This window comes from Schistocerca serialis, chromosome 1, assembly GCF_023864345.2.
Source record: "Schistocerca serialis cubense isolate TAMUIC-IGC-003099 chromosome 1, iqSchSeri2.2, whole genome shotgun sequence".
Classification (NCBI taxonomy): Eukaryota; Metazoa; Arthropoda; class Insecta; order Orthoptera; family Acrididae; genus Schistocerca; species Schistocerca serialis.
The window spans coordinates 319,251,098-319,395,276 of NC_064638.1; the positions used below are offsets into that span (position 1 = coordinate 319,251,098).

The 144,179-nt window shown below is 42.5% G+C and overlaps 1 protein-coding gene across 1 annotated transcript; it reads left to right on the plus strand.

The window, feature by feature from the left end:
• Positions 1-61,291: 61,291 nt before the first annotated feature.
• Positions 61,292-118,162, plus strand: LOC126469760 (transferrin). The gene is made up of 15 exons (XM_050096986.1): positions 61,292-61,426; positions 76,190-76,283; positions 76,911-77,050; positions 78,772-78,905; positions 80,640-80,784; positions 83,681-83,838; positions 85,869-86,035; positions 87,554-87,711; positions 92,531-92,771; positions 99,214-99,368; positions 102,925-103,119; positions 103,207-103,335; positions 112,915-113,045; positions 114,594-114,737; positions 117,771-118,162. Exons 1-15 carry the CDS (start codon positions 61,336-61,338, stop codon positions 117,882-117,884), a joined length of 2,196 nt encoding a protein of 731 aa, XP_049952943.1. The 5' UTR covers positions 61,292-61,335; the 3' UTR covers positions 117,885-118,162.
• The last annotated feature ends 26,017 nt before the right edge of the window (positions 118,163-144,179 follow it).

Consider the following 144,179-nt stretch of genomic DNA (forward strand, 5'->3'; position numbering starts at 1 on the left):
AATTGGTGTGGATAAATATTTCACTTTGTCCAGATACTTTTCGAAATATTTCCGCAAAGTACCGCCTTTTCTATTAAATGGCTCAGGACTATAAACTTCTTTTCTTAATCGTTCTTGTACCCCACGCGACCAATACTTGTTTAGAAAAGCTTGTTCAAATTCATCGAAGGAGCTGCATTGTTCAGCTTTCTGTGTCGCGAACAACGCTGGCTCACCTTGAATATGGGTCATGGTAAAGACAATTTTCTCCCTTTCGTTCCAACTTTTTGGCATTATTCCGCGGATCCCTTTGATAAACACAATTGGATGGAGTCTGTTCTTATCATTGGTAAACTTCTGAAACTGTGAATTCTTCACTAAAGCATCCTGAGTCACCAATGATTGTGTATGGTCTTGATAAACGGATGTTACTCCACGTGTTGGATTAAAATTATTGCCCGTCTGCCCCCTACTTTCAGTTAAAGGCGTTTCATAATGATCGGGGTGTGTTTCTGTGATACTAACACACTCCGGTGAACTGTTATGAGATGTTTGCATACGTGTTTCATTAAGCACTTTCTGCACGTTTTCTAATTCAGTCTGGAGTTCATGAATCTTTGTGTTGTTTTCATGTATCAGTTGTGTTCCTGCTCGTTGTAACATCACAGGTAGTTCCTTCTGTATAACAGTACTAATTTGTTTGTCTTTGTCATCTAGCCATGTGTTGAATGTGGTCACAACGCGTTCTTCTTGTTCTTTGTATTTTTGTTCTATTACGTTTTGATTATCAACCGTAAGGTTTTCTATACGTGTACTTACGTTGCGTATTTCTGCTTCCAAAGAAGTGTGTGTTTGTTGTAATTGTCCACATCCTGGGTTACTTGCTTTACATTCTGTGGTAATTCATGGTATGTTTGTTGCATACTTGAAATGTTGTTCTGTATAGCAGACAACTGGGCATCTATTTGCTGTCGCAGCTGGCGATCGTGCTCTTTTAACCGGTTTTCAAGCTTTTGATCTATCTCTTTGTGAAAAGCATTCTTCCTCCACCTCTCAAACCCTTGCTTGGAGAACACACTCAGGAACATCATCCTAGAAGCCAGCTGCAAACTTGAGTTCTAAACCTCTCATCCAGATCCCTCTCTCCTCCAGAGACATGTGTTCTGTCAAAAGGCTTAACCTTTAGCCCCACGCCTAAATTCAACCACACTGCCCTGGTTAAAGATCTCCTCTCATTCACTCGGAACCTCTCAGCTGACATGCCTGCACTGCACTGTCCGCCTAGGAGATGTCCAATACCCAGTAGCAGAGCATGCCCTCCAGCATAATTCTAGGGACGTAGGAACCTGCTACACCGTATGTGCCATTTGGCTTCTCCCACCCAACACCAGTTCCTCTGAACTGCGGAGATGGGAACTTGCACTCCAACACATCCTTTCATCCTGCCATCCCCCTGGACTGAACTTACGTTAAACAACCTCACTCCCATTTACTCTTCAGTCTTCTCCTCTTTCCCTTTCGTCTTTAGCCATTCACGCATCTTTTCATCTTACATAGTTGTGTTTATCTTTATACTTCTTTACTTCTATATGCATCCTCTTTGGTTTGAAGCTGGCACAGTACTTACAGTAGAATATCTTTGGCTTCCCCCTGACAACCATGCCTCCATCCTTGCTACCCTCTCTGTTTTCCTTTCCCTGTTGCTTCATAACCTGGGTTGTGAGTAACTGAATCCACTTCCCCTTCTTCCTTTTCTTTACCCTCTCTCCTTCCTTATGAAGGAACATTTGTTCCGAAAGCGAGGAACGTAAATTTTCGGTTCTGTTTTTCGTGTGTCTATCGGCTGTACGGGAGCTGAGGTAAGTACTGGCCAGCCCGTCTATCTCTTTGTTAGTATTTGTTTCAAATATTTTATTTTGTTTCATTAGTAAGATACAGCACCAGGTTGAAGATGATGTTGTGCCTACATTACGCAGTGCTTCGTTCTGCTGCCGCTGGGATGGAATGGTACAGCAAAAATATCGTGCTTAGGGTCATCGTAGATTTCCGCTCATTACAGCACGAAACAAATAGAAAAAAACACACATTAGCACACACATATAAGCCAGTCCTATCAATAGGTTGCCACTGAATTGCCCCCTCTGTTTATTGATTGGATAGCCACTGAATTGCTATTTATTTATTTAATGGGATAATAATAATTATTAAAAGGTGGCAATTTTATTTAAGCATTGATTTTACTCTTTCGATTGTTGCGAGTCAGCGATAGTGTAATGCTGCTCGCTTTGGAGAATCCACATTTTATAAGAGTTATTTGGTCCAGGAAACACTTTTGCGATCACGGTTGCGATTTAGACGGTATTCGCGTAATTGTACCGATTAAAAGTTATCGTTTCCGAAAGACGCAGGTTCGATTAAAGCTGTGTGCACTTTTGCACGTATAATGAAAATATTCATAACACGTCGCGTAACAAAAAGAAACATGCGAATCACAACCGTGATCAAACGAAGGAAATATATGATAACATAAATGTTCTTCGCTGTTAGTCAGGACAGGCTCAGATTAGACTTTGCAATTTTTAGTTATAGGAAATGACAAGACGTTACACTCAGGAGATATTTGTTTTGAATAACTTGTGTTTACCTTCTCTCTCTCTCTCTCCTTTCTACAGACTTTCTACCTTCACATCGATTAAGGAACTTTACCTTCTCTACCGACTAGTACGAGAACAAAAAAGCCGGCCGCGGTGGTCTAGCGGTTCTAGGCGCGCAGTCCGGAACCGCGCGACTGCTCCGGTCGCAGGTTCGAATCCTGCCTCGGGCATGGACGTGTGTGATGTCCTTAGGTTAGTTAGGTTTAAGTAGTTCTCAGTTCTAGGGGACTGATGACCACAGATGTTAAGTCCCATAGTGCTCAGAGCCATTTGAACCATTGAATTTTGAACAAAATTCAGACTCAACAAAATGTCTTACATCGAATTATTACATGCTTAACCCTTAACAATCATATACAGTTTCGTAATACAAACAATGCTAATTTATTCCGTGCACTAGAAAGTCTTTGATGCACTGAGCACAAAAATGAAAATAATTAAATTATAATTACATTTTTGATATCATGAATACTTCTTTAAATCACGAAAATAAGATTTGACATCGTCGTAATATTGATTTTCATCGTTGTAGCACTACAATCTCAACCTGGTACCCGCCTTACCAACAACGAACCTCCGACGGGGGGAGACGCGCGAACCGTGACAATGTGCCCATAGACCGCTCGGCTACCCCACGCGCCCAGATCCGCCGTGGGATCGAATGTCAGTTTCTTATCAGTGACGAAGGGAGGAACCGAAAAAGTAGTGCAGTGAGTGAATTAAAACAAACAGCGAAGTGTGAGTAGTCAAAATGATACAGTGACTGAATACAAAAGTACGAGAAGTATGTAAACTATACTTAGTGTACTTGTTAATAAAAAGTTGATTTGATTTACATTTTAGACGACGGCCATCGTAAAGGAGGAGGAGATCTTGCCAGTTCTGAAGCAACATGTCAAAAATAAAAAAGAACAGCAAAATAACGAAACAGAGAACTGCAGTAAAAGGGGAAAATCAAAAAGGGCAGCGAAAAAACGAAACCGTAGAAAAGCGCGAAGCACATTTAAGCTACACCAACAAACGAGAATGAGCGCCGTGGGAAGCGGAGGAAACCGAAGAACAAAAAAATGAAGGGACTGTAGAATCAAGAATTGCGACACAATCTTATAATAAAAGACTCTGACGTCAAGCCAGCCATCAAACCGTCAGCCTACGACAAGCGCAGACGTGGACAAGTAAACAGTACAACCTAACAAATGAAGCATTCCACACAAGCATAACAAACACAAACGCGTCGTAATCGGAAAAATGCATAACATCTGCCAGTTTTGCAAAGCGAAAAAATTCAGTAGAGAAACACCAGAGTTCTGTTGCATGAATTGAAAAATTAAGTTTCCGCCACTGGAAGCACCTCCGCAGGAGTTTTTACATTACATGATTGGGGAGACTCCAGTCTCAAAACACTTTCTTCAAAATGACAGACATGAAACCGATTATGTTTTTGGCATCCGAGGAAAACGACAGGCCGGCCGCGTGACTGAGCGGTTCTAGGCGCTTCAGTCCGGAACCGAGCTGCTGCTACGGTCGCAGGTTCGAATCCTGCCTCGGGCATGGATGTGTGTGTTGTCCTTAGGTTAGTTAGGTTTAAGTAGTTCTAAGTCTAGGAGACTGATGACATCAGATGTTAGGTCCCTTAGTACTTAGAGCCATTTTTTTGTTTTTGAAAACGACAGCCATTGCGAATTAACACTACTAGCAGCCTCACTGACAGCCTCAGCTGAGCAAATGAGAGACTTATTTGCCATAAACAAAATGTAACTCATCGAATCCAAAGCAGCTATGGGACTCCTCCAAAGAGAGTATGAGGGATGACATACTGTACCAAATCAGACAAGCTCATCATAGATTGACCACTGAATTCAACGACGACATCTTCAATGAAACACTCATTTGACTATAAAATAAATGCTTAGCAATAAACAACCAGACCTTAGTAGAACTTGGGATGCAGCCAAAACAAAAGGATGCTGTCGACATTATACAGGAAAAACGCTACAGCATCAAGTACTACTCATACTCTCAGGAGACTATTGACAAACATTTCCACTTATCCCCAAGTCAACACAAGCACACGCGATGAAGATATATTTAGAAAATCATATCTCTGGCCACACATACAAATACTGCGACTAACAAAAAATATGGGAGTCGAACTATCGAAAGACGAAACAACAGCGCATTTTGCTCAACAACTTTTACAAACAGGCGAAGGCACATATCCTACTGCCCTGACGACCGGTATCATTAAACTCAACAGTGATTTCTGCAACATAGCCTCTGCTGAAAACGAACTCACGACAGATTTATCTGAACATTGTTCACAACTATATCAGTGTGGACTGGATATTTGAAAGGGCAATTTTAGCAGCTAAAAATAATATTGACAACGATATCAACTTTAATAGCCAATAGAAAATGTGGGAAAAAAATACAAATCGATAGACACTATGGTAAACGTTGAAGAAAGTGTGAACTTCTCAACAGAATTTCTAAACTCTTTGCAAGTACCAGGAATGCCATTACATTGCCTTCGACTTAAAATTGGATCTACGATCATACTACTGAGAAATTGCAACTCGCCAATACTATGTAATGGAACGAGGATGATCATCAACCAGCTCTTGAATAACATCATCGAAGCCGAACTTATGACTCGAAAGTATAAAGGACACACACTATTTATACCCAGAACACCATTGATCCCTACTGAACTGCCATTCCAATGTAAAAAAAAACTGCAATTTCCAATCAAATTTGTCTACAGTTTTAGAATTAACAAATCTCCAACTACAAAGTTTAAAATATTGCGGCGTGAACCTGAAAAACTCCTGCTTCACTCAAGGTCAGCTACATGTAGCTTGCTTTCGAATAGGAATTCGAAAAATTTGTACATATATACCCCGGATAACAAAATGAAAAGTGTTGTTTACAAACAAGTATTGTAAACAGTCATAATATGTTTTCAATAAAATGTTTTACCTCTTATTCTTTAATAAGTATTATAAATAGTTAGAATATGTTTCCAATAAAATTTTTTTACCTCTTATACTTTAATGTTTATCCATTTATTCCAACTTCCTCAGAATCTCATAACTCCCTGAGGGAAACCAGGTACCCCAGGTAGTTTTTTATAAATTTAATAAAGCCAGGAGAGCGATGTACTGATCACGTGCCCCTCCGTATCAGCATCCGCGGTGACGTGTAAGGGCTGTGGATGACACGGCGGCCGGTTGGTACCGTTGGGCTTCAAGAACTTTTAGGATTGCGTTTGTCTGTTTGTTTTTTTAAATTCGCCAAACTGTAGATAAAAACAGCTGATAGCATCAGCCCTACCATACAGTCGAACCGTGCAGAAGCCTATGAGAAAGTGTTAGGGGGAAATACAAAATAATTTTAAAAAATTTAGTTCCCTACCTCTTTACATGGTCTGTGGTCTTACGTCCCGTAGGAACTCGCCGTTCCAACAATGAACTGCCTTTCCGTTCCGCACCAAATGTAGGAAGACACAATATTCTGACTCTTATGCGTCTTTCCCTTTTTTAACGTCATATCTACTCGTCCACACACAACATACGCAATGAACTTCTGGTGAGAAAAGGAAAACGTGTGCAGTCCAGTGAAAGACTCTTCTGTAATTTTGTTACGTAAGGCAAGGTAGAGAGATGTGATTTGGCATTTGGAAGTGATACGTATGAATTTTTACGATGGACGTTATACGATAATTTCTTCAGTGATATATTATTGACAGTGTTCGATAGTACATTAAAAACAGCTATAGTTATGCAAGGTGAGGCAGAAAAGCGGACCATCACAAAAGGTCCAAAAAAATGAAATATTTCTAAGTGTGCTCAAAGATGATTTCAAAGCGCCGCACAATTGTGCACAAGAAAGGAAGGATGTGTGTCTTGAACCAGAGCGGCTTCAGATGGATACAGAATTCTTCAGTCGTTTACTACAGGGGCCACACATGGATTTTCGAATGCAATCTCAGGATCAACCAAAGCCGGGAGTGGCACACAGCTAATTCTTCCGATTCCAAGAAAGCAAGAATAAGCAAATCCAGAGTCAATTTATCAAAGTCGGTTATCCTCCACAGAGAATTTTTGCCTTCAGAACAAATCGTCAACCAAAATTTTTATATGGAAGCTGCAGAAAGATGAAAGGGAAAGGGATGACGCTTGTGCGACCTTGCATTGCTTTGCACTGACCAGCATTTCATTTCGCCACAAGGCGTATTGCAGCGTCGCAGTGTCCTACCGTAACATTCGATCAGACGACGAAGTGTGTTACCGGGTGTCAGTCTGGGTGCTTGGCCAATCTGCAGTCGTGCCGGCCCAAGTAGCTACGAACAACGCGTGGTGCTCAAGACTGCAACCCTGTGTATACAATAGAAAGGCAATTCTTTCTGCTATTTTAGCCTTTGTTAACAATCAGTCCAAGTCTTTATTTTAAAGCTAGTTAAGCTGTCATACTCGTATGCCACTACTTCGCGAGATAACACGTCAGTATCAGCAATCGCGGAAGTTGGATGGGGAACGAGTGTTTTGTAACAGACCGCCATTCAAAACATGAAAAATCTGGGAACTGTTTACCAGCTTATCAAGGGCAATGTCCATAGCTGGGCAAGTCCAAGTTTGCGGGGATGCACTGAAGTTTTTTTACAGCCTGAATATCATTTCTAGTAGAATTTCCTCGTATCAAGTACTCTGCAAACTATGACCATACGCTTCTCTCGCCCATTCCTATGTCCTTCAACTTGGAATTGAAATGTAGAGAATATTGAGGTACACTTCACTTATAAGTAACTTACGTAACTAAAAGTAATGTTGCCTAATACAATGTTCACCTTTGGGATGGAGATATTTAACTACACCTGATTTACACCATTCAGTGGACACACAAAAATATAAGAAAATAATAATAATACGTCAAGGGAACATAACAGAGTAAATATGCTACATACAAGTATGGCTCAAGTGTAGTTGTGTATCGAGGTGATCATGGGAGTACTATCGCACAGTTTTGTTTGAACGACGTCGTTAGCATCTGTACACAGCTGTCTTAAAAGGTTTCCTTTCCTTCATTTCTTCAATTGTATGCCGACAACTCACGTATACTTGCCTTGCACCACTGTACTTAACTGTCCCAAAACGATGAAGCTACGAGAATTATGCCAGCCATATTAAGCACAGATTATCACCTTGCATCCCGCAAAAATAAAAGAAAAAATATGTAATTCTTCTTAATTTGGCATTCATGGAATTACTCAGCGTCAAAGCGGACTTACGAGGACAACGTGAGGATTACTCGACCTTTCTTTTTATTCACGTTGCTCATTAACATAATATTCAGAATAATTTAGTTTATATGGCTTTTTAAAGAAGTCACATTCTGAGAGTTTCGTTCAAATGGATGAAGTGAAATGTCGTGCAGTCAAAAAATTGTTCTCAAACATCTATAACTTACTGAAACTCATTGAAATTTGGTTGTAACTTATTAGGAGCCAGCTCCTTTATGTTGAACTATCATGAAACGTATAGCTGGATTCGAATGCACGGAAGGTCCCATAAGACGAAGGAAAAAAGTGAATACTGAAGTTTAACGTCCCACCTACAACGAGATCATTAAAGACAGAGCACATTCTCGAACACGAGGGGCAGTCATAAAGTATCCGGCATGCTTTGTAACTATTTATTACCACACTATAGGGACATATGTACTTAATCATCATCAAAATAGGAGAGATAGTCGGAAAGTAAGGAACGATCGGTCGCTAAATGGAAAATACAGTGAAAACCTGATGAAGCTTTGCACAGATGCGTTGGTCACCGTGCCTAGTACGCCTGTCGTTCGTAACATGTTTCAGTTATGAACACACAGTGAGAACGTAAAGATGGCTAGAAATTAGCATCTCCCACCAAGTAAGAGCGCCTGGCGAAAGATTTCGCCTGAAGCTAGGCAATCCACATAACATAACTGTCATGCGGTTCATTCTAAACGACAGTTCTCGGCCGCACTCTGCAGGGGCAATGAAGATGCTCCTGCAGCGTTTTCAATGGGAAGTGTTTGGTCACCCACACTACAGCCCGAAATTGGCTACCACCGAGGTTCGTCTCAGCTCAGATGAACCGCTGGCTATGAAGACAATATTTTGGCACAGACAACGAGGTGCAGCACAGAGTAGAAAATTGTCGAAAAGCACTGATGGCCGTCTTCTATAACGAGGGATTAGAAAAGTTGGTACAACGCTACGAAGGATGTCTAAGTCTGAGCGGCGACTGTATAGAGAAGTAGATGGAAGGTGTAGCTAACCGCTGCAAATAAAACAGTTTTGACTTTCACTGTGGTTTCCTTACTTTCCGAATAGCCCTTGTAGGATCCTTCAGTAAACACACACACACACACACACACACACACACACACACACACACACACACACACACTTCTTCCACTGCTCCTGCTATCGCTGGAAACAACGATGGAGCTCCTGTTTTGGTATCTCCCGAAGTTCAGCCGTCGCGAAGAGGACGTTGTGCACCATTCTGACGAGTGCCTTTTTTTTACTCCGGGTTGTGGGCGTACGCTCCAGTTTCATCACCAGTAACGATTGTCTCAAGAACCATCGTGCCCTCTGTGCTTTCTTTGAAAACATTTGGCAGCAATCAACATATGAGTTTCCGATTGATGCTGAGTCACCATTCACGGGATAAACTTTGCACCGACACGTTTAATCTTCAAATTATTTGACAGGATTCCGTGAATGGATCCATGAGAAATCTCCAATTCTTGCGCCAACTCATTGACAGGCAATAGTCGGTATCTGATTAACTGTTTTACTTGTCCCGACCATTTCTTCATTTCTGGAGGTTGATGGTCTTCTGTTGTGGTGCTCATCTTCCAGCGATTCCTGTCTATTGCGAAATCTTGAAAACGATTTGTAAACGGCTGTTTTCTTTAAAATAATGTCCCTGTAAACTGTTTGTAAGGCTAACAAAGTTTCTGCAGCAGATTTCCCCAATTTGCACATGAATTTAAAGTTCGCCCTCTGCTCGAACTGCGTCATCGTACCAACAGATCACCACGCACACATATCTGTAAACAAACAAAATAAACAAAAAAATTCTGTGCAGTATTGCAGAGCAATCAAGAATACTTAATTAAACCAGAGTAATTATTTCAATCTAATACGAGTGGCAGAGAAACTGTTAGAACGATAATTAAACCAGAGTAATTATTTCAATTTAATACGAGTGGCAGAGAAACTGTTAGAACGAAATTCAGAGACCTTTTTGACTATCTACATCTACATCTACATTTATACTCCGCAAGCCACCCAACGGTGTGTGGCGGAGGGCACTTTACGTGCCACTGTCATTACATCCCTTTCCTGTTCCAGTCGCGTACGGTTCGCGGGAAGAACGACTGCCGGAAAGCCTCCGTGCGCGCTCGAATCTCTCTAATTTTACATTCGTGATCTCCTCGGGAGGTATAAGTAGGGGGAAGCAATATATTCGATACCTCATCCAGAAACGCACCCTCTCGAAACCTGGACAGCAAGCTACACCGCGTTGCGGTCTGCAACTTGAGTTTGCTAAACATTTCCGTAACGCTATCACGCTTACCAAATAACCCTGTCACGAAACGCGCCGCTTTTCCTTGGATCTTCACTATCTCCTCTGTCAACCCGACCTGGTACGGATCCCACACTGATGAGCAATACTCAAGTATAGGACTCTCCCAATGAATCTCAACCTGGCACCCGCCTTACCATCAATTAATCTTATATGATCATTCCACTTCAAATCGTTCCGTCCGCATGATCCCAGATATTTTACAGAAGTAACTGCTACCAGTGTTTGTTCCGCTATCATATAATCATACAATAAAGGATCCTTTTTTTCTATATATTAGCAATACATTACATTTGTCTATGTTAAGGGTCAGTCGTCACTCCCTACACTCTCTCTCGTAGCGAAAAAGACTGGAAAAGAAATCGGCTGTCCCCATTTCACAATGACTGTCCTGAATTTATCTTAAGCGATTTAAAGAAACTACGGAGACCTAACCCAAGATAGGTGGACGGGGTTCTGAGCCGCCTCCCTCCTGAGTACTAATCCAGGGTCCTACCAGATCCCTCACTTAAGATTCACCTCAAGGGATCGTTAGAAAGTCTGCCAAGAGAAAGGATGTGGTATGTTTTACCTGAGGAAGGTCTATGCGAGATGGGTGCCGCACTTGTTGAATACAAATCAAAAACAAAACCGAGACGAATAGGAACTGTTATAAAAAGATTACAAGGGATTTTGTGGAGCGGTTTCTAACTTCAGTCTGCCACTGAAATATTGAAGTCAGTGTTTTCTGGGAATTGAGAAGGATTTTTCTCACTGATTACCTTGCAATAGTAAAAAAATACCTGGCAAACACAATGTAAGTCAGCTGAATAATTTTGTGTGCGAAATATTACTGAAGAGGACATATAGAGCGAGACGAAGAGGTCGGGGGTGGGGGTTCTGGATGGAGATGCATGGAGGTAGGGGGACTCTATCATAAGGACACTGAACCTTTGTTCACAAATGTGCTTTTCCAAGGAGAAACCAGTATACTTGAAAAACAATTTATTTAAGCAACCACAATATTCAACAGATTAGATTATCTCTTATCTGCAACAGTCATGGACTGTGCGGCTGGTCCCGGCGGAGGTTCGAGTCCTCACTCGGGCATGGGTGTGTGTGTTTGTCTTTAGGATAATTTAGGTTATGTAGTGTGTAACCGTAGGGACTGATGACCTTAGCAGTTAAGTTCCATAAGATTTCACACACATTTGAGCATTTTCTTCTTATCTACAAGAAACCTCTTGAGTGCGAGGTCGCAAAGGGCAATGATGTTCAGGGAATTCGACGCCTCACATATCGTTACCACGGAACCACAATGTTGGCTGCTAATGGTAATAGGGTGAGGGACTGGAAGTATCCAATGGCGAGCACAGCATGAGGCTACGGAGGGTAGTTGAACTACTTAGTCTACGAGTAACTCCCAGCAGTCCTACAGTACTAGTGGTGTTGAAACAAATTGGAGCAATGGCAACGTAAACCAAGCACACATTTCATTATACAGGGTGTTACAAAAAGGTACGGGCAAACTTTCAGGAAACATTCCTCACACACAAATAAAGAAAAGATGTTATGTGGACATGTGTCCGGAAACGCTTAATTTCCATGTTAGAGCTCATTTCAGTTTCGTCAGTATGTACTGTTCTTCCTCGATTCACCGCCAGTTGGCCCAATTGAATGAAGGTAATGTTGACTTCGGTGCTTGTGTTAACATGCGACTCATTGCTCGACAGTACTAGCATCAAGCACATCAGTACGTAGCATCAATAGGTTAGTGTTCATCACGAACTTGGTTTTGCAGTCAGTGCAATCTTTGCAAATGCGGAGTTGGCAGATGCCCATTTGATGTATGGATTAGCACGGGACAATAGCCGTGGCGCGGTACGTTTGTACCGAGACGGATTTCCAGAACGAAGGTGTCCCGACAGGAAGAAGTTCGAAGCTATTGATCGGCGTCTTAGGGAGCACGGAACATTCCAGCCTATGACTCGCGACTGGGGAAGACCTAGAACGACGAGGACACCTGCAATGGACGAGGCAATTCTTCGTGCAGTTGACGAGTTGACGATAACCCTAATGTCAGCGTCAGAGAAGTTGCTGCTGTACAGGGTAACGTTGACCACGTCAATGTATGGAGAGTGCTACGGGAGAACCAGTTGTTTCCGTACCATGTACAGCGTGTGCAGGCACTATCAGCAGCTGATTGGCCTCCACGGGTACACTTCTGCGAATGGTTCATCCAACAATGTGTCAATCCTCATTTCAGTGCAAATGTTCTCTTTACGGATGAGGCTTCATTCCAACGTGATCAAATTGTAAATTTTCACAATCAACATATGTAGGCTGACGAGAATCCGCACGCAATTGTGCAATCATGTCAGCAACACAGATTTTCTGTGAACGTTTGGGCAGGCATTGTTGGTGATGTCTTGATTGGGCCCCATGTTCTTCCACCTACGCTCAATGGAGCACGTTATCATGATTTCATACGGGATACTCTACCTGTGCTGCTAGAACATGTGCCTTTACAAGTACGACACAACATGTGGTTCATGCACGATGGAGCTCCTGCACATATCAGTCGAAGTGTTCGTACGCTTCTCAACAACAGATTCGGTGGCCGATGGATTGGTGGAGGCGGACCAATTCCATAGCCTCCACGCTCTCCTGAACTCAACTCTCTTGACTTTCATTTATGGGGGCATTTGAAAGCTCTTGTCTACGCAACCCCGGTACCAAATGTAGAGACTCTTCGTGCTCGTATTGTGGACGGCTGTGATACAATACGCCATTCTCCAGGGCTGCATCAGCGCATCAGGGATTCCATGCGACGGAGGGTGGATGCATGTATGCTCGCTAACGGAGGACATTTTGAACATTTCCTGCAACAAAGTGTTTGAAGTCACGCTGGTACGTTCTGTTGCTGTGTGTTTCCATTCCATGATTAATGTGACTTGAAGAGAAGTAATAAAATGAGCTCTAACATGGAAAGTAAGCGTTTCCGGACACATGTCCACATAACATTTTTCTTTCTTTGTGTGTGAGGAATGTTTCCTGAAAGTTTGGCCGTACCTTTTTATAACACCCTGTATATACAGAAACAGTTGCGGAAGTTGATCTTTCGTGAGAAAGGAATCCAAGGAATTTCGGAGAGTAAGAAAAAATGTCAAATGAAATATTAGCGTTTCTGCAAGATGAGTCAGTGCAGTGTGTGGTGTCCTATACCCTCGAATGTGCGGGCAACCTACATGAGGAGTACAATGAAGACGATACGAGCTTAACAAGTTCAAAAACGGTTCAAATGGTTCTGAGCACTATGGGACTTAACGTCTGAGGTGGTCAGTCCCCTAGAACATAGAACTACTTAAACCTAACTAACCTAATGACATCACACACATCCATGCCCGAGGCAGGATTCGAACCTGCGATCGTAGCGGTCGCGCGGTGCCAGACTGTAGCGCCTAGAACCGCTCGGCCACGCTTAACAAGCGAAGTGACATTGAAACAAATGACGCGATATGCAGTACATCATCCTTGTCGTACAGAGAGCAACATATCCCATCTCTACTGAAACGTAGTAAGGATCAACCGTTGGCCAAGAAGCAAGTACTGAACACAATTACCTATACGAAAGATCATTCGTAGCGTAATAAAAAACAGTGATGAACAGATTTCTAATAAGTCTTCGGCAGTATGATCGAGTAGTGCATAAAAAAAACTACGGATGTTCAAGGAACGACAAGGCGCACTCATTACAAAGACTGGTGTTTGCGCGTTCAAAGATGCTCCACGGAATTTACAGAGTGTGCTTGATATTGACCTACTCGTTATGCACATCAAATTTCACTTGATATAGATCACAGTGATTTCAAGGGAAGCGGTGCATGGTTGCATGGCTTTAAGACGTAAGATAACGAAATTAAAAAAAAAGTCAACTCAAGGATGCACAGCAGACTGCAGAATCAGCCCAAAAATTTGTATATGAGATAACCAAATTTATCCCATAGTTTAGTAAGGAATTTGTTTTCCAGCTCTCACCAATCGGGATTTGAAGATGAAATGTATATGCCGGCCGGTGTGGCCGTGCGGTTCTAGGCCCTTCAGTCTGGAACCACGTGACCGCTACGGTCGCAGGTTCGAATCCTGCCTCGGGCATGGATGTGTGTGCTGTCCTTAGGTTAGTTCGGGTTAAGTAGTTCTAAGTTCTAGGGGACTGATGACCACATATGTTAAGTCCCATAGTGCTGAGAGCCTTTTGAACCATTTTTTTTTAAATGTGTATGTAAGGAACCCCGGAAATTAAAAGTACCAAGAGAGTCGTATAAAGATCAACTAACATCAGTGTGTGAACCCAACAGTTATGCCAAGTGGTAATCTGGATGGTAAATTGGCTAGGACGTTATTTATTGGGCTGTTAGAAGTTGGAGGTGCTCTGCACGCTACCATTTCTTCTCATGTGCGTGGATATTTACGTCACAGCAAGCAACAGTGGGAAATTGGGTGTAAGAGAACTACAATTATGGTATTAGCACTGCTTTTGAAAATAGATTGTCAAAATAACTTCCTTTGGCTTGATTCCTGGTCTGTGTATAAAAAGCATAGTCCTTCAGAGCAAACTATTCCCTCGAAAAGTGTGTGACATTGTGATTCACTTGGAACCACTAGATAAATCCAGCTTGGGGATGTTTATTTTTTCCGTGCCTACAATATGTATTACCGCATTATCTGCAGCTACGCGTTAAAGGATAGCCAGTTTGACGATAACCTCCACGACCGACTGTTTCGACTTTGCTTGCATGCTATCACATTCCTTCAATTCTCACCACCACGTTACACAAATATGATTCCATAAGCAATCAAATTCAAATCGTTCTGAGCACTATGGGACTTAACATCTTAGACCTAAGAACCCTAAGAACCTAAGAACCCTAGAACTTAGAACTACTTAAACCTAACTAACCTAAGGACATCACGCACATCCATGCCCGAGGCAGGATTCGAACCTGCGACCGTAGCAGTCGCGCGGTTCCGGACTGAGCGCCTAGAACCGCGAGACCACCGCGGCCGGCGCTCATAAGCAATCTTTAAAAATGAATACATGGCTGAACTTCCTGCACTGTTGTAGCGCCCAAGGATTTCGCCATCTTGACGGTGTGAACTTTTGTGATACTGTGGCAGTTTTTCAATTTGTGTTCAGGGTGAAAGTTAATGGTTTGTTTTAAACATTTCTTGAATGTTGACGATGTCCATTTTGTGATGTGTAATACATACATCCCATACAAGGTAGATTTCTGCACCTCTCGACACATTTTCTATCGCCCTCCTGACGCAGGTGGTGAGACATTAACTGCTGATATTTTTTTCTGTCATAATGATGAACAACACTTTTAAGCCTTACTAGCGCTCGAGAGGTCTTGTTAGACTCGTTACCTAGTCAAATAATTTTCTTGGCTGGAAAGTGTTTTGCGTCTAATGAAGAGAAGTTTGGAGAAGATTACATGTATTTCGGAGAACGTCTACAATTTCTACTTCACGATGGAAACTATCATTATAAAAACAACGAACAAATTACATAGCAGTAGGAGGAAAGAAAACGCCTAAAAATAAGTGAAATGTGATGAAAACGCACTTAGTTTATCAGTGCCACGCCAAGATGTATTACCGCTGTTTTCGCGTATGTAGCAAAAAGCGATAGCTTCTAGCATCACTTCTATAATTTACTTACAATAGGAATTAGTTAGTACTACGGCTTTAGGAACCGAGGTCACTATGTATATTTACATTGAATGAGACTAAATGTGGTAGATGCAAAGCTGAGAGCCTCTTTTGGATTTGATTATACTTACCTTAAGAATTATTTATTAACGTGCCTTGTAATGAATCGTAAATGCAAAACTGACATAGCAACCGCAAATTCGTACAATTTAAAGGTAACAGTGCAACACAATATAATTAGGGGAAAGACCTACACAAAAAAGTCGACCGGAGTTTAATTATTTCAATAAATTACTCGAAGGATCACAGATACTTGTCAACATCGTCCACACATGGTGCTGACACTATGTGTACTTTTAACTGTAGCAAAAGCAGGTAAAGTTTCGTTAACTTGAAGTGCCGAGGTGCAAGTTAATATGTTAGGTTTATTTTCAGTGCCACACTGCCTCTACGTTCTCGTTAATCTCTTCCAGCTGAGCGCATCATGTTGTTACTGATATCGCAGTCGTCGAGCGATAATCCTGATTTCCAGAACACCAGAAGCTTTAGAGGCAGGTGCAGACTGCCTTTTTGCTAAAGCCAAACTGATCGTCGTATAACAGATCCTCGGTTTTCTTTTCCATTCTTCAGTATACTCTCGTTGTGGGCAAGAAGGATGTATGAGGTGTTAAGGTTATTGTGCAATAATTTTCGTACTCATCTGCCGTTGCAGTCTTCAGAAGTGTGTAGATGATATTTTTACAAAAGTCGGACTGTATGTCTCCAGTGTCAGATTCGACACACCATCTTGAATAATCGTTTAGTTTTGATTTGATTTTAGAAATTCCGTAGGAATGTCACGCTTGCTTCTCCCTTATTTGATAAAAAGTCTTCCACAGCTTTGTCAGGCTAATACTGAGTTCCTCATGTCTTTCACGCCGACTTCCGTTTCTTCTCTTCTCACGTATTAAACAACTACTGCATAGAGGCTGTCAGCGGTTCATTCCACCTGTCCGCTCTCTCCTCTCTTGCACTCTTAATGCTGACACATTTGCTTTTAATTTCACCGAAGGTTGTGTAAGTAGGCTGTTTAGGTTTTTTTATTGGTAACGCCACCTCTGTATGAAAATCACTGGCTGTGCTGTGTGCAGTCTGTGGCTGCTTTGCATTGTTGTAATACTCGCCATTGTAGTGTTGGGCAGCGGCAGCTGGATGTGAACAGCGCGTAGCGTTGCGCAGTTGGAGGTGAGCCGCCAGCAGTGGTGGATGTGGGGAGAGAGATGGCGGAGTTTTGCAATTTGTCATGAACTGCTATATTTATATATGATGATATTAAGGTAAATACATTGTTTGTTCTCTATTAATATCTTTCATTTGCTAACTATCCCTATCAGTAGTCAGTGCCTTCCATAGTTTGAATCTTTTATTTAGCTGGCAGTAGTGGCGCTCGCTGTATTGCAGTAGCTTGAGCAGCGAAGATTTTTGTGAGGTAAGTGATTTGTGAAAGGTATAGTTCAATGTTAGTCAGGGCCATTCTTTTGTAGGGAATTTTGAAAGTCAGATTGCGTTGCGCTAACAAAATATTGTGTGTCATTTTAAGCAGAGTCATGTATAATTGTTCAAAGGGGACGTTTCAGTTGTTTTTTCACTTTTCTACATGCTGACTCTCATTCAGACGACAATAACTTTTTCAGTTTTTTCACATTTTTCCTGTAGCCGTTTCGCTTTAGCTTTCCAGCAGTGCATTTTACCGTCCTAAGAAGACTGCTTCAGAACTTGTGACCGAAGAGACTGCCGCTACCGGCAATACGTAGCCGCCTTAACGTCCGTACTGCGGATGTTTGTTTCCTCTCACTCTTCCGCCGACCTCAGCCGGCCACCTGTTCCAGAGATGAGGAAGTAAACACCAGTTCTGTTGGCGAGTCAAAAACTCAGCCTTCATCACAGGGGCGTTAGACGGACTCACAAATCAACAAACAACATGGACATCTGCATACAGGGACAGGCCCTACAGCGAGTCACATCAAAATTGATACATACACTATGTGATCAAAAGTATCCGGACTTCCCCAAAAACATACGTTTTTCATATTAGATGCATTGTGCTGCCACCTACTACCAGGTACTCCATATCAGCGACCTCAGTGTCATTAGACATCGTGAGAGAGCAGAATGGGACGTTCCGCGGATTCACGGACTTCGAACGTGGTCAGGTGTCACTTGTGTCATACGTCTGTACGCGAGATTTCCACACTCCTAAACACCCCTAGGTCCACTGTTTCCGATGTGATAGTGAAGTGGAAACGTGAAGGGACACGTACAGCACAAAAGCGTACAGGCCGACCTCGTCTGTTGACTGACAGAGACCGCCGACAGTTGAAGAGGGTCGTAATGTGTAATAGGCAGGCATCTACACAGACCATCACACAGGAATTCCAGACTGCATCAAGATCCACTAAAAGTACTATGACAGTTTGGCGGGAGGTGAGAAAACTGGGATTTCATGGTCGAGCGGCTGCTCATAAACCACACATCACGCTGTAAATGTCAAACGACGCCTCGCTTGGTGTAAGGAGCGTAAACGTTGGACGATTCAAAAGGGGAAAAACGTTTTGTGGTGTGACAAATCACGGAACACAATGTGGCGATCCGATGACATGGTGTGGGTATGGCGAATGCCCGGTGAACGTCATCTGCGAGCGTGTGTAGTGCCAACAGTAAAATTCGGAGGTGGTGGTGTTATGGTGTGGTCTTGTTTTTCATGGAGGGGACTTGCACTCCTTGTTGTTTTGCATGGCACTATCACAGCACAGGCCTACATTGATGTTTCAAGCACTTTCTTGCTTCCGAATGTTGAAGAGTAATTAGGGAATGGTGACTGCATCTTTCAACACGATCGAGCACCTGTTCATAATGCACGACGTGTGGCGGAGTGGTTGCACGACAATAACATCCCTGTAATGGACTGGCCTGCACAGAGTCCTGACCTGAATCCTATAGAACACCTCTGGGCTATTTTGGAACGCCGACTTCGTTCCAGGCCTCACCGATCGACATCGATACCTCTCCTCAGTCCAGCACTCTGTGAAGAATAGGCTGGCATTCCCCAAGAAACCTTCCAGCACCTGATTGAATGTATGGCTGCGAGAGTGGATGTTGTCATCAAGGCTAAGGGTGGACCAATACCATACTGAAGTCCAGCATTACCGATGGAGGGCGCCCCGAACTTGTAAGTCATTTTCAGCCAGGTGTCCGGATACTTTTGATCACAGAGTGTGTGTAGGGAGGTCAGAAAGTAAGAACGGTAGATACAGATCTGCTGTGGAACGGATATCAGGTGCATCACAGTGAGGTAATGAAATGCCGTAGTAACTGGAAACGTAGTCCGAACTACGCGAGACAGTAGCATTCCTGTGTGCAAAAAGTCTAAATTTAACACACATACACTGTGCCCACACGCAGCAATCGCAGGGTGATAGCGGAGAATGCTCATTTCGTCATCCGACATCGTCTGCAGTATCGGGAATTGGCTTACGCTGAGGTCTGCGATCACTTTCACGTACATCTACATCTGCATCTACACACTAAGCGCAAGATTTATAGAATCTCTCGACTCCGTAGTAGGTAGACGGTGAAGATTTCCTAAGCTGCATAGTTACCGACGATGAGGCAGGGTTCCATCATTTTACACCTGCGTCAAAGAGACCGTGTATGGAATGAAGACACACCTTCTCTCCTGCGCAGGAAGAATGGTATGTTGTGCCATTATCAGCGAAGGTCACGGTCATTCTTTTCTTCGACTGTGAAGGAGATGCGTTCACAGGGTTTATGGCAAAGACCACGTTCATTAACGCTTATTCGTAACGCGGATACCGCTACGTAACGCCATAAATAACAAGAGGCACAGAAAATTAAGCGAAAGCATTGTTCTCGTCTACGACAAAGCGACATCCTACACGACGCGAACAGCACAGGCTTTTCTTCAACGTTTACGATGGTAACTCTGGAAGCGTCTGCCGTATAGTACAGATCTTGAACTACGTGATTCACATCTTTTCGGCAGGCTATAGGAAATCTGAAATCTGAGAAGAAAGAGATTTTTCAACGATGAGGACGTTCATACAGCTGTTCTTGAATGGCTCCGAACTAAGGGGGATTTCTATCTTCGGGTAACTGAACGACTGGTAGGACGTTACGATCGTTGTTTAGAGACACACTTTGACTACGTTGACAAATGCTGTCATGTAACTGTATCACTCTGAAGTGCAGTGCAGCATTCAATAAATGTTATTTGGCCTGTCATAACAATGTCTAACTTACTTCTTGAAGTGCCCTTATATGCAGTGCTGACCACTAAAATTGCAACATTATGAAGACGACATGCAACAACAAATACGCAAAAGATGTACCTCATGCATGAGTACGCAAATTATTAGTATTTCAGCACAAACGCGCAGTAACATCATCTTCGTAGATAGGGAAAGATCTCCAAAGTTTTACCTTTCAACAAGGTAACGCGAGACTGACCTAGCTCGAAGCGGAAATATTGGACTCTAGGAATAACCATAACGTTACCCTATCTCCGCCCCCCCCCCCCTTGCCCTCACCATCTGGACACAGGTTGCAGAGAGATTAGCACGCCACCAACAGCCAGAATATCTCCCTTGTCTCTAAAAATGCTGTCCTGTAAAAAGTTCTACTACAGTGCGAAGTGACTTTGTTTAAATGTGTGTGAATTCCTAAGGGACCAAACTGCTGAGGTCATCGGTCCCTATACTTATACACTGCTTAAACTAGCTTATGCTAAGAATAACACACACACCCATGCCCGATTGAGGACTCGAACATCTGGAGGGAGGGGCCGCGCAATCCGTGTCATGGCGCCTCAAACCGCGCGGCCACTCCGCGCTGCTGAAGTGACTTTAATGCAGGACGCACTTACTTCGCGCAATGGTTAAATTGGACTTAGAGCTGCTTAATTTACTTTAACGATTAAGTTTCCTAACAAGATGGCCTTTGAAAGCTGTGGACTATACTCTCTGTGGAAGACGAAGACGCCCACTAGGAAGACCAAAGAAGAGATGGAGGGATGGAATCCACGAGAACTTGCTGCAGATTGGAATAGAGAATGACTGACGTCAGGAGGCACAGAACAGAACCCAGTGGGTTCAAATGGTTCAAATGGCTCTGAGCACTATGAGACTTCACATCTGAGGTCATCAGTCGCCTAGAACTTAGAACTACTTAAACCTAACTAACCTAAGGACATCACACACATCCATGCCCGAGGCAGGATTCGAACTTGCGACCGTAGCGGTCGCGCGGTTCCAGACTGACGCGCCTAGAACCCCTCGGCCACACCGGCCGGCGAACCCAGTGGGTGAGGAACCTTCTAACAGCGCGCGGTCCTCTGAGCCTGATCGCGTAAAGTAAAATAGTGGATAAGTAAGTAAGTAACAAGAGAACTAACCTTCGTATTTCGAAAAGTTTAATATGTCGCACCTCAAACGCAAAACAACTTCATTGAGCATACTCGGGTAATAACTCAAATTCAGATACTTTTCTAGAAACAACCACAAAATATTGGATATTCGAAGAACACTGCAATGTACACGGTATAGTAGGTGCTGCTTCGAAGATCTCAACGAAAACTTACCTTATGGAACCTATAAGAAACTCACTGAAAACGCTGCAAGCTATGTAAGCTATGTTATGCGCTACGGTCTGGAACCGCGCGACCGCTACGGTCGCAGGTTCAAATCCTGCCTCGGGCGTGGATGTGTGTGATGTCCTTAGGTTAGTTAGGTTTAAGTAGTTCTAAGTTCCATGGGACTGATGACCACAGATGTTAAGTCCCATAGTGCTCAGAGCCATTTGAACCTATCTTATGCTGACTGAATGAATGTACCCACTTTCTCTCAGAATATACCTGAGAGCAGTCATGCTTCCTCCCAGCCTCACAACAGCACACTTAACAACTGAACAGAATGAAATACTGCAGCCCGCGATGGCTGTGTTTAATTCTTACCGAATACATAACCATGCTGAAGGGAAAGGGTGTTAGGGGTAAAGTACAAATATGACTAAGGACAGTATACTGAACAACATTACATCAGTGCTTACTGCATCTGCAGACTAATAATTATAGCAATTACGAGTAGTATGTTTTTAGGTTGGTTAGTACTTCCAGGTATGTATGCATGGTACAAGCAAGCCATTAATGTTTATTTTCGCCTGGGCAGCAGGACAAGTATTGAAGAGTGGACGCAAAACGAACAATCTGTACTGACAGGTGTAGTTACGACTGTGCAGAAAACATCAGGTAGTAAACTATGTGATTTGTCTGTGGGAAGACTGTTAGACCCAGAGAAGAAACAACTAACATATTGAAGTGGGCATTCAGTAAGGTACCAGTTATCAAAATATGTGTACCTATACACCTAAAACCATCCTATATATATGTACACAGTTCAATAATGGGAAAAATAAAGATAGAAAGGTTTCATACCACTTGACAGTTACTGGAATCCAGAGATACAGTCTTTTTACAAGAGAACACATAATTAACGTTACACAAACCACGCTATGGCTATGCCACGGCCAGAGAAAGGTTTCGCTCACAAAATATTCATGAAACCAACGAAAATGCAAGTAATCGTTGTGGTGAATAAAGAACGGATCTCCACAGATCGCTTACAAATCAAACACACTTCAATCAAATAAAATACACTTCGTTTTCTTTACGAATTCTGGACTATACTAATCGAAACTATACGCCCCATCTTATAATGCAAATGCCTCAGACAAGAACACATTGCATCAATATGGCACAGCAAGCAACGCATTTGTAACAAATATTACCTTGAAATTTTCTGCCAGATTAAAACGTTGTGCTGGACCAGGACACCAACACGGGACATTTTTCAGAATTTTAATCTTCCAGGAAGTTTGATATCAGCCCACACTCTGCTGCAGACTGGAAAAGTTCATTCTGGGAATATTACTTTATCCTCTGCCACTCACACACAGAGAAACGCGTTCGCAATTCTCATTATAAGTCTGCACGTACAAACACAGGTCGTAATCACCAACCACCCACTTTCTCTCAGAATGTACCTCAGAGCAGCCATGCTTCCTCCCAGCCACACAGTAGCACAGTTAACAACCAAATAAAACGAAATACTGCAGCCCGCAATGGCCGTGTTTATTTCTCATTGCTCGAGACACCGCTCGCGCCTAAAGGAGGTCGTTAAGACAACACATTGCAGCTAAGCCATAAGTGACTATTCCACAGATATCGACTGGCAGTCACAGATTATCATAGCAAAAATGTTCATATGTTTAACAGACGCATAAAATGAGGAATTGGAAGTTGACAGTTACGACGTGCAGCTTTCAAGTTGAAGCACCCTGGACTGACTTATCTTTATCTGCCATCCAAGCTGAGATCGACTCGATGTCCAGTCGAGAGCCGTTGCTGCTGCCAGGGGTATCAGTAACGTGCACTATATTTCACACCCTAGATACCCCCAAATCACTTGTAGGTTTAGTCACGTATTCTTACAGTTACACAAATGACGAAGAATTAGTAAAATTTATTCGTTTACAAGCTTCAATTGTGTTATAATTTTGATAGGCATCAGTGTAGATTATTTGGTTCACCAATAGTAGCTCTCATTTCACGCACACCTGAAACTATTACGTTCATTTCTACGTGTACATCTACATCCATAATTTGCAAATCACTGTGAATTGCTTGGCAGATGGTACGTCCCACTGTGCCAGTTATTAAGCGTTTTTCATATTCCATCCACGTATGAAGCGCGGGAAGAATGAGGGTTTACATGCGTCTGCGCTTGCTGTAATGAATCTAATGTTGTATTCACAATTCCTATGTGAGCGATACTAAGGGGGATTGTAGTTTGTTCTTAGAGTCATAATTTAAAGCCATTTGTTGGAACTATGTAAGTAGGCTGCCTCGGAATAGTTTACGTCTCTCTTCAAGAATCTGCCAGTTCAATTTATTCAGCATCGTTGTGACACTATCCCACGGTCAAACAAACTTGTGATCATTCATGCTGTCTTTCTCCGTATGCGTTCAATATCCCCTGTTAGTCTTATTTTGTACAGGTCTCATAATATTATAGAATGGGTCGCATCTCCTTTGCAGGGTGACTGGGTTTCCCCACTATTCTACCATAAACTGAAGTCTACCATCAGCTTTACCCACGACTGAACCTATGTGATAATTCCATTACACAACCCTACAATGTTTTACAACTGTGACTGACTCATGTTTTAGCCATAGGGTACTACATTTTTTCGTCTTGTGAAGAGCACAGTTTTACATTTCTCAAGATTCATAATAAGTTGACAAGCTTTGCACCACTTTGAAATCTTATCAGGCTCTGACTGAATGCTTATGCAGCTTCGTTCAGACAGTACTTCCTTGTAGATAACTGCATTATCTGCAAAAAGTCTGAGGTTACTGTTAATATTGCTTTCAAGGTTGTTAATGTACAACACGAATAGCAAGAGTCTCAACACACTTCCCTGGGCTACACGAGAGGTTAATTCAACAAATGACGATGACTCGTACTGTTGACAATAAGCGTAGATGTGGCACTGAGTCAAATGATTTCCACAAATAAAGAAATACTTTAGAAGATTGTTGGTTACAGAAACAAACACGATGACACACTATTTACGTATCCTTTTGGTTGACTTGTGGACCAAGTATTTTCGTCCTTACGCTTTTGAAACGATTTGATATTCCATCGAGGACTCTGTTAACGTCGTTTCTACAATCTCACCAATCATCAGTTACTTTATGTGACGAATTTTCTCATATTTTCAGTCCTGGCCTTAGGTGAGTCGAGGATTACCAGGCCCATGTTACTTTAAGAGGAGGAGCAGTGCATCAATTTTTCGATTCTGACCGGTTCATTTCACAATGAAACCGGATGTTAAAGCAGAAGTAGACAGTTTATTAGAGTAAAGTACACTAATTGTATTGTATTGTATTGAACTGGGGACCTAGAAACGGCGGAGAGGCTTCGTCCCCGCTGCAGCCCGCAGTGGTACACAACCCCACAATAGGCTACAGCAGTCCACTCACCCCACCGCCACCCCACACAGAACCCAGGGTTTTTGTGCGGTTCGGCACCCCAGTGGAACTCCCCGGGAACGTCTCACACCAGAAGAGTGTAACCCCAGTGTTTGCGTGGTACAGTAATTATGGTGTACGAATTCACGGAGAAAGTATTTGCACAGCAATCGCCGACATAGTGTAACTGAGGTGGAATTAGGGGAACCAGCCCGCATTCGCCGAGGCAGATGGAAAACCGCCTTAAAAACCATCCACAGACTGGCCGGCACACCGGACCTCAACACTACTGCGCCGGACTGATTCGTACCGGGGACCGGCACGTCTTCCCGCCCGGAAGAAGTACACTAATACCTGTTCAGCCGAGTAATTGATAACAATCTGAAAGTGGAAAGGCGACTTTGTGGGGAGTTTAAAGCCACAATAATACACAATCCGGCGTAAGCTTCTACTCAGTTCTACGACGAGAAAAACTGATTTCTAGAGTCATGAGTTGTGAATGATGTTTTCAGAACTGAACTAGCCAATGCGCATTTCCAAATACTGCTGGACGACGCATCAGAAGCCCTCACAATCACGAACACATGCATTGGATTTGTCAGCGTCCCGGGGTTAGTGGGAGGATGATCCTGCATCCGCAATTCACAGAGTCCCATGCACAGCTAATAAATAGTACGTATATGGGGACGCATGTCGGAAAATTTCACGACAGTATATACAGATGACATGTACCTGTTTCCCCTCAGCGCGTATATTCTAAATGCCGCAATTGTCAATTATTGTTTATTCCTGTAAAATTGCAGAAAGGCAAACAGTTGTGAGGTGGCCTATCACAATCTTCTATAGCATGCACCCCCAATTCCGAGTGACTTGGCGAGGTGCCGTCGTGTTGTAGGACAAGGATTGAAACTGAAATCACGTCGAAACATAGTGAGAAACCTAAACGAAAATACGTCCAGTCCCTATAGAGAACGAAGAGTGTTTGACTGAAATGAATCAAGAAATTGAAAGTTGCTAGCTTTAGTACGTGTACAGAAACAGGGGCCGAACGTCAAAGCTCACTACATGGCGATGGGTGGCGTCGCAATGCCGGATTCTCGCGGTGAAAAACGGCATGATTGCACAAAAGCAACCACAGAGTCGAAGCGTACTTCCTATCGCAAAAACACGCAGAACAAACAGGATGATCTTAGTATAAGCCTGCTCCCAATGTAACGGAAGACAACACTTGCCTATCAAAATGCGGTAACTTCCGCACTCATATCGTCTGCGACGTGGACACTTCCAGGATCAGTAACCATATGGGAGCTGGAGAATGGCTCTCCATTCTGTTTTTAGACTCGGATACCACACCGTACTACGCACACACAGTTAAAAAATTGGTACCCGCGGGCAACATGAGAGGGGATGGAAATGAACCACTGGTGCAGCGTTGTTCCGGGGAGTGGCACGGTCTCGTTGATTCTAAATTATTTTTCCTTCGAGGGGAACCACAGTCACGTAGGAGTTTTGAAAGAAATTTCCGCCACTTGACTGTAAATTACTATTCATTTATTTCACAAAATCAAGATTTCGGTTTCGTAGCCAGTCTCAAGTGCATGTACAGTGTTACAATATAGCTGGCCTGTCAATAAATCTGCCGGCCGGTGTGGCCGTGGGGTTCTAGGCGCTTCAGTCTGGAACCGCGTGACCGCTGCGGTCGCAGGTTCGAATCCTGCCTCGGGTATGGATGTGTGTGATGTCCTTAGGTTAGTTTGGTTAAGGTAGTTCTAAGTTCTATGGGGCTGACGACCACAGATGTTAAGTCCCATAGTGCTCAGAGCCATTTGAACCATTTTTTTGTCAATAAATCTGACAGTGTAGCTGATATGTCACGTAGACTGGTCAGATGCGAAATGTAATAACAGAACGCAGGGTGCCGGGAGTGGAAACCGCTGAGCCAACAGGAGCAAATAAAACAACGAATTTTCTTTCTTAAAACAATTATTGCGTACACGCTAGCGATAAGTAATTTTGACCATGTAAAGCTGAAACAGAAAATATCGTCGAGAAAATAAGAAATAATAAACAGCTGCCGGTCGCGTTGGCCGAGCGGTTCTAGGCGCTTCAGTTCGGAACCGCGTGACTGCTACTGTCGCAGGTTCGAATCCTGCCTTGGGCATGGATGTGTGTGATGACCTTAGGTTAGTTAGGTTTAAGTAGTTTTAAATTCTAGAAGACTGATGACCTCAGATTTTAAGTCCCATAGTGCTCAGAGCCATTTGACCCATTTTTTGAAGAAGTACAATAATACCTGTCCAGCCGAGTAATTGATAACAATCTGAAAATGGAAAGGCTTTAAAACTTTACCTCCTGACACAAATACTTTCGTTAATTAATTAATTCTTCCTGATAATGCAAAACTGTAATCATCAGTTACTTAATGGGGGCAACACCAAAATTATTTAGTCAAATCTTTGCACAACTGCAGTGTGTTCAACATCCAAAGCTTAATCCTTACGTTTAAAATCCAAAAATCGTAAGCCTTATTAAAAAAAATTACCCCCACAAAGAGCACTATGGGAAAACCAATCAATATCTCATGAACAATAAAGGTGAATCCATTAAACAATTACAAGAAAAGTATAATAACGTGAAACACACGCCGGCCCAGCAAACGGCCCACGTTATTGAGACACAGGTGGCCTAGGTTACGCCTCAAGTAGGTGTCACTGTACGAAGAGGACGTCGCCTGACAAAACGGGCACTTAACAAGAAGAAAATACGTTTTCTAAAATAGATAAACACCAGTCAGTCAAGGCTGACGACATTTTTAAAAGGCACGAGATCAAAACATATACGTATTGCCCCCATCACATTGTCTTTAATAATTAACAACCAATGCTGTACAATCGCAATAATGTCATGAGATGTTCAATTGACTCTTTTATTAGAACTTGTTACACGTTTCGGGATTACACCCATCTTCAGACATCACAAACGTCAACTGCTTCCTAACCAACCAGGCATACAGCCTTGACAACTCAAAGAAAGTGTCGCAGTTGTAGTCATATGTTATTGGACACTTTCTTTGAGTTGTCAAGGCTGTACGCCTGGTTGGTTAGGAAGCAGTTGAAGTTTGTGATGTCTGAAGGTGGGTGTAATCCCGAAACGTGTAACAAGTTCTAATAAAAGAGTCAATTGAACATCTCATGACTTAATTGCTATTGTAAAGCACTGGTTGTCAATTATTAACATAAAAATGATCGCAGGCCTCAGACGGGATTTTATGTCCTGTGTATCACCTTGTCATTCACCAACAAAGATAGTTAACATAGTCCTTTGGTGTACGGTGAAAATTATTGCACAGTTACATTTATTAATGACCGATGCTTTGGCTTTGCTTGGAATGAGAGCATTAATCACAAGAGTACAACTACTGAGTGCAGGAAAAGACATGTTGCGCAGTTAAGTTTGCTAGAGGCGATCCTCCGGCCTTTATACAACATGGGCATTGATTATCCCGCAAACCACAATTATTCACAGCACAAAAGGTGCCGGGTAATTAAAGCGATTGCCGGCAAACATCTTGCCTTACAACTACCAACACTTGTTTGAGAGAGTCAACACTGTATTCAGTGACCCGGTGAGTCGCGCCGCATTGTTCAAAATTTAAGGAACATGCCAGTAAATGGACGTCGTGAAAGAACCGCCTTTAGAAGTCTAAGCCATGAACAAGCTGCAGTCGTTCGTAACTCTGGCTTAGTATGCTGTAATTACTGGCAAGGACGGAATGGGGACAACGTCGTTTAGCATGACGGTTCACAAGCACACATCATTGATGACCTGTTACCACACTGTCAAGAAATTCGTAACACAATTTAACATCGAGCGAGGTGGCGCAGCTTAACATTCTGGATTCGCATTTGGAAGGACGACGGTTCATACCCGCGTCCGGCCATCCTGATTTAGATTTACTGTGATACCCCTAGATCGCTTCAGGCAAATGCCGGGATGGTTCCTTTGAAAGGGTGCGGCTGATATCCTTCTCCATCCTTCCTTAATCCGATGAGACCGGTGACTTCAATCTTTGGTCCCCTCCCCACAAACCAACCAACGGACAAACCACAATTTAACAAAGGTGCTCACCGTTTCTCAAACTGAAATCTATACGTGCTGGTGCACCTGCAGGTGAGAAACAGGAAATAGACAGGCGCACACACCTTACTTGCTCGATCGCGCCCAGACATATCAGCGTCGGCGACAATCGTCGTGTATTCCTGTAGCATACCTTCCTCATACACCGAACACCAAGCCTGCCCGCTGAATATAAGTGGCTTCTCTCCATCTGCGTCCCGGCCCGTAGCAGCACTTTCCCCGTCCAGCGCATTTCTTCACTCGCGCAAGGCACCCTCCCGTCATGGAAACCAGAGCTAAGCTCTGCGTAAAGAGACACTCTGAGCCCAAGTATTGATACAGTGGAATCAAAACGTACTGTATCATTTCAACATGCACTTGAAAAAGGCAATGAAGTCGAAATCATGATTGTGTGAAGTAAATGAGCAGTAATTTACAGCCAAATGCCGGAAATTGCGTAAAAAAAAGGGTCCATGACTCTCAAGTTGGGACACCTGTTTGTCCACCAATTCCCCGAATGAGGGAGCGAAAATTCAGGTACAAAAGGCCAAAAATTTTCCAGAATTTCGATAGCTTGAGTACTTTCTACTTTAATTAGATGGTGAACGTGGAAATTATTTCGCCTCCTCCATCCATCTGTCCTCCATGTAGGCAATATATAAGTGGTATTCCTTGAGCATGGAAAATTATTGTAATACCATAAATTGATCAATGAAGTTTTACGACTCGTTTGATTAATGTCCCATCTGGTGTGAGATTATGATCTGGAAGCTCCCAGTTTCGAAGGGAACCAATATCTATCATCGGAATTATCAATTCAATATGACTTGGCTCTCTTTCTTTGCGATAGGGACTGGCCTGGACAGTCGTTGTGACTGCGCCATGCGTGCAGGAAGCCTTAAAAAGTTTTCACATTATAATCATCACGATGCTACTAATAACATTCATGAGCGCACACATAACCATTTCGCGATGTGACTGATTGTTGATATCGCGATATGATACACGAACAAAATTTAGAGGTCAGGATGCAACCCATATGGCGACGGTTGAATTAGGCTGCTGGAAAAACAGGATGGAGTGCCGTTCCCCATCCTACATACGGGTGCAGTGGAAGTCGTGACGGGAGTTGAACGGCAGATGGTCAGTAAACCATCTCTGATAAAGACAGTCCTTATGCAGAGATGGGATCATAGCTGGAGAGGAGGATGGTGGCCTCTCTGATGTCCATTGTCCCTGAAATGTTTCGACGTCAGCGGTTGTCCGCCAGGAAGAAATGTGTGTAGGAGTCAGCGCAGCCATGAACTGATTCAAGACGGTGCATTTTCGTTGGTGGATGACAGAGGCAGGCCTGGCTGCTTGGCCATTACTGTAGCAGCAGCATGTTCTTGTTGTGGTCTTGAGTCCAGAGACTGGTTTGATGCAGCTCTCTATGCTACTCTATCCTGTGCAAGCTTCTTCATCTCTGCACAACTACCGCAACCTACATCCTTCTGAATCTGTTTAGTGTATTCATGTCTTGGTCTCCCTCTACGACTTTTACCTTCCCCGCTGCCCTCCAATACAAAATTGGTGATCCCTTGATGCCTGAGAATACGCCCTACCAACCGATCCCTTCTTCTACTCAAGTTGTGCCACAAGTTTCTCTTCTCTCCAATTCTATTCAATACCTCCTCATTAGTTTTGTGATTTACCCATCTAATGTTTAGCACTCTTCTGTATCACCACATTTCGAAAGCTTCTATTCTCTTCTTCTCCAAACTATTTATCGTCCACGTTTCACTTCCATACATGGCTACACTCCATACAAATACTTTCAGAAACGACTTCATGACACTTAAATCTATACTCGATGTTAACAAATTCTTCTTCAGAAACGCTTTCATTGCCATTGCCAGTCTACATTTTATATCCTCTCTTTCGACCATCATCAGTTATTTTACTCCCCAAATAGCAAAACTCCTTTACTACTTTAAGTGTCTCATTTCCTAATCTAATTCTCTCAGCATCACCCGACTTAATTCGACTACATTCCATTATCCTCGTTTTGCTTTTGTTGATGTTCATCTTATATCCCCCTTTCAAGACACTGTCCACTCCGTTCAGCTGCTCTTCCAGGTCCTTTGCTGTCTCTGACAGAATTACAAAGTCATTGGCGGACATCAAAGTTTTTATTTCTTATCCATGGACTTTAATTCCTACTCCGAATTTTTCTTTTGTTTCCTTTACGGCTTGCTCAATATACAGATTGAATATCGGGGATAGGTTACAGCCCTGTCTCACTCCCTTCCCAACCACTGCTTCCCTTTCATGGCCCTCGACTCTTATACCTGCCATATGGTTTCTGTACAAATTGTAAACGGCCTTTGCTGCCTGTGTTTTACCCCTGCTATTTTCAGAATTTGAAAGAGAGTATTCCAGTTAACGTTGTCAAAACCTTTCTCTAAGTCTACAAATGCTAGAAACGTAGGTTTGCCTTTCCTTAATCTATTTTTTAAGATGAGTCGTAGGGTCAGTATTGCCTCACGTGTTCCAACATTTCTACGGAGTCCAAACTGATCTTCCCCAAGGTCGGCTTCTACCAGTTTTTCCATTCATCTGTAAAGAATTCGTGTTAGTATTTTGCATTCGTGGCTTATTAAACTGATAGTTTGGTAATTTTCACATCTGTCAACAGCTGCTTTCTCCTTGAAGTCTGAGGGTATTTCGCCTTTCTCATACATCTTGGTCACTAGATGGTAGAGTTTTGTTAGGGCTGGCTCTCCCAAGGCTGTCAGTAGTTCTAATGGAAGCAGCAGCATACTACACACTATAGCAGGCACCATTAAATGTCTCGTCCCAAAGTGACTGGAGATAATGTCATGACCTCATCTGGGCGTTGGAGAGCAAAAATGTTAGCCTATAGAGGCTGGTGGGTAACGACCGTGTATCTGAGCGATTTGCTGGCCCACGCTCAAGCCGGTGGCTCACCAGGGAGGGAGCTTTCAGCAGGTGGTAATCACCCAGCGGGTGGCTCATAGTTGCGAAGTTGCTGAGCTAATTGCACACAGACTTTAACTCAGACAATGGCAATCAGCTTATGGCAGTAAAACCTGTGGATCTCAGCTGGCTGCTTCATCTTGAAGTGCAAGCGCTCTTCTTCTCATAGTTATTAGTTGGCATTAACTGCAGTGCTCAACGTAATGTACACATCTGGATACTACTGAGCGCAGTGAACATACTGAGAGGGCGGGTCTGATTTTGTTGGTACTTATTTGAGCCGGGCTGGCTAGTGTTTCTCCAATTTTAGCACTTCAGCCCAGAAATCATAACAATCTAGGGCATCTGGTTGTAGCTGTCAGTCAATAATGAGTTCATTTGACCTTTTTTTCCAGTCTGATCAGCTCTTTCAGACGACCTACTGGAGCTTTAAGGTGTCACAACTTCAGGGATGCAGATTGGTTTATTCCGCATCGCCAGCCTACTGAATGAGTGTTCTTCCGTCTTGTATGTACTCTCTTGCGTATATCCATCTGACTGATGGGCACTTCCTCCCCTGTGACTTCACTTTGATTAATCGACGCTAGGCGGTTCATTACACCAGACTATGCTGTGATGCAAAAAAAATGTGTGCCCATTCATGAATTTAACTACAAAATGATTATAGATCGATTTCAGTTAGAATATCACTGAATTATGATCAAGTCCACATCTGTTAATTGCGTAACAATAACTGCATAGCTGGTTGTTATCTCGGTGGCACGGCACATGAATGTGGATATTGCACTTTATACAGGGTGGTCGGAAATTCCCGTTACAAACTTCTAGGACATGTAGAGGGAGGAGTGATATTTCCGCCATTTGACTGTGCAAAATTATGTATTTTAGAATACTATCGTGATTTCGAACTTATGCCATAATCAAGTTCAAAACTGAAAAAAATGTGCAAATGCAGAAAAACTGAGAAGGACCAAAATTTAACATAAGTATGCCATTCCAACGTCAGATTAAAAATTATTGAAATAATACTATTTTACATATTTGCATGTTGGGTATGATTAGATTTTGTTCAGTGAAGTTGTTGTTAGGTTTTTTTGAAGTGGATGTCCGAGTGGGAAGTACAAAAGCACAGAAATGTATGACAGACAGGTAGCGAACACGTTTTCCATCCATGAAACAAATGAGTCACAAAACGAACATCAATACAGTAGTTACATGTATGGTGAACATAGTCTGAAAATATACTATGCAAATTACAAGTTCTAAGTTGTAGGGGACTGATGACCTCAGAAGTTAAGTCCCATAGTGCTCAGAGCCATTTTGTCATGTATAAACATGGTACAGAAAACTGAGGAAGTTTGCCTTTAAAATATTATGTATTGTAACCAATACGTTGTAGAGGAGATATACTGCTTAAAGTATATAGTATTAAATGTATAATTCATATAATGAATGGGATGTTGATAAATCTGGAGTGAAGGTTGATGTGTGTACCGGGCTTAGGATGGGGGACAGGGGGGAGTAGCGGATTCGGGAGTAAAGCGTGTGGGGCTAGTGCTAGGGAACCGGTGGAAAAGCTGTCAGTCGGATCAAGTACACGTTTTAGAAGTGGGGGAGTGGGAAGTGGGGGACTCTGTTATCTACTTTGTCCTACATAAATTTGAATTCCTTCCACAGTTCATCTACATCCTTCGATGACATGGAATCAGGGATGAAATGGGTGAGGGAGGTACCAAGTAAGTAGTGGGAAAAGATATCAGTGAAATGGAACCTTATATTTGGGGCAGGGGAGGGATCGGAAAGGACGATGAAGGGGGAGGGGGGAACGCCAATGACCGGGTTATTAAAGGGAATTAGTAATTAAAAGAGGTGGAACTATTGGATAAGCAAAATACTCTATTCAGGATGTAAAATTAACATTGGGCTATGGAGGTGTTGGGTAACGGCCTTGCCGCGGTGGGTACACTGGTTCCCGTGAGATCACCAAAGTTTAGCACTGTCGGGTGTGGCTGGCACTTGGATGGGTGATCATCCAGGCCGCCATGCTCTGTTGCCATTTTTCGGGGTGCACTCGGCATCGTGATGCCAATTGAGGAGCTACTCGACCGAATAGTAGCGGCTCCGGTCAAAGAAAACCATCGTAACGACCGGGAGAGCGGTGTGATGACCACACGCCCCTCCTATCTGCGTCCTCAACTGAGGATGACACGGCGGTCGGATGGTCCCGATGGGCCACTTGTTGCCTGAAGACGAAGTGCTATGTAGGTGTTGGGGTGGGGAGTGGGTGAATGGAGGAGGGAGGGGGGGGGGGGGTCAGAAAGGTAAAGGAGGTGACATAAGGCTATATTAGGTGTGCTTGTGCATAAAGAAATATATACCAAATGCCATGTGACAGAGGCACAGTGCACACACCGATGTCTCTGGTTATATGTCACAACTGCTCCAAGCATAAAGTAAGCAAAGAATTTAACTTACTTTAGTTGAACTACTTACACAAGTTATATAGTTGATGAAGAGATATAGATCCGTACAAATATTGAAAGCGATTTCTTTTTCACAACAAGGATTTCTTATCGGCTTCCTTCAGTTCAAGTGCCAGCGCCTAAGGTGCGTTAGCAACCTCGGTTATGGACGTCGGTGGAACAGATGATACTCAAGTGAAATAAGAAAGCGAACCAAAAATGGGCGTAATTGGGAATCTTGTGTCTGTTCTTTGAGTTGTCATTTTTCTAATGAGGAAAATTCTCTTGCAGTGAAATTTCAAAACACTCTGACGTTTCAAAATCCCTAACAGCTAGCTGTAGGCAGTGGTGTTATGTTTGAGTTCCTGGAGTGAGACAAGGAAAGCGAACAGTGCTGTTCGGCGAATCGGTGGAGTAGCTACCGCAATGACCTGGCAGCTTGCCAGCGCGCCTAACGCCTTGCGAACCGGTTACTGGCGGACACCGACCCACAGACGGCCCGGGTAACCACGGCGGCTCACGGTCGTAGCTCGTGGCGCAGCGGGCACACTCCACACAGTGCTGCTAGTGAGGGGTCGGCAAATGAAATGAGACGCGTGTACGGCAAATTTGAAGGGGAGTTCTCTCCTTGGGGGAGCTCGGCCGCCTCCCCCCCCCCCCCCCCCCCCCAACCGTCCGGGAATCGAACGGTGTGCGGACATTTGCCACGCCGGACATTTGCCACGATTTTACCTGCTCCGAAGGGTTGGGTCCCTTGTCTCCCCCTCCTCCTCCTCGCCATCGCTTACTGAGCCTTTCCGCTGGTTTACTTAACATGGAACCAGAATCTCTTTGGATTTTCCGCCACAGGTCTAGAGAGAGTTTCGTTGTGGAAACTATTAAATGCATCCCGCATTGAAATCCGCACCAAATTTCGAGCCTCAATAAAACTTCGCCAATCTTGGAGATTTTGCGTTCGTCTAAATTATACTTGCAGTAGCTTTCTGTCGTGTTTTGTGTACCATGGGGGATCAGTGCCGTCTCTTATTAATTTATTTGTTATGATTCTCTCGAGTGGTGTTGATACTATTTCTTTGAACTTAAGCCACATGTGGTCTTCACTTACATTGTCTGGAAGGATTGGAGACTGTCTCTTAGAAAGACGTCAACCGAATTTTTAGTTACTTCTGTAAATAGATATATTTCGCGTTTAGTTTTGGTGAATTTCTTCGTTACGGAAATGAGCCTCTATCCGACTGCATGTTCACTAATCCCTGTGTCCGTCGTGATGCTCAGTATTATTTGTGGCTAAGAGGTCAAGTGTGTTTTCGTAACCATTTACAATTTGAATGACCTCGTCAACTAATTGTTAAAAATAATTTTAAAAAAGCATTTAGAACAATTACGGAAGTTGTTTTCTATTCACAATAGAATACGAAAATGTATTTTTGTCAACATGCGGAAGGTAGATTGAAGTCACTGCCAACTATAATTGTATGAGTAGGGTATACCTATTTGTGATGAGACTCGTTTTCTTTGAACTGTTCACCAACTGTTTCATCTGAGACCGTGGGTCGGTAAGAGGAGCCAGTTATTAATTTATTCCGGCTCTCGAATATAGCCTCTCCCCTTACTAAGACACAGGAACTATCTGCTTCAAAGTCGCTTGTGAGCTGGAACACACATTACATTATTCTTCCTCACGTTATGCTTCTTGTTTCTGTTGTAGTGCAGATCATTACAATTACGGCTTTCCTCTGTGACCCTGTAAATACTATAGCTAAACAATGTAGAACAACAACGTACGTTACAAGCGTAGAATTCTGTGTTACTTCATTTCTTATTTCTAACATTTTAAAATTGTACGTCGACTTTAGATAACATGTTCTTATCTCTATTTAGTGAACGTATTTTCAGTCATGTTTTGAACATTGTCCCGCTACACTTTATTAACTAATGTTTCGCTACAAGGGATATCGCATTTTAGAGAGGTGGTCATCAGTCCCCTAGAACTTAGAACTACTTAAACCTAACTAACCTAAGGACATCACACACATCCATGCCCTTGGCAAGATTCGAACCTGCGACCGTAGCAGTCGCGCGGTTCCGGACTGAGCGCCTAGAACCGCTAGACCACCGCGGCCGGCGCATTTTAGAGAGTAAATTAATGTGGAATATGTCGTTCTTCTTTTCAAACATTCACATACCCATCTCTTCTTCCCTTGTAGCCTTTTGGGCATGCAGTTCAAAAATGATTCAAATGGCTCTGAGCACTATGGGACTTAACATCTTAGGTCATCAGTCCCCTAGAACTTAGAACTAATTAAACCTAACTAACCTAAGGACATCACACACATCCATGCCCGAGGCAGGATTCGAACCTGCGACCGTAGCAGTCCCGCGGTTCCGGACTGCAGCGCCTAGAACCGCACGGCCACCACGGCCGGCTGGCATGCAGTTGTAGTAATTAAAGTAGGCACAAATGCAGTGATCAAAAAGAAATGATTAGCGTACATTCGCATTCTGTTTACATCGTTCCTTTTTTGTTGCTCCCATGGCCATGGACTGTTTCTATCGCAATCAGTAAGCGTGAAAGAAAGCTACCGTGCAGACAGAGGAATCTGTATTTATACTTGGCAGAACTAATTACATACTGACATAATCGTCGGTATTGCTTTCGTTTTCCAAAAGTTATAAATATTTCGATTTCAGAAAAGAAGCTCTGTATTTGGCCAAGATGTCGAAGAAGAAAGTCCGTTACGTACTGGTTGTATCGAGTAAGATGTGGAGACGGCGGTTTGAAAGCGGACAGAAGCGGTGCGAGGAAGGGCGTCCCTTGCCTGAGCGAAGGGGCAAGTGTGGCAAATGTCCGGCGTGGCAAATGTCCGGCATTCAATCGGACACGCGGAGTGAGCAACGCTAACCACAAGAGCGCGAACTGCTGACAGGGGATATGGGCAGAACGGACAATATGGGCAAAGCAGAAAATTATCTGAGGCACGAAAACGGCTACTTTTCGCCAAAGCAAGGGCCACAAACCGTTATTCTTCTCATTTCGTTGTTGATTTACAGTTGCCAGTAACCGTCAGACATATACAACAAGTTCTGTCACATGAAGCGCATCTAGTATTCAAGAAACGACTGCAAAAACGTCCTCTAACACTAGAACATAATCAGACTAGACTGGAGTTTACCATATAACAAGTCTCAAGGACTCCAGAATGGGATAAGGCGCTCTTCAGTGACGAGAAGAAGTTTAATTTAGATGGACTGGGAGGATTTTAGTATTATTGGCATGATCTGAGAACAGAGCAGCAGGTAAGAACCAGCAAACATCGTGGTGATGGGAGAGTTATGACTATGGCAAGCTCCTGCGCTTAAGGCAAATCACGCATTATAGAACTCTAGAACGAACTCATACATGTACACTCAGACGCTAGCGACAGAACTAATTAGAATGTATGAGGACATAGGGGGCTAAGCCCTAATGTTTCAGCAAGATAATGCATCTCTGCATGGTTCTGCTACAACCAACAAGCGATTTGAAGGTAAAGATATCGAAGTCTTGCCCTGTCCTGCACGTAGCCCGGATCTGAACTCTGCGGAAAACTTTTGGGGAATACTTCCAAGGCGTGTTTATTAAAGTGGAAGACAATTTGAGGACGTTTGTGAATTGAAAAGAGTCATATGAGAGGAGAGAGCTATAATTTAAGTGCAACACTTACAAATCCTAACAAAGTCAATACTGAAAAGAATTTTTAGGTAATTAAGAAGAACGGAGGTTGGAAAAAGTACTAATGATGCGACAACTCAAAAGGACATTGAGTGCCTTTATTCCAATTTTCATACAGGAAATGCGAACACCTTATTTTGTTACTGATGTTATGAAAGAAACTACGTAATTCCGTCACGACTGTTAATATCTTATATGTATCTACTGCTTTCATGATAAATTCGATACATCATGCCTCCGACGTTGTAAATTGCTTTCGTAGGAATTCTACCTTTATACTGAATTCCACTACTGTGTGAAGGAGTGCATTTGAGTGTTCAGCAACTGTGGGCGGTTGTTGCTCAGAAAGTTTCTTAAGAAATTACAAGCATGAGTTCCGCATTATGGCCCTAGACGAGCCAATTGGGAACGACTGACCGCCGTGTCATCCTCCTCCAGTGACGTCATCGCATGCAGTAGGGCGGAGCATGTGGTCAGCACACCGCTCTCCCGATCGTTGTCGGGTGTCTTGACCTGGAAACGTTACTAATCGGTAGAGTACTTCACCAATTGGCCACACGAGGCTGAGTGCTTCCCATGAAGGAAAAATCCCTGGCTCTATCGATTTCCCGAATGGCAGCCAGCCGCGATGCCCACTCATCTACGGAGTCGGGCAACGAAGTGTCAAGCAACGCCGACAATATTTCCTCTCTTCCGCACCATTAGTTATCGTATTCCTCACTTCTTGATCCCTCTGCCTATGTCCCGCTAATATTTCCTTTCGTCTGGTTTAACTACTTCACAACAGTCGGTTTTGTATAAGAACACGCCATTGTGTACTATATGCGCAAACAAAGTTGACATTCGGCGCGGTGGCTTATGGAAGAGACCGTAAACTCATTTCCCACTTACAGTCGCTCTCATCGGCCACCGCGCCGAGTGTCAGCTTTGCTTGCGCGAATATATTACATATAAATTACCATACCTTACGTAGCACTACATTTTAAACACTTTCAGTCTATTCCTTTCGTCTGGTTTAACTACTTCACAACAGTCGGTTTTGTATAAGAACACGCCATTGTGTACTATATGCGCAAACAAAGTTGACATTCGGCGCGGTGGCTTATGGAAGAGACCGTAAACTCATTTCCCACTTACAGTCGCTCTCATCGGCCACCGCGCCGAGTGTCAGCTTTGCTTGCGCGAATATATTACATATAAATTACCATACCTTACGTAGCACTACATTTTAAACACTTTCAGTCTATTCTTTCCTGGTTATCTCAGTATTCCCTTTCGTACATGGTAATGTTCCAATACTGCAATTTTAGAATCGAGCTGCGCTGATACCTCTGTCAATATTTTCGTTTGGTAGTAAGCACTTCCTGATATCTCTTATGGTGTCACATTTTCATAGTCTCTCCGATATATATATAGTGGTTGCATGCCAGATATTTTGATATTTTTTCCTAGAGTGCAATCCTGTATGGAAGTGAAATGTTGACGATAAGCAATTCAGACAAGAAGAGAACAGAACCTTTGGAAATGTGGTACTACAGAAGAATGTTGAAGATTAGATGGGCTAATAGCGCAACTAATTAAGAGGTACTGAACAGAACTGAGGAGAAAATAAATTTGTGGCACAACTTGACTAAAATACGTTTTCGGTTTGTAGGGAAAAAGTGTAAATAATGGGGGGGTTTGAGATGAATACAGTAAGCAAGTTTAAATGGATGTAGGTTGCAGTAATTATTCGGACACGAAGAGGCTTGCACGTGGTAAATTAGCATAGAGAGCTGCATCAAACGAGTTTTCGGACTGAAGACCACAACAACAATATACACTACTGGCCATTAAAATTGCTACACCAAGAAGAAATTCAGATGATAAACGGGTATTCATTGGAAAAATATATTATACTAGAACTGACATGTGGTTACGTTTTCACGCAATTTGGGTGCATAGGTTCTGAGAAATCAGTACCCAGAACAACGAGCTCTGGCCGTAATAACGGCCTTGTTACGCCTGGGCATTGAGTCAAACAGAGCTTGGATGGCGTGTACAGGTACAGCTGCCTATTCAGCTTCAACACGATACCATAGTTCATCAAGAGTAGTGACTGGCGTATTGTGACGAGCCAGTTGCTCGGCCACCATTGACCAGACGTTTTCAATTGGTGAGAGATCTGGAGAATGTGCTGGCCAGGGCAGCAGACCAACATTTTCTGTATCCAGAAAGGCCCGTACAGGACTTGCAACATGCGGTCGTGCACTATGCTGCTGAAATGTAGGGTTTCGCAGGGATCGAGTGAAGGGTAGAGCCACGGGTCGTAACACATCTGAAATGTAACGTCCACTGTTCAAAGTGCCGTCAATGCGAACAAGAGGTGACCGAGACGTGTAACCAATGGCACCCCATACCATCACGCCGGGTGATACGCCAGTATGGCGATGCCGAATACACGCTTCCAACGTGCGTTCACCGCGATGTCGCCAAACACGGATGCGACCATTGTGATGCTGTAAACAGAACCTGGATTCATCCGAAAAAGTGACGTTTTGCCATTCGTGCACCCAAGTTCGTCGTTGAGTACACCATCACAGGCGCTCCTGTCTGTGATGCAGCGTCGAGTGTAACCGCAGCCATGGTCTCCGAGCTGATGATAGTTCACGCTGCTGCAAACGTCATCGAACTGTTCGTGCAGATGGTTGTTGTCTTGCAAACGTCCCCATGTGTTGACGCAGGGATCGAGACATGGCTGCACGATCCATTTCAGCCATGCGGATAAGATGCGTGTCATCTCGACTGCTAGTGATACGAGGCCGTTGGGATCCAGCAAGGTGTTCCGTATTACCCTCCTGAACCCACCGATTCCATACTCTGCTAACAGTCATTGGATCTCGAACAACGCGAGCAGCAATGTCGCGATACGATAAACCGCAATCGCGATAGGCTACAATCCGAACTTTATCAAAGTCGGAAACGTGATGGTACGCATTTCTCCTCCTTACACGAGGCATCACAACAACGTTTCACCAGGCAATGCCGGTCAACTGCTGTTTGTGTATGAGAAATCGGTAGGAAACTTTCCTCATGTCAGCACGCTGTAGCTGTCGCCACCGGCGCCAAACTTGTGTGAATGCTTTGAAACGCTAATCATTTGCATATCACAGCATCTTCTTCCTGTCGGTTAAATTTCGCGTCTGTAGCACGTCATCTTCGTGGTGTAGCAATTATAATGGCCAGTAGTGTATATATTGACATTCGGCGCTGTGGCTGATGGGAGTGACCGTAAACGCATTTCTCATTTACAGTCGATCTCATCGGCCACTGCGCAGAGCGTCAGCTTTGTTTGTGCTGATATATTACTTTATGTGAACATGTAAATTTCCATACCTTATACAGCAGTACATTTTAAACGCGTTCAGTCTATTCCTTCCTGGTTACCTCTGTACTCCCTTTCATACATAGTAATATTCCAATACTGCAATTTTCGGATCGAGCTGCGCTGATTCCTCTGTCAATATTTTCGTTTGGCAGTAAGCACTTCCTGATATCTCTTATGATGTCACGTTTTCAGAGTCTCTCCGATATATCTATAGTGGCTGCATGCCAGATATTGTGATATTTTTTCCTAGAGTGCAATCTTGTATGGAAGTGAAATGTTGACGATAAGCAATTCAGACAAGAAGAGAATAGAACCTTTGGAAATGTGGTACTACAGAAGAATGTTGAAGATTAGATGGGCTAATAGCGCAACTAATGAAGAGGTACTGAACAGAATTTTTCGGTTTGGAGGTAGAAAGTGTAAAAAAATGGGGGTTGAGATGAATACAGTAAGCAAGTTTAAATAGATGTAGGTTGCAGTAGTTATTCGGACATGAAGATGCTTGCACGAGGTAAATTAGCATGGCGAGCTGCATCAAACGAGTTTTCGGACTGAAGACCACAAGAACAATATACGTCGTTTCACTAGTTGCGACATCGTCGCGAAAAAACACAGTGACCCGTATATGTAATAAGTTTCTTTTAATTTACGTCTATGGTCACAATCTTTTTGTTTAACAGATTACCGGTTCCGGTCTTGAATGACCATCATCAGATCTGCAGCAAAAATGGGAAAAATATAAATACACTCGCAAACTGTATACAACTTAAGAACAATACATAGACCATAATGAACTTACAACGCAAACATCTTGTGGCTACTGTACGGCAGCTTGTTTTAAACAGTAGTACTACTGACAACATGACTCGTGCATGTGATGTGATTTATATGTATTTTACGATGCTGGTGCTGATTCCGCATTTAACCTTTGACGATGCCACTATGGCTGCAGTACATTAGGACTTTGTTTTTATGAAACAGGTATGCCTCTTCACATTTAAAGCGCACAAATGTAAATTTTGTCAGTGCTACTTTTCATTATGGTCTATGTATTGTTCTTAAGCTGTATACAGTTTGCGAGTGTATTTATTTTTTTCCTATTTTTGCTGCAGATCTGATGATGGTCATTAAAGACCGAAACCGGTAATCTGTTAAACAAAAAGATTGTGACCATAGACGTAAATTAAAGGAAACTTATATAATATACGTTGTCACATTATTACTTGCGGCGTACGTTTCCACGCGAATTTCACGAGCAGCTACTTTTATACTGTTTGCCGCAGCTTGTCATAAGAATCTGCCATACCTACAATTTCTGTGGCTGTTAGCACGGGTAAGGCACGGTTTTAATGATTTTATTAATCGCTGGACGCGAATGAAAAGACGATTTCCATGCAGCGGATGCTACTGGAATGAAGGGTCTGATTATTCGACCGTTTTGCGTTCCGACCACCGCCTTGTTCCAAAAGTGACGGTAAATCGAGGTTTTACTGTAGGAAATATGAAAATGAAAACTGAGATAAAACGGGGAAAGACATAAGGAGTGTAGCATGTACGCTCGGAGCTTGTGGCGGCAGTCCTCGGTCAGACGGTCACCTTGCGGGCGGCGCCACCTGCTGCTACTGACAAAAGGAGCGCGTGCCGGTACCCGCCGGCGGACGCACTTTGCATCCGCCGAGCAGCCGCGAGGCCGCGGGGCGTCCCCGGGACGTGCTCCTCTAGGCGGCGGCTTTCCTGCAGCCTCGCTGCGCGGTACTTCCCCGCTACTGTGCTCTATCTGCGCTGCGCACGGGGCCCTGTTTGTCAGTCGGAACGAGGTCGCGGCTGCTACTGCTGCTGCTGTTGACATAACAGCCCAGTCACAGTAGTTCACCGGAGGGTCAGGGGCCAGGGGCGTGTAGGAACATGCCGCACCAGCTCCCCAGCGATCGCGTCCTCCGCATTATCTGTCGTCTTCTGGAGCCCTCGCGTAATCGTTATCTCAGTTCGACGCTATTTCCTCGTCACTGATTGCTTCTTACTGGTGAACGCTGATGACGGACCTGAGCGTTATCTTTCTTTAAATTCCCCGCGCCGTTTGCGTAACACATTTTTTGCATATCACTAAGACGTGACGTCCTCGGCGGAAAAAGAGCATTTTCCATGAAAACATAATACTGACCTGCCGTACAAAACTTTTATGAGTTAGACCCATTACTGTAAAAATCGTAGATCAGAAGATCGATACTAAGACAAACCGAAAACAATAATCACAAAAAGTAGAAAATAAAACATGTATTGTATTGTATGTTAACCGCGGACCTAGAAACGACGGAGAGGCCCCGTCCCCGCCGCAGCCGCAGTGGTCCACAACCCCACGACCACTACCGCAGTCCACTTCACCCCTCCGCCGCCCCACACCGAACCAAGGGTTATAGTGCTGTTCGGCCCCCGGTGGACCCCCAAGGAAACGTCTCACACCAGAAGAGTGTAACCTCTATGTTTGCGTGGTAGAGTAATGGTGGTGTACGCGTACGTGGAGAACTTGTTTGCGCAGCAATTGCCGACATAGTGTAACTGAGGTGGAATAAGGGGAACCAGCCCGCATTTGCCGAGACAGATGGAAAACCGCTTAAAAACCATCCACAGACTGGCCGGCTCACCGGACCTCGACACAAATCCGCCAGGCGGATTCGTGCCGGGGACCGGGCGCTCCTTCCCGCCCGGAAAGCCGTGCGTTAGATCGCACGGCCAACCAAAGAAAACATGGACTCGAGATCCTGACGAGCAATAACTGTTGACAAAAGAAGTGATCAGTATGTTCCTCTTCCGTACTACATAATATTACTCCAAAAATATTTTTATAATATTGATCTCGGACCAAGAACATCATGCGTTAAATATTAAACTAACAAATCATTTTTAAACAAAGTTTTTGTACACTGTGAAGAGTTATAACAACAGCCTAAAAAGTTTGGTACGATATATCTCTGGACTAATTTCTCATCTGTCTTTCGCTATTGAATGATTTGTCGAACAAGTCGGTGCAATGGGTACAACATTGATCTCTCATTCTGGATAAGTTGGGTTCACATACCCGTCGCGCTATCCAGATTTCAACTTTTGATTCCAATTTCCCCTAATGTCTTCAAGCGAATGACGGAATGATTCCATCAAGAAGATCGCGCACAATTTTCCCTACCTTTCTTGTCCAAACAAAGATTGTCCGTTTCTGGGAAACTTGACGTTAAGAGATCGTGAAACTTTAACATTCTTTCTGTTTCAAGATGGCTTAGAGCGCTACCTGCAAGTTCTGTAACAATTTTAAAATTAGCAAAAAAAGGTTATCATTTTATCGCCTCCTTCTCCTCCTTCATCCGTTATCTTATCCTTCTCCTGTTCCCATAATCGGCAGGTTTTCGTTGTAAATATCTGTTAGCATTCGCATTTCGAGAAGCATTTTTATAAAATTGTATCTCACTTTCGTCTTACCACCAATAACATGAAGGGAGCATCCAGTGTCCGGCCACCGCTTCCTGTTGGTGTTCCTTCATACTAAATTACGAGAAATAAGTCAGGTTTAACACTTTATCGGACAGATGGATCGATAAATTTAGTTACTACACATACGGAAAAAAATCTACCGAGTTGCAGGTGCCGATTTACGATCTGGCGTCTTCATTTTGCAATCTGCGACTGAAACTATTCGACGTCAAACAGCTCATAGAATTTGGTGTGATATCCAAAATAAATTCCATTGTAGAGTGCGACTGCTTCATTTGCTTTAACCTTAGATTGAAAACGCAATGGAACTTGATGCTCAAATACTTTATACGGAAACTTGAACAGTTTCTGTAATACCGCAAATAGCAGCTCAGAAGTCGGAAAGTCCGGCCTTATCATCGCAAACACTTGTTTTCTGTACTGCAACTACGTTTATTATAAACACATAACTGATAGATTGGGGCAAGTGGCAACAAAACGACTATTCACGTTGGTGTGTAGAATATATGAGTCTGGCGACATACCAACCGACTTTCGGAAAAGCATCATCCACACAATTCCGAAGACGGCAAGAGCTGACAAGTGCGAGAATTATCGTACAATCAGCTTAACAACTCATGCATCGAAGATGCTTACAAGAATAACATACAGAAGAATGGAAAAGAAAATTGAGAATGCGCTAGGTGACGATCAGTTTGGCTGTAGGAAAAGTAAAGGGACGAGAGAGGCAATTCTGACGTTACGGCTAATAATGGAAGCAAGGCTAAAGAAAAATCAGGACACTTTCATAGGATTTGTCGACCTGGAAAAAGCGTTCGACAATATAAAATGGTGCAAGCTGTTCGAGATTCTGAAAAAAGTAGGGGTAAGCTATAGGGAGAGACGGGTCATATACAATATGTACAACAACCAAGAGGGAATAATAAGAGTGGACGATCAAGAACGAAGTGCTCGTATTAAAAAGGGTGTAAGACAAGGCTGTAGCCTTTCGCCCCTACTCTTCAATCTGTACAACGAGGAAGCAATGATGGAAATAAAAGAAAGGTTCAGGAGTGGAATAAAATACAAGGTGAAAGGATATCAATGATACGATTCGCTGATGACATTGATATCCTGAGTGAAAGTGAAGAAGAACTAAATGATCTGCTAAACGGAATGAACAGTCTAATGAGTACACAGTATGGTTTGAGAGTAAGTCGGAGAAAGACGAAGGTAATGAGAAGTAGTAGAAATGAGAACAGTGAGAAACTTAACATCAGGATTGATGGTCACGAAATCAGTGAAGTTAAGGAATTCTGCTACCTAGGCAGTAAAATAACCAATGACGGACGGAGCAAGGAGGACATCAAAAGCAGACTCGCTATGGCAAAAAAGGCATTTCTGGCCAAGAGAAGCCTACTAATATCAAATACTGGCCTTAATTTGACGAAGAAATTTCTGAGGATGTACGTCTGGAGTACAGCATTGTATGGTAGTGAAACATGGACTGTGGGAAGACCGGAACGGAAGAGAATCGAAGCATTTGAGATGTGGTGCTATAGACGAATGTTGAAAATTAGGTGGACTGATAAGGTAAGGAATGAGGAGGTTCTACGCAGAATCGGAGAGGAAAGGAATATGTGGAAAACACTGATAAGGAGAAGGGACAGGATGATAGGACATCTGCTAAGATGAGGGAATGACTTCCATGGTACTAGAGGGAGCTATAGAGGGCAAAAACTGTAGAGGAAGACAGAGATTGGAATACGTCAAGCAAATAATTGAGGACGTAGGTTGCAAGTGTTACTCTGAGATGAAGAGGTTAGCACAGGAAAGGAATTCGTGGCGGGCCGCATCAAACCAGTCAGTAGACAGATGACAAAAAAAAAAAAAAAAAAAAAAAAATGATAGAATTTCGATGAAAACGTACTTACATTTAAACTGTCTGTTTTTCACGAATAACGTCATTTTAACTGGGAAAGAAACGACTAGAACCAAAGATTTTCAGCTGAAAATGACTGCTCCTGCACTATGTTAGTAGTTGCCTCCTGCGCTGACTCTGACCTCAAGGATCCATCTACAAACATTAGGTTATATCACTGTCGTTTATGAGGGCTACCGGTACACAACGTGGGCAGTATCTGTCTGAACACAAAGCTCGATTACCTGTTTGACGAGGAAATGCGAATTTAACTCTGAATTTAACAACGACAAGTGAACGATGACTGTACCTCTATGCTGTGTACTATACATAAATATAGTCTGCACCCTACAGACCAGTAAGCAATTTAAGTACAGTATCAGATAAGACTTGTAGTCTCCAGTTCAATTTTTTCTTCTTCGAGTAATTACGCCCTTAGTGCTCACCGCCTAGACACGCCGATAACTGGTCATATTGGAGAGCTATACTAGGTTTCATCAATGAGTTGGTTGAAAAAAAAAAAAAGCTCTGCTGTTCATGTGGGATTTCTCTGTTTTACCCGCACAGAAGACGAATCGTGTCTTATTATTGGAAGCGTATCGCTCGTAGCCAGTGGTTGGGTAGCTGTAATACAAACTAATTTTTCCTGTAACTGTAGCACAAATACATACTTTGCACAACAGGCCAAATCAAGTCCAGGGTAGTGAATGAAAGTGGAGCCGAGTCCAGCCGCAGAGGTAACGCAGAATGGAAAGAAAGATATGAAAAAACAAAACGCAATGCTTAATTCTTTCGAAATATGCAAGCGATACTGCACAGAGTTCCTTTTACTGAAACCGTTTACTCACTGCGTTAATTTCACTTCGGTCAAGCGAAAGCGGTACTGAGCTGTAAAGATTCAGGTGATCAGAAATAAAGACTGAAAATCGGAAATGGGAAATTTGCGGAGGGAGCTACTTCTTGTCCACTTTTTTCCTTTCTTGAATCTTAGTTAATGTTCTACTCTGATACTTCACGACAGCTTTTTCATCATATTTGATACTACACATTTTATAATAAAGTACGAATTAAACATCTTCATAATCAAAGTTTTTAATGTCCACTACAAACTCCATGTCTTTTTTTACTTCATAACAGTGTGGACAAGTCGAAGATTTATATAGACATTGCGGCTAAATTCTTTCTACCGAGCGCGCTGACAATAACTCTCGGTCAGTAACGTTCACTTTTTTTGCCGATACGCATTGCGTAGCAGTCAGACAGGGAGAGGTTCCAAGCGCTCACCGATACTTTGGGCACAGTACTAGCCTGTCTTCCTTAGTACATAGCAAACATTTCTGCTTCTTTAGACACGAATATGTCAATTATAACACACAGAACAGACAGACTCCCTTCCTAGTATGCGGTATCAGTGGTTTAACAATTTCTTAACTCACAAAAGGAAACGTAAGCGATCTGGTACCGCAATATAAGAAAAACAATCAATACAGATAGCAAATGGTTTCAGTCGTACGCCGCGCGGGATTAGCCGAGCGGTCTAGGCGCTGCGGTCATGGACTGTGCGGCTGGTCCCGGCGGAGGTTCGAGTCCTCCCTCGGGCATGGGTATGTGTGTTTGTCCTTAGGATAATTTAGGTTAAGTAGTGTGTAAGCTTAGGTACTGATGACCTTAGCAGTTAAGTTGCATAAGATTTCTCACACATTTGAACTTTTTTTTCCATTCGTACCTAGACCATCGTCACCCTGATGATGCGCGGAGACGATGCGCTGAGACTTTGTAAGTGCAAGGAGCACCTGTCGTCAACTTGAAGAATGCTGGGTGTATCACTGTGACCCCAAGATAAAGGAGCAAATCCAACAATCGAATCATGTAGTTTCACCACCAATGACAGGTTGGTGTCCCAACCATCACAGGGCAATGTGATGTTGAATGTTGCTGGGGACTGCTATGGCGAGCTGATCACAGGTTATGCTCGTAATGGTGAAACCGCCACAGGCGCGTACTACCAAAATCCCCTGACGAGGCTATGGGGGCCGTCAAGAGGAAGCGTCTCAGACAACTGTACAAGAGTGTGTTTCTGCTCCCCAGCAACGTCCTAGCACAGTCTGCACAGGACAGAGTCGCACATGCTTCTTCTTTGAGCTGTCAGATTTTACCTCAGTCTTCGTATGCCCCTGACGCAGCACCCAGCGAATTATTTGTCGTTCCTCGGATGAAAGAATCGTTTCATGGCTGGCATTTATAGAATGATGCGAAGTGATTTTCGAGGTGTAGCGTTTCCCCATCAACCAAAATTGTGGACGTCTGCAACCAAGGTCTCCACCAAGTCTTCGTCGTTCGTAAAGATGTGTCAAATTGAAGGGTGGAAATGTAGAAGAGGAGTAACACCACCACCAAGTTTCATGGCCGCGGTCAGATTTTTTCGAGTAAAAAAATAGAACTTTACGACCACTCGTCGTTATTACATAGTTTTTGACGCACTGAAGTTCATACATCTCACTAAAATACGACACATAGCACTTCTCTTTTCTTTCAATATGACGTAAAGTAACTTACAAGGGGACCGTCACACCACGGGCTTTCATGAGTCAATAATTCTTCGTAGTGCCGCGCTGCCCACGGCATCGGAGAGGTCACGCATTCATTTCGCTGAAGAGATTACACTTGAGCGCATTAACGCAATGAAGAGCCCCCTCTCTTAAACTCATCCACTCGTAAGGGAAACGCTGTAGATACCGATCCTGAGCAGGAAACAACCAATTAAGCAGATCATCTTATCCCACTCACAAAATTCAACGCTAATAGAAACTCTCTCAGACCTTTCGGCTATACAATGTAAGTACGGTCATAGACTTTCTCAGGTTCGAAGCAACTGTTATTATTTTGCTTCTTGAACTCCGTAAATATCTTATGCTGTAAGTACCCCGAATAAACTTCACAGACTTGATAAATCCGCATCATCGCTATCCATTAAATTTCACATTAACTTCTTACTCGTTTTAGATTTAAATAATTGAAAATTTTTGAAAATGCACAATATTTTTCGTTGTGTCATCACAGAAAGCAACAGTGATTGACGTGGAATGCATTACAGATGTACTAGACCACTCATATGTCAGGGTGTGCAGGAGAATAAATTCGGCAACGAGGAAACTTTAAAAAATCCATGTACAAGAAATTTAAAGAAGTTTAGAATTTGAATCAAGTACACTCCTGGAAATTGAAATAAGAACACCGTGAATTCATTGTCCCAGGAAGGGGAAACTTTATTGACACATTCCTGGGGTCAGATACATCACATGATCACACTGACAGAACCACAGGCACATAGACACAGGCAACAGAGCATGCACAATGTCGGCACTAGTACAGTGTATATCCACCTTTCGCAGCAATGCAGGCTGCTACTCTCCCATGGAGACGATCGTAGAGATGCTGGATGCAGTCCTGTGGAACGGCTTGCCATGCCATTTCCACCTGGCGCCTCAGTTGGACCAGCGTTCGTGCTGGACGTGCAGACCGTGTGAGACGACGCTTCATCCAGTCCCAAACATGCTCAATGGGGGACAGATCCGGAGATCTTGCTGGCCAGGGTAGTTGACTTACACCTTCTAGAGCACGTTGGGTGGCACGGGATACATGCGGACGTGCATTGTCCTGTTGGAACAGCAAGTTCCCTTGCCGGTCTAGGAATGGTAGAACGATGGGTTCGATGACGGTTTGGATGTACCGTGCACTATTCAGTGGTGTACGGCCAGTGTAGGAGATCGCTCCCCACACCATGATGCCGGGTGTTGGCCCTGTGTGCCTCGGTCGTATGCAGTCCTGATTGTGGCGCTCACCTGCACGGCGCCAAACACGCATACGACCATCATTGGCACCAAGGCAGAAGCGACTCTCATCGCTGAAGACGACACGTCTCCATTCGTCCCTCCATTCACGCCTGTCGCGACACCACTGGAGGCGGGCTGCACGATGTTGGGGCGTGAGCGGAAGACGGCCTAACGGTGTGCGGGACCGTAGCCCAGCTTCATGGAGACGGTTGCGAATGGTCCTCGCCGATACCCCAGGAGCAACAGTGTCCCTAATTTGCTGGGAAGTGGCGGTGCGGTCCCCTACGGCACTGCGTAGGATCCTACGGTCTTGGCGTGCATCCGTGCGTCGCTGCGGTCCGGTCCCCGGTCGACGGGCACGTGCACCTTCCGCCGACCACTGGCGACAACATCGATGTACTGTGGAGACCTCACGCCCCACGTGTTGAGCAATTCGGCGGTACGTCCACCCGGCCTCCCGCATGCCCACTATACGCCCTCTCTCAAAGTCCGTCAACTGCACATACGGTTCACGTCCACGCTGTCGCGGCATGCTACCAGTGTTAAAGACTGCGATGGAGCTCCGTATGCCACGGCAAACTGCCTAACACTGACGGCGGCGGTGCACAAATGCTGCGCAGCTAGCCCCATTCGACGGCCAACACCGCGGTTCCTGGTGTGTCCGCTGTGCCGTGCGTGTGATCATTGCTTGTACAGCCCTCTCGCAGTGTCCGGAGCAAGTATGGTGGGTCTGACACACCGGTGTCAATGTGTTCTTTTTTCCATTTCCAGGAGTGTAGTAGCTGACGCCACGTCAAAAGTGTCTTTCGTAATTCTCAGATAGGTTACGTTAAAAATTCATGGGAAAGTACCACATTTTGTTACCTTGTGTGATTTTTTTAAATACCGTTTTGAATCAAGCATCAAAAGCCATTGCGTGCGTGAAACAAAGCGGAACTGGAACTGTGAGCCTCGTGTCTAGGCAAGTACTGCACGGCAGGTTACCAGGTAAGACCGAAAAAAGAGCTACAGATCCGTAAGAAGGGAGCATGGTCGATGAAACTCTTCTAGGAAAATAAAAAAAAAATCAGCCACAACTACAAGAAAAAAGAAATGTAAATACTAGTGTCCTACGAATGTGTTAAGCTGGAATATTAATAAATAAATTCGTCGGATCATAGAAGAACCGTACTTGAAATTACAGTGTCAGAAAAAATGCAACGCCCCCATGACTGTTCAGTTGTACTTCGGTGTACTATATGCATACTGAGGGATTAAGATACGTGTACTGGCAAGACTGCCAGAGACACAGTTACACTGTCAAGCGTGACAACTCTGGTATCATGAAGGAGGCGACTCGAGGACGGAATGGCGGTCTGTTGTTGTTAGTTATCAGAGTGGGTTCTGTCTTTATGAGATGGACGTAGACCTGGTGGGCTGCCTGTTTTGTAGTGCATTCGCCCGGAACACACAAATCCTATCCCAGACGTGATGGTGTGGAAGGCCGGTAGTTACAACTCGTGCTCGCATGTGGTGTTTCTGCAGAGTAAAATAACCAACGCCAGCTACACTGCACAGGCTGCTAACCACGTACTATAGCCATTTCTTCGTAGGAAAGCGATGTGCTTTTTCAGCAGGCCAGTGCACGTCCATGTGCGGCTGCTGCGAAGCATGTTTTCCTCGTTGTGTTAAACCACTGTCTTGCTCAGAAAGATCACCAAGATCATTCACCAGCTGCATACGCATGGGACATGATGAAGTGGGAACTTACTCGTTCCTCATAGCTTGCCAGAACCATTGCAACAAGAGGCGAAAGATGCTTCAGACAACCTATCGCAGGATGCCATTCGGCAGCTTTATGATCATTTACATGCGAGAATACACGCCCGTGTTGCTGCCAGAGGGGGTACACTGTGCATCGATGCGACCGTTTGGATAGCCATTTGGTCTGAATTTGTTATCATGCACTCCTACAATAGTGAACTACCTGCCACATCACTTTTCAACTTAATCGCCAGTGCGAGTGCTACATCTTTTTCTGACAGTGTGTGAATATTGAACACACGAGCTAATTCTGAACACATACTAAGAAAAGAGATAATGGTTGAAAGTCACAAGCAGACAAAGCCCAGGCAAATCTATGTGAAGGAAAATTTGTTTTTGCAAACGTTCACGTAATTTGAAATGTTGTTGTTGTTGTGGTCTTCAGTCCTGAGACTGGTCTGATGCAGCTCTCCATGCTACTCTATGCTGTGCAAGCTTCTTCATCTCCCAGTACCTACTGCAGCTTACACCCTTCTGAATCTGCTTAGTGTATTCATCTCTTGGTCTCCCTCTACAATTTTTACCCTCCACGCTGCCCTCCAGTACTAAATTGGTGATCCCTTGATGCCTCAGAACATGTCCTACCAACCGATCCCTTCTTCTACTCAAGTTGTGCCGCAAACTCCTCCCCAATTCTATTCAATACCCCCTCATTAGTTATGTGATCTACCCATCTAATCTTCATCATTCTTCTGTAGCACCACATTTCGAAAGCTTCTATTCTCTTCTTGTCTAAACTACTTATCGTCCATGTTTCACTTCCATACATGACTACACTCCATACAAATACTTTCAGAAACGACTTCCTGACACTTAAATCAATACTCGACGTTAACAAATTTCTCTTCTTCAGAAACGCTTTCCTTGCCATTGCCAGTCTACATTTTATATCCTCTCTACTTCGAGCATCATCAGTTATTTTGCTCCCCAAATAGCAAAACTCCTTTATTACTTTAAGTGTCTCATTTCCTAATCTAATTCCCTCAGCATCACCTGACTTAATTCGACTACATTCCATTATCCTCGTTTTGCTTTCGTTGATGTTCATCTTATACCTGCCTTTCAAGACACTGTCCATTCCGTTCAACTGCTCTTCCTAGTCCTTTGCTGTCTCTGACAGAATTACAATGTCATCGGCGAACCTCAAAGTTTTTATTTCTTCTCCATGGATTTTAAGACCTACTCCGAACTTGTCTTTTGTTTCTTTTCCTGCTTGCTCAATATACAGATTGAATAGCATCGGGGAGAGGCTGCAACCCTGTCTCAACCCTTTCACGCCCCTCGACTCTTATAACTGCCATCTGGTTTCTGTACAAATTGTAAATAGCCTTTCGCTCCCTGTATTTTACCAATGCCACCTTCAGAATTTGAAAGAGAGTATTCCAGTCAACATTGTCAAAAGCTTTCTCTAAGTCTACAAATGCTAGAAACGTAGCTTTGCCTATCCTTAATCTTTCTTCTAAGATAAGTCGTAGGGTTAGTATTGCCTCACGTGTTCCAACATTTCTACGGAATCCAAACTGATCTTCCCCGAGGTCGGCTTCTACCAGTATTTCCATTCGTCTGTAAAGAATTCGCGTTAGTATTTTGCAGCTGTGACAATTTGAAATACACAAAATAAAAAAAAGGAAGATTGAGGGTATTATGAGATAGAAGTCGAGCTCTAAAAGAGAAATTCTGAAACGTTGTTTAAGAGGAGCTCGTTACAGAACTAAATTCCAAAACATTGTTAAGAGGACATCATTTTCAATGTCTTGAGTATTAATTTGTTTTAAAGAAAAGTTTTTCACTCTATGCGTTTTGCTTTAATGGTAAAGCATTACGTTTATTTGCCTTTCACACGTTGCTATGCAACTGTCAGCAGTGGCTGGAGTAGAAAATTTGATAGCAGAAATGAGTCACTAACGTGTGCGATTATCGTAAGCCTTGGGGGCTTTTGCGTCTTCCCCGGAAACTGTTATTCAATATCGTCTTGATTGCGAACGTAGAAAACGTATCAGACATTCTCGCGAAGTAAAATGTTCATAGCAATAGGCAATATTTGTATTTATGCGTGGTTGAGAAGTAGATTTTGGTAGGAAGCAAGTCGATTCCTGAAGAATCATTAACATTTTCCCGACAGTCAAAGTTTGAAACAAAATCTTTGTGAATGCTTTACGTAAATTCTTAGAGTAGTTGTCATTGTGTAACAGACTAAAAGTGGTTTTCATCTTGTTGTTCGTGCCGTGGATGCGCAACCTTTATAAAAACTGAGCAGAGGCATGATTGACTTTCTAAACAGGAATGTCTTCAGCTCTTACAATCCGTTCTCGCTGAGCGGAACATTGGCAGCCAGCCTGAAACGACCTCTTATGAAGCACCATGTCAGCGGGAAATAACGCAACGATTAACGATGTTTCCACGGACCGAAGTTAACAACAACTGCAAGAATTAGGAATTCTATAAGAAGTACATTTCCTGACATGAAGAATTTAGGCGAATAGTACTAATAAAGAATCTGAATGTCAGGTACGGGAATATCAAAGATGCTTTTGTTTTGCTGGAGAGGGCATAAGAGTTAAAATATTTCGCATGACAGGCACTGCATACAGGTGGGCTGGTAGTAGGGGTGGCGGAGGGGGGAGGAGGGGGGGAAAGGAGAAGAGTGAAGAGTGTAGTGAGTAACGACGTGCTAGCGAAAGATACCGAGAGCGTGTGCTATAAAAAAAGTTAATTAATTTAAGTGTCTCAGAACAATCGGTCGTATCCTCTGATATCACTTCAATGTGGATCACACCATTACTCTCAATTCAAAGCATCATTCAAGCTTCAAGACGAAATGGTAGTCCATTGGTCTCCAGTCTGAACTTCCTTGGAATTTTAATATGTACAAAGACGAATGTGAATATGTACTATCATGGCTTCGTGAATGTGCAAAACGTGTGGGGCGATCCCTACTGCAACTCAGGTTTCTTGGCATCTCCTCGGATAGAACCATACAGCATTGGGAAAGGCATTGGTAAAGCAGTTCAACTAGGTAGAAAATATACGACACAAACTTTACAGATAACAATGAGATAAACTGTTAAATGCCGGAAACGTTATGTAACATCTCTTATTACAGAAGAAATAGAAGAATGACGTCTGTTGTAATACTGGACAACGCTTACTGACAGAATATCCATCAGAAATGTGAAATAAGTTATTACCAACTGTAGGTACTGTATTTTAAGAGTGTTAATCTGTCTGCTGTTTTACTAAATTCAAGTGGTTCTGAGCACTATGAGACTTAACATCTGAGGTCATCAGTCCCCTAGAACTTAGAACTACTTAAACCTAACTAACCTAAGGACATCACACACATCCATACCTCAGACCGGATTCGAACCTGCGACCGTAGTGGTTGCGCGATTCCAGACTGAAGCGCCTAGAACCGCTGGGCCACAGAGGCCGGCATTGTTTTACTAACAAAGATTAATAGATTCCACGATAAATTTACATTTTTCCTGAGTGTAGCAGGGTCCTTGTATAACGCACACATCGGCACACAATATACTCCAATGGGAAATGAAACGCGAACTGCGATTCTCCTCAGCTTTACTGTGTAAGTGGCACTGTGGAATATGTCTGAACAAAGGTCACTATATACTAGGAATTACCAAACACAAAGACAAACTACTCCTACTTTTGAAACAGAGAAATCAGTCCCTTCCTTGGAGCACTGGACACTTTCCGTGCAAATGGTTAATACTTTTGCGCGCTGTCTACAAATGTGAACACACACGCCGCAGTCACATTAATTTGACCACCGCCTATGTTCAACGTCAACGTGTAATAACCACTCACGGATGGCAGGTGGCAGCACTAGTAGCGGTCTCGGGGGACACGGAAAACAGTGTAGTCGTTGAAACTTCCTGGCAGATTAAAACTGTGTGCCGGACCGAGACTCGAGCTCGGGACCTTTGCCTTTCGCGGGCAAGTGCTCTACCAACTGAGCTACCCAAGCACGACTCACGTGCCGTCCTCACAGCTTCACTTCTGCCAGTACCTCGTCTCCTACCTTCCAAACTTTACAGACGCTCTCCTGCGAACTTAGAGCAGTGAAGCTGCGAGGACGGGGCGTGAGTCGTGCTTGGGTAGCTCAGTTGGTAGAGCACTTGCCCGCGAAAGGCAAAGGTCCCGAGTTCGAGTCTCGGTCCGGCACACAGTTTTAATCTGCCAGGAAGTTTCATATAAGCGCACACTCCGCTGCAGAGTGAAAATTTCATACCAGTGTAGTCGTTGTCGTAAAGTGGTTACGGAGCGATTTATCTGATGTCCAAAAGGATGTGATCATTGGCTTTCGGGTCAACGTGGAAGCATTTCCGAAATGGCTAAGTTCATAAACTGTCGGAGATGTGCCGGTGAACAGAGGTGCTACCAAAAATGGTTCAAATGGCTCTGAGGACTATGGGACTTAACAGCTGTGGTCATCAGTCCCCTAGAACTTAGAACTACTTAAACCTAACTAACCTAAGGACATCAAACACATCCATGCCTGAGGCGGGATTCGAACCTGCGACCGTAGCAGTCGTGCGGTTCCGGACTGCGCGCCTAGAACCGCGAGACCACCGCGGCCGGCTCAGAGGTGCTACCGTTGAGCAACTAACCGCTCAGATGAACCAAAGGGCTACCAACAGTGTGCCCTCAATGACGGTTCAGCGAACGTTGCTGCGTATGTGCACCTGCAGCAGGCACCTGGTTCATGGAAACTTACTGACTGCTGTTCACCTGCGACGAAAGCAGAAATCCGCACAGCAGTACCGCAATTGAACGTCCACTGAGTAACGACATTTGACCTTTTCAGATGAATCATGTTTTATGTTCCATCGGACAGATGGCCATGATGGTGATGATGATGATGTTTGGTTTGTGGGGAGCTGAGCTGCACGGTTATCAGCGCCGTACAAAGTCCCAATATTGACACAATCCAATCTCTCCACGTTCACTAATGATGATGAAATGATGAGGACAACACAAACAGCCAGTCCTCAGGCAGAGAAAATTCCCAACCCGGCCAGGAATGGAACCCGGGACCCCGTGATCCAGAGGTAGGAATTGGCATGTACGGTGCGAAACACATAAAAGCAAACGCCCTGCATTAAAGAGGGATCGTTATGATCTGGGGAATGTTTTCGTGGCATTCCATAGGTGATCTCGTCCTCCTCGGAGGCACAATGGATCAACACAAGTATCTATCAATCCTTGGGGACCATGTACAGCCCTGCATGCACTTTGCTTTTCCTTGGCACATTGACATCTATCTTCATAACAATGCAACGTGTCACACGGCTCACAGTGTACGTACGTGGTTTCAAGAGCACCAGGATAAGTTTACCGTACTACTTTGTCCACCAAACTCCCTGGACAGAAACCCAGTCGAGAATCTGTGGGACCACCTCTATCGGGCTGTTCGCACCATGGGTCCTGAACCGAGAAATCTAGAGGAGATGCCATGGCGCTGGTGTCGGTATGGCGCCGCGTCCCTGTGGGCACCTTCCAAAACCTTATTGACTCTCTTCCTGCATGTCTTACGTTGCAAAAGGTGGATATTCAGGCTTTTCACAAGTCGTCACATTAATGTGACTGGAAAGAGTATCAATGATCTCGCCACAGCTCGCAAAGACTGCCCAGATGTATTACGCTGTAATGACAGAAACTAATACCTTTCGCAAATACATACGGTCTACAGGTAATTTTTAGGGCGCGTGAGGTTCGTTATTCGTCAGTTACTGTGGCCATATTGGCCAACATGTGACGTGATGATTCACTTTGTCAAAATAAATATTTGACGTATCCATGGCTCTAAACGTTCGTGGTTTCTAAAGTAGGCAATTTATCAGACACCTGCAAGTCCAAAGGGGTTTAGAGCTTCTGGATTCCAATGGCTGTTCAAGGCGTAGAGTTCACTGCTAATGTTCTGGGTAAAGTCTCCTAAAATTCACTGCTTTGTCAGATAATGTTGGGCGAAATCCAGTTTAAGGTCGGTGATTTGAGTAGAGTTTTCCGAAAATCAGCGCATAGGTGTATCTATCTATCAATGAGCAAGCGACTCAGTTCGAATAGTCTCTAAAGGGACTATAGCCATATCAGTCTCAGCCGACAGGTATCAGTCTTCTTATTCTTCGCCGATTGTTCCTTGTCATGCCAGTATATACAGCCAGTTGCCACTTAAGGGTTGGCGTTTATGCTATTGAAATTCTGTGGCCCTGTGTTCTTCCTGCGCTCACACGACAGTTATCCGGATGGAGGGACGTCGGGTGAGCCGTATGTCTGGGAATCGTGTATATTCAGCGATTTTAACAGTGTCTATACTGTCTTTGGCTATGCACTTACGGGGAACAAGAGCGCGATTTGCTAAACTGCTTAAATGCAACTGGGCAAGGTAGCAGATTTGAGACAACATGTGCACCCCCTCTCAAGCTAGCTCTCTGTGCGTATAGCTATACAGCTAGCCAATAAAAATTGAAATGAGAAATGGTTACCTCGTCACACTCCGTTTACGTCCGATATTTCTAATATAAATTGCATTATCAGTACTAATGGAACCACAGCGTAATGCTGTGATTGACCTCCACCTGAAGTATGAGGTCCTTTTAGACACAGTGATGACAGGAGTTCTTGTGAGCGTCTGCACCGATCCTTCAAGCCGACATCCTAAGATGGGAGTCCAATTGTTTATTAGTCTGAAGCAATTTACGTCTCTGATATTATAACATTTATGACACACGATAAACACATACAAGCAAGAAAGGCAATTCTACGCCAAACATCAGTTTCTTGCTTTGAATAATTGGTTAGCCATATCACTTCTCAGCCTGAAGTGGAAGATAATTTTGTGTTCATCACATTAATCTTTAATGTGTTCCCCATTTACATCACGTACTTCCTGGAATGTTTTACCACAGAGCAGGTACAATACTTGAAGCACGGTTTTGGAAGACTTCTAAAATTTCTTTAAATGTGAAAATAAATTCAAGATATGATGTGCCAAATCTGGCGACCAGGACGGATGTTTTAGTTTCTCAAGTCCCTCTAGTTTCATCGTTTCCAAAGCTCCTTTGTGGACAGGTGATTTGTAAAGACGAAACCTAATTTGTTGAAGTTGTTGCAGTTCCAAGTTTCGTCCAGTCTGTACTGGAGGACTATGTCACGTGCTTGCATTATTGTTTTAGTCAATTCAAAGTAATCAGAAAGAGAAATCCTGTATGCATCACAGGTAGTTCTGGTCATAGCGTATCTAGCAGATGAAAACCGATTTCGCCTTCTTTTCAAGGAAGTTTCTCCTTTTCTCACCTACAGATTTGATCGCCGTTTCCTTTCTGTCGCGGGGAGGTTGACGCGTATCTGATACAGAGTAACAAATCAGTATTCAAAATCAGTTGGATATATTATAGGGTTGTCCAACCGTTGCTAATAATGTTGTTTCGCATTTGTTTTTGGTGAGTAGTCAATGCCGGCCGAAGTGGCCGTGCGGTTAAAGGCGCTGCAGTCTGGAACCGCAAGACCGCTACGGTCGCCGGTTCGAATCCTGCCTCGGGCATGGATGTTTGTGATGTCCTTCGGTTAGTTAGGTTTAACTAGTTCTAAGTTTTAGGGGACTAATGACCTCAGCAATTGAGTCCCATAGTGCTCAGAGCCATTTGAACCATTTTGAGTAGTCAATAAACATGTACCTATCATGCACAATGTTTCCTCATAATTAATTCCACATGTAAAACATTTCATATTGATGTCAGACATCCTGTTCATAGCTGTTGAAAGTGAAGGGGCAGGTTTCTTATAGGTTTTCAGCAACTACGGATGAAATTTTATGACGATATGATGTTCTAGTTTATCCATTTTACCGAAACATGTACTACAATAATCAAAACACCACTTTCTTCATGTGAACACGTTTGTGCCAGACCAAGACGCTGTACCTTGCCATAAAACGACGAAAAACCTTTTTTTAGGAAGCAAATGTAGTTGTTCCAAACCCAAACTTGCATGATGATCTTCATAAAAAGTTGTGCTGTCATCTATGTGGAATTGGTAGCTAAATCGAGGATGTGGGTCTGCGATGTTGTCCATATGTCTGGGTGCTTATATTAATTGTAGTCCAATGGAGAAATAGCACAAAGAAAGAATTTGAAAGGCAGTGGTTCAGGGCAAAGTTAATAAAGAAAGGAAAACATTTGCAACAGCCTGCACGGATGTTTCAGCTGTTGATGGATGAAGCTTGCCAGTAGCAACAATAGCAACAATTCACCCACAAAATGTAAGCCGACGTCAATTACTGTCGTTACGAACAGCAGCAGTCTCGTGTCTGTAACATGCGAAATCGTTAGAGACATCAGTTTGATTGTAGAATCGGTTCTTCGGTGAATCCATTTAGAGTGCTCTGTATAATGAAGAGATGGTCGGTTCACAATGTGATTAATGGTTACACGGTGAGAGATAGTGGAACTGCATCACAGAACGTGTAGGGTGATGGCTGTCGGACAAAGAAGAAAAAGTCTGCAGCAGCCATCATCCGTTGATCGCCCGGCGTGCCCTCTGCGAGTGACGTCAGCGCTCTCGACGCGACTATATAAGCGCTGCTCGCGGAGTCGCTGGCACACTACTCGGTGGTCCACCATGAAGACTACTGCGTCGCTACCGCTGCTTCTCCTGGGACTGCTGCTGCCCGCTGCACTCCACGCGGCGCCCACGGTCTCAACGCGCAAATGTAAGTCGCTGCTATACACACGGCTCTGACACTATCCAAACAAATTGCTCCTTTCCTGTGTTCAAGAATAAAAGTTTACGCTGTTCTCTATACCGTTTGTCACTGGACTTTTGTGCCGTCAACAAAACTATAGATACAGTGGACTGTGTGAAATATCGACAAAAGTATTTATTTAAGTATTTTATAAAGAAGACGGGTTTAGAGCCTTCGGATGTTCTCCTAGATCGAACGAGGCATCCTTGTAGAAATGTGTTTATGCGCTGGGCATGGGGAATACTGTCTTTGAACTGTTTGAGATAAAATACATATTAAGTTTCGCATAATGTAAAATTTCTGTCAGTTGCAAGGAATAATATTCTACCAGAATAGCATGGAAGCGACGTGGGAAAGAGAAGAGATGAGATAGAAGAAAAAAAGAGGAACAGATAGGGGTGATGAATGCTGAGAAAGGTGTTGAGTGTGGAACAGAGGTGCTGGTTTGTTGCTGGACAGGAAGAAGAAGTTTGAATTACGTTGGGATAGGCGAGGATATTCGAAGGGTTTCTAACCGTGTCTTTGGCTACGATGTAGGGTACTGGGTAGTTTATTACCGGTGCCACAGATGTGTGGATGAAATGGTGAAGGAGATGGAGGAATATTTTATGAACAAGTACAGACTACCCGCTGAGTGAATGAGATCTTGTATTAGAGTTGTCGAATGAATATAGCTAAGTGGTAGGTGAGAAATGTTCGTGTTTGCTTCAGTGATTGACAAGATAATGAAGAAGGCACAGTGTGTGCAGCGTGCTCACGTGGCCACATAGAACCTAAATGATCGTAAGAGGAACAACATAATCAATTACCTAAACGTTACATACATATAGTGCGGAAACATTCTTAAGTATTTATAGTCGCCTACATCGCGGTGGTAGGTGTACGGCAAGACTAGAGACTGGATTAGTTTTTATTTCGTAAAGACAGACAACATATTATTATAGAGAGAACAAGAAGTAGTTTCCTCCTCTGAGGGACCATTCTCATTTCTATATATAAAAAAAATGGAGGGCGTCGAGCTAGCCTACTGTTTTATTAGATATATACTACTGCTCGGGTCCTGTCATCTGTAGAAAAATTATCTTAAAAGTATAATTCAAATGCAGATTACAAATGAAAACTATAACAGTAATTATTTCAGAGATGCAGGAAGTCTGTTTGCCAAATTAACTTTTATTCATGTCGAAGTGTTCAGTACAACAAATCAGACCCAGTTGTTTCTTTGACATACACTTTTTGTGCGTTTAAAATGGGTGCTAACTGCAGTACCATCCTCCATTGAAAATACTTTTCCAACGTTTACAGGAAATGTGTTCAACTGCTGCAGTAAATTCTAAGATTTTGTATGTTGCTTATTTTCGTTTAGTAAGAGTAAGATTCGCATTACCAGTCATCTGCTGCCCGTTAGAGCTTACCTGGTCAAAATTACTGCGAAATTAGAAAGTAAGCGAATTTCAATTCTGCGAGAAAAGCATTAGGCCGCTTAAGCAGGAAAACGTGCACGACAGCTAAGAAATGGTTCAAATGGCTCTGAGCACTATGGGACTTAACTACTTTGGTCATCAGTCCCCTAGAACTTAGAACTACTTAAACCTAACTAACCTAAGGACATCACACACATCCATGCCCGAGGCAGGATTCGAACCTGCGACCGTAGCAGTCGCGCGGTTCCGGACTGCGCGCCCAGAACCGGACAGCTAAGAGATCTTACATAACTGTAGGTTGGACGAACGAAATAGGTGCGGAGAAATAAGCTACTAGTCAGCTCAACTGAAATTGGAGCGGTGCTATAAAGTACCGGAAATTACCGCGGTTTTCTGGAGAAAACGTTGCTTTCCCTTCCACAGGCAACGAAATTACTCTGGTGACCTACTTCCACTGTAAAACATCACATATTGAAGCTAGATTTTCGGCGTGGTTATTGGGAAGATGGATAGAGTGGGAGTCTACTCGCTTCGTTTACACTGTTGTTTACATATGGAAATGAGGCAACTGCCAAAAGTGCTTCAGTATGATTGTCAAGCACACTGCTCAGAGTATAGTCACGTACTTTTAATAAAGATGCATTATAGACACAGCATTGCCGACACCGGTTTACATGACGACCGGTGCAGCCAAGCTGCAGTAAAGTGCGCTGGGAATCCCGGCTGGAACCTCAGCGTTGACAGTAAGGTGGGGCGGCCCTGCTATGATGCAGCAAGCGCAGGCAGTCCTTGGCGGACGGCTTGCTTTCTCTACTATATTAGCAGCGCGTCGCGTCGCACCTGTTCCTCAATGCCACGGCGCGGTCGCGCAGCGGAAGGCCTTTCGAGCCAGAAGCTTCCCCATGGAAGTGTAGATTTGGCGCATCAAGATGCTTCTGCTACACTCAAGGGTATTCGTCCTCTACAAGAGCGTTGGGGAGAGTGGGCAGGTCCTAAACAATATTTTCGAATCACTGCCTGTTTCCTATTAAAACTTAAACTACCGAGTGTGGGTAAAAAGTTCTCGATTTACTAGCCGCGTAAAGCGGTTGAAACTTCAAAAGCTTTTGACCAATCACACCTTAGCCATTTTCAAGCGGTGTTACAATTGTACGAGGGTTGTTTCTTAAGTAAGGGCCGTTTTTATTTTTTAAAAAAGATACAAATACTTTTGTAAAAAAAAACTTTTATTTTCTGATTCTACACACTTTTACCTATTTTTCTACATAGTTGCCTTGTTTATTTAAGCACTTGTCATACCGTACAACTAAGTTTTTAATTCCCTCTTCAAGGAATTCGGCCGCCTGCTCCGACAGCCAAGAGTTCACGGCCGCTTTCACTTCATCGTCGTCATTGAAGCGCTGCCCGCTAAGATGGTGTTTCAGGTACCGGAAAACGTGAAAATCGCTAGGAGCAAGGTAGGGGCTGTATGGTGCATGGTCCAAAACTTCCCAGCCAAAAGAATCAATCAAATCCCGAGTCTTTTGAGAGGTGTGAGTCCTAGCGTTATCGTGCAGGAGCAAAACTCCTTTTGTCAGCATGCCGCGCCTTTTGTATTGAATTGCTCTGCGGAGCTTCTTTAGAGTTGCACAGTAGGCATCTGAGTTGATTGTCGTTCCTCGTGGCATAAAGTCCACTAGCAAAACACCGCGTCGGTCCCAGAACACAGTTGCTATAATCTTGCACTCTGACAGCGTCTGTTTGGCTTTGACCTTGACGGGTGAGGTTGTGTGTCGCCATTCCATCGATTGTCGCTTGCTTTCGGGAGTGATATGGGATACCAATGTTTCATCTCAAGTGACAATTTGACTCAACATGTCATCCCCTTCTTCCTCGTAACGAATCAAAAGGTCCAATGAAGTGGCAAATTTCTTCCCTTTGTGGTCCTCTGTGAGGAGTCTGGGTATCCACCGAGAACACAGTTTCTTAAAGTTTAGGTTTTCAGACACAATTTTGTACAAAACCGATCTTGAAACTTGTAGAAATTCCAAAGAAAGAGTGGAAATTGTGAATCTTCTGTCCTCACGAATCTTTGTTTCCACTGCAGCCACCAAATCATCAGTGATCACGGAGGGTCGGCCTGAGCGTTCTTCGTCATGGACGTTTTGACGGCCATTTTTAAACTCTCTAACCCATTGACGCACTTTACCTTCACTCATTGCATTCAAGCCATAAACTTCTGTTAACTGACGATGAGTTTCTGCAGCTGATAGGCTTCTCGCGGTCAAAAAACGTATTACTGACCATATCTCATACGCGGCAGGCGATTCAATAATCGTAAACATTATAAAGTAGCACAGCGATGCGTACACGTCAGCTATAGAGCTGCAACTTGCATCAGTGTGAACGGGAAGGATGCCGGCAAGTGGCGCGGTGGCTTGTTGCGGCGTCCGCGCGAACTACGAGACTGTACGCGCGAACGGCCCTTGCTTAAAAAACAACCCTCGTACCACTTGACAGCGGGCGAGGAGTGCTTTTGGGGTTTTAACTATTTGACACGGCTAGAAAACGGAAACTTTTTATGCAATGTTACCGCGTTACCGCCATGAGACTGCGTTCTTACATGCTGCACTGTAGAAGTTTTCCTCACCTCGTGGAAGTTGCTGACTTTCAGAAACATGTACCTGTGTTTTAATAGCTTTTTAAATAAAAAAATGCAACCTAGAAGGGCAATCATTGCAGCTTTCCCTATCTGGTCATGATATTCTTCCACTAAATTATCTCTAACCTCATCTTACAGTAGTTCTAGCGGAAAAATATACGAACAATAACGAAAGAATGAAATAAGTGCAGAAGCAGAAATTCAAATAAATGTAACAGGGAAATGGCCAGAGATGTAGGAACTTTGATATATTTATACCATTACATCTTTTATTGGTTTCAGCGTGGAAGGCCAATAAGTAAACCTTCATGTTCAGAGTGGTGTAAGGCAGCGCTACAGTTATTGCTACTTTACATTAAAGTGTTCATCAAAGAAGAGACGTATGAAGTGAAAGAAGAACTAAATGACCCTTCAAAGGCCTGTTGATTGAAAGGGAAATGAACAATGTATAGAATACTAATTAAGTGTAAATGGTAAATATTGAATCGTTCAACATAAAAGTTGGAGAAGAAGCTGTATTGCAAGTGGAGGAAAAAAGCTCCTATCTTGTAATTAATATAATACAGGTTTGTGGTCGACGCGCAGGGGTATCAGAAATAGGCACGCAAAGTAGAATCCAACTGGAATCAAGCACTGACCTTAAACTGAGATAAAAATTGCTGAAAGTGGTCGTCTGAACTGTTTCATATTGGAATGAAGAGGCAATATTGGTTACAAATGGCAGCGACTTCACATCTTCCTCGCGTCTTTTGCTAGTCCATGTAACCTTGGCGGGAACGCCTTGAAATTTCAGATTTCTAATAAGCTCTTAATCCTTTGACTATCAACGGGAAGACATGTTATAAGAGAACCAACTGAATTTGTTACTTGCTATTGCTATGTATCAGTGTCTCACTGGTAAAGGGAAACCTACTAATGTTTAGCAGATTTCATACACTGAAGAGACAAAGAAACTGGTACACCATCCTAATATCGTGTAGGGCCCCCCGCACGCAGAAGTGCCGAACACGGCGTGGCTTGGACTCGACTAATGTCTAAAGTAGTGCTGGAGAGAATTAACGCCATGGATGCTGCAGGGCTGTCCCACAAATCTGTAAGAGAACGAGGGGGTGGGGAGTCTGAACAGCAAATTGCAAGCATCCCAGATATGCTCAATAATGTTCATGTTGGGGAGTTTGGTGTATGCGGGAGTGTTTAAACTCAGAAGAGTGTTCCTGTAGCCACTCTGTAGCAATTCTCGACGTGTGGGGCGTCGCATCGTCATGCTGAAATTGCACAAGTCCGTCGAAATGAACAAGGGACATGAATGGAGGCAGGCGATCGACAGGAAGGTTACGTACGTACCACCTGTCAGAGTCGTATCTAGACGTATCAAGGCCCCATATCACACTGACTGCACACACCCCACATCATTACAGAGTCTCAGCCAACTTGAACAGTCCCCTGCTGACATGCAGGGTTCATGGATTCATGAGCTTGTCTCCATACCCGTACTCATCCATCCGCTAGATATAATTTGAAACGACACTCCTCCGACCAGGCAACATGTTTCCAGTCATAAACAGCACATTTTCGGTGTTGACGGGCCCAGGCGAGGCGTAAAGCTTTGTGTCTTGCAGTCATCAAGGATATACGAGTAGGCCTTCTGCTCCGAAAGCCAATCTGATGTTTTGTTGAATGGTTCGCACGCTGACGCTTGTTGATGGCCCAGCACTGAAATCGGCAGCAATTTGAGGAAGGGCTGCACTTCTGTTACGTTGAACGATTCTCTTCAAAAATGGTTCAAATGGCTCTGAGCACTATGCGACTTAACTTCTGAGGTCATCAGTCGCCTAGAACTTAGAACTAATTAAACCTAACTAACATAAGGACATCACACACGTTCATGCCCGAGGCAGGATTCGAACCTGCGACCGTAGCGGTCGCTCGGCTCCAGACTGCAGCGCCTATAACCGCACGGCGATTCTCTTCAGTCGTCGATGGTCCTGTTCTTGGAGGATCTTTTTCTGCGGCAGTGATGTGGGAACTTTGATGTTTTACCGGATTCCTGATATTAACGGTACACTCGTGAAATTGTCGTACGTCAAAGCACCCGCTTAGTCGCTACCTCGGAGATACTGCAGCCCATCGTTCATGCGCCGACTACAACACCACGCTCAAACCCACTTAAATGTTGATAACCTGCCTTTGTAACAGCAGTAACTGATCTAACAACTGCATCAAATACTTCTTGTCTTATATAAGCGTTACCGACTGCAGCATGAGCAGGTTGTGCTGTCTTCATGTTTCATTGTAAAACCTCGTCTCCGCATTGTCAGATCGAAGTAGTTCTCACCTGCAGAAAGGCAAAACAGGGTGCCTTCTCTCCTTCCAGGACACATCGCGTCGATTACTTGCATCAACAAACTAATGCTTGCCATGTCACGAAGAAAGACCATATTGAGCATCTGTAATGTGAGTTACAAACATGGGGAAATGCCATGTCGACGGATGTGTGTCTGTTTTCAGAATGTCTTATGGGTTTTGCGCAGTCGTCTTCTGAAACCCTGGTGGTACTTATGCATATCCTGTATGCCCCTGGGAGCACAACAATGTTAACAGTCTCATCAACTGCGGACGTCTCCGTCCAGAAGACTGCTTCGGAAAATTCACACCAGAACTGGACTAATGAAGTTGAGAGTATGTAGTATGTATATTGACATGAACAGATTCTCGCAACACAGATAGAAATGAAAGACGATTTAATACCGCTCTGAAGAATGTTGACATAAAGAAATAGCAACATAAATGTGGAATTAGAATTTTCATGGCACATAGTGCGTGAGTGTGATGAGCGGAAATTAGGACATCAGGAAGAAAATTAGGGAGTAGTGCGAAAGATGAACCCTGAAGTGGTTTCTGGCTCCAGACACACACACACACACACACACACACACACAGACACACACCTGTAGAAACAAAGTGACAGTTCTTCGATGTCTGAGGGCGTGTCCTTTCAACCGATCCCTTCTTTTAGTCTAGCTGTCCCGTAAATTTATTTTTTCCTCAATTTGATTCTCTTCCTGTGCATTTCTTTAGCATTCTTCTATAGCACCACATTTCGAAATCTTTTACTCTCTTCTTTTCTGAACTTTTTATTGTCCATCATACTTCAATATATACATTAAAGGAAATACCCTCAGAAAAGACTTCTTAACACTTAAATTGAAATTATATGCTAAAAAATACCTCTTTTTTCAGATACGCTTCTCTTACTTTAGCTCGTCAGCACTTCGTATCCTCTATTTCGGTCATGTAGTCCAAACAATAAAACTCATCTATTTCTTTTAGTGCCTCATTTCGCATTCTAATTATCCCAACATCGCCTAACTTAATTAAAGTATATTCCATTAGCCTTTGTTGATGTTGATCTTATGACCTCCTTGAAAGGTATGCTACTGTTTAAAATTATTATTTCTCTAAACGAATGTAAAGTGTCAGTATGAAAATGACGTACACTTTCCTAAAGTATCACTGAGGCTGCGAATGATTATGAGTAACACATCAGAACACTTTATTCTTACGGTCTTTTTAGATAATATCTGTACCTACTTTTTACATCAAATTTTAATTTTTAACGCACATTTTGGCTAAATTGCCGTTGCAGGACATTATACCTTTAGATGGAATAAACAACTACGGTTAAGGAAGTTACGGCGCTCCTTCATTGCCAGAACCGCTGGACATAGACTTGCGAGTTTAGAGAGTAATATCGTGCTTTGGAATGAACTGATCGTGTGGCAGTGATGGCCGGGAGGCCCCATCCGGATTGCAAATCTTATTTCAGCTGACGCCAAACTGGGCGAATTGTGTGTCTGTGGTGATGAAATGATGATGAGGACAACACAACAGCCAGTCCACGAGCGGAGAAAATCTCCAAGCCGGCCGGAAATCAAACCCGGGCCCGCTGCATGGAAGACAAACACGTTACCACTCAACTCTGCAGATGTAGCTCTGATATGAGGTAACGCACTCTGAGGGAGTACGCTGTTCAAATCCCCATCCAAGCCACCCAGATTTGTGTTTTCCGAGGTTTCGTTCAAATGTGTGTGAAATCTTATGGGACTTAACTGCTAAGGTCATCAGTCCCTAAGCTTACATACTACTTAACCTAAATTATCCTAAGGACACACACACACACACCCATGCCCGAGGAAGGATTCGAATCTCCGCCGGGACCTGCCGCACAGTCCATGACTGCAGCGCCCTTAGACCCTCGGCTAATCCCGCGCGGCTCCGAGGTTTTCCTAGACCGTTTAAGACGAATGCGGGCATAGTTCTTTTGAAAGGGGCACGGCAAATTTCTTTCCTCGTTCTTCCTATATCTGAGCTTGTGCTCTGTGTCTGATGACTTCGTTGTCGACAAGACGTTAAACTTTAATCTTCCATCCGCCCTTCCCTTCCGTTTTGGACGTCAGAGACGAATTCACAGAGCTCCTCCGCTCGCGAATGCACACAGAATTGGATTGCATCCACATGTGGAATGTTATGTGATATTATAACACTGCTAACGTATCTCCCTTATTTTGTAAGAACCTTCACCTACGAAGTTTCATATAAATACAAAATTATTTAGCTCTGTCGCAGGATTTTGTTTTGTGAGACGAGTCTGTAGCGGTTTTGTGTAGACCTGTGCTGACCCCTCTTGCATATCGCATCTCGGTTGTTGCCACGGTACAATGATATAACGCCGTCCTGACCCTCACCGTGACCGTGGAAGATAAGGGGCTGCCCCTTGGCCTGTGTACAACAGACCTCGCCCAGCCGCATGCTTTGCTATGTCTGGCCGTCTTTTCAGTGATGAACAAGGACAGCCATATCATCACCGCGCCTACGCTACCTAGACGGCGGGACATGTGGACGGCGCTATTGCGAGGAGACGAGCAGTTGCGAGAGAATTACCTGAGAGGAACTTCGTAAAGTCTTGAATCGCTATTTCTGATCGCATATGTCACTCTTTGGCACTAGAGGGAACAGTAGAGAGTTAAAACTATAGCGGAAAATAGAGATCGGAATATATCTAGCAAATCAGTGAGAACGTAGTGTTACGTGCTTCTCTGAGACAAAGCGAGTGGGACAAGAGAGGAATTCGTGGCGGATCGTATCAAACCAGCCAGAAGACTGATGAAGAAAAAGCCACAAAGGAAAAGTAGAAGATGGAACATCTGACTGGTATGGATCGTCTTCTGGGGGTGTTGAAACTGGTTCCAAAAGTCATCGATGTGTTATAGATGATACAGGATCCAACAGAAGACAGCAGCCAAGTCTGGAGATGCTACGCAGCAGCGAAGTAAGACTACTAAGGGTTACCCGTGAGACAACCAGTTATTGTCACTGTTCTTTTGGAACTGCGCGACCGCTACGGTCGCAGGTCTGAATCCTGCCTCGGGCATGGATGTGTGTGATGTCCTTAGGTTAGTTAGGTTTAAGTAGTTATAAGTTCTAGGGGACTGATGACCTCAGATGTTAAGTCCCACAGTGCTCAGAGCCATTTGAACCATTTGAACCACTGTTCTTTGCGACAGTAACTAACAATAAAATGTTGCAAAATTTAATAGCTTTCTGTAATGTAAAGAAAGGAAAATGTAAATACAAAAATAAATTTCATAATCAAATCGGAAAAACACCCAAACCGAATTTGAACAAGTACAATTATTCAGGACTCAGCTAATAGGAAATAAACGAAATTTATTATAAGAAGTCTTCTAAGTGTCTGTCTCTATCATTATGGTTCACATGTTGCGCTCCGGCGATGTTACCTGACACTCTGCAAAATCCATCACACAGCTCATACTGACTGAGCCGTAGACTTACTCACATGGTGTACGTATATTGCCATTCGAAATGACCATGTGATTCACAGTACGCGTTGGCCTCCGCATTTTTTAAGCCCTGTAAAGTAGAGTTGCCCTCAACCCTAAGATTGGTTTGAATACCCCAGTGCTTGTGGCCTTACCTGGCTAGCTTAGGGGGACATACAGTTTAGCAAGGACTCAGAACCATGATTTTAATATCACTGAATGTGGTCTTTGTATTTCACTTCCCATCCAGGATTTATTCCTCCTTGCATCTTCTACTACATCGAAATTTTGCAGTATTGTTTTGCAACATCATAAACAGGATGATCAAAAAGTCAGTACAAATTTGAAAACTGAATAAATCACGGAATAATGTTGATAGAGAGGTATACATTGACACACATGCTTGGAATGACATGGGGTTTTATTAGAACCAAAAAAATACAAAAGTTCAAAAATTGTCCGACAGATGCCGCTTCATCTGATCAGAATAGCAAAAATTAGCATAACAAAGTAAGACAAGATGATGTTCTTTACAGGAAATGCTCAATATGTCCACCATCATTCCTCAGCAATAGCTGTAGTCGAGGAATGATGTTGTGAACAGCACTGTAAAGCATGTCCGGAGTTATGGTGAGGCACTGGCGTCGGATGTTGTCTTTCAGCTTCCCTAGAGATGTCGGTCGATCACGATACACTTGCGACTTCAGATAACCCCAAAGCCAATAATCGCACGGACTGAGGTCTGGAGACCAGGGAGGCAAAGCACGACGAAAGTGGCGGCTGAGCACACGGTTATCGCCAAAGACGCGTGTAAGAGATATTTCACGCGTCTAGCAGTATGGGGTGGTTCTAATAAAACCCCATGTCATTCCAAGCATGTGTGTCAATTTTTACCTCTCTATCTACATTATTCCGTGGTTTATTAAGTTTTCAGATTTATACTGACTTCTTGATCACCCGGTATAATTCGAACTGTGATGGGAATGGTTATGAATCGCATGTCAGTTTAGTACCTAATTCCTCTATCTTCAACGTCTGAATCTGTCTGAAGAAGAAATGAGGTAATGGAATTTTAACTTCAACGCTTCGCTGATGTTGAGGTCTTTCGGGAAGAAAATTAGTTCAGTCAGAGCTTGAAAGCAATTGACCGTTAAACTGACTTTATTCAGAGAACATACGAGAAAACTGTACCATGATGGTTGGACAGATATTTAAAATCCTCATCGCTCGAGGACGAATCACGTTTTCTTACACTGCCCCAGCTAGTCCGTTTGAAAAGAAACAAGCGTCTTAAGCAAGTTGACTTTCTTTTATGTGTTGTATTACGAAGATTCATTCGTTTAGTTTAAAGCTGTCTAAAGTGTCACTTTTATCAGGAAAACCTCGTATGTTGAACATATTTAAATATGTCACATTTATCTCTGTCTGCAGTCATTTAATTCCGCTTGGAAATTCATGCTTGATGTTAAGAGTGTTGTTTTTCCTTGCTGTCATAAGCATGAGCTGTATTGATTTCCTGCCAGCGAAGCAGAAAATTTGTTGACGCGAACGTATCAGATGCTACTGTGCCCATTTGCGGATTGACAGGCTAATTAATTTACGCTAGATATGGACTTTACGTGGCCGGCCATGAACTTCGAGGTCGCGGGGCAGACGCCACATGAAACCGTCTGGACTGATGTCAGATCACACTTTGCAGCATCTCGCTTTCCATACACTCTGGACTAGCTTGGTCGTTTGGGTGCCTTTTTTTTTTGCCCTTTCGGTACGGTACGCTGGTATTCACGATGCGTTTTTTTTTATTTGTATTCAGTCTCATTCACCTTTTGTAAACATATTAATAAATATGTATTGCCCCAATACATCAATTTATTTTCTGCATCATCACATATATGTTCGGTTCCAAATGCGTAGAACACATGCACAGTAGTGATATATCTAAAGCCGGCCGGAGTAAAAGGCGAAAGATTTATTCGTCTTGAAGGGAAGCCAGAGCGGTTCTAGGCGCTACAGTCTGGAACTGCGCGACCGCTACGGTCGCAGGTTCGAATCCTGCCTCGGGCATGGATGTGTGTGATGTCCTTAGGTTAGTTAGGTGTAAGTAGTTCTAAGTTCTAGGGGACTGATGACCATAGAAGTTAAGTCCCATAGTGCTCAGAGCCATTTGAACCATTTGATACATCTAAAATTCACGCTCCTATTCGTAAAAAATTCTGCGGCTGTTTCGCTCGTATTCTGTTTGTTGACAGAAGTCTGTAACAGTTATGTAAAGGATATTGTTAATAAGTTTACGCTGAAAGTCTATAATAATTTTTTTCAGACGAATTGTGAAATCCCCCGATTTCATGTTAAAGGATACCGAGTAGTGCAGACAAGAAGCAACGGCTGACTATGGTGTGTAGAAACAACAGTGTTGCTGCTATTATAAACTGATAAACTGATGCTGGCTTAGTCACTCTCATTTATTGCTGTGACTTCATGGAACGTAGTCTAAGACTGCACTTCAAGCCTCAGTGTTACTTAACAATCTGTGACAGGCATAATTATTGCAGACATACAATTTTTACGTGATCCAAACGTTTAAGGGCACTGATTATTCTAGAGAAAGTCTTGGTCGTTTCCATCACAAATTATAATATTTTACTTTTTCTTGTCGAGTTGTGTTAGGATACAGTGTTGCTAAAAACGTAGTGGCATTAGCATTACGTCTCAATAGCGGGTTTTCTGTCTCTACAAAGAATGGGAAAGGCATGTTTGAGTAAAGACAATACCTTCACAGAATTCCGTGCAAAAACATACCATATAATAAAATAAAGTTTTATCCTAGTGTGACCATAGGGTACTACACGAGGGCTCTGAGTAGTGTAGATGGAGACCTATCGTTGGGTTTACGTCAAGCAGTTTCATCACATTAATTCCGTGAGTAACTAACTTTGTCCAACAACGTCACCATCTCTACGAGAAGTTTTGCACATCTCTAGACAGCAGTTTCTTGGTATTTCTCGACAGTGCAGACCGTTATTGTGATTTAATTTCTGCAAATCTTTCCATATAATTTTATAATAAGGAAGAATTTGTAGTTAGATTGAATTATATTTTCATTTTAGTGACTTCATGTCTTTCGCTAGCTGTCAACCTTCAATGGAGTCTACCTTAAACGTGTTCCAACGTTAATTAGCCATGACGACAAAAAAACTGATTATTGTTAAATATGCACTACTAAGAGAAAAGTACATTATGTCCCACGTAACAAACAAGTGAAGCAACTACCAGTAAATGGGTTACCTAAGAATGGTATTTTACGAGATGCTTTGCTTAGTTACTTCACTTGCCGTGGAAACACAGTGCGTCAACAAATACCGTTTCTAAAATATATTTTCTTTTACCTATAGATTTTGTGTGTTCGATAAATCAACTAATTCGGTGAGACATGTCTACGTGCAGAGTATTCCAGTCAGAAAGCAGCAGTGATTTGTGACAGATTGTGTTCCAGATATTTAAGTATGTGGCAAAAAGTTTTATATCAGCTCAAAATGTAATTTAACAAATAATTATTTCTGAAAGGTACTGTTACGGACCTGACTAACCGACATGATTGCTTTCTATTTCCATCGCAGTATTTTACTATGATTGCAGAATAGTAAATAAGAACTAGGAGGAAGCGCCCTTCTCGTAAGACTTTGGTTTTGTATGATTCTCTGATAGTTTGAGTTCAGTTGCGCCATTCTCAGTTCGTTGTTTTTATTGCTGTGTTACAATGTGTATCTTAAAAAAAAATTGTGTACATGGGTTTCCCTGGAAAAGAAATACTGTAATTTTCACGAAAAACTAAAGCCATAAAATTAGTAGAAGGTATACAGTTAGAAGTTTTTTTAGTTTTTCACATGTGCCTTAAAAGTTTGAACAATAAATATTTTTTAGATAAAATTAGAGTTTCATCTCACACCTTACGTCGTTCTCCGCTTCCTGTGCTTGCATTGAACCAAAAGGTACATTAAAGTAAAGTTTCCATGAGTAAAGCTAATAATTTCATTTATCAGAGTAAAATAATCTATATGTCATTGCACAGTTGGCAAATTATTCAGATCAGGACAGAATTTTTATTAAGTAACAAACAGGGCCAAAATGAGTAAAGCTATCTAGAATGACAATTTTATGCCATTGCACTGCGGCGGAGCTGAAGATATGTTTTATTATCGGCTAAACGGGAAGGAGTGCACGAGCTAAGTCCACAGACGCAGTCAGATGCAGATTGGTGACTTTCATTTATTTTTACCACTAAACTTTCATGCAGTCAGATGTGTATTTTGAGTATTAATTTTCCAACAATATTTTCATGCAGTCAGATAAAGTTCAGTTCAGTTAAATACTCAGTCAGATGCAAGCTTTATTAAAGACTAAAGCAGTCACATGCAGTTCAGTCTAGTTTAAATAGAGAATTTTTATTAACAACACTTTCACAGTGTAATGAATAAAAATTAAAAAAAAAAAAGGAAACAAATTTGCTGTCTGTTCTTCCTACAGATTACAGATTTCTACAATGCATAAATTTGTGATTAAGACGCTTCATTGCTGGAAATGGCATATTCTCTTTGTGTAACATCCTCACAACTACCACCACCACATTCTCTCTCTCTTTTTCTTTCTTTCACTTATTCACTTTATCACTCTGTCTATCTCGCAGTGCGTCCAGCGACCAGATGAAAATATTGCAAGTAACACGATTACTAATGGATCTAGGCTGTTGGTGAAAATATGTACCACCTAACTGAAAATGTTTTTTTTTTCTAAATACTAATTCGGGATGTGTTTCTTATTCTTACAGACAAAATATGCGTTCCGGAGATCGTGCTGAACGAATGTAACAACCTTGCGAAGCAGGATGGCATTCATCTGACTTGTGTACCCGCAAGGGACAGGTACGTACCCATGCGAGCTGTTTATGTGGAAAATGCTATGTTTTTGACGTCTTACCCATGTTTATCTGGTGCGTCTGCTTTCCACACGAGCCCAACTGCATTACATCGTAAAATAAACTTTTCTCCCTTATTTTAAGAGCTGCCTAGTCAAAATTCACTAAGAAAACCAAGGCAGAAAAACTGAAGGTTAATTATAGCGGAAATTTTTCATGTAAATTTTCAGCAAAGAGAACTAATTGCTTCATTTGAAGACCTTCAACCAATTAATAACTAAACTGTGAAAAAAAGTAAATCTGATAACAGTAGTTTGTGAATGTTGTTATTTCTCCATTCTATGTAAATTCACAATAGACGGAAAAATATTTTATACGATCTGATCCTGTAGCAACACTAGGTGGCGGGATCTCGATTTTTTTCCCTCAACTTTTATTGTCTCGATAACGATATGAAGACAGGATGGTCACACCATAAACTGGAGGCAGCACCAGAAAGACATTTCTAGGAATCCCTCACCTAAACTGGCAACCACGAGCTAGACCATCTTGAATTTAAATTATAAGTTCATTGTCGTTCCGCAAATTTTTGGCTCCTCTGGAATGATGTCTAACTGGACGGCTCGTGCTGCAGGCTGGAGTGCCTGGACAAGGTCCACACCCACAAGGCAGACTTCGTGCCCGTCGACCCTGAGGACATGTACATCGCCGCCAACAATGGTGACAACCACTTCGCTGTCTTCAAGGAAATTCGTAGCAAGGAAGAACCTAACGGTAAGCAACCTTACTGACCTGCGACCTTTCTAAAGCTACTCCGCCATGTAGCTTTGATTCTCAGGTCACACCGAGCTTCGCGTGGTGTTCATGAATAAAAACCAATAGGTGCGAGATACCAGGCTAAAGTAATGGATAAAAACCTAAGTGCTAGCTATTTCTGATTCATAATCTTAAATCTAAAGTTTTAAGATAGACCTATTGTTCCAAAAAGTCTCAACGTAAAAAAGAACTGATGTACAGTATTCAATTACTTACTTCGTAGTCTAAATAGCATAATTCATTTTTGGAAGTAAGTGCAATATTACATTAAATTTTTCTCTCCTGTTTTGTGTCTGAATTCTCCGATGATTCATCTGTAAGTTAGTTTTCTCTGGTATTTTATATGTGACATTTTCCACCGAAAAATAGCAACCCAGTAAGCGTTGAGTTAAATGAAGAATGATTTCAGTTTTCATTCAGTTTTACGCGCTAACAGGAGTGTGTATTGTAAATTATTGGGACTTAAATTGAATTATTAGCTCGATTCATAATAAATATTCCTCTATGTCAGTAAGCCACCAACTTTTTTCGATAAAGAGTTTATCTGGTTTCATAACAGTTTTTCGTGCGCGCAGTGTACGTCGCAACGGACTGAAGTTACTGATGGAGTTAATTCGTCAATAGCGAGCATCATAGAAGTAGAAATATCGTAACATGTGTTTGAATACTGTCATTTAACCAAAGTACGTGAGATTCCGGTGAGATTTACAATTTTATTTATTTATAAATGTTGGTGCATTCCGGTAATGGCAAAAAGAAAAAAAAATATCCGCAGAAAGATGGATATGTTAACAAGGAATATAAGATATAATGTTAGGAAAACTTGTGAAACAATTCGATAGGGAAACATGGACGATAAATTTTTCAAGACAGGAAGAGAAGCATTTGGAATGCGATGTTCCAGAAAATGTTGAAGATTAAATGGGTAAATCTGGTAGCCGTGAAGAAGTACCGCATCGGGTAGGAGAGAGAAGACCTTTATGGCACGACTTCTCTAAAATAATGAATAGGTCGATGGGAAACATCCTGAGGTATCGAGGAATAGATAGGTTGATGTGAGAGGAAATGTAAATGATAACAATTGTAGATGGTGACCAAAACTCGATTACAGGAAACATTTGAAAAGAATGACTGTTCTGGTAGCAATGCGTAGATGCGATTGCGAAGAATAGATAACTGTGGAGAATGTATCAACTCAGTGTTTTTAGTGCCAACACTGTAATACCAAATGAGCCGACTGTGCCAGATTTTCCTGATCTCGTTAAATAATGTTAGTGGACCGAACAGTCTATTATCTTCTGTACTAGTTATTTCAACGTTTGTTCCAGTTTTTCCCTTGGCCAAACGAAGTCTCCTGTTCGTTGCCACAGGTATTGGTTGCACAAGATATACCACTTTAATCTGAAGAAAATTTCGTGGATTATTGCTCAACGTATTTTGCGTATTCACTGTGGAAAATTATTTCACAATTCTTTGTAGTCAAATAATAATGCAGACTCTCTGGCGTCTTGAAGGGAGTTAATTCTTGTATGTGGTATCGTTGCATGTGCTCTTCAGTTTATATCTGCCAGAGTGTGAGTAACGAGCAACTGAGTGTGCACTTGCTTGCTGGGCCTCTGGGGAACCCACTTGAGAACATTAGTGGGCGACGTGTCCTCATTGCCGTCGGTTTGTTGCAGAGGAGTTCCGATACGAGGCCGTGGCCGTAATCCACAAGAACCAGCCGCTGAGAAGCGTGCAGGACCTGCGAGGACTCAAGTCCTGCCACACAGGGGTTGGCCGCAACGTCGGCTACAAGATCCCGCTCACCAAGGTAAGGTGGCTGCTGCTGCTGCAGCTAGCTGTAGCGAGCGCTCCTCCGTTGACAAGGAGATAACTGTTTTTGTTACCGTTTTAATGAGGCACTGCCTAGCAAAGTTTTTAAGTCGTCGCACACACGCATACATACAAATACTCACACGTTAAAAGCATTTTTGACTGGTGGTGTTTTACTGTCAATTTACAATTACAGGACAAGAAAGTTTACTTTGAACTTCAGTTATCTTACAAAACCTTTAAAGTATCATTAGTAAAATATTATTGACTTTAGCTATGTGTAAGCAATAAGTTGTTTTTAACATGGTACCTAATTCAATACGCGTGAATGTTACGATATGTGCCTTAATTTATACAACAGAAACTTTATTTCTTGATTTACTTTTCCTATCCTCTAAGTAAACCACATCAGAATGAAAATGAGGGTTGATGTTAACGCAGTAGTTCAATGGGCGCAACGTTATGGGAGCTAGTATGTTCCTACCGTCCTCCAAACTACCTCATTCTTGGAGTAGGAAGGGAAACCAAGGTTAAGTAGGGATTCCCATACCTCAGAAACTCGGTGTTTGTCGTAGATATAGAAACCGTTGTGACAGAAGGTCATTTCGACCATTGAAGTTTAAAAAAAAATAAAGAGGTGATGCAGTTCCAACTCCCCATGTGCAAACCTAGGAACTTCGAGATTAGTAGTATGAAAGCCAATCAGCCACCAAGCGAACTGTAATTCCAAATAGTGATTTACGGATGCAAAATTTTAGTAATGGATTTTGATTCACACGCTCTACAATATTTTATTTTGCTTCGTTTCCAAGTACCAGAAATTTATTACCAGGTAATGATTATTCGAAATTCTGTTACAATGAAAAGAACTTGAGTTATTTATTTAATAATACACTTAGTTTAGCGAGTCGAACACGACCTTCAGGTTGTATCCTAAATCTAACGAAGCATTCATAAAGATTCTGTTAACAGTTAACATTTACGTGTGTATAGTACATGAATAACGCATAATAATAACAATAATAATAATAATAATGAACGTTGACATTCCTGTAATGTCATATCTATTACCACTGAATTACGTTAATTTCTTGTCTAATGCAAATAATGGTATATTAACCAAAAGAGTGGTAGCAGTAAGGAAAGCAATGAAATGTGGAGAAGAAATTACCTTGTCCGGAAGAAGTGAGGCGTAACCAAGTTAGCGGATGAGGTGGAATAAAAAGGAATCGAAAGCGAAATGGAAAGGAATGAGGAAAGCTTGGAGAGAGATGGCAATGTGTAAGGTACGGGATAGCTGTTAGCCAGAAGGATTATGATAACAGGAAAACCTTTGACCTTATCTTGAGAGGAGTGTGGTTTGGATGAGACGCAGACTACCGTCTGGTAAAGCTGAAATGGAGGTGGAGATGGAAAATGATTGAAACCTACACAAAACTACATACGACATGCTGAAAGTATACAATCTTGTATTTCAATCGTGAAATGATGACAAGTACCCTATAATGTTGAGATCCTTTGTACACATGCCTTGTCCTAACAGGTAGGTAATATAAGGTCACTTTTTACAATCAGTCGATGTGCGAGCCTGTTTCTCTGCTATTGTCAAGTGAGATATGGGACTGCTGTAGGAATTAGTTGGTTGAGTAGCCGTACCATCCTTCTTTCCCATAATAACGTTGTACTATATTTTGATTACACGACGTACTGACCGCGACACCTGTTGTTGCAGCTGAGCAACTTGCACGTGATCGGCGCCATGAACGACAAGTCGCTGACGGCGCGCGAGAACGAACTGCGGGAACTGTCCAACCTGTTCAGCAAGGCGTGCCTCGTGGGCAAGTGGTCTGCCGATCCGGAACTCAACAAACGTCTCAGTGAGTGTTCAAGGCTGCTGCCTCTACCAGCCGCACACAGCGAACATTCACTGCTTGCGTTCAGTTTCCCATCTCGTACTCCTATCTAATTCCTATTCTTCTTGTTCGAAAGTTACTCACTTTTACCTTTAGCCATTTCACTTCCATTTGCTATTCTATTCTTTTTATTTATGCTGTACATTTGACAACATTTATTCGTGAACATTCCCTACCATCTTCTTTCGTCACCTCCTCTTTTCTTCCAAACGCCTTTCTTGCGAAGTTCTTTTAACTTCATACACTCTTAAAAACTCTGAAGTTTTACTTTTGTGATCCAGATAATCATATTATGTTGTTCATTCGTTTCTTAAAAACTCCACCCACGAATCTGTTCAGTTGTTTTTGAATGAAAACATTTTATCTCCTGCTCACTGAAGGAACTGATTCTTTTCATCCCATTTCTGGCAACCATTGTTGCTAAAAACCTATTTTATATCAGTTTTTCTTGTCTTCCTCGCTTCCCGTCAAGCCCTTCCGATTATTAACATACTGTTTCTTTAAATATAGATGCTATAAATTTTTAAACGTAAAATGTATATTACTTCTGTGGGTGTTTACCCTCATAGAATCAGTATGAACAATAGTATTTACACAGAATTTTTATGCCCTTAGAGTGTGAAATAGCTCGAAAATCAGATCTCATTTAACCTGATCGCTGACGGTTTCGATTTGGAGAACGTCACAGACTTTTTAAACGTCGACTCAAATCTGTTACGTACCGACCATCTACTATTATTATCGTTGCTTCCTGTTTTTGTAAGCCGCGTATGGTAAATCCGAAAGTCACTTTTAGCATTAGAAAAGATTCTGGAGTTAATCCAAGATTGAACACTAATCCCTTGTTCCATAGACTGCCACTATCCACTAAGTAAGCAAATAAATGGTTATACTCTATATCTGTTATTTTTGTTTTATTTGTCGGGGAATAAACCTTGAAACTACAGTGGAAGCTACAGTGAAAATCCCAAGAAGCTTTGCATAGACGTATTGGATAGAGTCTCCAGTACGCCCGTCGACCGCTCCACGTAGCTCTTTTTAGTTCTGAGCACACAGCGAGTGCTTAAAAATACGTAGAAAATAGTGTGTTCTGTACGTATGAGTGCTTGTGCGTGATTTTGCCCGATTCCATGCAGCCCACGCAACGTAACTGTCACTCATTTCCTTCTTCGTGACAATTCTCGGCAGCACACTGCAGTGGCATTCAGGACGCTCCTGCACCGGTTTCGATGGAAAGTGATCGATCACTCTCCGTACATCCTGGACGTGGCTCCGTGTGATTTTCATCTCTGCTCACATGAACCGCTGGCTTTGAAGATAACATTTTTGCACAGACACCAAGCTGCAGATCAGCGTAGAGAATTAGTAGGAAGCACAGGCGGCTGCCATCTACGGCGAGGTTAGTGGAAAGTTGGTACAATGCTACCACAAATGTCTCAGTCATAGAGGCGATTATGTAGATAAGTAGCTGGAAGTTGTAGCCAACTGTTAGAAGTAAGACATTTTTGATTTTACAGTGGTGTCTATTTCGCGACAGATCTGACTTTACTTTCCGAATAGACGTCTAGATCGTGCAGTGAGAGCACTTTCAGTGTAGTCCATACTTTGTCTTGTGTTTGTGACAACTGCTTCATTAAGTGATGTTGCTGGTCAGATAATTTTCCTACATATTTATGCAAGTGTGACGTCGTAATATTTTCAATAAAACACCCATCTTAAGTTGACTATTGCCATGATGAGTCTTAAAGTGAAACCTAATTTCAGAATCTCCAATTGACGAATTGCCTGTTTACTTTCGTCTATTAATCTTCGGCCGAAGTTTGTTTCGTGATTTTTCTGACGTTTCGCCAACACGAACAGGGTCAGTTGCAAATAAATGGTGAATCTTTAGCAGTAGCAGTGATTAATGATGGTGAAGCATCACAAAAAAATGTTGGCTGTAGATCCCGATACGAGAACCAATCAGTGTAACAAATCGCCACAAAAGCCTCAATAGTTTTGTATTCGTCATATACTCCTGTACTCTCTGGTGGAAACTATGACCTGGAGTTCAGACCGCACATTCTACTCTTATACGCTGCAGGTTGCCTAAACAGGAGAAAGTAGGCGCTCCGACAATGGCAAAGTCCGATCTCGCAATTTCAGTGTTCTCTCTTGCATATGAAGAAGACAGGTCTCACATGCAAATACGTCTGCGCAAAACACATGGTCAAGAACGCTCATAAAGCGACTATCTCAAATTTACCTGGAATGGATTTATAATATTTAAGCGCCCTTCGTGGGAATATGCTTATTTCGATATGTTGTTGTTGTTGTTGTGGTCTTCAGTCCTGAGACTGGTTTGATGCAGCTCTCCGTGCTACTCTATCCTGTGCAAGCTTCTTCATCTCCCAGTACCTACTGCAACCTACATCCTTCTGAATCTGCTTGGTGTATTCATCTCTTGGTCTCCCTCTACGATTCTTACCCTCCACGCTGCCCTCCAATACTAAATTGGTGATCTCTTGATGCCTCAGAACATGTCCTACCAACCGATCCCTTCTTCTAGTCAAGTTGTGCCACAAGCTTCTCTTCTCCCCAATCCTATTCAACACCTCCTCATTAGTTATGTGATCTACTCATCTAATCTTCAGCATTCTTCTGTAGCACCACATATTTCGATATGTGTCCTACACGAAAGATATCCGTAACACAGGAATTGTAGAAACGCTCTTATTATGTCAATCAGTTGCCTACCAAACATTTCTTTGTTTAATTTTGTAAGTTGCTCGCTTAAGTACTGTAATAGTAAAGTAAACTGTTTAAAAGCTAACGATTTAGTTTTTTCATTGTGGTTCAATGGAGCGTTATTGCCTTGCAGAGAAGCAGTACTCCAATCTGTGCGCCCTGTGCGAGCATCCGGACATCTGCAACTATCCGGACTACTACTCCGGGTACGACGGCGCTCTGCGATGCCTGTCCGACAACGGCGGCGAGGTGGCCTGGACGAAGGTGTACTACGTCAAGAAGCACTTTGGGGTGAGTCAGCACTGGAAGTGGAGCCTCCTAGCGGCAGCATCTACTGCCGAAGAGAGCTCTTGCTAGAAGCGCTGTCAGTGTTATGGTAGTCTGGAATTAGTTACGGCCTTTCCCGCAGTTAACTGCCCTATGGCTTTCTTGTAGAGCTGCAGACAACACAGGAAATTACCATAGTGAATATACTGATAGCTTCAGCCTACTTTAGACCTATTTTAAAATTCTGATACAGAATACAGATTCACATACAAACTGCACTTCTATTACTAATGGTAGTGTCCCACTTCCTTTAAGCGAAAGATAAGCTTAGTTGATGATAGCTGTAAACTCTGAATTATTGTCAGCATAGAGATCATACCGGAACGTAGTGAGAGTGATTTGGCAACACTGTAACCATCTGTATGAGGAGAGTAGAAGAATGGTTATGAGGAAGCAGGCGAGGGCTCGGAGAATGTCCACTAAATCTTGATGAATGTCACCCAAAATCACAAAAACACATCACGATAAATAAAATATTTTTCTCTGTACGGTCGATGTAATTTTCTTAATTACTTGTAATTCTCCATTCTTCGTAGGTACATCTTCGAATTATCTTCAAGTTTCTTTTTGAAAAGCATCAGTAACAAATATTACTTTTTAGAATGAAAGTCTTGCTTTTGGCGGAACACATGCTTTTATGAAATCGACAGAAAGGCAGTTGAAAAGTACTATCGGCTTTAAGCCACTGTGTTCGCCTGATTCAGTTGGTAACAGCATAGTTTTTAAACCTCAGCGGAGCTCATAGTTTCAATATTTCAAGACTTCGTATTTCTGTTTATGTTGTGAAGAAGGAAATATTCTGGAACAATTTACGTTGAAGGTCAGTATTGTTGCTGATTATCGGTAACTATCGTTGATGTGAAAAAATCTGCGAGACGTCTTCATAGACGTGTAAAAAACAATACGAAATCTCATTTATACGATATCTAAAAAGTAATAAAATGCAACACGTGCTAATTCATAGAGAAAGTACTGGCTGAGCTAAAGACCAATAACAGACAGTTTTATCCGGAAAAAATCGTTGTTCACAAGGTACTTGACAATTCTTCTTCATGATGTATTTATGAAATTAAGGAAAAAAGCAAACGTTCTGCAGATGATGTACAAGCAGAAATTTTCGTTTGCTTTGTTACTGAATGGTCGTATCAGTTAGGTGGCGGTGAATTTCCTATAAATGTAGAGTTCTGCAATCTAGACCTCCTAAGTATCCGGTAGTCAGCAACAATACTGACCTTCGACGTACATTGTTCCAGAATATTTCCTTCTTCACAACATAAACAGAATTACGAAATCTGGAAATACTGAAACTATGAGCTCCTCTGGAGTTTCGAAAGCTATGCTCTTACCAACTGAATTGCATAGCCGCACCTAACATAAGGAAAGGAAGACAGACATAAGGAATCAAGTGTATGGGCTTTAACCAGCTATATCCGGGCACTATTCAATCAACAGTTTCTTCGAATGGACCAGCTACATAGAGAAAAACTTCAAAATAAAGAGCCGAGAATCAACTTTCCGAAGTTTCACTAAGGAACTATTGCCGAGGCAGCATCTGATACTTTCTGTATAAAAAGCTCAAAATTCACTTTCTATTGCAGTCTTGAAACGCAAAGTGATGTAGAACTATGTCAGCAGGAGAAAATACTATTTTCTCTTTCGCTGATACAGAATGCTCATCTGTAGCTGATGTCTACAAAATCATCTATTTAGATTTCGATCCAAACATGGGACAGTACATTTTGTAATTCCCATAGAGCAAATAAAACCAATAAGTAAATCATTTGTGTGATGCCTTGTATTCCCTTCAAGCAAGGGACGGGCCCCAACATGACCTATTGTCAGAGGTCCGACAGTATGTCAGTGCTGAGTATTGTCTAAAGGAAAATAGACCCTCAACATCACAAAGAACCAGAAACACAGACATTGAATACCACCTGCAGACAACTGCGTTGCGGATGCCGGATCTTTTACACGGGAACGCTCTTGTGTTGCAGATCGAGATCGGTGGCGATCCAACAGTAGTGGTCAATCAGACTGGCTACGACCCCAATGACTACGCGTACTTCTGCCCAGACGGCACCAGGAAGCCCATCCTCGGCAGGGCGTGCCGCTGGGCTGCCAGGCCGTGGCAGGGGTACCTCGCCAGTGACGACTTGCTCAAGTGAGTATCCCTCCACCCATGTTGGGCAACTACCCCAACCTTCTCACCTTTGCTCTCTCTCTATGCTGCTGAAAATTGCTTGTATTTAGTACTGTAGTCTGTAGTACTCTAGGGCAAATAGCAAAATATTCATATATTCCTTATTAATAGTGTATGTTGTTGTTGTGGACTTCAGTCCAGAGACTGGTTTGCTGCAGCTCTCCATGCGACTCTATCCTGTGCAAACTTCTTCATCTCCCAGTACCTACTGCAACCTACATCCTTCTGAATCTGTTTAGTATATTCATCTCTTGGTCTCGCTCTACAATTTTTACACACTACGCTGCCCTCCAATGCTAAGTTGGTGATCCCCTGATGCCTCAGAACATGTCCTACCAACGGATTCCTTCTTCTAGTCAAGTTGTGCCACAAATTTCTCTTCTCTCCAATTCTATTCAGTACCTCTTCATTTGTTATGTGATCTACCCATGTAATCTTCAGCATTCTTCTGTAGGACCACATTTCGAAAGCTTCTATTCTCTTCTTGGGTAAACTATTTATCGTCCACGTTTCACTTCCATACATGGCCTGACCCCATACAAATACTTTCAGAAACGACTTCCTGGCACTTACATCTATACTCGATGTTAACAAATTTCTCTTCTTCAGAAACGCTTTCCTTGCCATTGCCAGTCTACATTTTATATCCTCTCTACTTCGACTATCATCAGTTATTTTGCTCCTCAAATAGCAAAACTCGTTTACTACTTTAAGCGTCTCACTTCCTAATCTAATTTCTGCAGCATCACCCGACTTAATTCGACTACATTCCATTATCCTCGTTTTGCTTTTGTTGATGTTCATCTTATATCCTCCTTTCAAGACACTGTCCATTCCGTTCAACTGCTCTTCCAGGTCCTTTGCTGTCTCTGACAGAATTACAATGTCATCGGCGAACCTCAAAATTTTTATTTCTTCTCCATGGTTTTTAATACCTAATCCGGATTTTTCTTTTGTTTCCTTTACTGCTTGCTCAATATACAGATTGAATAACATCGCGGATAGGCTGCAACCCTGTCTCACTCCCTTCCCAACCACTGTTTTCATTTCATGCTCCTCTACTCTTATAACTGCCATATTCCGAGATATTGTGCAGAGGTCTAATGAATGTTTTTGAGAAACCCAACGTTTTGTCCCCATCTGCGGAAAACATTTACAAGAGAGGTTGCAGCTTCTAAGGACGTCCGATAGTTTTTTATACTGTAATATATTTAACTATATTACTCGTTTATATAGTTCTCTTCATCGTAAAGGAATCAGTAGTAGGCCAGACAGCAAACCAGGCCTTCACAGAACCTACAGCTTCTCTTGAAGAGCTGCTCCGTAGATAGGACGATACTTTCAGTATCTCAAAGAAATCATTGGACTACGGCACAATAGCCGTGCACATTGCAATAGAGTGAAGCAGTTTTTATATCTAGCAATAAGGGATCAGTTGCCTTTAGTCGCTGAGAAAACGTCGCTGTGCGTGATTTACAGTGAGGTCCCACAGCTGAGACAACAGCTGAAGCTGGCCAACACGCTGGGCGAACAGCAGGACGCGACCTGGCTGAACAAGGTGCTGCTCATCCTCAAGGACAAGACGGTCGCCGTGGACAACGCTCAGCCCATCAGCCCGCAGGCGTACCTCAACAAAGGTCAGTACCGTTGGGGGTCGATGGCGTGTTCATCGATCGTGTGGCATAACCCAGTCGCGGGTTACTTTTGCAGATAATTTGGTTATTAGCGTTCCTACATAGCACATCTGTCTCTCGACTTTGATACATGTCTGTCATGTCTTGGTACGCTCTCAGATACAACGACTCAGCAGTTTAACGCTTAACTCCTATTCACGGGCGACCCTATCGAAGGTACGGTCATCTCAAGTAGAGGAGGCACTGTGGAAGAAGTACCGCACTCTCATTACGGAGGAGTTCGAGCTCTCACGCTGATTTTATGTTTCCCTTCATTTCCGTAAATGGAAATGCCGTGTGGCCAGGGCCTCCCGTCGGGTAGACCGTTCGCCTGGTGCAAGTCTCTCGAGTTGGCGTCACTTCCGCGACTTGCGTGTCGATGGGGATGAAATGATGATGATAAGGAGAACACAATACCCAGCCCCTGAGCGGAGAAAATCTCCGATCCAGTCGAGAATCGAACCCGGGCCTTTAGGTATGACATTCCGTCGCGCTGACCATTTAGCTACCAGGGGCGGACATTTCCGTATATTATTGTAACAGAACGCCTTGATAGCTCCCGATGTTTGGTTCCGTCCACGTACGTTTCTGTCCTGTGACGTCCCTCTAAAGACCTCGTCGTTGACGGGTAGTCGAGCCGTAATTTTCCATCAAGATATATTATCCTTCTTTTGCATAAATGTCAATAGTCAGACGCTAGAATAGCTCCTTAAGCAAGCAAGGCCTGCAAGGGGGTATCCCAAATCTACGTCACAGTAAGCTAGCGCGCCTCCCTAATGATTTCCATGCCTATCAGAAGCTTAAATCCTTCCTTCACCTTCTCCCATAACATTTTTACATCGTCCGACACGGTATATCAACTTTCTTACGGAGTGTAGCATCATTTTCGCGTTCTTTTTTGCTTGCAGAACAGAGTGCGGAATGGTACGCCGTGAAAATACGTTTCACTTAAATTTTGTTGCCAGAAACTGAGGACCTATTTTCGACTCTGTGTGTCAGTTTTACGACGTTCTTATATATTCTTATTAACGTTTGCAAAAACTCTTAAACGATGTAGACGACGCTGAGACAAGTAATTTAATGTAAGGCACATAGGACCGCATATGTCAGGAAATACGCCAAAAGTGGTTGACAAATGTTGAACGCGTGACGTCGTCAGATTACGTACTTCACCGCACGTGCAGCAGTTGGGTTTGTCGATTCTACTCCAGCCGTTAGAGCGGCAAGACTCCGTTTGGCTACTCTGTTTACGTTCTTGTAGTATCTGATACGATAGTGCTGGTGGCACTGGTAATGCAAGACTACGACCCATAGTGCTCAGAGCCATTTGCGAGACTACGATGACTACTACGGAAACAGAGTAGCCAAGAGTAGCAATGAGAAACGCACAGACCCTCTATCAGCTGGAGTAGGAGCGACAAACCCAACCGCTGCACGTGCGGCGAGGTAATCGACTGGTGACGTCACGGGTTCAACATTTTTCATCCACTTTTGGGGTATTTCCTGACATTTGCGGTCCCACGTATCTCATATTAAATTATTTGTCTCAGAATCATCTATGTCGCTTCGGCGTTTTCACACTTTAATAAGCATCAACCAATACACCACTGCTAATATTCATCAAAACACTCGCATCAGTAGTCTACACTAACCTTCCTATGAAAACTATATAATGTAAAATATTTGAATCGGTACAAAACACTCCCCTTTCAATCAAGAATAAAATCAAGAGCTGTATAAATAATACACTCAGCTGCAGTAAGAAGGAATCAAATTGAAGAACGAACCTACAATATCCACCACGGACCAAATATGTTAAAGTAAAGGAAATAAGTGACCACTGGCATTTCCAAACAAATTTAGCAGAAAAATGTCTTCGTAAAAAAGCTTGAAACATTTCGTAAGTTGGTGTCTTAAAGTGATAAAATAAGAAATATCTTAGTAACTGCTTTTTGTGATAAACTTCTGTCCCTTTTGTTTGTTATTATGCAGTTTTTTATTTTGCTTGAGCGTGGAGACGAATGTCGGAGAGATAGTTACAAATACAAGGTGACACACGGGAGACGGGCGGTTTTTAATGAAATCATCAGCCTACCTTAAAATTAATGCATGTTTATTTACACAAAATCAAAGCTCCTTATTTGCCATTTTAGTTAACAAAGTTATATGAGAAAAATAATGTCGTCAAGGTGATGTCCATCATTTCGAATGCAGGACTCAAGTCTCTTCTCAAAATCCTCCATCACACGGACTAAAATCTCTGCAGGGATGGCAGCAATTGCTTGAATGATTGCATTCTTCTACTCGCCCAAATTTCATGGTTTTTGGTTATAGACACAGTTCTTAAGGTACCCCCACAGAAAAAAGTCGCATACTGACAAGTCGGGAGACCTGGGAGGCCAAGGAACATTTCCAAAACGTGACATAATCCGGCTAGGAAACATGCGTCTAAGAACTGTCATTGAAGTGTTTGCGGTGTGCCATGTTGCCCCATCCTGCTGGAAGCAAACGCGTTTTAGAGGGATTCGTCGTCTTCTTAGTTCTGGTTTCAAGAATGTTTCAAGCATACGAATGTAACGAACCAAATTAACAGTAACTGTGGCCCCCTTCTCTTAAAAAAAAATAAGGTCCAATAATGCCAACAGAGCGAAGAGCACACCAGACTGTTACTTTTTCTGAGTGTAGAGGATGCTGGTGGATAAGGTGTGGATACTCTGGAGCCCAGTAACGTAAGTTTTGCTTATTCACGGTCCCGCTTAAATGAAAATGAGCTTCATCGCTCATCAACAAAATTTCATTTTCATTCGATCCCAAAATCACTTGCATTCTGTAAGCGAAGTCTTCTCGTACAGCAAAATCAGTTTCCTTAAGTTGATGGACAATGAACATTTTGTAGGGATGGAATTTTAAATCTTTATGCAAAATTCGTCTAACCGATTCACGATTGACTCGTAACTCACTAGCATGACGCCTAGCTGACCGTCCTGGGCTTCTGACTGCCTCTTGCCTTACCCTTTCAACATTTTCTGGTGTCGTTACTCTGCGTCTCGAGCAAGGATGCTTCTTATCCAGTATGTTTCCAGTTGATCTGAAGTTTTCCATCCATCTGAAGATTGTGTTACGATTCGGAATGGCTCCATGTCGACTGACATTAAACCGCGCACTAGACAATCGCTGCGTAGCAATAATAGACTCACCACTTTTCACGAAACTGTCATAGACAAACACTCGACGTTGTAAGTCCCACTGCTCCATAGTGACTGAGTAAATGAAATGGCGTCTTGTGTGGATCAGAACTATCCCCACCACGACCATCTCCCACCACCGCACCCTCAGTACTACTCAGTTCAAAACCGTCCGTCTCCCGTGTGTCACCCTGTATATCGTTCTTAACTATCAATGAAGACATTATTTTTAAACGTCGCCTAGTTTTGCAATTAGTAATGATCAAGAAAAGATACTGGGGTAGAAGTACAACAGTTATTCAACGAAAATATATTCAGCCCTGCTCAACCTTCTTAGAGCTGGATGTTACAGTTGCTGCACACACTTGCAAGTATAAACGCCTGCACTTACCCCCCTCTCCGCGCTCTCCCAAAAAGAAACTATGATTCGGATCGTATAGAACACTTCTGGAGCATTACAGAATGAGATTTTCACTCTGCAGCGGAGAGTGCGCCGATATGAAATTTCCTGGCAGGTTAGAAGTATGTGCTGGACCGAGACTCGAACTCCTGACATTTGCCTTCCGCTGACAAGTGCTCTACCAAGGAAGAATCCTAAGGAAATGCAATCCGAAAACAAAGGAAGTAGGTTACAGTACGCTTGTTCGCTCACTGCTTGAATACAGCTCAACAGTGTGGGATCCGTACCAGATAGTGTTGATAGAAAAGATAGAGAAGATCCAACGGAGAGCAGCGCGCTTCGTTACAGGAACATTTAGTAATCGCGAAAGCGTTACGGAGATGATAGATAAACTCCAGTGGAAGACTCTGCAGGAGAGACGCTCAGTAGCTCGGTACGGGCTTTTGTTGAAGTTTCGAGAACATACCTTCACCGAAGAGTCAAGCAGTATATTGCTCCCTCCTACGTATATCTCGCGAAGAGACCATGAGGATAAAATCAGAGAGATTAGAGCCCACACAGAAGCATACCGACAATCCTTCTTTCCACGAACAATACGAGACTGGAATAGAAGGGAGAACCGATAGAGGTACTCAAGGTACCCTCCGCCAGACACCGTCAGGTGGCTTGCGGAGTATGGATGTAGATGTAGATGTAGAGAAGTTCTGTGAAGTTTGGAAAGTAGGAGATCAGGTAATGGCGGAAGTAAAGCTGTGAGGACGGGTCGTCAGTCATGTTTGGGTAGCTCAATCGGTAGAGCAGTTGCTCGCGAAAGGCGAAGGTTCCCAGTACGAGTCTCAGTCCGACACACAGTTCTCATCTGCCAGAAAGTTTCACATCTGGTCTTCTGGATCGGTTCCAGCCTGAGAAAACGTATTGTGGTTAACGGGCTGTGTCCGCGAGTTGATTGCGGTTTTAGATTAGCAGCAAGCAGCAGTGTCTGTGTGTGTGTGTGTGTGTGTGTGTGTGTGTGTGTGAGAGAGAGAGAGAGAGAGAGAGAGAGAGAGAGAGAGTTGATACAGATTGAGAAACTGAAATAAAAATAGAAGAGAAATTAGTTTTTGGGAGTGAAGAGCAGCGAGGCGCGGCGCCCTTGGCAGAGGCGCTGTTGTGTCTGCCCGCCCACTGACCACACTGACTGGGTGTTCACCTGCTGCAGCCAACTACTCGGACGTGATCGGGCGCAACTTCGGGCCCGACGACCCCGTCAGGTTCTGCGTGACGTCCACGGCGGGGCTGGCCAAGTGCCGGTCGCTGAGCGCCGGCGCCTTCTCGCGGGACATCCGGCCCAAGCTGGGCTGCGTCGTCAAGGGCAACGTGCGCGAGTGCCTGGCCGCCATCCGCGACGGCGAGGCCGACGTCATCAGCCTCGACGGCGGCGAGGCCCTCACCGCTGTCAGGTGAGACCGCACTGCAGCCGTGAGGTACACAGTGTGACGTCAGCTCCGGAGTCCTGCTGTGGCAAACTGCCACCTCACGAATAAACGGCTCTGAGCACTATGGGACTTAACATCTGTGGTCATCAGTCCCCTAGAACTTAGAACTACTTAAACCTAACTAACCTAAGGACATCACACACATCCATGCCCGAGGCAGGATTCGAACCTGCGACCGTTGCAGTCGCGCGGTTCCGGACTGAGCGCCTTAACCGGTAGACCACCACGGCCGGCCCACCCCACTAATACTGAACCCTCTGCCGATATTGGTCAATGGCATTTTATACCATTCCTGAATAACAAACTGTTCCAGGAGCGACGTCTTATTTCAGTGAGCACTTTTCAGTTACTTTGCGTTATCATCATAGCAATTGGTATACGTTAAAAGTTTATCGAGAAACCGTTAAAAACAACAGAATACTGTTACGGGTCTTAATAACATATTATCTCTTCAGTACAGACACCCTTTACGTAACTCATTCGATGAGATTAATACACTCCAACTGCAAACATCGCACAATGGAATGTATATACGTATGTTTGTAGTATAGTATGTTACAATGCATCAAGCAAACGGCCTAATAAGGGAAAACGTAAAACCCTGCCTTGGGAATAATTTATTTTATTTATTTTTTTATTCATCCAGGAATCATCACACACTGACATAGGATTTGTCATCATAATACAATAAAAACCGATGTGATAATAATATCAAATTACATAGAATACGCAAGAATATTTCTACGGGGATAGAACGAATGGCTGACCATGGTCTTCCCGAGAGTATCATCCAGGCATTTGCCTGAAATGACAACCAAGGGAAACCCAACTTACGGTCACCAGACAGAGAAACTACATCTTTGCAAACATTAATGAACCGTATTTTATTTTCAAAGAATATTCTTAAGAATTTATTTTATTTACTAGCGATTCATCAAGAACATTAACACATTTAATCACTCTATGTAACATGAAGTAGTTGCCAGGGAGTAACTGATGAAATCATAACCAAATTTCTTTTAACAAATGGGAATTTTATTGCAACCCTTGTTCACAGTACGAGCAGCCCTTAGCGGCTCGCCATCTCACAAGTGTTCATGACGTCGCCTTTCCGGCTTAGATCTGTTTAATATGTGACTTGTAAGTACTGCATCTTTTCGAGTCAGTGCAAACTTTAATTTTATTAATGTACTATATATCTAATGTTTTAGTACAGTTACTCTAATTCTGAAGACGACGCTCATAGTAGCGTCGAAACCAGGTCAATTTTGACTTAATATTTGTGACCGAGGGCTTATTTGTTACAATATAATTCTGAGACGGTCACTGAACCTTAGCAGCTATGTTCAAAGTTTTATGGAAGAAGGTTGTTTAAGAGGAAGAGACCTGGAGCCATCTGAAGGTTTCAGATTGATTGTATAATGATGTGACAGAGATTTAGGAACCGGATTTTAAATTTTTAGACATTTACAGGGGCAGAGATGGGCTCTGACCACAGTTTGTTGGTTGTGAGCTGTAGATTAAAACTAAAGAAATTGGCAAAACTGTAGGAAATTTAGAAGATCTGAGTTGGATAAGTTGAAGGAACCAGAGCCTGTTGCGAGTTTCAGAGGCAACACTGGAAAACGACTGACTAGAACATGAGAAAGGAATACAGTAGGAGACTAATGGATAGTTTTAAGAGCTGAAATGGTGAAGACAGCAGTGGATCAAATAGGTAAAAAGACAAGGCCTGTTAGAAATACTTGGATATCACTAGAGATATTGACTTTAGTTGATGGAAGGAGAAAATATAAAAATGCAGTGACTGAAGCAGTCGAAAGAGAATACAAACGTCTAAAAAAATGAGAGTGACGGGAAATGCAAAATGGCTAAACGGGAATGGCTAGAGGACAAATGTAAGGATAGCATGTATCACTAGAGGAAGGATAGATACTGCCTGTAGGAAAATTAAAGAGATCTTTAGAGAAAAGAGAAACAGCTGTATGAAGACTAAGACATCAGATGGAAAATCAGTCCTAAACAAAGAAGGGAAGTTGAAAGGCGAGGAAGTGTACAGAGGGTCTATATAAGGGAGATGAACTTGTAAGCAGTATCATAGAACTGGAAGAGAACAGAGATGAACAGTAGATGGGAAACATGATACTGCGAGAAGACTTTGACACAGCACTGAAAGATCTAACTCGAAACAACGCCTCCGGAGCAGACGGCATTCCGTCAGACCTATTGATAGCATAGGGAGAGCCAGCCATGACAAAACTCTTTCGTCTGGTGTGTAAGATGTGTGAGATAGGCGAAATACCCTCATACTTCAAAGAATAATGTAATAATTCCAATTCCAAAGAAAGCTGGTGCTGGCAGGTATGAGTATGATCGAACCTTCAGTTTAGTAAGTCATGGCTACAAAATGTTAAAACAAATTCCTTACAGAAGAATGGAAAAACTTGTAGAAGCCGACTTCGTGGAAGATCAGCTTGGATTCTCGAGAAATGTGAGCATACTGACCCTATGACTTATCCTAGAAGACAGTTTAAGGAAAGGCAAAACTACGTTTAGAGCATCTGTTGTCATAGAGAAAGGTTTTTTTCAATGTTCACTGTAGTATTTTCTTTGAAATTGTGAAGGTGGCATGGGTAAAATACCAGTAGCCACTTTTACAAGAGTCGAGGGGCGTGAAAAGGAATCAGTGATTGAGAAGGGAGTGAGCCAGAGTTTTAGCCTATCCTCGATATTATTCAATCCGTACATTGAGCAAGCAGTAAAGGAAAGCAAAGAAAAACTTGGAGAAGGAATTAAAGTACAGGAAGAAGAAATAAAACATTGAGGTTTGCCGATGACATTATAGTACTGTCAGAGACAGCAAAGGACTTGGAAGAGCAGTTGAGCGGAATGGACAGTGTAATGAAAGGTGAATATAAGTTAACGCCAACAAAAGAAAAACAAGGATAATTGAATGCAGTCGAATTAAATCAAGTGATGCTGAAGCAGTTAGATTAGAAAATGAGACACTTAAAGTAGTAGGTGAGTTTTGCTGTCTGGGCAGTAAAATAATGGCGGCTGAAGTAGGATGAAAAACGTAGACTGGGAATTGCAGGAAAAGCGTTTCTGAATAAAAGGAATTTGATAACATCAAATACAGATTTATTACTAGGAAGTATTTTCTGAAAGTATTTGTCTGTAGTGTAGCCATGTAAGGAAGTAAAACATGGACGATAAACAGTTTAGACAAGAAGAAAACAGAAGCTTTTGAAATGCGGTTCTACAGAGAATGCTGAAGATTAGATGGGTAGAACATATAAATAATGAGGAGATACTGAGTACAATTGAGGAGAAAAGAAATTTTGTGGCACAACCTGACTAGAAAAAGGGGTCGATTGGTAGGACACATTCTGAGACATCAAGGGATCACCAATTTAGTATTGGACGGAACTGTGAGGGGTAAGAGTCGTAGAGGTAGACCAAGAGATGAATATTGTTAGCAGATTCAAAAGGAGGTGAGTTGGAGTAGTTATACGGAGATGAATAGGCTTGCACAGGATAGAGCAGCATGGAGAGCTGTATCAATCCAGTCTTCGAACTGAAGACCACAACAACAACAACAACATACCCACTAGTAAATTTATTTTTTCTTCCGCTATTTGTATCAGTTATACTTGTAAGTGTTAAGATCTTTTTTTCTGATATATCTACCTGGAGTGTAGCGTTCTAGGTAACTGAAACGTGGACGTAAACAGTTTATATAGGAAGAAAATAACTTTTCAGACTTATTGCTACGGAAGAAAGCTGAAAATTAGACGGCTGGATAGGATAACTATTGCACAGGCACTGAATCAATTTGAGAAAAATAGAAACTTATGGTATAACGAAAACGAGGTATCGGTTATAAGACACATCCTGTTGCATCAAGGAATTGTCATCACGAACCGTGTACAGTCATGCCGTTCCATCTTCGAAAGATGATGGAGGTCCGTAGAGGAAATGTCAGGCCAGCAAGTTTACTAAACTCACTTGCCTTAAACCTAGACTGCAGTTTCCATCGTAATGTTATTCTCCATGTTTCATTTTCAAAAATGCTGATAAAAACTTCCAGGAAATACACATAACATAGTTAGTGCACAACTATATGAGGTGCCCTAAATGAGATACTTCAGTCTGGCCTACATGGTATAATAGAGCGGAATTAAATTCAGCTATCTGCTACGTAACGCACACTGGTCATCTCGACGTACGCACCTTCCTGTGGGCGCTTTGTCGGTACAAAAACCAGAAGGCGTGTGCAAGTGTTATGGATAAACGTTTCTTTCATTTACTGGACCACGTGATACCTCTCAGAGTTTCTGAACTGTAAAATGTGGTGACCTTGTCGTACACAATCGTATATCATTAGCATAACAGCATAGCAGAAGTGGTGTCTCCGTGAACATAATTTGATGCTACTTTAATGGTGCAAGAGATTGCACTGAACACATTGACTATTCCGTGGGACTTTAAATCTTGATGGTTGTAAACATCTTAACAGGAGATCCAAAGCACCCGGTACTGAGAGACGGGAGTATGAAACACACTTCTTCTCGTGACATCGTTATCGCATTTTCTGGAAGATTCTCGGAGGTAGCGTAGATTTGCACGCGGGAGCCTGGATCAGTTTGTGGGAGTTCCATTTAAAGGCGACCACAAGAATGTGGCGTATTTCCTGGAGCCACTAAACAAAGCGAAATTTCAGAGGCTTCTTCTGTCGTAAATACGGCGAGAGGCTGCCCACAGACGTAAATACTTCTTCCAGTGAAATACTGCTGTTTACCGACTCTCCACGTACGGCCGTTGAACATTAATTTAAATCTTTAGCGGGTGGAGGAGTGTTTGGGGAAGTTCTTGGTCAACAGCCCGCAATCGTCGAACCGTGATTTATATTCACATTCACTCTTTGTGAAAAAATTAGTTAAATCCATTGGGATTCCGTTTGCATTACACCACATCCTCAGGCGGCTAAACTGCAGTATGTCACCATTTTAAGTTTCTGTATTGATACCATTAGACATGACATACAGTTTGCTCTTGATTTTTATAGTTGGTAGGTCAAAATATGCAGTCGGTGTTGAAGTTAGGAAACTGGTTATTGCGAAAGGATATTAACGCATTTTACGGCCTTGTGTACCTTGAAAGCCGGCCGATGTGACCAAGCGGCTCTAGGCGCTTCAGTCCGGAACCGCGCTGCTGCTATGGTCGCAGGTTCGAATCCTGCCTGGGGCATGGATGTGTGTGATGTCCTCAGGTTAGTTAGGTTTAAGTATTTGTAAGTCTAGGGTACTGATGACCTCAGGTGTTTTAAGTCCCATAGTGCTTAGAGCCATTTGAACCAATTTTTTTTGTACCTTGAACAGTTCGGATACCAGGATTGTATGCTTCACCATTGCAGTGCACCTCGTCATAAGGCCACATTTGTGAGACAATGGCTTGTGGACAACAACGTTCTTGAAATGGAATGGCTTACTCAAAGTCCCTACTTGAACCCGATGAAACGCCTTTGGGATGAGCTAGGACATCAACTTCCCTCCAGACCACAGCGTACAGCACCACTACCTTAACTAGTTTCAGCTTTTGAGGAAAATGGGCTGCCATTCATCCACACTGAAAGGCCCCAGAAAAGTACAAGCAGTGGCAAAGGCGAAGGGTAGTCACACCCCATGTTAATGTCCATTAATAGGGGTGCGTCTACTTTTGATCAAGTTGTGTATACTATCACCTTGCTTTTAATCTTAAGCACATTGTTCGAGTACTTTTTTGAAAATGTTCAAAGCCAACATTAACGAGCTCTATATCACTGCACTCGACCTTTCAGAAGCTTTCTAATGTAGATAGAAAAGGTATATCCTTCCATTAAAAACGTTCTTCGTTCAATATCTCAGTGCTACACGGCTTAAGAGTGTTATGCTTATAAGAAAATTGCCCAAAATCACATTTCATTATCATTATCTTGAACCTCTCACGAAATAAAAGTGAAGCAAGTTTCAGGAGATGCAAATTGTGTAAATCGAAAAATGAGAATAACGAGCCGACGGTTAAGCGATTTTCTGGACAATAAAGATACCACCTGAATTGAATAATATGACAGAAACTAGCCGGGGAGAAAAGAACTAAATTGTAGAAAGAGATCATGGCTAAAGTAATAGCACTATGGCGACCTCATGGCGAATCAACAGACAGTTGTGCAAGTAACGTGCCAAATGCATTTTAGAACATTTCCGGTAATTACGTGGTTACTTGGGGATTATGTCCACAAATCAGCGTTTGACTTTAACGTCTTTTAAATAATATTTGTGTTGTAACACCTGAAGCAGTGGCAGTGGGTATAGCCGGAGAAAGCGCGCTGCTTGTGTCTGACGGCTCCCGTTCGTTCTTTGTGCAGGCAGTACGACCTGAAGCCGATCCTGAGCGAGGTGTACGGCCCTCTGCAGGACGTGTACTACGCCGTGGCGGTCATCAAGAAGAATTCCAACTACCAGAGCTTCTCGGACCTTCGGGGCGCCAAGTCCTGCCACACCGGAATCGGCCGCACTGCAGGTCAGTTTCTCTCATCGAGACACTCGGTTAGTTCCGGTGAAAGCGTCGCTTCAGGCTCTGTGCTTATTCACAGATGGACGCGTGAGACACAGGGAATATTACCACATCTCCCACTCTGAATACGATGTTTTCCCGGCTTTCCACCATTATCTACGAAAATACATCAGCCAGTAGCAACTACGTTCCGCAAGTGTGCAGGACTAAATTTTAATTGCATTTGTTTGTAGTGTACACGTTTAGTCGCTACAGTAACTTACAACTAACTTGGGAATTGTATAATTACACTGATGTACCGGGTGATTTTAAACTGTATCTGCTCACAGATGTCTAGTGTGGAGTAAAATTATCATAAGACAGCAAAAACTTGGTAGATATTCTAATGCGTTAATGTAGGAACGATTTACCCTGGAAAAAAATTAGTTTGAATTTTGGCCACTAGATGCAAGAAAGACATATAGAAATATTTCCATTTTTAATGAATTAGAAACGGGACGCAGACAGATAAAGGTCAAACAATTGAGAAAGGCATAATGATTATTTTATTATTAATCACCACTTATAAGACTGTATGAAAGTCGGGGACGTCGACGAGATGCTGCATCCATAAAACGACGCGATCAAAGATGCTCTCAGCAATTCCGGTGAAATCTGAGCAAAGTGTCCCGTGTGTGTATGCTAGCCTTCAGTTCAGGTAGAGACCGAACGCGTCCATGGTAAACGCGTTGTTTTATATATCCCCATACCCGCAAGTCACATGGCTCCACAGAAGGTGCTCTTGCCGGCAATGCATTTGGAAAACTTCTGGAGATAACCGTTCTTAGCAGTCTGCATTAAGCAGATCTTTCACTGGGTGAGCGACATTAGGTGTCGCCCCAAATTGGTTTCCACACAGCTACGCTCTTCGAAAGTAGGAATCACATGCTCTACAAGGAGGTATCGATAACTTGCAGGCGTCACGGTACATCTGACAAGCTCTCCGGGCGCATTCCTTTCAAAGAAGAACGGACCGAGAATAAAGGTGCTTGTGAATGGATACCATAGAGTCACATACGGCAAGTGCATGAATCTTCAAGCACAACATGCTGTTTAAAAGTACACCGATATTCGGCAGTTCTGCATTTTCACTGCACCGTGCAGTGTAAAATGTGCCTCGTCAGTCCATAGAATATTGCGTGATCATATGCATCAACTTCGATCCACGCCAGAAACCGGAGAGCAAATTCAGAACGTTGCTTCGGATCACGAGGTCTCAGTTGCTACACCGTCTGGATCTTGTACAAGTACCAGTGTAAAATAAACCGAAAAGCTTTACGCACTGTTAACCATGGGATGTACAATTCTCGTGACATTGTTCGAGCACTAGCACACGTGCTGCATGGTCATTTATAGCAACGGCAACCTCGTCAATAGCTTCCACCTGGATAGGACCCCTTACTAGCTCACGTGCCACACCGAGCTTACCACTGTTTTCGAATTTCATTATCATTATTGTTTGAAAACAGTCTTGGTTGCAGTTTTATTTTTTTATTTTTCAACGACGCGTTTCGCCTTATTTAGGCATCTTCAGGTCATCTTTTCTAGAAGGACGCGAGAGGCACCAAGATCTGCATAACGCGTTCCCGTTCACAGGAGCGAGTAACAGAGTCAGATGGGGGCTCAGGCAGTAAGCATGATGCTTATGCTTGCATTATGCTTACTACCTGTGCCCCCATCTGACTCTGTTACTCGCTCCTGTGAACGGGAACGCGTAATGCAGATCTTGGTGCCTCTCGCATCCGTCTAGAAAAGATAACCTGAATATGCCTAAATAAGGTGAAACGCGTCGTTGAAAAATAAAAAACTAAAACTGCAACCAAAACTGTTTTTAACCAATACTGTTAAGCACTGGTTTGCCGTATGCCACATATGGATCGGAAGAATTTCATTATCATCTTCTTTAAACCATTGAATGAAGTCGAGCCTCTCCTTAGCACTGTAGTAATTGCTGCAGTTCACATAAAACAGTTTCACCAAGAGTGCACGGTCTCTGTTCTCGATAGCCGTACTGTTTGCCCACTTATGGCTTGTCAAATGACTGCATGGATGTTATACAGTCATATAAGCAGTGTACATCTCCAGATTTGAACCTGGTGCCCAAAATTGTAACTAATTTTTTTATCCAGCGTAAATCGGTTCCGCATTAACGCATTAGTATAGCTACCAAGTTTCGCTGCTATACGATGATTACAGCTGACACTGGACCTCTGCGAGTAGTTGGACTTTAATTATAACCATCCGGTTTTATCGACTGTTCACTGCGTTTCTTTAAAGATTCTACTGTGCTTTTATTATTATTATTATCGTATGCATCAATTACAGTAATACACATTTAGCAAAATAAATATACATAAAAATGAACATGTGAAATTATATGTAGTACACGAGTTTTAAAACGGCTCAGACTACGCTCGGATGTTGATGGACTCGATCCAGCGGAGTGCCTCGTGGGATGCTTGATGTATCTTCTCAATGCCACCAGGGAAGCGTTTGATTGCACAGTCATTCACAATGTGGCTCATTGTTTGGGTGTCACCACAGTCACAAACACTGTCACTTGAAAAGCCCCACTTGTGTATGTTGTATTTGCACCTACCCTCTCCGATATCTGTTTAACTGCACCCACACCTCCCTTGGCTGGTGGAAGCCCGGAACTGGAACTGTTGGATTGTCTACAAGTTCGTGGTTTCGGGTTCTTGTAGCTTGCCACTCACGTTTCCACTCTGCGTCCTGGTCGAATGCTGTGGATAGCATTTGGACTCCCATTTCATGTGCTGGTCTTCTAAATTTGAGGCGTTTCCTGGGCAGTGATAGCAAATCGTCATGAAGAGGGATCGAGTTGTTTTCAGAAACTTGCTGACAGAGGTTGTAAAGAGCAGCCTTTCGACGGAGGTCTGGTGGACAGATGTTTGAGCGCACTGGTAGCCAGCAAGTAGGTGTAGGCCGGACTGTAGCACTAATTACTCTCATAACTGAGTTCAGTTGGACGTCTACTTTCGCTACGTGGGTGCTTCGGAACCAAACTGGTTCACAGTATTCTGCTGCAGAGTATACCAGTGCAAGGGATGCTCCTCGGAGGACTGATGTGGTTGCTCCCTATGTACTGCCTGCCAGCTTTCTCACAAGGTTCACTCGTGTTTGTAACTTCTTGGCCAAGTTGGAAAGGTGTTCAGAGTGACTCCCAGGTATTTTGGGCTTTCGTTGTATCTGACTGTGCCAAGAGGGCCGAACTGTGGACTGATATTTGCTGATGAAAGGCGATTAGAGAGGTGGAACAGGCTTACCTCAGTTTTAGAAACATTTGGTCTCTGTGCTTTTGGAGAGTGGTCATTAACGACTAAGCTGAGTTGATACACAGATAGGATAGTAGGATATGGGACGGAGAGATGGACACCTTCTGATCACTAGGAAGACTGGTGACTGAAACGAAAAAGAGGCGCTTCTTGTCGGTTATTAAGGACCACGTCCCTCAAGTCGCCCGCCCTGCTACTGCTAACCCGTGGTGGGTGTTGGTGCGCAGGCTGGGTGGTGCCGCTGTACACGCTGCTGCGCCTGGGTCTGGTGCAGCGCAACGAGTGCCCGGCAGCCAAGGCCGTCTCCGACTTCTTCTCGGGCGGCAGCTGCGCGCCCGGCGCCCTGCTCTCCGACAACAACCCGACCGGCCAGAACCCCAGCAAGCTGTGCGACCTCTGCGTCGGCAACGCCGCCAAGAACGGTACGTGACAGTCCCGCTACGCCAGACTCCTGCCACTGCGACCGTGACAACCTCTCTCGTGTGTCACAACGGTTGTTTTTCTTGCAGACGTTTCTACCAAGTGCTACCCTGACGTCGGCGAGGACTACTTTGGCTATACTGGGGCCTTCCGCTGTCTGGCAGCCGGCGCTGGAGACGTCGCCTTTGTGAAGCATTCCACAGTCTTCAACAACACCGGTAAGATTCTCGCAGCGCTCGCGCTATTGCACTCCTTTTACAACGAACAAATGTCGATTTGTTTCTCGATATATACTAAGAAATTGTAAGTGGTATTTTACGCGGCCTTTCGATATAACTAATTCAAATTACTTTAGTGCTATAATCAGTCATCCGGTTGTTGTTATCGATTGCGTCAGAGAATGAATGAGACGAAGCCACGTAGGCACAGAACTAATGCAGTCCGAGACATTTTCAGACGTGTTCGCAAAATGCTCTGTCATTTGTTCCCATACCCAAAACGCGTTGATATCTGATATACACTGCTGGCCATTAATATTGCTACACCAAGATGAAATGCAGATGATAAACGGATATTCATTGGACAAATATATTATACTAAAACTGACATGTGATTACATTTTCACGCAATTTGGGTGCATAGATCCTGAGAAATCAGTACCCAGAGCAACCACCTCTGGACCTAATAACGGCCATGATACGCCTGGGCATTGAGTCAAACACAGCTTGGGTGGCGTATACAGATACAGCTACCCATACAACTTCAAAAGGATACCACAGTTCATCAAGAGTAGTGACTGGCGTATTGTGACGAACCAGTTGCTCGGCCACCATTGACCAGACGTTTTCAATTGATGACAGATCTGGAGAATGTACTGGCCAGGGCAGCAGTCGAACATTTTCTGTATCCAGAAAGGCCCATACTTGATCTGCAACATTCGGTCGTGCATTATCTTGCTGAAATGTAGGATTTCGCAGGGATCGAATGGAGGGTAGAGTCACGGGTAGTAACACATCTGAAATGTAGCGTCCACAGTTCAAAGTGACGTCAATGCGAACAAGAGGTGACCGAGACGTGTAACCAATGGCACCCCATACCATCACGCCAGGTGATACGCCAGTATGGCGATGACGAATACACGCTTCCAATGTGCGTTCACCGCGATGTCGCCAAACACGGATGCGACCATCATGATGCTGTACATAGAACCTGAATTCATCCGAAAAAATGACGTTTTGCCATTCGAGCACCCAGGTTTGTCGTTGAGTACACCATAGCAGGCGCTCCTGTCTGTGATGCAGCGTCAAGGGTAACCGCAGGCATGGTCTCCGAGCTGATAGTCCATGCTGCTGCAAACGTCGTCGAACTGTTCGTGCAGATGGTTGTTGTCTTGCAAACGTCCCCATCTGCTGACTCAGGGATCGAGACGTGGCTGCACGATCCGTTACAGCCATGCTGATAAGATGCCTGTCATCTCGACTGCTAGTGATACGAGGCCGTTGAGATCCAGCACGGCGTTCCGTATTACCCTCCTGAACCCACCGATTCCATATTCTGCTAACAGTCATTGGATCTCGGCCAACGCATGCAGCAATGTCGCGATACGATAAAACGCAATCGTGATAGGCTACAATTCGACCTTTATCAAAGTCTTAAACGTGATGGTACGCATTTCTCCTCCTTACACGAGGCATCACAACAACGTTTCACCAGGCATCGTCGGTCAACTGCTGTTTGTGTATGAGAAATCGGTTGGAAACTTTCCTCATGTCAGCACGTTGTAGGTGTCGCCACCGGCGGTAACCTTGTGTGAATGCTCTGAAAAGCTAATCATTTGCATATGACAGCATCTTCTTCCTGTCGGTTAAATTTCGCGTCTGTAACACGTCGTTTTCGTGGTGTAGCAATTTTAATGGCCAGTAGTGTATTTTTCAATTCTTTCGCATTAAAAGGCCAGCATGAGTGTCCTCTTGCACTTGCCAGGTCGTTAAACACTTTCTTGCCACGTCTTTCTTGCCCAACTTCCCTCCTCTCACGTGACTGCCTGCACGGCGTATCCTATTCTCCTGCCATCAAGCAGCATTGCAGCTGAGTTTCTGCAGAATTATTTGTTAATCTTCGTATCTTGTTATCTCTGTTAATACATATCGTTAAACTGGATATAGAACTAGATTATTTTGCTCCACGCTGTCGACGAATATGTAAAATTCCATTACACAAACATTTCGTTTGCACTGAGAAACAAGGCGACGTTTCTCGCCGACTCAGAGCACACATGTATCTTGTTTGTTTGAACGTAACTACGCTCTGCAAAAGCTAATTTGCAATTATTTGACGAACCACCAGAGAAAATGTATCTGGTGACTCTTCAAATGGTTCAAATGGCTCTGAGCTCTATGGTACTTAACATTTGAGGTCATCAGTCCCCTAGAACTTAGAACTACTTAAACCTAACTAACATAAGGACATCACACACATCCATGCCCGAGGCAGGATTCGAAACTGCGACCGTAGCAGTTGCGCGGTTCCGGACTGAAGGTGACTCTTCGACAAACGCTCTGCAAAATGAGTACTGCCGTATTCACCGGACTCGATTCCAGGTGACAGCGTACATTCCTTTCATGGGTAGGCCTGGAAAGTGGTCATCCGATTTGTGAAAGCAACTGAAGAACCACTCGAGTAAATAGGCTTTGATAATGCCAAACAAGCTATGAAGGACCGCTGAGTCTAAAGACTTGCATCATTTGACAACATTATTCGTGAGTTGTTTTCTACAGTGGGGTGGAATGCGCTATGTCAACAGCATATAGTACGTGTATGGTAGAATTTTTTTCTTTGTTATTCAGAAAAAGTACGTATGTAAGAGGTTTTTATCCATAATCTGGATATCCCTCACTTACATGAATCAATGCTTGATATTTCAAATTGAAACTATATTTCTCTTAATACTTTTCTCTTTTTTCCTTTGCCGTATAGTTCAAATCCTGTTACCAATAGTACAGCTCGATCTGTGGCTTGGGCATGCAAAGTGGATAATCTCGTTATCGCTGATGCGCCATGCCACAAAAAGCATTGACTGACTGGTCGCAGCTGATACGTCATCCTTAATGACCTGTACGCCGACAGGACTTTGCTTCCTTCTGTAGCGTTCTAAAGTTATGTGCCAGTAGTGACTGTAATGAGAGGACACGAGAACGATGTCAGTTTCTAAACTACATATTATTCGTCTGTTGTCATTAATCAAACCTACAAGGAGAGTCCTCAAGTGTTGTGGCTGGGACTGGCTGGAGGCTGGCGGTCGACACACGTGCTGCCTGGAGCTCGGATGGGCCACCGTGTTTATCGCCGGTGCGCAGAACGCTCCGCTCGTTGGGCTAACCGTACCCTCGTAAATATTTTCGCCTCCGCTACACTCCGCTTTTATCTCCCCTGTCATAAAAAGTTGACGTAATTGCTCTATCTTTAGGTCCACCCGGCAGAAACTAAAGACAATGTCGAAGATTCCCTCGGGTTACCGTCTCTGGTGAGCAGTGCGCTAGTGTAAATTTCGGGAATAAATATGAAGTGCCTTCGCAGGCAGCACTTTATGTTGTTTTAGAACACTGTGAATCCGCAGTGGGCTGTAATCCACATCCGGTGGTTACCCAGAATTTGTTATGCCGTCCGAATGACAGCCTTGGAACTACTCGAACGAAAAGTAGCAGTTTCAAGGTTTGGCAAGGGTACAATGGCGGGAGAGACATGTGCTGGGCCCATGTCCAAATGAGACCACATTGTAAAGGATGACACAACGGCCTGTTGACACACACGGTCCTCTGGACCTGATCGAGGCTTTCTTTAAATGTGTTCTTATCTCTCGATTCAAAAGACCATAATAACGTTATGAGCAGTTCATTAATATTACACAGACTTCTACTTCGTCCCAACTTCTGCTAGCATTTATTTGTAGTATATTTTAGGAGGACTCACCAGACGTTAGAAGAAAGTCTCGCACACATGCAACTATCAAGTTTCACTGCCTGCGTGAGCCATCTGCAGAAGTCGAGATCTCACTGATTACAGGTTGAAGCAAACATTTGTTGACGTATCTCCATTATGCAACCGAACACTTGTCATGGTAACTGAGATTGACTTCTTTAAGTTAGTGGTACCTTAGTGAAATCAAGAACTATGGACCTTATGTTGCAGCAAGAAAGAGTAATCGATACCTATAGACAAAGGCAATCTTGTAAAGGTTTTTGTGCTATGTGGTGTCGTCAGTTAGGAGAGTGGTTCCATATTTTTTCTATACTCACCACACTTAGGTTTGGAATAGGAAAATAATACCTCTTTCACCGTTGACTGTGGTCTTAACTGTTGCCCCAAATAAAAATATAATGCACAAGTAACACTATCTGATCAAAAGTATCCGGAAAATGATTTACTAGTTCGTGGCCCCCTCCATCGGTAATGCTGGAATTCAGTGTGATGTTGGCCCACCCTTAGCCTTGTTGACAGCTTCCACTCCCGCAGGCATACATTTAATCAGATGCTGGAAGGTTTCTTGGGGAATGGCAGCCCATTCTTCACGGAGAGCTGCACTGAGGAGAGGTACCGATGTCGATCGGTGAGGCCTGGCACGAAGTCGGCGTTTCAAAACATCCCAAAGGTGTTCTGTAGGATTCAGGTCAGGACTCTGTACAGGCCAGTCCATTACAGGGATGTTATTGTCGTGGCCGGCCGAAGTGGCCGTGCGGTTAAAGGCGCTGCAGTTTGGAACCGCAAGACCGCTACGGTCGCAGGTTCGAATCCTGCCTCGGGCATGGATGTTTGTGATGTCCTTAGGTTAGTTAGGTTCAACTGGTTCTAAGTTCTAGGAGACTAATGACCTCAGCAGTTGAGTCCCATAGTGCTCAGAGCCATTTGAACCATTTGAGCCATGTTATTGTCGTGTAACCACTCCGCCACAGGCCGTGCATTATGAACAGGTGCTCGATCGTGTTGAAAGATGCAACAGCCATCCCCGAATTGTTCTTCAGCAGTGTGAAGGAAGAAGTTGCATAAAACATCATTGTAGGTCTCTACTGTGATAGTGCCACGCAAAACAACAAGGGGTGCTAGCCACCTCCATGAAAAACACGACCACGCCCTAACACTACCGCCTTCGAATGTTACTGTTGGCACTACACACGCTGGCAGATGACGTTCATTGGGCATTTGCCATACCCACATCCTGCCATCGGGTCGCCATATTGTGTACCGTAATTCGTCACTCCACACAACGTTTTTCCACTGTTCAGTCGTCCAATGATTACGCTCCTTACAACAAGCTAGGCGTCGTTTGGAATTTACCGACGTGATGTGTGGCTTATGAGTAGCTGCTCGGCCATGAAAATCCAACTTTTCTCACCTCCCACCTAACTGTCATAGTACTTGCAGGTTGGAATTCCTCTGTGATAGATGTCTGCCTATTACACATTACGACCCTCTTCAACTGTCGGCAGCCTCTGTTAGTCAGCACACGAGGTCTGACTGTACCCTTTTGTGCTGTCCCTTCACGTTTCCACTTCACTGTCACATCGGAAACAGTAAACCTAAAGGTGTTTAGAAGAGTGGAAATCTCGCCTATAGACGTATGACTCAAGTGACACCCAATCACGTGGCCACGTTCGAAGTCCGTGAGTTCCGCGGAGCGCCCCAACTGCTCTCTCGCGATGTCTAATGCCTAATATGAAAAACGTATGTTTTTGGGGCTGTCCGGATACTTCTGATCACGTAGTGTACTTTAAAATATCTAGTAACTCCTACGTAAATAAGACGGAAAGTGAAATTGTTGTCTTGTATATACAACGCTACCAGTTCGGTGAAATCGGGAGTAGATGAATAAGGTGTATTGAATAATTTAACATGCAAAAGCTGTTGTAATGTGTTTAATAAATTTTTCAGGTTGAAGCCAAAATGATTACCACTTTCACTCTGGTAACTGATGAGTCGTAGGAATTAGAAAACTGAAATCACGGAAGAAAGGGTTGGAACTGCCTGTAGTTATAGATGCTTTCATCACACGCTGGTTCTCGTTATGCTGTTTTTATAGTAGAAAAATGTGGAATACTTAAAACTTAAACCACATTACTTATATATGATTTACTCAGTCGGGTCTATATTCTTCTGTACAAGAACATAGATCTTAAAACTTGTCATTTATATAAAACGTTATATCGCCATTAACTACTTGTGAAATATCACGTACCGCGATCGGCAGACATGAGGCGTTCTTCTCATGCGCTCAGCTCTAGTGGTTGTTGATTATGTGATACCGTGACCCACTAACTTTCTTATGCATAGCGCTGGAGGCATGTGCTATTGACCTGTACGTAAGCAAGCATATGCCACTCATAGTGGCGCCTGCGTGAAGCACTGCGTGGGAGAGCGCACTCTCTCTTGTCTGTGATTAACTGCGTTGAGTTGGTGCGAAAAACATTGCGGTGGAGCAAGCTTATTGGAGAGTACTTTCTGTGCATACCTGTATACACCCACCAGACGAACATAAGAACACTACTGTGAATTCAGGACAACGACGGTTCGGTGATTTTGTCCGCAACTACATTGCTTTTAAATGCTCCAGATTTCTGAAGAAGTTTTGCAGTTCGTATCTGACATAAACTCTTACTATAGCGGCTGTTTATAATCAGCTTAAAGCGCGCTTTCCTTTGAATTCATAAATATCTTGCCAACAGCCATATTGTAAAAGTGTTTGCCGACCAGGAAAATAAATAAAAAGTTAGATTCAGAACTTTAAAAAATTCACATAAGTGAATTTTATGTCTTTGAACAGCCGGCCGGGGTGGCCGAGCGGTTATAGGCGCTACAGTCTGGAACCGCGCGACCACTACGGTCGCAGGTTCGAATCCTGCCTCGGGCATGGATGTGTGTGATGTCCTTAGGTTAGTTAGGTTTAAGTAGTTCTACGTTCTGGTGGACTGATGACCTGAGCAGTTAAGCCCCTTAGTGGGACCATTTGAACCATTTTTTGTCTTTGAACAAATCGTAATATATCCTCTTACTTCATTACTTCAGTTTAGACCGAATTCAATGTTGTCAACAACTATTTTAAGACGTATTTCACACAACTACACAGACGAAAAGAGTGTTACACTGCGAAGTACCAGTCCAGCATTTATTAAATTTTATGCGGATGCTCATCACATATAAGTTATTAAATGATCAAATTTTCAGGACATTCGGAACAGGTATCTATCGTCAACTTCAGAATTAGGTGTGACCGATAGGTGCGAATAAACTCTTGTACTTTTTGTAGCGTGAAAGGAAAGAGCCCTGAATGTCATCATGAGGAATTTCTTGCCAGCACGTGGCGTCTCGATTCATGAGGATTGCTAGCTAGCAGCAGCGTGATAGTGTACATTCAGTGATCCGTATACTGCTCAAGGCTTTTGTGTTATGGTGTGTTGCACTGCTATGCTGGAATTGCCATTTGTGTATTGTGTATTTTGTGGGGACCTATAAACGACGGAGAGGCTTTGTCCCCGCCATAGCCCTCAGTGGTTTACAGACGAGGTGTTTGCGAGGTAGAGTAATTATGGTGTACGCGTATGTGAAGACAGTGTTTGCTCAGCAACCACCGACATAGTGGAACTGAGGCATAATAAGGGGAACCAGCCCGCATTCGTCGAGGCAGATGGAAAACCACCTTAAAAGCCATTCACAGGCTGGCCGGCACACCGGACCTCGACACTAATCCGCTGGGCGGATTCGTGCCGGGGACTGGCAACCCTTCCCGCTCGGGAAACAGAGCGTTAGGCCGCACGGCTAGCCGGGCGGGCAATATACCATTTGGTAACCCGGATATGAAGAATATGAGAACAGGATTTACCATTCTTGCCACATACTGGCGAGCATTCAGCCTGCAACAGTTACGGAATCAGTCACGTTGTCATATCAAACAGATTGTCAAATTGCGGTATCAAGGTCTCAAGAATCGCTCCTTCGTGCGACCTTTCACCAGGTCGTCGAGATACGATGGCGTCGGTCCGACCGCCACAGAGGTGAGACTCATCGCTAAAGACCACAGAATGATAACTTACAGTAACGTTACGCTCACCCAACAGGCATCACGTTCACACACCATTCATCATATAGAGGAATGGCCATTTTTCGTACTGAAAATAACCTCGCATAAGAATGAAAATTTAATCAATTTATGCCACAAGCATAGAAGAACAATATCCATTTGATAGCGTTCGATCAAGGTGTTCCAGTATGACGCTCAGAATAAGGTGACGGCTGATTTTCTCCCACAATCTGGCCAACAAATGTCGCACTCAGCACTAATCGTCCTTCTTTCCTTGCAATAACGCAAGTACACTACGGACCATTAAAATTGCTACAACACGAAGATGACGTGCTACAGACGCGAAATTTAACTGACAGGAAGAAGATGCTGTGATATGCAAATGATTAGTTTTTCAGAGCATTCACACAAGGTTGCCGCCGGTGGCAACACCTACATCGTGCTGACATGAGGAAAGTTTCCAACCGATTTCTCATACACAAACAGCAGTTGACCGACATTGCCTGGTGAAACGTTGTTGTGATGCCTCGTGTAAGGAGGAGAAATGCGTACCATCACGTTTCCGACTTTGATAAAGGTCGGATTGTAGCCTATCGCGATTGCGGTTTATCGTATCGCGACATTGCTGCTCGCGTTGGTCGAGATTCAATGACTGTTAGCAGAATATAAAATCGGTGGGTTCAGGAGGGTAATACGGAACGCCGTGCTGGATCCCAACGGCCTCGTATCACTAGCAGTCGAGATGACAGGCATCTTATCCGCGTGGCTGTAACGGATCGTGCAGCCACGTCTCGATCCCTGAGTCAACAGATGGGGACGTTTGCAAGACAACAAGCATCTGCACGAACAGTTCGATGACGTTTGCAGCAGCATGGACTATCAGTTCGGAGATCATCGCTGCCGATACCCTTGACGCTGCATCACAGACAGGAGCGCCTGCGATGGTGTACTCAACGAAGAATCTGGGTTCACTTTTTCGGATGAATCCAGGTTCTGTTTACAGCATCATGATGGTCGCATCCGTGTTTGGCGACTTCGCGGTGAACGCACATTGGAAGCGTGTATTCGTCATCGCCATACTGGCGTATCATCCGGCGTGATGGTATGGGGTTCCATTGGTTACACGTCTCGGTCACCTCTTGTTCGCATTGACGGCACTTTGAACAGTGGATGTTACATTTCAGATGTGTTGTCCCGTGGCTGTACCCTTCATTCTATCCCTGCGAAACTCTACCTTTCAGCAGGATAATGCACTACCGGATGTTGCAGGTCCTGTACGGCCAGCACATTCTCCAGATCTCTCACCAATTGAAAACGTCTGGTCAATGGTGGCCGAGCAACTGGCTCGTCACAATACGCCAGTCACTACTCTTGATGAACTGTGGTATCGCGTTGAAGCTGCATGGGCAGCTGTACTTGTACACGCCATGCAAGCTCTGTTTGACTCAATGCCCAGGCGTATCAAGGCCGTTATTACGCCCAGAGGTGATTGGCCTGGGTACTGATTTCTCAGGATCTGTGCACCAAAACTGCGTGAAAATGTAATCACATGTCAGTTCTAGTATAATATATTTGTCCAATGAATACCCGTGTATCATCTGCATTTCTTCTTGGAGTAGCAGGTTTAATGGCCAGTAGTGTATATGTCTGGAGCTAGTTATATGTAGCGAATAACCACTTGCTTGCACCAGTAGTAAGACTCCGCATGACGACGCGCCACGTTTTGCAGACGGACACAACTCGGAGGCGTGGGCCCGCGACCTCAAGTCCGGCGACTACGAGCTGCTGTGCCCCGACGGCGGCAGGAAGCCTCTGGACCAGTTCGAGTCCTGCAACCTGGCTGCGGTCCCGGGACACCTGGTGAGTGCGACGCTCTGCTGCTTCACCCCTGCAGTGCTCATTACGCCACGAATACAGGGGTTATCAGTCAGTGCTCTCATATGTCGTTTATTGGCGAACTGTTTTCGACGGAGTCAGTGACAACTCGAGTAGGAGACCTTCGGAGATGCACTCTCCTATTACGTACTGAGACAGCCAACGGTTAAGAACCTATATGGCCTACTGAGAAGACATAACCGTCGAAACTGGTTTAGTCAATAATATATGTGAGAACTGGTCGATAACCTCTGTAGTGAAATTTTATTGTGCTTACTCGTGCTCTGTACCAAGAACATGGAAAATATGAAGAAATTATTATGTTACTCTTCGACAGTACATTCTGTCATTATAACTCAAATGTAAGCGGACAAACTATAAATAACTTCGCTGCAAACGTCGCCTAGCGACGTGAAAGACAAATGTGGTCCATTATTGTCTAATCACTTCCTCTGTAATTTTCAATGTGATAGGGTCCGCAGCTGCGATATATTTTTTTAAAGACTTCTTGATGCCTTCAGTTGCCATTCTCTTTATTTCGTGTACGTTTGAACAATTTCAGCGTTAGGTCATTTTCAAGTATCTAAAAACGGAAGTATCATACACTGCATACATTAGTGACACTTGTGATTTTCATGTACGAACAAGTCATATCTGTAGATATACTAGGCGCATTATGACTTACTTAATGGATGATTTTTTAGTTGTAAATTATGTCATGTACGTCGTTGCTCCTATGACATCATGTTAAGCTCATAAAATAAACCCGAGACGTTGATGCTACTTTAGGAGCACGTTACTTTCGAGCATTTGTTGCAAAGCTCTTATATATAAGGTCCATGTTTTAACGTGCTAAACACTAGGGAGATTATTATTATTTTACGGAAATTTGCTGCGTAACCTGCATAATCTTTTGTTCTCATTTATATTTAATGATCGTTCATCATTGGTGTAAATATGATTGTTTGTAATTTCTTTAAAATAACTTTTAAATATTTGTTCTGTTATTCTAAAAGAATTATTAAGAATAGCTCCAGTTTCAAATGAATTTTCAATCACGACCTTTTCAAGCCCTGGATGAGGTCATTTTTAACTGGTGACAAACATTCGTATAGAGACCTTCGTTAAGAACGTCTCTCCACGGAATTAGGTTTATCACAATTTGAACGTAGCTTCACTTAAGTTTGAAACCGGTCTTATGTGATTAAATAAAAATGTCAGGTCCTGATTTCGTTTTCGTTACGATTTTTTATGTTATTTCCCCCCAATACATTACCTAAATGACCATGAAATAAGAGCTCATACATATTGTTACCTAGTCGTATTTCTCACGCGTTCTTCACGATTCGAACTTGAAAGTTGAGAAATGATTGCAGTATCCGATATTTGTTACGTCCCATTTTTTACGTCCCACCCCATCAGATACCTGGATGAAACCAGATGTTGATGTAGGACCTCGACGTGATGCGTCACGCCCAGCTGTCGGCTGTGAGGCACGCAATTTTCCAGACGCCCTCCTATTCTCTCCCGCAGGTGGTGACCAGTAAGACGAAGAACGAGCACCAGCTGGAGGCCATCCGGCAGGCGCTGCTGGCCGCCGCCAACCTCTACTCCAGCAAGCCGGAACTCTTCCGCCTCTTCGGCCCGTACGAAGGCAAGCACGACCTGCTCTTCAAGGTAAGTGCGCTCATGCGATCTCCGTTGCAATAATACGCTATTTTAAATCACACGATCAATAAATAACAACTTTCGTAAATTATAAAGATAGGATAAAATTCGCTGGCTCGGCGACTTACGAGTTCTTCATCTCAGAGCAGCAGCTGCACCCTATGTCCTCAATTGTTCGTTGGATATATTCCAGTCTCTCTCTACCCCAACAGTTTTTACCATTCAAAGCTCCATGCTACTGCGTCTTACCACATGTTCAAACATTCTGTTCCTTCTCCTTGTCAGTGTTTTCCACACGTTCCTCTACCCGCAGATTCTGTGGAGAACCACCTCATTTATTATGAGCTCTCCTAATGTTCAACATCCTTCTATACCACCACATCGCAAACTCTTCGATTCTCGTATTTAACGTGTTCATATTTATACAGTTCAGTACTCCATATTACATTCTGAGAAATTTCTTCCTTAAACTGAAGGCTGCGTTTCATACTGGCCCACTTCTCTTGACCAGAAATGAATATTACTCATGCAGAAAGCGTTACGACAAGGAAAAATATTGACTAACATTAGTTAGTCCGCCGCTCGTGGTCTCGCGGTAGCGTTCTCGCTTCCCGAGCACGGGGTCCCGGGTTCGATTCCCGTCGTGGTCAGGGATTTTCAACTGCCCCGAGATGACTGGATGTTTTTCTGTCGTCTTGATCATCATCATCCATCCCCATTACGGTCGGAGGAAGGCAACAGCAAACCACCTCCATTAGGACCTAGCCTAGTACGGCGAAGAGGGTCTCCAGCATCGTTCCCCTACGCTCTGTCAAGAAGCGTAGGACTTCATTTCCATTTCCAACATTAGTTAATAGGAATTTAAATAACATCTAAATAATGAGTACCAATTAAATTGAGCAACGGCTTATATACATGAAGGTTTTCCCATGGTTTCACTGAGAACTTACAGCTTCAACTGCACTCTCTACACTTTTGAGCAATATCTCCACACACGAAGACTCTCACCAACACTCCCATTCACCCAAATGGGCTCATTGCAATGATTCATAGTAGTATCCCAAATTAAGGTGATCATGCCCTGTCCTTGGTCAGTTTAAGGATGTTTATGTGGATCTGAATAAATTAGTTACACGAAAACGCTCAGGAAGTTTCACTCAGCTCTGTAAGCGAGAAGTTCTTTTCAGCTTAATAAACTTTACAATATTACAATAGCCACGTTGGTAGCCGTTGTCACTGAGCCTGTATGTTAGCGTCAGACTCACCGGTCGGCGTTTGAATGACGGTGTTGGATTTTCTAGTCGAGCGTGGTCATTTGTATTCACGTACACTCAAAGACTGTGATCATTGCTAAGTCTGCACACAGAGTCACGTAATAAGCAGGATGAGCCCCAATTCGAAATGGAAACTACTAGAAATCAGAAGAAATACCAAGTTATGTGTATACATGGAAACAGCAGCGTCCAGAACGTAACCGATTCAAGTCCAAATGTAAGTTGCAGAACAGAATCGGAAGTAGCGAGATCTTAACACCGAATGTGTTGCGCCCTCACGCAGCTGCGCCCACGTCATCTGCACCAGGACTGGCGTGGCCGCAGTACCAGATGAGCGTTTGATCGGCTAAGTGATGTAAGGATTCTGAAGACGAGACTTTCCGGCATTATTTCGGATTCCTTTTCCAACTCTTCCCAAGTGCCTCATGTTGCTTAGGTATTTTACACTGTTGATGATGATTCTCTGTGAGGCGAATACGAAAACCCAGCGGCCATTCGGTACCCTTTGCCCCGTTTTCACTCTTCCCCTACCCGTAATAGAACAAGTGAAACAATCATGGGCTATCGGACCTTCCTCATCTGCCCATAAAACGAAGTAACCTCTGCACTTAACTGTGACTTGCAGATGTAAACAGGAATATCCTCTTGATCTCTTAAAAATCAGGGCAGGAAATTGCTCATTAACATCCTAAGATGCCATATTCTATTCCCAGAACACTCATAACATTTATTGTTTAATATTGTTCATTAATTAATTTGTAGATAGTCACAGAATGCTTACGCCAGTGATAGCATGAGACTATGTCCTCCGTTTCTAATGGAGAAGATATCAATGGTGCACTGACAACCAAAATCAGTCAGAAACATGTACAGTATTCTGAGTAACTGAATACAACACGACTTACATTGGAAGGCGTTGGGGCCCATGAGTTTCTTTTCATCTTTATTGTTTTTTCAGACCCTCGTCCCTCACAGTTAAGAGTGGGCTGGAAGTGGATAACCTTCTCATACTTCAACCATACATTCTACACACTGACAGCATAGATTTTCGTTAGAAAACACAAAATTCAGTGAAGATGACATGTGAGAAGACTATGAAGTGCGTTCTCTCATGATATGGGGAAAGGTGAGAATTTTGTTGAGATCAAGATTGATGCAAATGGTGACCTCAAATGGAAGATTGTATGTAGGGGTGATAATAATTATGAAATATATGGTAAAACATTGACATACATTATTTGATGGTGAGTGAGGATAATATTGTGAGAAGCTCCTGGTGACTGTGGAATAGAAATTTTGATGTTGATATTAGGTGTATATTGATTTGTGTGTGTGTGTGTGTGGAGAAACGGTCGAATTGCGCGTTGTTTGTGTGGATTGTTGAGGAATTGCGATGAGCAGGAATGAATACTGGAAGCTTCAATGGTTGAGGTGAGTAAGAAAGATGTGGGTAACAGGCAGAGAGAGTCCCAACGGTCGTTAGGGATCAGAGGGAGGGGAATGTTCTCTGGTGCCGCCTCCCTGAGTCTGGGAGAGCGGTATGTCAAGTGGGTTGGTTAAAGACCAGTGGATAGGCAGTCAAAGTGTACCTGGTTGTAGCAATAGGTCTGTGAGAGAGGGGAGGAGGAAACTGTCCGCGTGTACACGAGTTGCTCTTTCCTTATTTGAAGACATTTCAGTTTGCACTAGCAAGTCTTTGTGCGATTGTTTTCACTGCAACACAGAGAACTACTTTCGCTGACGAAGTGCGTTCTACCTCTCTTTCCAGGACTCTGCAACCGGCCTGAAACCAGTGTACGAAGAATCTCAGGCGCTGCGCGACTACGAGCAGGTGCAAGCCACCACCCGGGCTTGCGAGTCTACAGCCGCCAAGAAGTCCTGAAGTCCTGAAGTCGAGACGACGGGAAGCTTCAGCCCCTTCAGTCTGCGCGCGCCGGCGCTAGTCGCGTGCGCCTCTTTAGCATACTGATTGCGCACAAGTCTGATTTCTGTATCTGTGATATCGAAACGCATCGCAAGCGCCAATACAATCGTGTCATCTCTTCTCGTTATGCGAAATTCTCATTGCTTCATATCTCACTGACTTAGAATAAACACACCAAACTGGAAATAAATGTTTCGTGCTACCATGCTTGTATTAATAAACAAAAGATACCAGTACCTCGCTGTTGTTTTTTCTTATCCTCTTCTCACCATCTTATTTATAGAACTCCAGTGAAAGACAACAAATTTCATTTACGATTCGACACTTCCGTAAATATCCTAACTACAGAATTTTTTTCTGGTCACTGGATGACTTACTTGTACACAAGCAAACTAATTTGATTGGCTTCTAACTAAAAATATTCAACAGTTTTTTCTACTTTAGAAAGATATCTTAATTTTTTTGTATTTGAACCAGTGCACTAATTTGTTATATTTCGCTATGCTGACTGCGGTATCAAAATGGTTTTGTTAACCTATATCGGACAAATTAAGCATGTATACATAAAAGAAACTATGGCTGTTACAATGTGTCAGGGTGATGTGTGAAGCTGTCACTTTCCAGACAGGTACGGCTAGCTGTCCATTGACTTCTATAGAAGACCATTGAGAGTAAACTTTCACATGGACTTACATAATTTAGGCAACCAAAGTAAATGTTGACAGCATCATATAACTATTTCAGAATTTTAAAATAAGGATAACGACTGTTTCCGAAAGAAATGTGTTACATCTAATACAAGTCATGCCAAAAATGTGGCTGAACTCACTAGGAAAGTAGGTTTCTGAAGGGAGAAAATACAGAACTCTTGTTTTCACTCACCTATACTTCAGACACATTTACAAAATGTATAAACAGGAAACTGATCATAATCGTTCTCCTAAATTACTTAATTACTTTTTGCAGTGGTTTGAAAATAAACTTTGTGTTTGAAGAAACTTGTTACATAAAGATTTGGCTATGAATGCAACTTCATCAGAAAATAAAAATAGTGAACATATGTACAGGCCTGAGAAACACATCGTTAAGTGTATGGGAAACACGTTTTGACTTGGTCTTACTGAGCCCATTTTTATATATTCTTTCATTTTATAAATTATGTTAGTGCAAAGCACACAAATTATAAATTATATAGATTTATTCGGCAAATTGGTGCAATCAATTTTGTGCTTGTGTCATAACTATAAACTAACGTGACATTAGGTTTTTCAATAGCTTACAATAGAAAAATGGCTCTGTTCCATCACATTTATTTATTAACATTCTGAGTAAAAAATTAGTTTAATATTATCTCTAGACAGTGCTGTCTTCACATCATAAATTTCACTTTAAATTCAATAACTGTTTAGAACATTTCTCATTTACAACAGTTTTGGCAAAAGAAGTAGATTTAGAAGTCCTACTGTTACTTGAAACGAGTGCAACAAATCATCTGTCATCTATGACAGGTTATATTAACAAACCTCAGGAATCTTCAGAAATAATAACATAAAGGAAACAGACTGTGTCCAACTCCCAAATCCAAGATAATATTAAGAAATTACCTAAAAACTGCAATTTCCTGTTCCTACCAATAGAAGTGAAGTATTACATACTGGATGAACCTGTCAGCACCAAAAGTAAGAGCACAGGTCAAAATCCACAAACCAAACTGTCCCATACGTCCCACTCTAAATTTACTCCATAATCCAAGCTGTAAAACCACCACAAACCTTAATGACATTATCCATAAGGAATACAAGTTTCAAAATAATTTCCTTGTCAAAAACAGTTATGAGCTCATCCACAATACAAAAAATATCACTATCACAACTTTTACTTGTATCTCTTGACATATTCAAGATACTTCTCAAAGTAAGAGTATTTATAATTAGAAACAATGTACTAGAACACAAAACAATTATTAGAGCAGAAATATATGAATATATAGAGATCCTGGAACTTATATTGTCACACAACTACTTATTGTTCAAGAACATGTTTTACCTTCAGGAAGATGGATCAGCAGTGGGAAGTAGTCTTGCAGGCTTTTTAGCTGACACATCTACAGTATTAACAGTCTTGAAAACAATTTATTCAGATCTTAATCCCATCTGAAAGTTAAGCTGCTTTGCTATAAATGATATGTTGATGAGAGTCATTCTTTTTAATGGAACAGCGAAAGAGATAGAAATCCTAGCACAAGAACTTAATAAATTACACCAAACTATTCAATTCACTGTAGGAATACCAAATGACACTATTTTGACTTAAAAATCACTATAAAAATCAAAAGCATAATTTTCAAATTTTCAGAAAGCTAATAACTACCAACATTGCTATTCATAAATCATCTTGCCATTGACACCAATATAAAAAGCACTTCTTCAGATCGATGGTTAGTCACATGCTGAAAATCCTGTTGAATGCAAGTGAAATGCATAAAGAATCAAATATTATAAAATCATTTGCCTAGAGTAATGGATACAATCCTGCTATAATGGATAAACTAAGCCATACAACAAAATTACACAAACCAGTTGGTAAACAACAATCCAAAAACACGAAAACCAGATTTTTAAGCCTAGCTTTCCTAGAGGAGATCTCTTACCAAGTTGCCAACATATTTAAGACATGTGACATGAGAGTTAACTTCTTCACCTATAACAAAATACGAAATAAAATCATCTGCAGTATCCGAACTATGCAACAACAACAGAAGTCAGACATATAAAAACTCATTTGTAGCAAACCTCCAAGCTTGTACATTGGACAAACTGGCAGAAGCTTCACAATATTCAAAATCCATATGGATGCACTCAGTCTTAATAACATAAAAATATTCAGCTTTGTCACACATCTCACTCAACATGGTCGTTCTGCTAACATCGTAGAACAGAACCTTCAGGTACTTGATCTTGCTAGCAAAGACATAAAATGTGACGTTTTCGAAGAAATTTGAATCTTTGTCAACACATATAGCACAAGACCACCTTCTCAGTGACCAGATGGAGTTCTGAAGCAAATCTTTTGCTACAGAATTTCTAGGACATGCTAGCTGTAAACTGATCCAGTACTACTCCCAACCTCTGAATCCCTCTATTCTCCCATTACATATTAACTGCTCTCATATCTATGTCACCAACCAGTAACGTATTGGCGAGTAATTCTTGTGCTATGCCGATAAATAACTAAGTCTCCTACTGGAAAGTAAGACACTTAATCTCATGTACATAATATTATGTTTTCTGTAATAAGACGAATCTGTACCACAATCCAAGAAATCCAACCCAAGTCAACATAAGAACAGAAACAAGGCAATACTTCACTACCAATGAAAACCTAAACAACACTGATGTAATATTCTACAATATCTATTATTTTGAAATTCGGTTTTTGTCAGTTATGCCATCATTATACACAAACCTAAATATGTATGGCCGTAAAATTTTAGTGCGATCAGAAATTGTAAAGTATTGCATCTACAGAATATTGCAGTTGGTTTCCAAAGATTGGAACTGTTAATTTCTGATTAAGGACTAAAATGAGAGGAATTATTTCAGTAAAAATGTTTAAAGCAGATAAAATATTTAGGTGAGATAACATATGTTACAGATGACATGTTCAAAGGACTGACTGAACAAAATGATCTTGTTCTTAATGGTTCCGATACCATGTACAGATAATATATTACAAGTGAGACCAATGAAGTAAAATCCTTGTAATTTTTTTAAAGTGCAAACAAAACAACAGTACCAGAAGCAAAGAAAAATGGGGCATTTGATTAGGAGGGATAATTTACAAAGTGGTCTAGATGGGATTATCAACAAGATCTGGAGTTAGAAGTGTCAAATAAAAATTATGTCTCGTCATAAAGGTCTAAGCTTAGGCAAGTGGACATATGCACAGTATGGCAAGTGGACATACGAACAGTATACTAATTTTCATTATTTCAATATAGTTCTTTCTCCTCCCTTTGTCAACATTATTCAGAACTACCACTAATTCCTAGATTCCAGGCTCTACAAATATAGGTTTGACCTTTTATTAGAAATAGTTTAGAGCAACATGATTAAATTTATCACTTCAAGACGGGGCTTCCCATTAATGCAGCAATTATCATTCTTCCATGACAATACCACAGTTGTATTTTTATTAATTACAGTAATTGTAGGTTATGGTCCTTCATCCAAAATCTTTCGTAATCTGACGTCAAGGTCGCAATTTGCTTTGCCAATATGAGCTCTCAAAAACAATCACACTGATCCCTAAGGTAACTTACGCTTATGATAATGAATTATGGATTGTGATAGAACATAAACTAATGATTTAATAATCAAGAGGTCATCCTATTATCATTAAATATAGAAAGACTAACTAAAAACTATATAAAAGTAAAATGTTAACAAGAAATAAAAATACAATAATGAATGAATCATCAATTTTATGTTTTATTATTCAAATGACATCATCAACAATATTATTATTTTCAGTCTTATTGACTCACATAAAATACCCAGTAGTATGAGAAAGAGAATCCATCCTATCAGTAACAATGAGATCCAGATTGTTGTTAAAGATTGGGGCAGCTCTATTCGACTTTTAATTCCCAGAAGTCTTGGGTGCATCAGTATTCTATATCAACATTTATTCTGATTCTTTGGTCACCCAAAATTTTACATTTTAATTTTACTACAGTTTGAAATACTTCATGTGGCACTTTGAAGTTTTGTTTAGTAATACATAAAACATTAAATTCTTCTTCCTCAGCATTTTCTCTGCTGTGTAGTGGTGTCTGCTCTTTTTGAATATTTATATGTGTATATACATGTCCCTGAGCGAAATATGTCATATGTTCGAGTGAAGACGTTAGTATCATATACCACTTGTACAGTAGGCCTGTATTTGGCTGCAGGCAGTTTTATCATTGACACTTAAACTCGCATTCCGGCTGAAAAGTGAGTGATCTGAGTTAAAAGGGAGTGACCTGTGGGAATTTGAAATCACTATGGAGGTTGCCAATTGGACATCAATTACAAAGCCGCCAATACTGTTGCAGTAAGTACCTAATGGAAACTAATGGCGGTACATTAAGTGTTTTGGTCTGTCTTCTTGTCACAGAGCCAGTACTAAGCATCAAGCTATGGAAATAGACTATCTTTCATACGCTCAATGTAAAGAAGAGCGTGAAATGTTAAAAAACTATCTAACAGAATAAACGAATATTTTTTTAAAAAATTGACTGGTTACAGTTTTCTGTATTTATGTTCAGCACGGAGCCACGGATTCTGGAACGTTCGTAACCAAAAAGCTTGATTATATTAAACTGTTAAAATTGTTTTATCGAATAATTCACAAAAGATTTTTATCGTTCCTGTTGACAACGTGCAAACTACTGCAGAAATACCACCAATGGGGATTAGTCCAGAATAAGTGTTTCCATGTATGTATGGTGTATTGGTGCTGACTTTAAAAAGATTGCTGATACAGTAGTGATTTTAGAGTCTTACACAATATGAGGGAAACAGCATAGGTCTAGAGTAAATTACGTCAAAGGCTTTCAAAAAGCAAAAAAAAAAAAAAAAAAAAAAAAATCCGAAGGTACTGTTATTGTTAGAGCTTCAGTGCAGACATACTCAATAGATCAGTGTTTTGGAGACTTAGGACGAAAGTATACGAATTATGGAACCTAACGAATTCAGAAGCAGCTTGATAGCAAAGGCCCCATTGCAAAAATTAAAAAAATCGAGAAGATTTTATCGCTAGTTAGACGTGGGAAGGAAATTAGTAGTGGCACAGAATTCTAGATGATTTTTATAAGGTGACTAATATTTTAAAACCGAGTGCAGGGGTCGGTGTTGGCTGTGAAAATATGTTGGTAAGAAGATCAAGTAATAATATCTGTGGATCTGTCTACATCCTCAATTACACAACTGAGGATATCACGAAAACCCCTCAGTATTCCTGCAAATCAGAGCGAGGACTCTATCACTCGCCAGAACAATAAATTCTGCAAAAATGGTGTGTGGGACAGCTTAAAAACTGCTCAGTAGTACATACTTCATTTTGCCTATACAAAAACTAAACTGCCGTTACCGCTGATCATCCTGCCTTCTCTAGGAATTTACTTTTATAACAACTTCCTGCGAAGTTAATTTTTTACATTTACCATTCCGTTACTAATTCACGCTTATTAGATGAATCAAAATAATACATTGAAAAAATACCATTTACCAGTGCGATATAATTGTGACACTGTTTTCAGCACTGGGAAACAGGTTTTCTGTTACATTAACAGCAACGTAAGCGACTGTAGCAGACAGAACCAAGGGAATCGAAGAGTACTAATTTAATACATTACATCAGTACATAACGCCCTTCATAAACAGCAAGCACAAAATTCGAATATGAATAAAAAGTTATTAAGGTCGACAGTAAATATATTATTCCAATGATAACATCATTTAGAACTCGTAGAGATTGTGGAGGTACACCTACATAGATAAAGTACACCGTAGTATTATAGGATTAGTTACAGGAAGATCCAGCACGGGTCCCTGGAGTTACGTCTCACGACCTACAGCTTTAGCTGATACGGCTTTCACAGCTCTTTTCCTGCTGTGCACAATCGTGCACCTGGATAACCACAAATTAGTAACACTGACAGTATACGGACTACGAGCATGTAATATCTTTGGCTTCACCTGTCAGTGACGGCACTAATAACATTATGCAGAAGAAACCGGAAGGTCGCTTATGCAGAGATAGCAACTGTCAAGAACATGAAGAACTTGATTGGCCCAGCTTTGGATTATTAGCCAAAATCGAATTTATCGACGACCATCGAAAATTTGATTCTAGAAATATTTTCAAAACTTAAGATGTGAAATTGATTACAAGTGGGTTATCTGACCGTGAAGGTTAAATGTTCAACATCAAACAGCATGTCAGTTGGTATGCCTCAGGCAATAAAAGAAAAATACTTTATTACGGAAATGATAACTAACTACTCACTCAAATATTTAGAGAGAAATGACGAGAACAACACTGTTTAGCGAATTACGGTACAGTCAGTGTAGATGAAAGATTTAAGTCTTTCTAAAGTCATCCTGCAGCACTTCGAGTCCTTTTCCTGTCCCTGAAACAAATCAAGGAGTATTTAAATAGATGCTGGAAGAAAGAACCCCGATTACATCTGGTCTTAAACTATTGTGGACAAGAAGAGAGAGGGTTATTTGGTTCAGAGAAACGAAATGAAAATAAGTAGCCCCCTGTATTGTAAAATACACCAGAAAAATAGTAAAATTTCAAATATGATGTACTATAAAAAAGTTCTCCACCAAGAGAAACAAAAGGCAGGGCTAGTATATTAAACATTAAAAGGCATTCAATTCGAATGTCGAAGACTTGACTCCAGATGCAGTGATAAGGAAACAGAGTAAAAGTGTTCAAGTATACACATAGGTAGAGCAAAAGATAGAAAAGTCTCACGCCATTGTTGGCTGCGAGACTGCAAGGGGCAAATTCAGGCCCCTAACTAGAAAGGTTTTGTTTCTTAGCGCACAGTGGAGTATATTCTTTCCAAAGTGTGACTGCTGTCGATTAAATGTATTTACACTTGATAGAGAAATGCTTCCATCCAAGAGTCAAGTGGCCATTCAGAATTGACACACAATAAATTGTATCTAGGTCACAAATCAATTTACTGAGATGGTTCGATACATCATGATTAGACATAACTGTGATAAAAACAATAAATACACCGTAAAAAGGTGCCTCAGGAAAACATATGCACGCTGCACACCAGTTTCCATCAATGGTTATAACTAAGTACGAAAACAAGACAAATAAAAGTGGGCGCATAAAATGCTGAAAGTATAGCTCTCGCACATGTGAAGCCAAGTGACAGACTAATCGTACATCGAGAAAGGCTGGCAGCAGTAAGAAAAACAACTGTCGACAACAAATGGCCTTCGCACCCATTCAAACAATAGTCGGTTAGTACGATCGTAACCATTAGGAAGCATGCGAAGAATATACATATTATGTACTGCATGAAGCTGGAACCAAAGACTCAATGCAGGTTGTTACCACTTAAAAACTACAACACGATAGGTATTATTAAATGAAACGTCAGTTAAGACGAAGTGCAAGATATAAATGCAGAAACATTATGACATAGTTTCGTAAGAAATTGCAATATGGGCGTGGAATATGACATTATTGCACTGCTAACATCAAGTAGTTTTTTTCACCCAGTGATACATAATAATGAAAATGGAGACAAATATATAGGCACATCACAAGGGCATGTGACTTACCAACGCTAAAGCGTAAAACGGCAGACAATAAATTGATAATACAAATTATTAAAAATTTATAAAAAAGGCTATCACAAAAAAATGTAAGTCTGAAGTTATGCTGAACACAATATATGGAACAGGTAGTATCGTGTATCAAGGTCAAATATAGTCAGTGAAATAATTCTGCGATAAATGACATTCATATTTTCCTATCTATAAAACTAGGAAAAACATAAAATAGATTGAACGTAGCAGAAAAAATTCAGTAATCATGATGATGATGATGATGACGTCCCATACTCCGAGGAGTGTAGGGAGATGATGGGGGAGACCCACTAGGACCTTGCCTAGTTGCGTGTCTCCCGCATCTTCTCCCTACGCTCCTCGAAATGAGACAGTGCCAAAATGGAAACTATGAATTATAAGAATCGTGGAAAAGAAAATGCCAAAATAACATAGAAACTAAGTGTCCATGCCAATACACACACAACACAAAATAAACGTTCTGTGTCTTTCAGTATTACTATTTCTCTTGCATGTTATCTTACTCTCCCTTATTCTCCTCCACTCATTCCCCACCTCCTTTCTTTCTCGCGTTAGTGTCGCCAATTTGAATCTGATTTTAACCATCGTTTCATTTTGTCACTGCAGAGGTTTGTATGTTATGGCATTTGGTAGCCTCTTGTCACACTGCACTCTTTCAAAGATCCGCCGTGGGCCTTCATATTAGGAATGGATTTAAATGTATTTTGTGCAATGTGAGTTTCTTAGCATACCCCCTGAGATGCTACAGGTCCTATCCCCAGTGACCAGTAGAGATGGAAAGCACCCCATAAAATCATGAGAATTAAAAAGAAACAAGGCCGCATAATGGATAACGGCTTATTAAATGAAAATTGCTAGGAGTAGCCACGTTAAGTACGAAAGTGTGGGTACCTCATCTCACCTGGGCATGTTGGTGATGGGATCCAGCACACTATGAAATGAAACTAAGAGTCACTATAACAATCTGGTTTGTTGCCAAGAGACATCAAAGATTATGTAACCACTCAGTAAAGAATACAAAAATTTAACAAGTGAACAAGCTATTGCAAATATGATCTATAGTCTTGGCACAGGTGGGTGCATGCATGAAACAACGATAAAAATGATGTCATGAACACTGGAAATTGTGGCACAAAAAGTTAATATAGATCCACAGAAAAGCATGAACGAACATCAATGCTGTTGCCTCAGGGCATTATAGGTTCAAGTAGCTGGCTATGAAAATTAGACTTGCTAAATGAAACCCTGTTGCAAATTAACTAACTTTAGCTCGCTTCGTCACAATGGCTAGAATAATGGCCCAGCCTCACCAATCTTACAATGTGCAAGAGCACAGGACGGCAGCAGTAATGGCTGAAAATTTTAAGTTCAGCAAGGCCTTTGTAGTTTTCTCCAAGTCAGAGACATCTCATTTAGTGTATTGCCTCAAGCTGTGCAACAAGTGTGTGTGGTGGCGTAAGGACAAGTACGTCTCTTCGGTCCCCCTGAAGTAAGTGTCTCCTTACTTTTCTCTATGCATCTTTGCTGGTGCTGCAAGCGTTGGACTCCTACCAGCTCGTTGTGACAGACCTTTTAAGTTCCAAACAACGATAATTTAACAAATAAGCTTAACAATTTTGTGCTTTATCGTATTTTGTCATGGCTAGCCAGTAAGGTAAATCTCTCCACTTGTGTGGGGAAGAAGGGCGAAAAATTACTCCCACTAAATGACGGATTTCAGTTATGGGCAAGCAAAAATGTCCATGTACACACCAACGGGACTTCACGCCCACTACCGAAATAATTACTACGAGGCAACCAGAGAACCCCTTACTAAAATTTGAGTAAACATTATAGCAGTCTCCACTGGTCTCAACTTCTGCTTCCATGCTGTGTGGCTTTGTGTTCTCTCCTGCATTTCAGATTTTCATCGTAACTAAAATGGATTCCTTCTGCTTTTCGCACAATGCATTTTTGTGGTACATTGCTCGCTCTCGCTCCATGCTCCTGCTAGGCTGGGATGGCAGACGGTTCTGTGTTCTGTGTCTGCGTGGAGAACGACTTTGAACAGAAAGCAACGACTATTCCGTTCCATAGGTGAAACTTCTCTTTCACTAGCAAGTTAAAAACCCCAAGGCTGCCCTAATAACAAGGCTCCACCGTACCAAGAAAAAACGAGATACAGAATCAATTAGAAATACAGTCATTGGCAACAACGAATATTACTTGCAGCGTCAGTGATCACTTGGCTGACTACTGAAGTCTGCACATTAAACTATAAGACAGGTTGCGAGATAGTTTGGGAATAAACGGCCACGTAACAGTAGTATGTGTGTTGTCACGGACACTTAGCTACTATGATATATCGGCTTTTACTTTTACAGGGTGCTCATAATTTTCAGTTTCTATTTTGATAAATACCAATGGAAATACTGTCGAAGACGGTGCTGCTAAGGCATAGTTACTAAACACAGCCTTCCGAAATTCCTTAACCAAAAAAAGACGAAGTAAATCTTCCAGAATTCAGATCAAGAACAGCTGACAACGCGAATAACTAAGAAGTGGATATATTCGGAGTAGTGAAGCAACTTAAATAACTTAATAAAAGCAAATCTTCCGGTCCAGATTGTATGCCGATTAGGTTTGTTTCAGAAAATGTTGATGCAATAGCTCCATACTCAACAATCATATACAACCGCTCGCTCGACGAAACACCAATATCTGAAGACTAGAAAGCTGCACAGGTCACATCAATATTCAGGAAAGGCAGTAGGAGTCATCCACTAAATTGCAGACCCGTTTCGTTGACGTCGATATGCAGCAGGATTTTCAACATATATTGTGTTCTAACGTTTTGGATTAACTCTATGTGTCGAGTGCTATCAACGAGGAATTTCAAGTCGGTCCCGTATTTCTAGATTTCCAGATGGCTTTTGACACAGCTCCTCACAAGCGACTTCTAATTAAATTGCGTGCCTATAGAGTGTTGTCTCAGGTGTATGACTAGATTCGTGATTTACTGTCAGTTCGTAATAACTGACGAAAAGTCATCGAATGAAACATAATATCTGGCGTTCACAAAGGAAGCGTTATAGGCCCTCTGCTGTTCCTTATCGATATTAACGATTTAGGAGACAATCTGAGCAGCCGTCTTAGTTGTTTGCCGATAATGATATCGTTTACGGTCTAGTAAAGTCATCAGAAGATCAAACCGAATTGAATAACGATTTAGAACGGGTATCTGCATGGTGAGAAAATTGGCAATTGACCCTAAATAATGAAAAGTGTGAGGTAAATCACATGAGTGCTAAAAGGAATCCGTTAAACTTCGGTTACACGATAAATCAGTCCAATCTAAAGGCCGTAAATTCAACTAATTACCTAGGAATTACAATTGCAAACGACTGAAATTGGAAAGAACGCATAGAAAATGTTGTGATGAACGTGAAGCAAAGACTGCGTTTTATTGGCAGAACACTCAGAAGATGCAACGTATCTACCAAAGACGCAGCCTACACTACGCTTGGTTTGGTTGTTTGGTGAGTGGGGCGGTCAACTGCGCGGTCATCAGCGCCCGTACAAAGTCCCAGTTTTTATACAGTGCAGTTTTCTTACACAATTCAATCTAGCCACAGTCACAAATGATGAGGACAACACAAACGCCCAGTCTCCGGGCAGAGAGACACTACGCTTGTCCGTCCGCTTGTGGAGTACTATTGCGCGGTGTGGGATCCTTACCAGATATGGTTAATGGAGCACATCGAGAAAAGTTCGAAGAAGGTTAGCACGTTTTGTACTATCGAGAAATGGAGGAGAGAGTGTCACGGACATGATACGGATTTCGGACGAAAATCATTAAGAGAAAGGTGTTTTTCCTTGCGGGGAGACTTCTCACCAAATTTCTTCACCGATTTCGAAAATATTTTGTTGGTGCCGACATACATAGGGAGAAGCAGTCATCATAATAAAATAAGGGAAATCAAAGCTCACACGGAAGGATATTGGTATTCGTTTTTCCCGCGCTATCTCCGAGAGTGAAATAATAGAGAATTAGTAGCTCAGTGAACCTTCTGCCAGACACTTAAGTGTGATTTGTATAGTAGCCTTTTAAATGTAGATGTATCAAAAACAAATTAATTTGTGCTAGTTAAATATATCTGTTGAAACTGGGTCACTGTGATGTGTAGATGTTGGAATTTAGTAGTGTAACGTTTGTGTTGTTTATGCCAATGAAAGAGAAGGGAGATAGTGAAACCGGATGCCGGTGTATAACCACCCTTCTTGAGTAGCACCAGCACCAGTGGCACTAAGGGGGCCGAGATGGGTGTTGCCCAATTGGTGAGTGGGTGGGGGGTTATCACGTGACGAACGAATTACCATGAACAGCGTCATTCCATGACGCACTATACTAAGGTGATCAGGAACTTTGAGATCTACATCTACGTGATTACTCCACTATTCACAATAAAGTGCCTGGCAGAGGGTTCAATGAACCACCTTCAGACTGTCTCTCTAGCGTTCCACTCTCGAACGGTGCGAGGGAAAAATGAGCACTTAAATTTTTCTGTGCGAGCCCTGATTTCTCTTACTTTATTGTCATGTTCATTGCTCCCTATGTAGGGGGGGGGGGGGGGAGGGGTGCCATCAGAATGTATTCGCAATCGCAGGAGAAAACTGGTGATTAAAATTTTATGAGAAGATCCCGCTCGCTACGAAAAAGTCTTTGTTTTAATTATTGCCACTTCAATCCACGTATCATGTCTGTGGCACTATCTCCCCTGCTCCGCGATAATACAAAACGAGCTGCCCTTCTTTGCACTTTGTCGTGTCATCCGTCAGTCCCATCTGATGCGGATCCCACACCGTACAGCAATACTCCAGAACAGGGAGGACAAACCTGGTGTAAGCAGTCCCTTTAGTATACCTGTTGCACCTTCTAAGTGCTCTGCCAATGAATCGCAGTCTATGATTGGCTCTACCCACAACATTATATATGTGATTGTTCCAGTTTAGGGTATTTGTAATTGTAATCCCTAAGTATTTAGTTGAATATACAGCCTTCAGATTTGTGTGACTTATTGCATCTCCTCCTCTTGTTGGCCAAACATTGCAGGTGAAAATTTATTCCGGACAAGAGTAGCTACCTCCGAGTCACAGGCGGGGCACAAGCCTACGCTAGCGCCCATAGGTATAAAGGCGAGTAAAAGATCGGTGAGGAATAACAAATTAGGGAGTCGAATTTCTTTCTCTGGGCACAGAAATAACTGGAGCGTCTTTTCTTTTTATCATCCAGGAGAAAACGACATGTACATTGAATGAAAAAAAGGTCTTTAATACACATAGAACATTATACGATTGTATGTACTTATGTAGGAAGGTTTCGACTACAAAGAAGTAACCACTGACTTAAGTATCACTGATACAAATACGAGGAGAACGTATGTTACTCCCACGTGTACACTTTTAGACTGACCGGCTGAGGAGGCAGTGCGGAGAGCGAGCAAAGAAGTCAACCTTCGACCCGTCCACACGTTACTGGCAGCGAATAAACCTCGCATTCCTTACACAGTACAACCATCATACTGAGCGCCTACGAAAGCAGAATTGTAACGCACAAAAGCTTAAATCGTCCGAGGAAACAAATTTGAAACAGAAATCGCCTTATACAGGGTGGTCCATTGACAGTGACCGGACCAATTATCTCACGAAATAAGCATCAAACGAAAAAACAACAAAGAACGAAACTCGTCTAGCTTGAAGGGCGAAACCAGATGGCGCTTTGGTTGGCCCTCTAGATGGCGCTGCCATAGGTCAAACGGATATCAACTGCGTTTTCTTTAAATAGGAACCCACATTTTTATTACATATTCGTGTAGTATGTAAAGAAATATGAATGTTTTACATGGACCACTTCTTTCGCTATGTGATAGATGGCGCTGTAATAGTCACAAACGTATAAGTACGTGGTATCACGTAACATTCCGCCAGTGCGGACGGTATTTACTTCATGACACATTACCCACGTTAAAATAAGCCGTTTACCAGATGCGGAAAAGGTCGATATCGTGATGGTGTATGCCTATTGTGATCATTATGCCCAACGGGCGTGTGCTATGTATGCTGCTCGATTTCCCGGACATCATCCAAGTGTCCGAACCGTTCGCCGGATAGTTACGTTATTTAAGGAAACAGGAAGTGTTCAGCCACATGTGAAACGTCAACCACGACCTGCACCAAATGAAGATGTCCAAGTGGGTGTTTTAGCTGCTGTCGCGGCTAATCCGCACATCAGTAGCAGACAAACTGCGCGAGAATCTGGAATCTCAAAAACGCCGGTGTAGAGAATGCTACATCAACATCGATTGCACCCGTACCATATTTCTATGTACCAGGAATTGCATGGCGACGTCCTTGAACGTCGTGTACAGTTTTGCCACTGGGCACAAGAGAAATTACGGGACAATGACAGATTTTTTGCACGCGTTCTATTTAGAGACGAAGCGTCATTCATCAACACCGGTAAAGTAAACCGGCATAATACGCACTATTGGGCAACGGAAAATCCACGATGGCTGCGACAAGTGGAACATCAGCGACCTTGGCGGGTTAATGTATGGTGCGGCATTATGGGAGGAAGGATAGTTGGCCCCCATTTTATAGATGGCAATCTAAATGGTGCAATGTATGCTGATTTCCTACGTCATGTTCTACCGATATTACTACAAGATGTTTCACTGCATGACACAATGGCGATGTACTTCCATCAGATGGATGTCCGGCACATAGCTCGCGCGCGGTTGAAGCGGCATTGAATAGCATATTTCATGACTGGTGGATTGGTCGTCGAAGCACCATACCATGGCCCGCACGTTCACCGGATCTGACGTCCCCGGATTTCTTTCTGTGGGGAAAGTTGAAGGATATTTGCTATCGTGACCCACCGACAACGCCTGAATACATGCGTCAGCGCATTGTCAATGTATGTGCGAACATTACGGAAGGCAAACTACTCGCTGTTGAGAGGAATGTCGCTACACGTATTGCCAAATGCATTGAGGTTGACGGACATCATTTTGAGCATTTATTACGTTAATTTGGTATTTAAAGGTAATCACGCTGTAACAGCATGCGTTCTCAGAAATACGTTCACCAAGATACATGTATCACATTGGAACAACCGAAATAAAATGTTCAAACGTACCTAGGTTCTGTATTTTAATTTAAAAAACCTACGTGTTACCAACCGTTTGTCTAAAATTGTGAGCCATATGTTTGTGACTATTACAGCGCCATCTATCACAAAGCGAAAAAAGTGGTCCAACTAAAACAATCATATTTCTTTACGTACTACACGAATATGTAATAAAAAATGGGGATTCCTATTTTTAAAAAACGCAGTTGATATCCGTTTGACCTATAGCAGCGCCATCTATCGAGCCAACCATAGCGCCATCTGGTTTCCTCCTTCAAGCTAGACAAGTTTCGTGCTTTGTAGTTTTTCCGTTTGAGGCTTATTTCGTGAGATATTTGGCCCGGTCACGATCAATGGACCACCCTGTATATTGGCTTTTTCAATAATGAAATGAAGCCACTTTGACTTTTGGAGGGGATCAGTCATGCCCATATCTAAAAAAAAAAAACGTATCTAGAAATACCAGTGACAAAGGACGTGTAGTTGCTTTTTGTACGCGTGCTTTGTTGCGTTTCTTTTTTTAAGATGTGATGATGACAGGAAAACTAAAACCGATTAACTTCTCAGATGAATTCAAACGTAACCGTGACTACAGTTTCCATCTTTTCAATAATTTTAGCTCAATAATGATATCTATTACTAGAAATTACGTATTAGAGTAATGCAACACTAAGGCTACAACAATGTTGTAGTTGTCAGTACTGTTTGATATTATGGTTGTCACTGACCCGGGAAAGCTACTGCTCAGTAGTTGTCCAACGATACATAATAGTAGTATAGACGTTTTCCTGTTGTATAAGCGACGTCAGAGCAGTAACGGCGATCGATGGCACCTCGAACTAACAACTGTAAACAACAGACGTGCATTAGACCAGTCAATTGTCAGCAGGAAGTGTTAAATAATGGATGTGCGGCCGTAGTGAGCAACATCGTTGTGCCACAAATCGCAATGAAGCAATATTTCTATATAAAGTGTTCAAGAAATTGCATATTAGGTTCAACTGCCTTACATCAGCAATATGTAGGAGCTGGTACTCCCCGTTGGTGAAATATCCTGTGATTTAAGTAATGAAATACTGTATCAGTTATGTATTTTTGCTTTCATGCTTAGCACGACGCGTTTCGAGTACTGGTTCTCATTGACAAGTGAAAATACTTGGATAAGTATTTCCTGTGATGGTTACATTTATATTGTCCTGTCAGTCAGGCACTATAGAGGTCTTTTTGACTTTATAAGGTACTGTGCCTTCTCCATTAAGCAGAAAATGACACACACGCAAATCATCACTCACACTATTTGTTTGTGAAATCAAAAGACACTCTTAAGACAAAGAATACGATGCACAACGAAGGATTTATTCGAATGGGACGGAAACCGGTAAATGAGATGTAAATGTACAGACAAAAAACTGAATAAAAATTTTAGAAAACCTGGTATTCGACCTAGAATCTCGTTGAGTACAACTTTCGTCAGTATCTAACGAGCCAAGATAACCAGGAAAACATGTATACACACTGCCCGACCAGTATTGGGATACCAACCTGAATATTTCCCTCCATGTGGCCTGACAACCAGGAATGATGGTCTGGTATGCCGTTCTGTTACGTAGCAACACCCCTTTGTTTGTCATTCGCGACACGCTTACAGCGGAACGGCACGTCTCAGTATTCTTGCCCTTCATGGCAAGCCATTCTGGGATTACATTTCGGTAAGATAAATGCCCGTCCGCGCACGGCGAGAGTTATTACTACTTTTCTTTGGGCTAGCCAAACTCTACCTTAGGCACCATGATCTCCGGATCTCGTCTCAACGGACGACGTTTGCAGCATTATGGACACAGCCTTCCAACCAGCTCAGGATTTTGATTATTTGACGAACCAACTGTAGAAAATTTGGCACGATATCCCTCAGGAGGACATCCAGAAACTCTATTAACCATTGCCAAGCCGAATAACTGCTTTCTTAAGGGCCAGAGTAGAATCAACTGCTTATTGACTTGCTCAGTTTGTGAAGCTTTTTCTCTTGAATAAATCATCCAGTTTTTCAGAAATTGTTATAATATGTCTGTATATGTACATCACATCTACCGATTTTCGTACCATTCGCATAATTTATTCGTATTTTTTTAACGAAATTAAAATCCTGTTTTGAGCTCTTAACTATGTTTTTACTCAAAGCGTGAACCAAGGAGAAATCCTTGATTGGCCCAAAAGGGTGAAAGCCCGAGGGCATCAGGTCTGGGCTATAGAATGTATGAGGGAATGACGTCCACGCCAATTTGGTGATGTATTTCTGGGTGACAGAAATGCGTCTCTTTTGACCAGCCTCACACTGCTCCAATATTTCAGATGAAATGGCTTTCCACTGAACCTTGTGGAATGTTGTGAGCATTCGTAGAACTCATCTTGAGCACTCCTTGGAATATCAAAGATTCTCAATCACTACATAAGCACTTACATTGTGCACTGGTAGTTGTAGAGCCAATTCTTGAGTTATGAGATACCATTCTGTGTGAATGATGACATTCAAGCGATTCACCAAGTCGGGAGTAGTGGCTGCGACAGAACTTCCCGAACGTTGAACTTAGTTTCTGCACTTCCTCTTATCCTTTTTTCTATGTTATTTGAAATGTTTTAAACTCTGACTGTATAGTAGTGTATGTCATGCTAACACAATTAACCCCTGTGGTTAAAAAAAAAAAACAACTTTCATAAAATTGCTGTACTACAAAAAGATAAATTTTGTTTATGCGAATATACTATCATAATTGTTGTATTGCGCTATTGAGTGAATTCCATTTTCTATAAACTATTTTCGACTTAATGTTCTATGTTTCGATTTCAGTGTGACTGTATCTTTACTGAAGTACTTTGGAACGATGTTAACTGTGTGCAGATTGGTTGTATGTTGTCTGGCGGGAAGGAAAGGAGAGATGTAAACATTTTCGGGAATCGCATACACATGGAATGTGAACACTGTAATTGATAGCAGCAATGCATCTAAGACTACTAAAAATGAAAATCATATACAAATCAGTTTGTCGTTTACCTATAGTGTTTCCAGACCTGCAATAAAATCTGGGTTCTATATAGAAGAAATTCAAGCAACGGATTGAAGGATGTATTTAAAAAACAAGATGAGTATTTTTTTCCTTTGTAATTACCACTAGACTCGGCCAACATTTTTAACTCCATGAACATTTATTACAATTAACGATCATCCAATTGTGTGTAGCACAGGAAATCGTTAAAATTTGCATTTTTCAAAATGTTGAATGTGTCACTGACCAATAAGTCATTGACTGGAAGCAAAAGGAGTTTAATTTTCCAATGGTGCACGCTTCGGATGGGTCTTGAAGAGAGGTTATGAAATGGGTGTCAACGAAAGTGCAGCGGTCAAATTAAATCAAGTGATGCTAACAGAATTATAGGAAATGAATAACTAAAAGTAATGTGACACATTTTTTTCCTCGGCCAGTTACGACTGAAAAAAACGCGGAATTGTGGGAAACCGTGAAATATTCCAGCTTCAGCCCTTGTAGTTTCATGAAGTTTCGACAGGTGGCGGCGCTATACGTATCCTTCAAAATGGAGTTCATAACACAGGTGAGTTCCAAGCAGAGAGCTTCTTTTGGTGGAAAACCAGAGCATCACAGACATTCACAGGTGCTGGCAGAATGTCCACGGAGTCCTGGCAGTGGACATTAGTACAGTGAGTCGTTGGGTGAGGCGTTTGACGTCTCCGGAACAAGGTCGTGCAAACCGTTTGCCAGCCAACCGCACACAGCTGTGGCTCCTACAACGTTGGAACAGATATATGAAAATCGCACCCAGCCAGAAATGTGTGAAATTCTCACCCAGTTTTGCTGGAAGCTACCTCCTCAAGGGCAGAACCTACCTGCGCCCCGGGGAGTTGTCATCCACCGGAAACGATTCGTGTGCGGCGCAGCCTCCCTGCACTCACGAAGTCCTCGTCCACTGAAGTGGATGACCGCTTGGCTAGACACTGTGCACTGCCAGTGTGAGTCTAACTTTGGGAGTGGTCAGATCCTTCGCCCTGTGTCTCTGTGTGCTTATACATTCGATATGAAACTGTCAACAACCACCCAGGGTAAACCGTGTGCCCAATATGATGGTTGCTCGTACATCGTAAAGAGAACCAAAGCAGATGGGACTGTGATATGTAGCTGTTCGAAACATATTGTCGAGGAATGCTTAAGACCAAAGACTGTATGGTGCTTAGTTCAAACGAGCATCAATGTTGGGGGTAATGGATGACGCTCTCTTAGAAGTAAAAAAGAGGTTGAATCAGGCGAAGAAGAGATCCAGAGAGGAAGAGACTTCGATTTCTAAAATATATACCGAAGAGTTAGGTGACTAGCACAATCGAGAGTACGATTTTGTTACCGAAATGCCAGAACAGCAAGCAATGCTCCGGATCAAATTACACGGCAATCAGAAAGGGCCAGAAACACGACAAGGAGTTGATCTTCAAGCAGAGTTACTAAACTTGAATAACGGCAGCAGTTTTCTCTTAAGTAATGACAGCTTTGAAGATATGATCATGGTTTTTAGTTGAAAAACACGAAGAGAGGGTCTAAAGACAGACTTTTTTTATGGATAGGACCTTCAAATGCTGTAACAAGCCATTTTCACAAATACACACATCAAAAAATGTTTTGCATCACCTCGGTTCCGAGAGTTCCGGCAGCTGTACAGAAAAGTGGAATAGAGATCAACATAAAATTTATTTCCGCCCTTTTTATTGCTAATGGAAACCACACATTGCGTGTTGTACCACCATACAGTTAGACCTTCAGAGGTGGTGGTCCAGATAGCTGTACACACCGATACCTCTAATACCCAGTAGCACATCCTCTTGCTTTGATGCATGCCTGTATTCGTCGTGGCATACTATACACAAGTTCATCAAGTCACTGTTGGTCCAGATTGTCCCACTCCTCAACGGCGATTTGGCGTAGATCCCTCAGAGTGGTTGGTGAGTCACGTCGTCCATAAACAGCCGTTTTCAATCTATCCCAGCCATGTTCGATAGCTTTCATGTCATGAAAACATGTTGGCCACTCTAGTCGAGCGATGTCGTTACCCTGAAGGAAGTCATTCACAAGATGTGCACGATGGGTGCGCGAATTGTCGTCCATGAAGACGAATGCCTCGCCAATATGCTGTTTAGATGGTTGTACTATCGGTCGGAGGAAGGCACTCACGTACCTTACATCCGTTACGGCACCTTCCATGACCACCAGCAGCGTACGTTGGCCCCACATAATGCCACCCCAAAACAGCAGGGAACCTCCACCTTGTTGCCATCGCTGGACAGTGTGTCTAAGGAATTCAGCGTGGCCAGGTTGCCTTCAAACACGTGTAAAACGATTGTGTGGTTGAAGGCATACGTGACACTCAACGGTGAAGAGAACGTGATGCCAATGCTGAGCGGTCCATTCGACATGTTCTTGGGCCCATCTGCACCGCGCGGCATGGTGTCGTGGTTGCAAAGATGGACCTCGCTATGGACGTCGGGAGTGAAGTTGCGCATCATGCAACCTATTGCTCACAGTTTGAGTCGTAACACGATGTCCTGTGGCTGCACGGAAAGCATTATTCAACAGGGTGGCGTTGTTGTCCCGGTTCCTGCGAACCATAATCCGAAGGTAGCGGTCATCCATTGCAGTAGTAGGCCTTAGGTGGCCTGAGCGAGGTATGTCATCGACAGTTCCTGTCTCTCTGTGTCTCCTCCATGTCAGAACATCGCTTTGGTTCACTCCGAGACGCCTGGACACTTCCCTTGTTGAGAGCCCTTCCTGGCACAAAGTAACAATGCGGACGCAATCGAACCGCGGTATTGAACGTCCAGGCATGGTTGAACTACAGACAATAAGAGCCGTATATCTCCTTCCTGGTGAAATAACTGCAACTGATCGGCTGTCGGACACCCTCCGTCTAATAGGCGCTACTCATGCATGGTTGTTTACATCTTTGGGCGGGTTTGTTCAAATGGCTCTGAGCACTATGGGACTTAACATCTATGGTCATCAGTCCCCTAGAACTTAGAACTACTTAAACCTAACTAACCTAAGGACATCACACAACACCCAGCCATCACGAGGCAGAGAAAATCCCTGACCCCGCCGGGAATCGAACCCGGGAACCCGGGCGTGGGAAGCGAGAACGCTACCGCACGACCACGAGCTGCGGGCTGGGCGGGTTTAGTGACATCTCTGAACAGTCAAAGGGACTATGATACAATATCCACAGTCAATGTCTCTCTTCAGGAGTTTGGGAACCGGGGTGATGCAAAACTTTTTTTTGATGTGTGTATATACTATTTATGCAGTCATCGGCAGTTCAAAGTACGAAACAAGTATCGATCCGGTGACTTTTGCATTCTTACCAAACAAAAGAAAAGAAACATATGTTCGTCTTTTCCGCAATGTTGTGGATAATGTGACAGAATGGAAACCTAATAATGTCACCGTTGATTTCGAATCAGCTGCCATTTCTGCGTTAAAAGTTGTGACTCCGTCGGTTAAAGTGCGTGGCTGCCGTTTCCATATAAAGAAATCTCTCTGGAGGAGGCTTAGGACTTACTTTCGAAGACAGGGAAAACGAAGTAGTAAGGCTGCAAATTCTCATGTGTGCTTCTCTGGCGTTCCTTCGACCTGAAGATGTCTGCGATGGTTGGCTCGTGATGCATTCACAAGCACCGGATATCCCCAAGCTTTCTCAGTTTTTCGACTGTTTTGTAGATAAATGGGTGGAAAATGACAGAAACCCGATCAGTCTTTGTAACTGCTATAGATGGCGCCATCGTACCACCAACGCTGTAGAAGGTTGGCACAATTAATTATCCTCTTGGAAAACCGAATCCTAAAATTAAAGACGCGATCGAGTGAATGAAGACAGAAGCAGAGAACTCGGCATACGCGTTAATGAGGTCAGAATTAAGTATGGGTGGCAAACGAAAGATAACAACTTATACGAAACTTGATGAAAGGCTGGAAAAAATAGTAGAAAAGTATGAAGAGGATGGTGACATTAGGGCTTGTTTGAAAGCAGTCTCCTATGTCCAAAAATTTGAATGAAGCCATATGTTACTGCTGGACGACAGGTACGGAGAGAATTTACAAAATGTAAATACCCAGAGTAACTTACAAATTTAAAATAAACTATAAATTAAAAAGAATGAAATACAAAAAATTAAAATATAAAAAATACAAAAAACTGATTTTAAACACGCCTAAATGACAGTTTGCTCTTGCCATTTAGCCAGTCCAAAGCCTGGATAAAGTGTGGTGGGAGTCTGTTTATCACGAAAAATCTATCGCTTCCTATAAGAAACGACATTTCATGTATGGAGTACCATGGTTGACTTTTAGTTAGTATGACAACGTGTCTTCGATGCAATACATGTACCATATGCTGATCCACGGCTGTAGACCGTATTTTGCTTTATGTTTATTTTAAAATATTCTTTGTGAGGTAGACGCGGTTATATCTTTAAATTATGTATTTGTAAATTGGATTTTCTGTTTTAGATTGTAGTCCCTGAAGGTACAGTACTAATTAAAAATCACTTAACAGAAAAAATGATCACTTACCATAATAAGCAACGTGATATTACGAATCTTATTCGATCATCAGTAGTCCCCTTCACCTGTACACCAAGTAAAAGTACCTTTACACGGACTGTAAAAATTGGCTATTGCTGGCAATATAGGCCGGCAGTGTTGTCTGGGAATAACGGCCACACGAATTACACCCAAATGTCACGGCAGCATTGCCGCCCACTGTTGCCTGGCAATGTTTACGGCAAAACATTTCCGGGTCAAATGTGTTTACATGAGCATACTGTGCCCGCATACTGAACAAAAGCATGATAGTGGATGTGAGTGGAGCTCTCCTACATTTGCATTCTACAAGGAAAGAAATTAGCAAGAACAAAAGAAATGCTTTTTTAAAACAGGCGAAATACATCCGAAACTTTGGCTTGTTAATTGATAGTGGGAACAAACCTTTTTCAGAATTCATCCGATTTCGAATATATTGTTTAAAAGTAAATTGTCCGAGAGTTGGTAAAACCAATACCACTGTTATCTACTATATACGAGTTGCATCCGTTCGGTTTTCGGCTACTGGGGGTTGATACACAGGTCTGATATTCCTCTTTCAAGAGCTGAAAGAAATAGATTTTTAAAAGTTTATACCAGAGTTGCTAGTTATTTAGTGTTGGCAGACAAGTTTCGGGCTTTGCCTATTTTCAGATGCCACCTGTTACAGAGAATAAAATTTGTAATGAGTCTATGCGTAGACTGTGGATAATAAATGTAGCCTATCAGTTCATATGGTAAATACTTACATATTTTGTATTTAGGATGTGTTCGTTGTGGACAGTTCTATTTATGTCATAACATTTACATGTATCTCCGATCTGCGTTAAAATATGTTACAATCGTAGTTACACCTTACTGCATTATGTTAACATATCTGCATAATATACATTTTCCTTAATTGTTGTTCCTTCGTTACCCAGCATGATGTGATTCACATGAAACGATATTTTACAAGGAATGGAGAAGTTCCTCAATGAACTACACTGTGCGCCACGCTGGCTTATTTATCGTAAATATTATCAAACGTTTGACAGGTGTTGATGCAACAAATGTTATTGTGTCATATATAATCTTTGATGTCTTCAATTTACTTCGTGATTGTATTAAGATCAATCACTACATTCAGTGTAAGACAGTGTTCCATCACATCATAGTTGTACAATAAATATTTCATTTCCTTTTAGCAGCCGGCCGAAGTGGCCGTGCGGTTAAAGGCGCTGCAGTCTGGAACCGCAAGACCGCTACGGTCGCAGGTTCGAATCCTGCCTCGGGCATGGATGTTTGTGATGTCCTTAGGTTAGTTATGTTTAACTAGTTCTAAGTTCTAGGGGACTAATGACCTCAGCAGTTGAGGCCCATAGTGCTCAGAGCCATTTGAACCTTTTAGCACTACTTGAAATCAAACATATTATTTAATTTGTATTTCAATGAAATCTACATACAATAGTATTTTGCTGTTATAATTCTCACTGTATAGATTGCGATTCATATGCTAATTGAGGTACTCTTGAAGGTTTCCATGAATCATTTGTAGTCGCGTATTTGATGATTAATGCATGGTGAAATGCCTTTCATGTGCTGATTAAGGTGCTATGGAAATTGTCTATGATTTTTCTGCTGCGCCATTCTGTTGGTTGATTTAACATTTGAGGTGGGAGCTTAGTTGTGTGAATGTAGATTAGTACAGGTATTTCTTCTAGCATGTCCTCAATTGGGCTTTAAAATCATCTGTAAAGTACTGAAATTTCTCTTGACATTTTCAGTGGAGTGTGTATTATTCTCTGAAGTGCGTCCTGAAAATTGAAAGGTTATCAGCCGCGCGAATTTGCCGCGCCGTTTGAGGCGTCATGTCACGGACTGCGCGGCCCCTCCCGCCAGAGGTTCGAGTCTTCTCTCGGGCATGGGTGTATGTGTCGGTCTTAGCATAAGTTAGTTTAAGTTAGTTTACGTAGTGTATAAGACTAGGGACCGATGACCTCAGCAGTTTGGTCCCTTAGGAATTCACACACATTTTTTGAAAGGTTAATTTCGCTTATGTTTATGTATCCTGTATATCTAGTTTTAAGGGGATCTGGAGTTCAACGGGCTGCGTGTCTACGCCTCGCTTTCATCGCCTGTTACTGTTAAATTACAATGCGAAGGAAGTTACTGTTTTGCACCGACACTGAATGACATTAACTAAAACTTTAGAAGAAAATCTACTTCATTATCTGTTATACTTTAAGAAATACGACGTTCTGTATAATAGACGGTTCACTTTGGAGGAATTTGGCGAACGTAGCTCAAATCATTGCGAAGATATATGCACCTCATGTCCTGAAAATGTAGTTTCGATAAAATGAAAAAATATTGTTTTCAGTGTTTTTGAGTCACCGTATACCTCTTTCAGAATATTCTAGCAGCATTATTCTTGCTGGCCAGCTGCTTCTTCATCCTCTGTAGACTTTTTCAGGGATTTTTTTCCTAACTCTAGACCGTTAGTGCTTACTTCCTCAACCCTTTCAGCTTCAACTACTTGCTGTCATATTATTTCCTGGTGGGATACCTAATTTGCCCATTTGCTTTGTCTTGCTAGTTACACCATCACTGAAAGAGATGACAGCATCCATTACACCCAAGTACTGTCAATAGAACAAACACTGTTTTTGGTACTCTTTGCCACAGGCAGCTGTTGGAAGTCTCATTAGGGTTTGGTGTATGGCCATGTAGACATCTGCTAAGCAATTTTGTATCTGCAAGGTCCCTGTATATTGGCTTTATTCTTTCCATGACTGTGGCAGGCAAGAAATGTTTATGGTGATATTCCTTTCCTGTCGCATGAGCGTGGCTGGTTCGCAGACATTTGTTCAATGACCAGATCAACAATTGAAAAGTAGATAAAAAATACATTTTATGAAACGAGGTATTTGTATTTCAGTTAGTGACAAAAATATGTTTTAAAAAGTTTCAGTAATTTCACGTCCAGGTCCGCTTAAACGTCCGTCTCTCCTACACAGGATTTATTACATTCGTTGCATTCGTTTTCTTAATAGACTCAATAGTTATATCGTCATGTTTTGGCTAC

Bases quoted from the DNA above. Each gene is read 5' to 3' on its own strand.
- LOC126469760 (XM_050096986.1), top strand. From the start codon at position 61,336: ATGAAGACTACTGCGTCGCTACCGCTGCTTCTCCTGGGACTGCTGCTG. The intron at 83,839-85,868 runs GTGAGTCAGCAC...CTTGTGTTGCAG, and splicing joins ACGTCAAGAAGCACTTTGGG to ATCGAGATCGGTGGCGATCC. The intron at 99,369-102,924 runs GTCAGTTTCTCT...GTTGGTGCGCAG, and splicing joins CGGAATCGGCCGCACTGCAG to GCTGGGTGGTGCCGCTGTAC.